Raw genomic sequence first — 144,179 nt, forward strand, 5'->3', positions numbered from 1 at the left:
CAGGTCCGAATGGCTGACAATGATGTAGAAAAGACCGCCTTTACCACGCCCATGGGTTTCAACGAATTCACACGCATACCCTTTGGCCTCTGTAATGCCCCGGCGACCTCCCAGTGGGTGGAGCATTGCTTAGGACATAGAAATTTCGAGACAGTCCTTCTTTACCTCGACAATGTGATTATATTCTCCAAGACGTATGCGGACCACCTCCATCACCTGCGGGAAGTGTTTCAGTAGCTAATGAAGTAAGGCCTTAAACTTAAACCATCCAAATGCTATCTCCTGAAACCACAGGTTCAGTACCTAGGCCACATCGTAAACGCCAGTGGGGTGGCACCTGATCCAGAGAAAACCAAGGAGGTTCGAGAGTGGCCCACCCCCCAGACAGTGAAAGACATCCGTCATTTTCTGGGGTTCGTCTGGTATTATCGAAGGTTCATCCAAGACATTGCCAAACTAGCTGCACCTTTGACAGAACTACTGCGAGAGATCCCCAAGGAAGGATAATATGAGATATGGTAAGAACTTACCCTTGTTATCTCTATTTCTACGAAGTCCATAGGGTTCCACAGGATACCTTGGGGTATAGGTGTGACGTCAGTCGCAGGGCACCAAAGAGTTAAGCTTTCAGCCTCCCAGGATGCACTAGGTCCCCCTCCTATACCCCGCCCCCGGGCCAAGGCACCTCAGTTAGTTACCAAGCCATAGGCCGGAGGAGGAGAAGGAAGAGAGAGAACAAAGATCTGGACACATACAAGAATCACATTCTCACCAGAGGGAGACGGAAAACTGGTGACCAGAGCAAAGCCCATCTGCAGCACAGGTGCGACAGGGCGGGAGTCCTGTGGAACCCTATGGACTTCGTAGAAATAGAGATAACAAGGGTAAGTTCTTACCATATCTCATATTTTCTACTTCAGGGTCCATAGGGTATCCACAGGATACCTTGGGGATGTCCCAAAGCAGTATCCTTTAAGGGTGGGGACGCTCCTGTGCAGAAAGGAGAATCCGCCGCCCGAAGGAAGCATCCTGAGAGGCGAAGGTGTCAAACCTGTAATACCTCACGAAGGTATGGACAGAAGACCACGTAGCAGCCTTGCAGATCTGAACTGCCGAGGCACCACGTCGAGCTGCCCACGAAGGACCCACAGACCTAGTGGAATGAGCCTTCAGAGAAGGAGGGACCGGTAGGCCTTCATGAAGATAAGCTTCAGAAATAGCCATACGGATCCAGGCTGCCAAAGTTTGCTTTGAAGCAGGCCAACCCTTTTTACAGAAGCCATAGAGGACAACAAAGCGTCCGACTTCCTAAACAAAGAAGTGCGGTCAACATAAGTCCTTAAGGCCCGCACAACATCCAAAGAGGCCTCACCCACGGAAAGACCCGGTGAGTTAAAGGCCGGAACAACTATTTCCTCGTTAACATGAAACTGGGAAACAACTTTGGGAAGAAACTCGGGCCGAGTGCGGAGCACTGCCCTGTTCCCATGAAAAACCAAGAAAGGGGGTCTACAAGAAAGAGCCCCTAACTCAGAAACACGTCTGGCTGAAGCAACGGCCAGAAGGAAAACAGTCTTAGCTGTTAGCCATTTAATATCCACTGAGCCCAGTGGTTCAAACGGCGGTCCTTGGAGAGCCCTCAGGACCACAGCCAAATCCCAAGGCGCCACAGGTGGAACAAAGGGCGGCTGAATACGGAGAACACCTTGCATAAAGGTGCGCACATCCGGGATTGTAGCAATCCTACGGTGAAACCAGACAGATAGGGCCGAAACCTGTACCTTCAAAGAAGCAAGGCGAAGCCCATGATCTAGTCCCGCTTGCAGGAAGGCGAGAATCCGAGACAGACGAAACTCCCGCGGTGCATAACCTCTCGGTCGACACCACTGGAAGAACGTATGCCACACTCGATGGTATATCCTCGCGGAAGACGGTTTCCGAGCTCGTAACATGGTACGCACCACAGAGCTGGAAAACCCCCAGGACCTCAGCATGGCCGTCTCAACAGCCACGCCGCCAAAGACAGCCGAGTCAGGTCCGGGTGAAGACAAGGACCCTGAGACAGAAGGTCCGGTCGTAGCGGCAACCGCAGAGGACTGTCCACGGACAGACCCTGAAGGTCTGAGAACCAGTGCCGTCTGGGCCACGCGGGAGCTATCAACAGGAGCGTCCCTCCTTCCTGTTTGAATTTCCGGATTACCCGTGGAAGAAGGGAGACCGGAGGGAACAGGTATGCAAACCTGAACGTCCACCGGACGGACAGAGCATCCACCAGAGACGCCCCTTCGTCTCTTGTGCGAGACCCGTACACCGGCAACTTGTTGTTGTGCCGGGACGCCATGAGGTCGATTTCTGGAAGACCCCACCTGTCCACCAGTAGTTGAAAAACGTCCGGGTGCAGGGACTATTCCCCTGGATGAACGTCCTGGCGACTTAGAAAGTCCGCCTCCCAATTTAGCACTCCCGGGATGAAGACCGCTGATATGGCCGGAAGATTGCGCTCCGCCCAAACCAGGATCCGAGAGACCTCTACGAGAGCCGCCCGACTGCGAGTTCCTCCTTGCCTGTTTATGTAGGCCACGGTGGTAGCATTGTCCGACTGGACCTGCACCGGGTGACCCTGGAGAAACCGCTGTGCCTGCAGGAGAGCATTGAAGACCGCACGGAGTTCCAAGATATTTATTGGAAGCTCCGCTTCTGTCGGTGTCCACCTGCCCTGGAACAAGTGTGGACCCGAAACTGCTCCCCAGCCCCGAAGACTGGCGTCCGTTGTCAACAGGACCCAATTTGGAACCCAGAACGGACGTCCCTTGTTGAGGTGGGTCGTCTTTAACCACCATGCAAGGGACAGGCGAACCTCCGGGGTGAGCACAATCGTCTGGAGCTTCAGAGACTGAGGCAGCCCGTTCCACTTGGACAGGATCAGGTGCTGCAGAGGTCTGGAGTGAAACTGGGCGTATTCCACCATGTCGAACACCGACACCATGGAGCCCAGTAACCTCATCGCCGAGTGTAAGGACACCCGGCGGCTGTGCAGACAACTGCGCACCCTTGACTGTAAAGCAGAGATCTTGTCCTCCGTCACGAAGATCCTTTGCTGTCCCGAGTCCAATAAGGCTCCAAGATGCAGAATCCTCCGAGACGGGATTAGAGTGGACTTCTGCCAGTTGATTAGCCAGCCGTGCCATTGCAGCAGTGCAATGGTCAGGTCCAAGTGGTGTAACAGGAGCTCTGGAGATCCTGCCACCAATAACAGGTCGTCCAAGTACGGCAACATGCGGACTCCTTGCAGCCGCAGAGAACCCGCCATGACCGCCATAGCGTCCTGTATGTCCAATGACACCATGTAGTCCCCAGGTTCCAGCGCCAGAATGATGGACCGTAGGGTCTCCATCCGAAACTTCGGGACCCGCAAAGACTTGTTGAGTGCTTTGAGGTTGAGAATCGGACGATATGACCCATTGGGTTTCTGTACCAAAAATAGATTTGAATAGAAACCCTGGCCCCTCTGGGAGAATGGAACAGGCACTATAACTCCAGCCTGGAGCATAGTGTGCAATACCTTCCACAGCTCCGTAGCCTTGTTCCGGTCTGATGGTAGACCCGTGGTGAAGAATCGAGCCGGGGGTCTGTGCCGGAAGGAGAGGGCGTACCCGTGAGAGACCACCTCCAGAACCCAAGTGTCTGTCGTAGTGAACGACCAACACCGGGAGAACTGCAGCAGGCGGCCTCCCACCCTGGGATCCCCCAAGGGGAGACCCGGACCGTCAGGCCGCAGGCTTGTCATCTGGCTTGGGGGCCGGACGTCTGGTACTCCATGCCTGTTTCCGGGGCTTGACCGATTTCTTAGGGCCAGCCTGTCGAGGAAACGACTGTGGTTTGGGCCTGCCCTGGGCCCTAGATGACCGAAAGGACGATGGTCCAGAACCAGAAGGAGCAGCGGCCGACGGGAGACAAGCAGATTTGGCTGCCGCCAGCGTGTCCACAATCTTATCCAGATCCAGACCGAAGAGAACTTCTCCGGTAAACGGCAACGCTTCCAGACCTTTCTTGGATCTGCGTCCGCCTTCCAGCATCGCAGCCACAAGGTGCGACGAGCAGCTACCGCTGCTGAAGAAATTCTAGACACCAGAGTACTAATGTCTAGAGCCGCCTCGTTGATGTAGGTGGCCGAATCACGGAGATTGCCAATCAACTCCGCCTGTTCGGCCGGACAGTCGGATTCAAAAGAAGCCTCTAATGAATCCGCCCAGCGCTCCATCGCTCTGGCAACCCAGCAAATGGCCATAGCCGGCCGTGCTGCCCCCCCTGCAAGGGAATAAGCGTACTTCAGGCAGATTTCTACCTTGCGGTCCGTGGCATCCTTAAGGGAGGACATGGATGGCATCGGCAATGTGGCACTACGGACAAGACGGGTCACGTGAGAATCCACCTGTGGAGGGGATTCACACTTAGCAAAATAATTATCCGCGAACGGATAAGCCACCGCCAGGCGTCTCTGCGGCTGGTATCTTTTGCCAGGTTGTTTCCACGCCTCCTCTAAATGGTCCACCAACTGACCCGAAAGAGGAAAGACTGTGGCATCGCCCTTCACATCTTTGAAAAAGGCATACTTAGATTTAGCCGCTGGGGGAACTTCGTCCTCAATCACCAAGGCTGTGCGGACCGCCCGAATAAGTCCAGGAATATATACTTTGGACTTAGCATCAGCGTCCTTAGTATGGAAAGGTTCCTGATCGTAAGGATCCAGAATCTCCCCATCATCAGACGTCCCTTCGTCATCCTCCTAAGGAGCGGACAGAGACGCCACCGGCCTTTTATGAGGCCGCATCACAGACTCCCCTTGCAACACATCCGACAAGTGCTGTACAGAACTCGTCAGGGAGTTAACCCACGCTGGCTCCTGAGAACCCGGGAGCGGGGAAATAGGGAGACTGTGGGGTACCACCAATTGTCGTGGGAACCCCTGCATGGGTGACGACACCACAGACTGCTGGGACAAACCCATCGGAGTAAACGCGGGCTGCGGAGCTAACTGGCCCACTAAAGCTGTTAACGCCTGAGCGAAACAAGCCCAGGGCGGCTCCTGTACCGGTGCTGTAACCGTAATAGGCCGCGCCATGGACAAACACTGCCGGCAAAGGCCCTCCGCGCTACCCTCCCCCTCCGCTAACGGTACTTTGCACGTGGTACACTGTAGCCGGAGGGGAAAATCACTTTCAGACATGATGGCACCACGTATGTGACCTCTCTCACCAATTAAGTATTAAATAGGCGAGAGACCACCCTGCAGCACCGCACCGCAAGGGCTTTAGCAGAAAGAACAGGGACAGTAATAAAGCTGACAGTTTAGAGAAGAAAAGTTACAGGCAGCGCTAGCACAGTCACATACAATGCAGAGAAATAACAATTCCTGCACTAACAGCGCTGATCACTCAACTACACAGACACAGGGCCTGGTAGGACACAGCGCTGCATACACAGACCTGAGCCACAGCGGAGGAGAGGTATGCGGGGGGACCCAGACCACGATGCTTCCTTCCAGACTTCCAGCAGCGTTCACCATGCGTTCTGGAGAAGATGGCCGCCGAGGAGCAGAGAGAAGCTGGCCTGGGGGAGGAGCGCTGACACAGGACCAGTCAGCACAGTGCAGAGAGGGCTGTGTGCAGCGGGGGAGGCGCCGGCTGTGAGACAGGGAAGGCGCGCTCCCCTGGCATGCATTTAACCCCTGGGACGCCGCAGCGCTACCGCTCTGCTGCGGTCCGCTGTCCCAGGGGGTAGTGGAAGCGCAGGTTGGTCGCCTGGCTCCACGCTGCAGCCAGTCCCCAGGGAGCCCCCTGCCTGGGGACTTAGGACCATGTGATCAGCGGGGACCCACCGCGGGACCCCACTGCTTACCTCTGTCCCCCTTGAATCCGGCCATGGTCCGGAGCATCTGGGGTCACCGCTAGCTGTGACCCCAGACGCCCACCAGCATCCCCGGATCAGTACCGGCGTTCTGGTACCGGCGGGGTGTAGGGAAGACAGCATGGACGTCAGGACTGACTGTCCATGCTGTTCATCCAGATGTGCAGCCACAGCTGCATGAAGAAAAAGCTTCAGGGGCTCTTCTAGCCCCCACTCCAACAGGTGCACCCGACTCCGGCCGGGCACCAAACTAAACTGAGGTGCCTTGGCCCGGGGGCGGGGTATAGGAGGGGGACCTAGTGCATCCTGGGAGGCTGAAAGCTTAACTCTTTGGTGCCCTGCGACTGACGTCACACCTATACCCCAAGGTATCCTGTGGATACCCTATGGACCCTGAAGTAGAAATATCAAATGGATACCCATCGAGTGGACAGCCGTCCGTCAAGCTGCCTTCGAGAAGTTGAAAAAAGTCCTGACTGAAGCACCCCTTCAGGCCTATCCAGATTACGCCAACCCGTTCCGACTCTAAAATTGCATTATTTATAGTGCAAATCTTTCCAGAACACTAATGCAGAAGATTATTTTAATTTTCTGCACAGTTTAAAACATTGTTTCTTTGTAGGCTCAGATTTATTTAGGAAAAACCCATTGCTTAAAAACAAACCTAGTATTTCTTTGGTGCCCACCAAGCCCGATGTGCGTCGATGGCACAAATGTTTACACTGTTGCACGTCGATGTACGGATATGAGTAGGCAGCTGTGAGCGTCAAAATTCTCGGCTGTACTTTGGAAAGCATTAGCATATTTTAGCAACTGCAATCAGTGAGAGAATGCAGTTGCATTAGTGAATATATATAAATCAGGCCCATACTTCATAGTTAAAAAAATGTTTTTGGTTTCAAACTGTGGGCCTGATTCAGAGCCGGACGCTATTTGCGCTCGCTCATTCAGAAAAAGGGGCCGGCTATTTAAATTGAGCGCTCGCTCTTTGCGGTCTGTTGACGCCTCTATGTGTGAGCGAGCGAACGAAACATGCGCTCGCTATTTTGTAAAGACGCCCCCTGGCCGCTCGCATCCTACGTCATCTCTGCTATTTATTAGATTAATCGAGTACATCGAAAGGCATCTGAACTGCTCGCAGTGCTTGTGGTTGGATTTTCCTACCGCAATCATGCGAACAGTTCAGGCTAAGAAACAACCAAGTGATGTGGTCGATGACGCTGCTTTGTTAATTATGCACACCCTTAAAACGCCCGTTTTGACCGTTTGGCATGCCTGCGTTCGGATCTCCACTCCCCGTTTTCAAGCACCTTCCCCTGTTACCACCCACAAACGCCTCATCCTGTCCCTCAAATTAGCAGGCACTCGCTATTTTGCGAGCGCTCGATTTCCGACTGCACTGACTGGTTGGCGCATGTGCAGTTGTGCGAACATCGCTCGGAGCGAACGAGCGGCCGCTTACGAGCGGCTCTGAATCAGGCCCTGTGTACGTGTAACACCCCTCATTCATCATCCCTACCCATCCTTCCCTTTCCCACTACCACTAATCCTTAAAATAAGGAACAATGAGAATGTTTTAGATGCAAAGATTTTTATTATTCAAATGCAATTCTGTTTCTTTAATAAAAAAATAAAAAAACACTTTGTTGGTTTCCTTCTCCTTGAATTTATTTAAACATATATAGGGGTATTCAATGAGTGTGATAACATTGTTTTTTGCGTTAATATCGCACTTGTTTTACTTTTACACCCTATTCAATTTCAAAGACTTATCGCAGTTTTGACAAGTCTTTGATAAAAAACGGTGATAACTTTTCACCATTGAATAGGTGTCGAAAAAAAGTGCAGAATTGGGGTTTAGGGGTGCTGGCTTAAAAAAAAATAGCCTGCACCCCTGAGATTGACATTTAAAAAAGAACTGTGTCAACAAAGGTTTAAAAAAAAAAATAGGGACACCCCAAAAAATGTATTTCAAAATTGGGGTGCAAAAAAAAAAAAAAGGGAAAAAATTGTTAAACAATAGGCAAATAGGTTCAGGGCTATTCTGCAAGTATACGGCAGGTGTTTTCTAGAATAGAATTATAGCGGCAGGTGCACAAATGCAGAATTTTTTAAAAATTACTTTAGAGACACCAAAATATGCTAGTACCCATTTTCAAATTTGATGGGACCACTTAAAAAAATGAAAAAAATAACCTAAGTGCTCTTCTGCATCACTTCTTCAATGTCGGGAAAAAAGCACCTGCTGCAGCTATTTAAATTCCCAACTTTCAATTAAAGGCTAAAACGGGGGTACCCATAGTGTTCCCCCATGTTTTTACAACTTTAGGGGGGTCTTACCATTATTTTAAGGAAAAATTCGTAACTTTACGCAAATCCAACTTCGGAGTTTCCCATTTTCGTTAATTTGATATTGAATACGGTGATAAGCGGGAGCGCGCACCATACCTTTACGCAGAAAAAAACTCCGATATGAAACGTTAACTTCGCCATGGAAGTTAACCTTTCATATTGAATAACCCTCTTAGATTTCTATTAGTTTCTCACATTCATGTAAATGCTATATTATTCCTATACACTTTCTAACTCTAAAGGTGCATACACACGTAACGATTTTGTAACCAACGATTTTCTGTTACATTTTCCCTTGAAAAAGTGAACGATTTTTTGAAACTTAATGAACGATTTTTACAACAATGAACGAAAAACGTTCCTTCACTTAATGAAAATCATTATGTTGGACAGTCTGAAATGGACGATGAACAATAACGGGAGCGCACTTGAATGTTTATCGTTCATCATTATAACTCAGAAACGGAACGATTTTTTTAACGATTAAATAACGACGTCGTGAACGACAAATCGTTAAAAAAAATCGTTACATGTGTATGCACCTTTAAACAAAGGCGCACAGTTTCATACACAGATAATGGACATGTAACCCAATAAAGATACAGGGCCTGAGTCCCACGCAGGTTGGGAAGTGGATGGATTACAAACTGAATGCCAACGTGACAGTACGAACGTCCCGATCCACGCGAGCATTGCTCCATTCTTTTTTCTTATCAGAGAGTAGCCGTCACAATTATCATCAACATTTACACGTAACATGATTGAAATAGGCTTCCCCTCAGAATTACTCATGAATATGATGTAACTCGGGCAACACGCCAACCACAATCACATAAAATGGTTCTCTATGCTGCACACATCCAGCTGGCACAGAATAAAGTCGCTTTCACAGATGGAGAAAAACGTCAGAAGCAGCATTTGGACCTGCGTGTGACTGAGAATTAGGACTAGTAGAATGTGCACCATAAGTTCCCCCCAAAAATAACTTAGTTGCAAAATAAATGTGTAGCCCAGAGGTTCCCAAACACGGTCCTCAAGGCTCCAGGTTTTAGAGATATGCATGGTTGAGCACAGGTGACTCAATTAGTACTTCAGTCAGTTTGATTTAACCACCTGTGTTCAACCATGGATATTTCTAAAACCTGACCTGTTTGGGAACCTCTAGTGTAGTTTCTTAGCTTTCAGAGAAAAAGGAGTGTGTGAGATATTATGTGTGTGCTACTGCTAATGATTATAGTTTCTGAGACCTTTCCTTGGAAAGCTCTGCAATATTAAAGGATCTGCACAGAAAGGCCCATATAATAGAAAAACTTATCTAAAAGCAAAAGAATCAAGAAACCTCCCTGGGAATTTACCCTGAGTTGTGCGTTGGAATCTCTCCTGCTTCTTGCCGTTATAAACGCTTCCTATTCTCGCCATAGAGAGAATTGAAAAAAACCCACAGACCTAATACATCTCGGCATGTATTCTACAACTCGGCTTCCTAGTGGATGAAGCTTCTCCAGGAACAAGCCTTTTTCTGCAAGAGTCTTGTCCCTTGTCTCTCCCCATGGCTAATACTGTTGTATGATCCTGGGGGTGAGAGGTCTTCAGGAAAGAGCCTTCCCTCCTATGTTCGTTGGTTTGCAATAACAATTATTACTTGAAAGCGTCCTGTATTTTTTCTGCTATTCCAAGCTGTTTTTATATGAGTTTTAATTTATTTGATAAAACTAGCGCAACATCTTTGTGAATATTAGGCCTGATTCAGACCAGGACACTAAGAAGCCTTAGCTCGTAGCTGGCCGATGTTCGCATTCTGCGCATGCATTGTGCGAACCAGTGTGAAAGATTGGGAAGCGTTCGCTCGCTGTACATAGACTGCCCAAGCAGAGTGAGTGAGAGGTGAAGCTGTTTGCGAGTGGTGACAGGGGCAGGCCACTAGAAACGGGGAAGTGGAGGAAGACATAGGACCTTATTCAGACCCGGTCGCAAGCGCTGAGCGCTCGCAACCGGGTCAGTTTGCCCACTGGGCATCCGACGTGCGCATGCGCAAGACCCGGCCAGCAATGGGCGCTCCGTCGCTACGTGTCTCGCACCAAAGGGGGCGAGCTGTCGTTGGTGATTGACAGCTCGCCCTGTTTGGGAGGCGGGCAGGGGGTGTGGCCAGCCAAACGGAGGCATTCCCGACGGAACGCTTGCAGTTTGGGGGCGGCCCCACTGACATCAGCAATGATGTCAGTGGGGAGCTTCCTGCTTGTATCTAGCGATCGACTCTGAATGAGGGCCATAGTGGGCATGCTTATGCCTTGCCGTGCAATCGCCTGCCGTGCTGTCACTTAGCCGAATTTGCATACACTGGGTGCGATAGAACGCATCTAGTGAGCGGGTCTGAAAGAACTCCATTATTCTATTGACTTATTTCTAAGCTTTTTCAAGAGCCAACACAGGCTCTTTCAGGTGTTGCTGCTGATATTTATAATTAATATAAAATTTTTATACATTTACTGTAATGATCTACTAGCGCCCCATTTTCTTTTTTTGTTGTGTATAGAAGAAATCATGGAAACACAATGCTAATACTCTTCCTCTAAGGAATCATGTTCTCAGGAAAAGTATATCAAACATATTCCTCTCCTGCAGACAAAGTATGCTACACATATAATATACACCCTTTCAGGGCTGCCATCAGAAATTGTGGAGCCCAGGATTGAAATAATCGGCAGGGCCCCCCCAGCTCTCCTGCCCCAGTGTGTCTATCCAGTCCCTTTCTGTCGCTGTAGCCCCAGCATGTCTTTTAGGCCCCCCTTCTGTCTCTATAGACCCAGCGTATCTCTCAGGCCCCCCTTCGGCGTCTCTGTAGCCCTAGCATGTCTCTCCAGGCCCAGTGTGTCTCCCAGGTCCCCTTTTGTCTCTGTAGCCCTAACATGTCTTTCCAGACCCTTTATTTCTCTTCAACTCCAAGCACTTATCTTATCCGGTCTTCCGGCTGCTCTTTTTCACTCCACGGCTCTTGTAAGCAATGCGGCATGACATCACGCGCTGCGCACAATAAAGAGAAAAAAAACTTTATTGCACTGCTTGCCGGAAGGAGAGGGAACCAAGTGAAAGGGCTCAAAGGACCCCGTACATGGCACTGTCATCGGGCCTGTGGAGGGGGGAGCCAGGGCTATAGCATGCCACTGATGGTACATGGGGCCCGGTCCAGCGGTACCAGTCCTGACCTCCCAGTGGGCCAATCTGCCCCCACCTCTGTCTGGGCCGGGACTCCAGTGTTGGGGGGGGGGGGAGATTAGGGTTAGGCACCCCTCCGGGAGAGGTTAGGCTTAGGGAGCAGTAAGGGGGTTGTTAGGCACTCCCCGGGTAGGTACCACTAAGGGAGGGTTTGGGGGGGGGGGTAGGTTAGGGCACTTGCATGCCCGTCGGAATCTTGATCCTGTCGGGCATCCGCTGTCGGAATTTGAAACGGCGGCATTTCAATCCCATTCCGCACCTAACATCTAGCACTGCTAACCGGAGTAGTCACTCTGCGGAGGTCGAATGGCTAGACAGCATCAGGTTTGGTCAGTCTGACTGCATTTTTTACCACTCCCAGTCAGTGTCTGCGTTACTGTAATATCATTTAATATTAACAGCTTGTTTCATGGTTGTATATAATCAATATGGAATAATTACATGTAGGGAATTAAAATAAGTCATCTACAACGAAGAAATATCATCATGGACCAAAAAAGAACAAACAGAATGCATCTATGTATTTAACACACAGAATGGCTTTCTTTCTTTCTTTTTTTAAAATCCTGATCATGTTGTATTAAATCTACCACCAGGGGTCAGAAATGCAGACTGTCCAGGGAGTTTACTGGGAGACGTGATGTTACTTTTATAGAACGCAAATGATTTGACCATGGCTGCTTCCTCTGTCTTTCAGGTAAAATCAGCAATGCACCATAAGAAAGAAATTATTTATAATGCAGCATCCATCTTTGTTGAAAGTACTACTGTACCCAGGGTATACAATCGGGAAACCGACTGCCTTAATACCGACAGCCGGCTTCCCGACTGTCATATCCCGGCGAGGGTGAAATGCCGGGCGTCTAGATGTAGACGCCCGTCATTTCCCCGACACCGGGAGACCGGCATTCCGATCGAAGGGATGCCGGGCGCCGCGAGCGGACAGCCGCGGGGAGGAGGGTTAGGTTTAGGGCACCCGGGGGGAACTTAGGGTTAGGCACCCCCACCCCCCCCCCCGAGAGGGTTAGGCTAGGGGGAGGGAGGGTTAGGCACCCCCGTGGGGAGGTTAGGCACTGCCCCGTGGGACTTAGGTTTAGGCAGCGGAGAAGGGGGGGATTAGAGTTAGGCACTTGGGGGGGGGAAGTTAGGGTTAGGCACCCCTAAAGAGGGTTAAGGTTGGGGGGTTAGGTTAGTTTATACTTACCGTATCAACGATTGGGATATCCAGCGCTGTCGGGCTTCTGCTGCCGGGAACTCTGCTTTTGTCGGCCAGGCGCTGCTGGGAATCGAACCGCCGGCCATGCGGCCAGTGGTATTTCATAACGATTCCGTACCAGGGGCTGTAGAAAGTGGTGCTAGGCCCAGGTAGGGAGCGTGGTCTAATTGTGCAGACATGGCCACACCACCTACAAAAAAGTATTAGAAATATTAATTGTGTGGCTGCACGCCAAATAGGGAGACGCCATGCACTCAGCAGCACCAGCCTCCCTGGACCCACAGCAGCCCAGCAGCATGTGCTGGGGAGAGAAGCTGCTGTTGCTAACAGGTATGAGGAGGCAGCAGACCCAGGCCCCTCCAACTAGCCTGGGCCATAGTAATTAGTAACCCCCCCCCCCCCCCCATCGTCCTTGGCTGTACTATATCGATCTCTGGGAAAAAGTGACATCACTTCTCACCTCAGTGATGTCACTATCAAAGTGTATAGGTAGATTGCATTCTCATGAATATTGGTCCAAGCCAAAAACTGGATGCCACCATTGTGTGTAGCTAGCAGGAAGACTTTGAAAGTGTTTGAAACATTTTTTATTGTCCTATCTAGTCTTCCCTGAGAACAGAACGATCACTAATGACATAATAGATTTAAACACAAATTTCATAAAAATTTATTTAATTACCCTTATAATAGTCTGTACAATGTATGTCATTCCCACTTGCAAAGACAGTGAGACATTCAAATATATACAAAACACATCCTATAGTATTTATCGTTTTTTTTTCTTTGTCTCTTCGGTATAAAATGGTAAAAGAGCATTTCCCAGCTCTCATTTGAAGCTGCACCTTTGAATTCATCGGAGGTCAGACGCATGGTGGATAAATCCCAGCCTAAGAACCACCACATTTAAAATCCATTTGCAACAGATTAAATTTTCCATAGAAGAAAACACTGCATCATATCTGATCAGGAGAGTTCTGTGCAGCAACCTGAAAAAATAAATCAATGCCTCCAAGTTCAAGTATTCACATATTATATAAATCTTCTTTTAGCATAAACTAGGGTCAGTCACACAAACATAAAAAAAGGAGCAGCAGTGCCCTGTCCTGCGGTCTGTATTCTCTCCGCACGTGGCCTTTCTGGCCTCAGTCTTCCTCCTCTCAGGAGTCCTGGCCGTCTCTGGAGTACAAGACTGCACCCCGGAAATATACTTCCCTGTACGCCAGACATCATGCTTTAATAGGGTTTGCAGACTGTTTAGGGTCGTAGCCATAGAGGAAAGTAGCAGAAATCACAAACATCGCCCCAAAGAAAAATACACTGCAAAAAACAGAAGGAACAGCACACTTTAGTACCGTACATGTATCATTTTTATTCACAAGCATATGAGCAACAAGCTGTCTAAGCCAAATATTGTGTGTGTATTATTCCAACCGAACAAGACAGACATGACTAATGCTGCCCATCCACTACTAGAGGTGGGGATGACGGCACGATTACGACATAGTAATCGCGCCGTTGTCCCCCTAGGGGTGAAGTGCATACACTGAAAGTTCAGTGTATACAGATCAATCATCCCCGAACATGGCAACCTGACGGCGACCGTCAGGTTCGGGTGATGATAGTTGTTAAAAATGACCAGAGGGCACGCGCATCGCTGGTTGTTTTTAACATTTTACTGTCCGATTTGCGGACGATTGCATGATAACGACGTCGTTATCGTGCAATCACCTGTCAAAATCGCCAAGTGGATTGGCAGCATAAGCCAGAAAGTAAGCTAGAAACAGAGAATTTTCCGGCAGATAAGAACCATTTGGCCCATCTAGTCTGCCCTTTTTTACCATTTGGTAACCTCAACCCAGGGTGAACCTCAGTTCTTTGTAAGGATATTTTTATGCCTATCCCAAGTATGTTTAAATTACTCTACTATCTAAGCCTCTACCACCCCTGATGGGAGGCTACTCCACTTATCCACTAGCTTTTCCATTAAGCAATATTTCTTCAAATTTCCTTTGAACCTCCCTCCCTCTAGTCTCAGTGTATGTCCTCGTGTTCTAGTACTTGTCTTCTTTTAAAGAATGTCTCCCTCCTGCACCTTGTCAAAACCCTTGATATATTTGAAATTTTCTATCGTGTCCCCCCTTTCCCTCCAAACTATACATATTGAGATCTTTTAGTCTTTCCTTGTAAGTTTTGTGATGTAGACCTTGCACCATTGTAGTTGCCCTTCTTTGCACAGTCTCTAATGTATTTAAATCTTTCTGGAGATATGGCCTCCAGAACTGAACACAGTATTCTAGATGAGGCCGTACCAATAACCTATGTAGGGGCATTATTACCTCTTGCTACGGATTCCTCTCCCTATGCAACCAAGCATCTGACTTGCCTTTCTCATTGCTTTGTTACATTGCTTACCTGCCTTTAAGTCACCGGAAATAGTGACTCCTACATCCCTTTCCTCCTCTGTAATTTCCATTAGAGTACCCTTGATACTATATTTTATCTTTGAGTTCTTGAGACCCAGGTGCATGATTTTGCATTTTTTAGCATTAAACTGTAGTTGCCACGTTCTTGAACATTCCTCTAGTCTACCTAGATCCTCCAACATTTGTCTTACCCTCTCCTGGTGTGTCTACCCTATTGCATATTTTTGTGTCATCTGCAAAAAGGCATACTTTCCCTTTAATACCATTTGCAATGTCACCAACAAAGATATTAAAAAGCACTGGTCCAAGTACAGAACCTTGGGGTACACCACTTGTCACAATTCCCTCCTGAGACTGCACTCCATTTACTACAACTCTCTGTTTCCTATTCTGCAACCAAGTTCTTATCCATTTAACAGTCTTAGAATCCAGTCTCAAATGTTCTAGCTTATTTATCAGTCTGCGATGTGGGACCGTGTCAAAAACCTTACTAAAATCTAGATAAGCTACATCTATGGCCCCCCTTGATCTATTACTTTAGTCACCCAGTCAAAAAAATCAATAAGATTTGTTTGGCATGATCTTCCCCTATAAAGCACATACAAAAGAAAGAATCCCGCACTAAGGGCCTGATTCAGCAAGGATCAGCCAATTGTTGCGTACCGCGCATGCATCGCATTGTGCATGCGCGAACCAGCCACTGCAATCAGGACTGTGATCGCAGAGTGATTGACAGGAAGTGGTGTTTGTGGGTGGTGATGGGGGGGGGGGGGTGGTTGGCGAAACGCAGGCATGCCAGTGCGTTTGAACGCCATTGCAGGGGCATGCGTACATTATCCACTGCAATACCATATGCAGCTTGTGTACTCGTAGCGTGTGAGGAGGTTAGTATTTCCTGAGTAAGGTCAGAGCTAGTGCAAGTGTGCATGAGGCTGCAATGGTACTCGATGTTTCAGTTTCACAGTTTTGCTAAGGATTACGGATGTGTGTAAGGTAAAGTGGACCTCCTTATGCTGTGCTGCGATGGCATAGCGGTCGTCGCAATGTATTAGCATACTATCGCAATGAAACTGCGTGCGGAATTGCTATTGCAATCCTTAATGAATCAGGCTCTAAGTACTGTAATATAATATTTTATATATCTTTGTATATGACAAGTGGGAGATTGTTACCACTAGACTGTAAATAAATACTTACAAATATTTATTCAATATTGAATAATAATTTAGTGGTGGTGCTACCTACTGACTAAACACATTCAAAACAAGTATCACTTATACTTGATCATTTATATAAGTTAATACATGTATAAAGGTAAGGACAATATACAGCAGTGAACAACAGTTTTAATCACTTTTTTCATTCTTTTGACACGTTCTATTACAATTTCATATTCCGCTTGCTCTAAACCTATATATATATTTTTTTTAAATAAATGTTATGATTTACACATAATTCTGCCATTATACAGTATGCGATGTTACCAGTGTTATGTTTTAGGGTATACCAAAAAAAGAATGGTTTTATATGTTACAATTCTGGAGATTGTAGTGCACTATTATAAACTTACTACTTTCTCTCCCTTTTTTGTTTTGAATATGATCTCCCCATAGTAAACTCATGCTGTTTGGGATCCTGTAAAATGTTGTATTTGAGATGCTCCACAACTCTTTCTTTTAATAGTGATTCCATTATTTTCCCTACCACTGATGTAAGGCTCACTGGTTGGTAGTTACTTGCCTTTTCCTTGCTTCCAGTTTTGTGCAGTGGAACTACATTCGCACTTTTCCAGTCCCCTGGAATTACTCCTGTAGCTAGAGACTGGTTGGATAATTTGGTTAATGGTGTTACCAGCACCTCTTTAAGCTCTTTTAATATCCTTGGATGTATCCCATCTGGCCCATTGATTTGTCCACTTTCAGTTTTGTCAGTTCTGTTAGGACCTTTTCCTCTGTAAATATACTTGTATCTACCTCATTATTATGTATATTGTTGCAACTTAACTGTGGCCCCTTCCCCTCTCCTTCTATACCCTGGGGTGCCTCGAGACACATGCAGGGGTGTCTCAGGTTGGTGGTCCAGCACCAAATCAAATTATTTATGGTCAATGTAAGAGCAAAAGCATAAAATATGTGGTCAGACCAAAGTGCAACCCTGTCCACCATCACACAACTGAAGCTTAGGATGACAGGTAAGCACAAGTTACCTAAGCAATCATTTTTTTCAGAATTTCTCAATAACAAACTTTTGGCTTAGAGGTGCAGTGAAAAAAATGCTGATACTCTAGGGCGCCGTTATTCAAGAAAGTTTGGGAACCACTGATTTAGATGATCTGCTATGGCCTTGTCGCCCTCCACCAGACTCTCACTGTCTGTCTAGTGATTGGGTTGGTAAATGGGCAGACTTGAAGGTAATTGGGTGGATTTGTGGTGTGCACGAGAGAAAAATAGATTGACCCATATACAGCATGCTTGATTTGCTACTAGTTATCATCACCAGTGCACACCTGTAGCTAAGCTGGGTGTAAAAGATACACCTGGAACAGCTCTGCATTGCGGCGCCCAAGAGTATCAGAATTTTTTTTCATGGTACCTGGAGGCCAAAAGATTCTTATTGAGAAATTCAGAAAAAAATATAAAATGAAGTAAATTGTGTGTAGATGTTATCCTTAGGGTCAGTAATGTGCTGGTGATCAGGGCTGCGCTATGAAAACCAGTGCTGGTAGCTGCCAATCACATGGACCATAAATAATTTGATTTGGTCCTGGAAACCCAACCTGTAACACCAATGCAAGAGCCCCGTGGCACCCAATTTGGGAATCACTACCATATAGTATACATGTAGTTGGGAAAATTGATAGTATTTTGAGGATTTTTTTTGTATGCAATTTGATAAAAATTTTTAACTTCCTATAGACTGCCCATACAATACATGTATATGCTAGCCCATGTAGCATATAGGATTCCTAAAGGGCCCACCATGTAGTGGTTGCTATCTCTACGGCTATGACACTTAAAGCACATATAGACAACCCTATAAATAACAGCTTATCACGTGCTGCATAACCTTATGGTCACCACATATTGTGGCGACAATAAACCTTATAGTCTTTTGATAGATCTGAAATGGGACTATACCTGGAAGGGACAAAGTCCTGTAGCCAAAAGTAGGAGATAAGTGTTGAAAGAATGATGGAGAGAGAGGTGGCGAAGCCTTTCAGGATATTATCGGCATATTTAATTACAGCAGCAATGACCAATCCACCCAGAGCCTGCAAAGGTAATGAGAAAACAAATGATTGATTCCAAACCTTGTGTCTGTCTGCACATCTCAACCAGAATGGAATAAATTGTAACATCCAGAAAAAAAATATTATCAACATTAATGGCTTGTTGTGTTTTTAGATATCTTTATCAGTATACGTTTTTTTTATTACCAAGTTGTTGCTTTTTATACTAAACCAAACTTATGTTCACACAAATCATTTTGTAAAGAAAAAAATATTTTTTAACTAAATAAAAAGGCTTATTATAAACTTATTTTTCCTATGGTAATGGATCACATGAGCTACTGTGATTTCACCTCTATTTATTAAGATGATCCTAATCATAAACCGTTCTTGAGTCTCTCTCAAGATACCCCTATACAGCTTGCATGGTGCATTGGGAGGCACCTCACTACATAGAAAGGAGCTGGGTGCATCCTTAGGCTCCCATCTTCCTGCTCCCCCAGGTGCTTGCTGTGTGGGTATACAATCGGGAAGCTGGCTAGGGTTAGGCACTTAGAGGGGGGAGGTTAGGGTTAGGCACCCCTAAGGAGGGTTAGGGTTAGGGGGGTTAGGTTAGTAGATACTTACCTTAGGACGATCAGGATTTCCAGCGCTGTCGGGCTTCTGCTGCCGGGCTCTGCTGGTTTGTCGGGCTGCCGCTGCTGGGATTTGAACTCCCGGCCATGCGGCAGCCGGTATATCATACCGATTCTGCTGTGTGATGTTCGGCAGAGCCGGCCCTAGCCAATTCAGTGCCCTAGGCAAAATTTTGGCTGATGCCCCCTTGCCCCCTAGCATGTATTATATATAAAATATAATTGTTTTTTATTTTATATATATATATATATATATATATATATATATATATATATATATATATAGTGATAGAGAACGGCAGGCAATCAAGGAGACTGTAGAAATAATAAATCTTACTGCAGCTTAATGGTCAACGTTTCAGAGTAACCACCGTAACCGTAACCTTTTATTTCATCTAGCGCCTTTAGATTATGCCATATTGAGTAGTGCTTTATCTATCTATATACCATACACCACTCTGTTTGATATTCATGTTGTTGCCATGAGTTAGAGTTCAGTGGTTTGTTGTGTGGAGACTGCTCTTGCACTGTTATGTATACAATGGATATGTTCCGCTTCCACCGATTCAGACATGTTTATACTGATGTTTTAATGTTGCTATATTATTTTTATTGGGTGGTTAGCGATGCATTTGAAGTTATTAGAATGATGATATGACTCCATGACTCTCCTCTACAGCATATGCTATCCGCATGTTTTTATGGTTGTCATGGTGATGGTGTTTGCACTGTGTTTCTGGCAGACCACTCCCCCAGGTGAGTTCCAGACTTGCCAGCAGTCGCTCTGGTGACGTCATTGGGACCAGCCGGGCGGGAGATGAGAGCTGCATGCATCACGCTGGTGGTAAGTTATATATTTGTATGTTTGTTTTACATTTGTTGTATTCAGTCTTGATAAAGGAGGTCACTCCGAAACGTTGACCATTAAGCTGCAGTAAGATTTATTATTTCTACAGTCTCCTCGAGTGCTTGTCGTTTTCTATCACTCTATATCTATACTTCCATGAATATGGCACAGGAGCATGTTGTCTTAAACAGACTATCACTATCTACACACACACACACACACTAAAAGGCCGGCACCCCACCTTGCAGTTCCACCATGCCAAGGGGCCGCTAGATAACCTGCAAAAGCTAGTGGCACTCGGTCTTGCAAAAAAAATGCATTACTCGATGCAAACCACCAAGTTACAGGAACATATCCTTAGGTAGTCAACGTTTAATTTTTAATGAAAAAATGTTGTCACAAAATTTTTACATATTGAGTGTTCACCCCAGGCATATGATGATTGTCCATATATTATTTATATATAATATATATAAAAAAGAACAGAGTTGTGAATATTAAAGTACCGTATATACTCGAGTATAAGTCGACCCGAATATAAGCCGAGGTACCTACTTTTACCACAAAAAACTTGGAAAACTTATTGACTCGAGTATAAGCCTAGGGTGGGAAATGGCAGCAGCTGGTAGTGCCCCCAGTAGTAATTCCCCCTGGTTGTGCCCCCAGTAGTAATCCCTCCTGGTAGTGCCCCCAGTGGTAATCCCCCCTTTCAGTGCCTCCAGTAGTAATCCCCCCTTTCAGTGCCTCCAGTAGTAATCCCCCCCTTCAGTGCCTCCAGTAGTAATCCCCCCCTTCAGTGCCTCCAGTAGTAATCCCCCCCTTCAGTGCCCCCAGTGGTAATCCCCCCCTTTTAGTGCCCCCAGTAGTAATCCCCCCCCTTTTAGTGCCCCCAGTAGTAATCCCCCCCCTTTTAGTGCCCCCAGTAGTAATCCCCCCCTGGTAGTGCCCCCAGTAGTAATCCCCCCCTGGTAGTGCCCCCAGTAGTAATCCCCCCCTGGTAGTGCCCCCAGTAGTAATCCCCCCCTGGTGGTGCCCCCAGTAGTAATCCCCCCCTGGTAGTGCCCCCAGTAGTAATCCCCCCCTTTTAGTGCCCCCAGTAGTAATCCCCCCCTTTTAGTGCCCCCAGTAGTAATCCCCCCCTGGTAGTGCCCCCTGTAGTAATCCCCCCTGGTAGTACCCCCAGTGGTAATCCTCCCTTTTAGTGCCCCCTGTAGTAGTCCCCCCCTGGTAGTGCCCCCTGTAGTAATCCCCCCCTGGTAGTTACCCCAGTGGTAATCCCCCCTGTTAGTGCCCCCTGTAGTAATCACCCCCTGGTAGTGCCCCCTGTAGTAATCGCCCCCTGGTAGTGCCCCCCACCAGTAGAGAGAGACGTAATAAGAATAATAAAAAAAAAAAAAAATCACTTACCTGAAACCCGCGCTCCTGGTCCCGCCGCTAACAGCTCCTCCGGCCACTTTGAATGGGAGAGACGTCATTACTCATGACGTCTTTCCCATTACCCACTGCGGGAGCAGCAGCAGCCGATGAGAGGCTGCTGATTACAGCAAACACACAGCTGCCGGCTCCGGCGGCTGTGTGTTTGTGCTGTGTAGTGCTGACCGAACTCCGTCCGTTCAGCGCTACATTTCACTCGAGTATAAGCCGAGGGGGTACTTTTTCAGCACAAAAAATGTGCTGAAAAACTCGGCTTATACTCGAGTATATACAGTAGGTGTTTTTACACTTTGAAGAGAAGCCTTGGTGAGTGAACTCTGGGCCTGATTCAGAGCCGCTCGTAAGCGGCCGCTCGTTCGCACAACTGCGCATGCGTATGGGTTGTAATACGTATGCGCGAACCAGTCATTGCGGTCGGAAATTGTGTGCTAGCAAAATAGCGAATGCCTGCTAATTTGAGTGACAGAATGAGGCGTTTGTGGATGGTAACAGGGGAAGGTGCTTGAAAACGGGGAGTGGAGATCCGAATGCAGGCGTGCCAAAAGGTCAAAACGGGCGTTTTAAGGGTGTGCATAATTAACAAAGCAGCGTCATCGACCACGTCACTTGGTTGTTTCTTAGCCTGAACTGGTCGCATGATTGCGGTAGGAAAATCCAACCACAAGCACTGCGAGCAGTTCAGATGCCTTTCAATGTACTCGATTAATCAAATAAATAGCAGAGATGACGTAGGATGCGAGCGGCCAGGGGGCGTCTTTACAAAATAGCGAGCGCATATTTAGTTTGCTCGCTCAGACATAGAGGCGTCAACAGACCGCAAAGAGCGAACACTCAATTTAAATAGCCGGCCCCTTTTTCTAAACGAGCGAGCGCAAATAGCGTCCGGCTCTGAATCAGGCCCTCTGTTCTTTTTTCTATGGATTTGGTAGTCGTGGAGCACCATTGATGCCATCACCCCAGGTTAAGCCTAAATTGCAAACATACAGTGAGTGCTGGCTGTCATTTGAATAAATATACACATACATATATATATATATATATATATATATATACATACACACACATACATTAATATATATATATATATATATATACATACATTAATATATATATATATATATATATATATATATAAACACAAAACACACAGCAGGCAGCACTCCTCATAGGTATCCCCGCAAAAGGATCCAACATACATCGACTGGAAGGCGGCACTTGGAAAACACCAACCGGCAGTGATACCCTTCAACGTTTCGAGAATTTTAATGTCTCGTCTTCAGGATACTATATATATATATATATATATATATATATATATATATATATATATAAAAATAAAACACACTCCAGACGCTTTCAGAGTAGGTAGCAGCAGGAGTCAGCAACGCTCTCTGTGCCCAGTGGATACCAATCCCACAGTCCCTCTCATACTGTCTCTAAGTTAGCCTGAGCTAGCTAAACTTACTGAAAGTGAGGAAGCCCTGGCTGGCTCTTTTTTCTTGATGCCACAAATGCTGCTGCTACACTGCGGATGCCCGGCCCGAGTGCTGGGTTCCGGTAGCGGCGGCTCATGCAGAGGCAGAGGGTAAGTCGTCACTTACGGCTCTGCTCCGCAAAGGTCCATGGGAGGAGTGGCCATGGCTGGGCATGCGCTCCTGCGGCCATCTTTCCTCCTCCTGCAGCCAGAATGAGCTTCTGTGCAGAAGCTCATTCTGACCGGTCACAGTCACCTGACCGGCTGACAGGTGCGCTGCCAGGTCGGAGCATAGCACCGATCGCGGCAGCGGTGTGTGGTAGGCAGCGGCAGAGCCTTGAATGCCCCTAGGTATTCAGTCACCCCTAGGCATTAGCTTATTATGCCTAATGCCTAGGGCCGGCTCTGACGTTTACAGCGCTGGGGAAATATATGCGGTACATCGACAGAGGACACCTCTGAACCCTGCTACGGCAGGCACAGAAAAGTATAAGAGGAATAATTGTAACATTTTACCTTGCTTTGGTTATCCTTAAAAAACAAAAAAACAAAAAAAACACACTTGAAGTGGGAATTCTGGCGCCTGGATTTCGAGGGCCGGCATCCCGGCTGCAGGCAAGTAACTACATCCTGATGCAAGGGCTCCTGCCTTGGATTAGAAATTAATTACATTGCTTACTGGATGTCAGAGTTGGGGGTGACTTCTGCTAATTTAGGGGTGGCCCCCAGATGTTGTAAAACTATACATCCCAGCATGCCATGCCCTGCTATTTGGCCATGCTAAAAATGTTGCAACACATGCTGGGATTTGTAGTTCAACAACAGCTGGAGGGCCGCTTATTGCCCTCCCCTGCATGGCTGACTCCTTGTATGCTGATTACTAGAACGGTCCCTGTATTGTTTAACGGTCACTAGAATAGTCCCTGTATTAAATACCTGTTACTAGAATTGTGCTTGTTTTATATATCGGTCACTAGAATGATCCCTGCATTATTTATCAGTCACAGGAATTGTCCTTGCATTCTATACTGGTCACTAGAATGTTTCCTACAGGTATATTACATATCAGTGACTAGAATGGTCCCAGTTTTGTATATCGGCCACGAAAATGGTCCCTGTATTGTATATTGATCATGAGAATGGTCCCTGTGTATTGAATATTGGTCACTAAAATTGTTCCTGCAATGTATATCTGTCACTAGAAAACAGTTTTATCAGATTTAGGGCTTGTAGGTGTATTTGTTTATAGCTCTTTGACATAATATTTCATTAGCTATTTAAAGCACATCCACATTAGACAACCTACACCTAGAGGTTATAACGTGTCTTTCCCCATTGCAATGCGCTGGTATAAGATCCGAGCCACTAGTTTGTCTACCCCCAAACTAAAAGTTGACAGCCAGCCCCTGGCCCACCCTGCACCCACGATTTATATCTGCAGTGCCAAATCAGCTACTGGGCATCAAAACAGCACCACGGCTCCGCACTCTAACACAGCAGGGGTGGCGCCAGACTGCGATGACAGCCACTGTAAATATAGTAAGTAAATATAGCCCCATGTCTTTAGTAGAAGGTAACAGACTAATAAAACCAGGTAGCTATATTTATTTTTAAGTAGCCTAATATTTAAGCTTCAGCTGCTGGAAGGAGTGTTAAAAATAACATCTAAACTTAATTTCACACTATCAAAATCCCTACGTTTCTGGGGGGCCAAGGAGGCCCCCAGACCCCGGCCCTTTACTTTAAATTTCGGAACCAGCGAATCTACTTTCCCACTTATTCAACTGAGCTCAAACTAAAAGTACAAGTAAAGATCATATGCTATATTTTACTACAGACAGACTGTTTATTCACAGCGAGCACATGGGCCACAGTCCCTCACACAGTTGGCCACACCCCCCAGCCAAACACATCAATCATAGTGCCCCCCTATAATTTTTTCCTGGATCCACCCCTGTACATCTATGAATCAGGCCCTTCGTTTGCTGCATTTATAGATTATTTCAGTTCAATTCAGCATGAGCCTGTGTGTGTTCATTATGTAGTTTTTGCTAATGGTAAACCAAATAGTGATTGTTGCATTTCCATACAATTATCAGTGCTCTACCATCACCAGATGGACTATAGTTTCTGTCTCATTCATCAACACATCCCTTAGTACTGCAAAATGCACTTATTCAATGACATGTTGCAAATTGCATAAAAGATGCTTTAACCTAGGGGTGGGCAATAAGCAGCCCCCCCTGCTGTTGTAGAACTACACATCCCAGCATGCCCTGCCACAGTTTTGCTATTTGATCATGCTAAAACTGTTGCATGGCATGCTGGGATGTGTAGTTCAACAACAGCTAGAGGGCCGCTTATTGCTACCCTTGCTTTAACCTATAGTAACCAGTCTGACATTAAATTATATTATTATTCTGCTAGATAAGCAACCGATACATTTCAAGGGGCGCAATTGGAGTCACTTTAATCTTCCAATGTATTTAGCTAGCTATAACAAACAAACCTAACCATAAAGCAGGAAGGAGATGGAGGCCACATATGAAGGCTTGGGGGCTGCCTGTTGACGATCAGTGCACTAGAGTGATCAAAGCTAATATGTGACCTTACTAAAGGGGGAAAGCACATCTGTGTTATTTGTTATTAAGAAACCTTCATTTCTGTCAGCCCTTGACCAGAATTTTTTTTTTTAATCTCTTACCTGAAGTGCCACAACTGTCCAGGTCAGATTATTGTATCCCTGAAAGAATCCTTCCTTGGAGACCTGTTCTCCATCATAAACAAAGACTCCCATGAGACCAAATATCCCACCGAAGAAACCTACACGAAGGTAAAGCAGAAGCTTAGCGATATTATATGCAAGTTAATGGATCTAAAAATGCAGCTAAACAACTTAAAACATTTTTGTGCCCATCCTGCATCACCTGTGCAGTCTCCACTATATGAAGGTCATGAACCAAGCTACACCACCACCTAAGCAAACCCGCCTAACTGCATATGATATGGCAACCCCCCCCCCCCCCCCGAGAATAAACCTCCAGATTTACATATCTTTTAAAACAGTTCCAACTCTTTTTGTTGGTTTAGAAAGGCTGTCTGTGTCCTTATATTAGGGCTAATTGGGAGCAAAATAAAGGAGTAACTTTGCACCTGGGCAAATCCATATTTCACTGCAGACTTAAAATTAGGAGGGACATGTCCTAACTCAAACCTAAATTCATGTGTAAAAATAAAGGCCAGCATTTGTGGGCTATATGTCTAAGCAGCCAGTATTTACCCTTCATACAAAAAAATAAATAAATGGATTTACACCCCTTGCATTGCAACGTGGTTGTCCAGGTGCAAAGTAACTTTTTTTTTTGCTTTACCCCCAGCTTTTCCCTCATTGCCCTATAACATACTTTGAATGTTCAGTGATTAAAAGGAGACTTATGTTGCTTACCTGTTAAGTCTCTTTCTTCGACTCCATAGGGGGCACAGGGAGAACACTGGGTATAGCATGGAGAGGAGAGTCTGGACACCAAATAGTTAAATGCAGATACCTACAAGGCCAGGCTCCCTCTCCTCTATACCCTGTCCCCAGCCATCAGCTTAATTTGCAAGCCCAGGGCAGGAATGAGGCAGAGGAGAAGGAAGTCCGGCACACACACAAAACCATGCAGACAATGGAGAATACAACCAGACAGGTCACCAAGGAAACACACCACGGCAGTCAGGTGTTTCAGGGTGGGCGCCCTATGCCCCGTATGGAGTCGAAAAAAGAGACTTAACAGGTAAGCAACATAAGTCTCCTTTTCTTCTTCCTCCACTAGGGGGCACGGGGAGAACACTGGGATATCCCAAAGCTTGTTCCCTTATGGGAGGGAACGCTCCTGAACTGCAGTGAGCACAGAATGCTCTAAGGCGGAGTCCGAAGACGGAAATGTATCAAAGGCATAAAATCAAAAGAAAGTATGAGCCGATAACCATATGGAAGCCTTATAGAGCTGTTTAGCCAAAGTCCCACAGCGCGCTGCCCAAGAAGTCCCCACTAACCGGGTGGAATGGGCAGTCACCACGGTAGGGGCAGGAAGGTTCGCCAATGTGTAAGCCTGGCGGATAGTGAAATGGAACCAGCATGCCAAGGTTTATTAAGCAGCCGGCTAGCCCCTCTTGTGAACACCATACAGAACGAACAGAGAATCCGACTTGCGAATATCACTGGTCCTGTTCACGTAAAGCCGGAAAGCCACCACAACGTCCAAGGAGGTTTCTGGCTAAGTAGAATCTGAAACTTAAAAAGAGGGAACCACAAATTCCTGAATGATGTGAAAGCGTTGGCCAGAAGAAAAACGGTTTTCCACGTAAGCCAACGTAGTTCAACTGTCTGTATTGGCTCAAAGGGAGCTGACTGGAGATCCAAGGACAGGTTTCAGCGAGCCACTGGAGATACAAATGGTGGTTGAACAAGGAGAACTCCCTAAAAGAAAGTCTGCACATCAGACAACAGCGCTATCTGCCGCTGGAAAAGGTGGAAAACCTGGACCTTGAAGGAAGACAGCCAAAGGCCAAAATCCAGGCCTGTCTGTAGAAAATCAAGCACACGGGAGAGGCGAAAAGATCTGGGGTTAAGACCCTTAGAGTCACACCAAGCAAAATAAGTATGCCAAACCCGGTGATAGACTTGCTGAAGAAGGCTTCTAATATTCAACATGTTTGTTATTACCCTTCTGGAGAACCCCTTCACTCTTAAGACGGATGTCTCAAGAGCCACCCTGTCAAAGCAAGATGGGCCAGAACTGAATGGAAGCACGGACCCTGTGACAGAAGATCTGGCCGCAGAGGAAGACGCAGTGGAGCATCTATGGAGAGACCCAGCAGATCTGCGTACCACACTCATTGTGGCCAATCTGATGCACCAGAATCATCATGATGAGCAGGAGTTAACATGGATTTCCGCCAGTTGATAATCCACCCGTGTGACTGGAGAAGTTCCACAGTCAAATGGATGTGATTCCTGAGGACAGACGGAGACTGGGCCAGGAGGAGTAGGTCGTCCAAGTAAGGAAAGATCCGCACGCGCTGCCATTACATCCATGACCTTCGTGAGCACACAAGGGGCCGTGGACAGACCAAAAGGCAACACCTGAAACTGATAATGGTTGTTTCCTACCGCAAACCTGAGGAAGCGCTGGTAACTGTCTCTGATGGGAATATGCAAATATGCATCCTGTTTATCCAACGATGCTATAAAGTCCCCCGGCTCCATCGCCAGAATGATGGAGTAAAGGTAGTCCATGCGAAATCTGGGAATTCGGAGGAACCTGTTCAAATGCTTCGGGTGGAAATGAGCAGTTCGGTTTCTGGACCAGAAAAAGATTGGTGTAAAAACCCTGTCCTCTCTGAGACGGGGGGGACGGCAATTATTACCTTGGAAGTCAAGAGAGAGCGAATAGACACCTCAAGAGCTTCTGCTTTTCCTGGTTGTGCGTGAAGTCCAGTGGAAACATACCGGGATGATGGACGCTGCTGAAAAGTTAAAGGGTAGCCCTGAGACATGATGCCTCTTACCCAGGCATCTGTCGTGGTTTCCATCCACACTGCCGAAAAAAGTAGAAGCCGGTGTCCAAGCCCGGAGTCCCATGGGTAGAGGCCCGCCTCATCATGCGGCAGGCTTGTCCACTGGTTTAGTAGCAGGACGTCTGGTAGATCAGGACTGCTTACCTTGGGGCTTATAGTTCTTGGAGACAGAACTTTGGCTTCTGGGAAATGGCTGACCTCTGGCTCTACCCTACGAATGAAACGAGCGAGAAACTGAAGTCCTAGGCCTGGGCAGAACTAATGAAGGCAAGAGAGCAGACTTAGACGCCGCCAGTATAGCCACAATCTTGCCTAACTCAGGTCCAAACTGAATGTCCATTGAATAAGGAAGGGCCTCTGGAGCATTTTTGGATTCCGTATCCGCCCTCCATGTGTGCAACCAGAGCACTCTCCTAGCTGCCACAGCAGAAGCGAAAACCTTAGAGCAGAGGTTACCAAACGCGGTCCTCAAGGCTCCCCAACAGGTCAGGTTTTAGAGATATCCATGGTTAAGCACAGGTGGCTTAATTAGTACCTCAGTCAATTTAATTTAAGCACCTGTGCTCAAACATGGATCTCTCTAAAACGTGAACTATTGGGGTGCCTTGAAGACCGCATTTTGGAACCTCTGCCTTAGAGGTTAAAATTCCTTAATTTATGACCACTTCGGACAGGTAGGAAGCTGCCTCCCTAACATGCCCCACCTGGGACAACAGGTCCCCCCTGTGAGTACTCGAAGTAAGCCCGTCTTCTAAAGCATCCGCCCAGCGTCTGATAGCTTTAGCCACCCAGGAAGACAAGCAAGAGCACCCGCATTAACATAAATAGTCTTCAGGAATTTTCTAACTTCCTATCCGTGGGATCCTTAAGTGAAGCAGTGTTAGGAATAAGAAGAAGAGACAACCTAATAAGACGGGTTATATGGGTGTCCACAGGGGGAGAAGATTCTCACTTAGCCCTATCCGCTGCGGGGAGAGGGTAAAAATTAGTAATACGCTTAGACACTTGAAAGTTCCTATTAGGGTGGGACCACGCCTCCGCTAAGAGGTCTTCTAGCTGTGCTGAAGAAGGAAATTGTGCTGAAGAAGGAAATTCAGTCACCGCCTTCTTCTGTCTTTTAAATACAGGTGCCTTTAATCTAGGAGGCTGCTCGGAATCCTCAACCAGTAGAGCAGATTTTACTGCTCTGATAGTGGCGAAAAACTCTCGCGTGCAGCAGGCCTGTGTCTGGGAGCTCCAAAGCCGGTTCCTGACTGGATCCTGCAGGGGTAATCGCCTATTGCAGGCTGAAAAGCAACGGGCGCAAAGGCCATAATGCTCCACATCTTTTACAGGTGAGCATCACTAAAGCAGCCCCCCTCCCTGGGAGTCTTATTTTGGGAATTGGTATAGTCGTAGAAATCCCCACACACCAAAATAACAATGGTAAGTAGCAAAAAGGGTCAAAAAAATATGAGATATGGTAAGAACTTATATCTATTTCTACGAAGTCCATAGGGTTCCACAGGATACCTTGGGGTATAGGTGTGACGTCAGTCATCGGGCACCATAGAGTTAAGCTTTCAGCCTCCCAGGATGCACTAGGGTCCCCCTCCTATACCCCGGCCCCGAGCCAAGGCACCTCAGTTAGTTACCAAGCCATAGGCCGGAGGAGGAGAAGGAAGAGAGAGAAAGAAGATCTGGATACACACAAGAATCACACTCTCACCAGAGGGAGACGGAAAAAACGGTGACCAGACCAAAGCCCATCTGCAGCACAGGTGCGACAGGGCGGGAGTCCAGTGGAACCCTATTGACTTCGTAGAAATAGAGATAACAAAGGTAAGTTCTTACCATATCTCATATTTTCTACTTCAGGGTCCATAGGGTATCCACAGGATACCTTGGGGATGTCCCAAAGCAGTATCCTTTAAGGGTGGGGACGCTCCTGTGCTGAAAGGAGAATCCGCCGCCTGAAGGAAGCATCCTGAGAGGCGAAGGTGTCAAACGTATAATATCTCACGAAGGTATGGACAGAGGACCACGTAGCAGCCTTGCAGATCTGGACTGCAGAGGCACCACGTCGAGCTGCCCAAGAAGGGCCCACAGACCTAGTGGAATGAGCCTTCAAAGAAGGAGGAACCGGCAGACCTTCATGAAGATAAGCTTCAGAAATCGCCATACGGATCCAGGCTGCCAAAGTTTGCTTTGAAGCAGGCCAACCCTTTTTACGGAAGCCATAGAGGACAAACAAGGCGTCCGACTTCCTAAACGAAGAAGTGCGGTCAACATAAGTCCTTAAGGCCTGCACAACATCCAAAGTGGCCTCACCCACTGAAAGACCAGGTGAGTTAAAGGCCGGAACAACTATTTCCTCGTTAACATGAAACTGGGAAACAACTTTGGGAAGAAATTCAGGCCGAGTGCGGAGCACTGCCCTGTTCCCATGAAAAATCAAGAAAGGGGGTCTACAAGAAAGAGCCCCTAAATCAGAAACACGTCTGGCCGAAGCTATGGCCAGAAGGAAAACAGTCTTAGCTGTTAGCCATTTAAGATCCACTGAGCAAAGTGGTTCAAACGGCGGTCCCTGGAGAGCCCTCAGGACCACAGCCAAATCCCAAGGCGCCACAGGTGGAACAAAGAGCGGCTGAATGCGGAGAACACCTTGCATAAAGGTGCGCACACCCGGGATTGTAGCAATCCTACGGTGAAACCAGACAGACAGGGCCGAAACCTGTACCTTCAAAGAAGCAAGGCGAAGCCCATGATCTAGTCCCGCTTGTAGGAAGGCGAGTATCCTAGACAGATGAAACTCTCGCGGTGCATAACCTCTTGGTCGACACCACTGGAAGAACGTATGCCACACGCGATGGTATATCCTCGCGGAAGACGGTTTCCGAGCTCGTAACATGGTACGCACTACAGAGCTGGAAAACCCCCTGGACCTCAACATGGCTGTCTCAACAGCCACGCCGTCAAAGACAGCCGAGTCAGGTCCGGGTGAAGACAAGGACCCTGCGACAGAAGGTCCGGTCGTAGCGGCAACCGCAGAGGACTGTCCACGGACAGACCCTGAAGGTCTGAGAACCAGTGCCGTCTGGGCCATGCGGGAGCTATCAACAGGAGCGTCCCTCCTTCCTGTTTGAACTTCCGGATTACCCGTGGAAGAAGGGAAACCGGAGGAAACAGGTATGCGAACCGGAACGTCCACCGGACGGACAGAGCATCCACCAGAGACGCCTCTTCGTCTCTTGTGCGAGACCCGTACACCGGCAACTTGTTGTTGTGCCGGGACGCCATGAGGTCGATCTCTGGAAGACCCCACCTGTCCACCAGCAGTTGAAAAACATCCGGGTGCAGGGACCATTCCCCCGGATGAACGTCCTGGCGACTTAGAAAGTCTGCCTCCCAAGTTAGCACTCCCGGGATGAAGACAGCTGATATGGCCGGAAGATTGCGCTCCGCCCATACCAGGATCCGAGACACCTCTACGAGAGCCGCCCGACTTCGGGTTCCACCTTGCCTGTTTATGTAGGCCACGGTGGTAGCGTTGTCCGACTGGACCTGCACCGGGCGACCCTGGAGAACCCGATGTGCCTGCTGGAGGGCATTGAAGACCGCACGGAGTTCCAAGATATTTATTGGAAGCTCCGCTTCTGTCGGAGTCCACCTGCCCTGGAACAAGTGTGGACCTGACACTGCTCCCCAGCCCCGAAGACTGGCGTCCGTTGTCAACAGGACCCAATTTGGTACCCAGAACGGACGTCCCTTGCTGAGATGGGTCGTCTGTAACCACCAGGCAAGGGACAGGTGAACCTCCGGGGTGAGCACCATCGTCTGGGACTTCAGAGACTGAGGCAGCCCGTTCCACTTGGACAGGATCAGGTGCTGCAGAGGTCTGGAGTGAAACTGGGCATATTCCACCATGTCGAACACCGACACCATGGAGCCCAGTAACCTCATCGCCGAGTGTAGAGACACCCGGTGGCTGTGCAGACAACTGCGCACCCTCGACTGTAAAGCAGAGATCTTTCCCCCCGTCACAAAGATCCTCTGCTGTCCCGAGTCCAATAAGGCTCTGAGGTGCAGAATCCGCCGTGACGGGAGTAGAGTGGACTTCTGCCAGTTTATTAACCAGCCGTGCCGTTGCAGTAGCGCAATGGTCAGGTCCAAGTGGCGCAGAAGGAGCTCCGGAGATCCTGCCACTAATAAAAGGTCATCCAAGTACGGCAACATGCGGACTCCCTGCAGCCGCAGAGAAGCCGCCATGACCGCCATCACCTTGGTGAACACACGCGGTGCTGTCGCCAGGCCAAAAGGTAACGCCCGAAACTGAAAGTGGTCGCTGCGGATTGCAAACCTGAGGAACTGTTGATGGCGCAAAAGAATAGGGACATGCAGGTAAGCGTCCTGTATGTCCAATGACACCATGTAGTCCCCAGGTTCCAGCACCAGAATGATGGACCGTAGGGTCTCCATCCGAAACTTCGGCACCCGCAAAGACTTGTTGAGAGCTTTGAGGTTGAGAATCGGACGATACGACCCATTGGGTTTCTGCACCAAAAAAAGATTTGAATAGAAACCCTGGCCCCTCTGGGAGAATGGAACATGCACTATAACTCCAGCCTGGAGCATAGTGTGCAAGACCTTCCGCAGCTCCGTGGCCTTGTTCCGGTCTGATGGTAGTCCCGTGGTGAAGAATCGAGCCGGGGGTCTGTGCCGGAAAGAGAGGGCGTACCCGTGGGAGACCACCTCGAGAACCCAAGTGTCCGTCGTGGTGACCGACCAACACTGGGCGAAATGCAGCAGGCGGCCTCCCACTTTGGGATCCCCCAACGGGAGGCCCGGACCGTCAGGCCGCAGGCTTGTCATCAGGCTTAGGGGCCGGACGTCTGGTACTCCATGCCTGCTTCCGGGGCTTGGCCGATTTCTTGGGACCAGCCTGTCGGGGAAAAGACTGTGGTTTGGGCCTGCCCTGGGCCCTATAAGACCGAAAGGACGATGGTCCTGAACCAGAAGGAACCGCGGCCGACGGGAGACATGCCGATTCGGCTGCCGCCAGCGTGGCCACAATCTTGTCCAGATCTGGACCGAAGAGAACTTCTCCGTTAAAGGGCAACGCCTCCAAACCCTTTTTGGAGTCAGCGTCCGCCTTCCAGGATCGCAACCACAAGGTGCGACGAGCAGCCACTGCTGCTGAAGAAATTCGAGACACCAGTGTACTAATGTCTAAGGCCACCTCGTTGATATAAGTGGCCGAATCACGGAGATTACCAATCAACTCCGTTTGTTCGGCCGGACAGTCGGAATCAAAGGACGCCTCCAATGAATCCGCCCAGCGCTCCATCGCTCTGGCAACCCAGCAAATGGCCATAGCCGGCCGCACTGTCCCCTCCGCAAGGGAATAAGCGGACTTCAGGCAGATCTCCACCTTGCGGTCCGTAGCATCCTTAAGGGAGGACATGGATGGTATCGGCAATGTGGCACTACGGACAAGACGTGTCACATGAGAAACCACCTGTGGAGGAGATTCCCACTTAGCAAAATAATTATCCGCGAACGGATAAGCCACTGCCAGGTGCCTCTGCGGCTGGTATCGTTTGCCAGGCTGTTTCCACGCCACCTCTAAATGGTCCATTAACTGACCCGAAAGAGGAAAGACTGTGGCGTCACCCTTCACATCCTTAAAAAAGGCATACTTGGATTTAGCAGCTGGGGGAACTTCGTCCTCAATCACCAAGGCTGTGCGGACTGCCCGAATAAGTCCAGGAATATACACCTTGGACCTAGCGTCAGCGTCCTTAGTATGGAGAGGTTCCTGATCGTAAGGATCCAGAATCTCCCCATCATCAGACGTCCCTTCGTCATCCTCATAAGGAGCCGACAGAGACACCACCGGCCGTTTATGTGGCCGCATCACAGCCTCCCCCTGCAACACATCCGACAAGTGCTGTACAGAACTCGTCAGGGAGTTAACCCACTCCGGCTCCTGAGAGGAGAGGGGAAATAGGGAGACTGCGGGGTACCACCAATTGTCTTGGGAAACCCTGCATGGGTGACGACACCACTGACTGCTGGGACAAACCCATCTGCGTAAATGCAGGCTGCGGAGCTAACTGGCCCACTAAGGTTGTAAGCGCCTGAGCAAAACAAGCCCAGGGCGGCTCCTGTACCGGTGCTGTAACCGTAATAGGCTGCGCCATTGACAAACACTGCGGCAGAGGCCCTCCGCGCTACCCTCCCCCTCCGCTAAAGGTACTTTACACGTAGTACGCTGTAGCCGGAGAGGAAAATCACTTTCAGACATGATGGTACTAAGTATGTGACCCCTCTCACCAATTGTATTTTAAAGAGGCGAGAGACCACCCTGCAGCACCGCACCGCAAGGGCTTAGCAGAAAGAACAGGGACAGTAATAAAGCTGACAGTCAGAATAGAAGATACAGGCAGCAACGCTAGCACAGTCACATACAATGCAAAGAAAATCAATTCCTGCACTAACCAGCGCTGATCACTCAACTACGCAGACACAGAGTCTGGTAGGACACAGCGCTGCATACACAGACCTGACCACAGCGGAGGAGAGGTATGCGGGGGGACCCAGACCACGATGCTTCCGTCCAGGCTTCCAGCAGCGTTCACCACGCGTTCAGGAAGATGGCCGCCGAGGAGCAGAGAGGGGGCTGGCCTGGGGGAGGAGCGCTGCCACAGGGCCAGTCGACAGAGTGCAGAGAGGGCTGTGTGCAGCGGGGGAGGCGCTGGCTGTGAGACTGGGAAGGCGCGCTCCCCTGGCATGCATTTAGCCCCCGGGACACCGCAGCGCTACCGCTCTGCTGCGGTCCGCTGTCCCAGGGGGGTAGTGGAAGCGCAGGTTCTTACCTGGCTCCACGCTGCAGCCAGTCCCCAGGGAGCCCCCTGCCTGGGGACTCTGGACCATGTAACACCGGGGACCCACCGCGGGATCCCGCTGCTTACCTTGCTGTCCCCCTTGATTCCGGCCATGGTCCGGAACATCTGGGGTCACCGCTAGCTGTGACCCCAGATGCTCACCAGCATCCCCGAATCGGTACCGGCGTTCTGGTACCGGCGGGGGTGTAGGGAAGACAGCATGGACGTCAGGACTGACTGTCCATGCTGTACATCCAGATGTGCAGCCACAGCTGCATGCAGGAAAACTTCAGGGGCTCTTCTTAGCCCCCACTCCAACAGGTGCATCCGACTCCGGCCGGGCACCAAACTAAACTGAGGTGCCTTGGCTCGGGGGCGGGGTATAGGAGGGGGACCCTAGTGCATCCTGGGAGGCTGAAAGCTTAACTCTATGGTGCCCGATGACTGACGTCACACCTATACCCCAAGGTATCCTGTGGATACCCTATGGACCCTGAAGTAGAAAGTGCTATATATATTGAGTGCTGTACTCACTAACTGTAAGGGTTGTTCCCCAGGTGACCAGTAAGGTACACAGACACAGAGTACTACAAATACTCACAAGCACACAGACCACTCCAGTGCAAGAAAAATGTGGGCAAATATTGCTCAACAAACCAGCCAGATAAGCATGCTGTGCTGAGGCAGGCAGTGTAAGAAAAGGCAGCTCAGCGTTCTAAGGGGGAGGAGAGAGGGGAGGACCCTGCCCTGGAGCTTGCCCACCGCATAAAGAGAGCGCCCCAAGGTTGGGGGAGGGGACAACCGGGAGCGCCCTCCTCCCCTGTCTGGCCGGACCCCAGGGCTAATATCCATTGCCACTAATCAGCGGCACCCTGTTCCATAAAAATGCGCTGGTGGTCAAGTGGGCAGTGCGGGAGCCCCAACTTGCCAGTACCGCCAGTGGTCTCCTGCACCAGCGGTAACGGGCACGATCCCGCGGCTCCTGGCATGCAGAGAGCCACCATACCTTATCCCAGTCTAGCGCCAGCTATGGCTCCAGAGTCAGCAGTCCGCGATCCCAGTCGTCAATGCTGCGGCCCCGGCTCTGGAGCGGCAATGGGGGCATCCTATAGGACACCTCTCACTGCCCACTCGAGATGAAAATAAACTACTGTTGAAATAAAATAAAATAACAGAAATCACGGGGGGACCAACTAAAATAGCATCCCCCTCTAAAAATGGTGCCCTCCTGCCAGCACCAAACTAAAAACTGATGGCCGATGGCTAGGGGCAGGGTATATAGGAGAGGGAGCCTGGGTTTGTGGGTATTTACATTTAATAATTTGATGCCCAGATTCTCCTCTCCAGGCTATACCCAGTGTTCTTCCCTGTGCCCCCTAGAGGAGGAAGAAGAAACAAATGTTTTAAAGGGGATGCGGTCAATACCCTGGCTGCGGGGATTCCGGCACTTATCAGAATCCTAGGGAAGAGGGTTAGAGTTAGGCACTAAGTGGGGAGGGTTAGGTTTAGGGTGCGGGGAGGGGGAGGTTAGGTTTAGACACTAGGGAGGTGGGGGGGGGGTTAGGGTAGGGAGAGGGTTAGAATACTGACCGGCAAGTGTCTGTATTCTAACCCTGTCGGAATGCCGGCGTTGGGAGTCTGACTGCCAGGATCCCAAGCGCAGGCATCCCGTACTCAACCCGTTTTAAAGAGGTGCCATGTACATACAGATGCAACGAGACATCTGGTGCGAGTGAGCTGCCAGGTCACCAAGCGCCTTTTTCGCACAAAAATTGTACTGATGTGATAAACCGCTTCATGAGACTGCATGGACTAGTTTGATATGCGACACTTGTATATCTGTGTGCGTCTGAGTCTGTATACGCAGTACAATGGAACTTGGCATGAAAACAATCCACGGCCGCTGCATCATAGCACTTTGTATATAGATTGAGACCCAGTCTCATACAGATATACAAGTGTCACAAATCAAATTAATCAGTGCAGTCTCACTAAGCAAACTGTCACATCCGATTGTGACCAAGACGCATTTTTGACAAAAAAAGATGCTTGGCGCAAGTCGAGTCGCACGGGACATGGCACACTGAGAAGGGCTTTTTGGAGTGACTTTCCCTCTCCTTTTGGTTTCAGTGGGCTTACAAAGACAGAAACATATATACTATATACTAGAGGTTCACATATTCCACCATTACAGTCCATGTTTTCAGAATATCCATGCTTAAGAACAGGTGACTTAATTAATATTTCAGTTAATTTGATTTAACCATCTGGACTCAAGCATGGATATCCTTAAACCCTGGACTGTAATGACAGAGTTTGGGAACCTCTGCTATATGCCAAGACTATTAACATTTAGAATGTTTGTTCATTGAATAAAATCTACCATATACTTCCTTCTGGATTCCAGATGATAGGAAACTATCCCTACTTATCTAAACAGGAGTCTGTCTAAGAAAAATAGCAGTTGGGGCATATCTGTGTCTCACTCCACCACATGATGGATACGTTTTTAGTATTGAAGACTCCTGGAAAGCAACAACATAAATTGGTATAAGATTGCTGTTTAATGTGGGATAATGCACAGTTTTGCTGGCTACGCACCGAGCTGTATATTTCTAATCCACACAGACTGTTTTGTTTCTTTAAGAATCTTTTCAAAGTAGACACCGGCAAAACCACTGGAGAAGCAGGCAGTGAGGACAGCCATTAAACCCACAAAACGAGAGCCTACGGATACTTCCTTAGAGGGTGAACTGGGGGAATCCGTGGGCCACTATAAAAGGAGAGAAAAGCAAGGTTCACTAAATTTATGTATTGTATTCTTACAATGTAAAGAGAGGATTTGATTGTCTTTTGCTGGTGCACTCAGGTAAAAATGTAACCTTTATTATTATAATTAAAATAGACAATTTAGGCAACAGTTAGTGAAATATTAAAAATAGAATTAATGTTTATAAAAAATGAAAATGTGTTTTAAAAACAGAAGTTCAATACTGTACATTCCACCACTAGTTATTAATATGGATATAGAATTGTATATATATGTGTCTCATTCACTTAATTATGTTTCACCGAGTTGAACAAATATTGGTTCCAAACTCTCCTGACATTGGACAGCGTTTTATTCCATGTATCTCTGGGTTAATAAATTATGTATTTTATTCTATATACTGTATAAGTATCTCTTGTTAGAATTCTCATAAGGACATTGTATCCATTCTACAGTTCACTTGTGCTTTGAGGATTCTAATCTTCCTTCAATATAATAACACTATAGAGTCATCCCTAAGTGGATCCTCATTGCGATTTTCCGCTTAGGTAGATGCTATATTTTCTACATCATATGTAAATCCGCATGTGATCATATATTAATAGTAGGGCATGCAGTGTTGATTAAATTCAAGCCAAAATTTGTATACTGATCATAGGAAAAAATTCCATTCATGTAAGAAATCTATTTATTGATGACCTCAAGGACTCGCTTATCCCTAAGTGACCTGAATTCTGTGTTAATTACAAGTCATTCAATATATTAGCACCCACTCTGTTTGTCATAATGATGTGTAATTGTATCTTCACAAAAGTGGAACAGTATCCTTTAAATAACATACTAAGTTCTAGCAAAAAATATGCTATCGCATAACAAATAGGCAGGGCCGGCTCCAGGGGTAGCCGCGCCCTGTGCCTACTTTTGTATCTCGCGCCTCCTAGTTGCGCGGCTTTGGAAATGGGTGTGTGGCCTAATTACCACAGGCCACACCTTTAAGTGACGTTACATGGGAGCGTGTCCGCATGGCATGCCTCCCGTGTAACATCAGGCTGGGGGAGAGCAGAGCACTCTGTCACTAGTTGGGTATGCGCACAGCATCCATTCAGCTAGTCCAGGGTCCGGCACCGCCGTGGCGGTAGGGGTGCCCAACCTCCCGTTTTGATCACCCGCGGGACACTTCGGCCCACGGGTGGAACAGTGGGACAGTGCTGTCCCGCTGAAATCGGGATGTTGTGTGGACGGGTGCGTCCTCTATGGGGTCGTGCCCCTCTTCAACCACACTGGTCGAACCACCCAAGAGCCGGCCCTGCAAATAGGGAGCTGTGAAATAGGGATGCAATCAGGAAGCTGGCTGACGTAAGCCCGACAGCCGGCTTCCCGACTGCTTTATCCCGGCGAGGGTTAAATGACAGGCGTCTAAATCTAGACGCCTGTAATTTTTCCGATGCCGGGAGACCAGCGCCCGGCATCCTGATCGAAGGGATGCCAGGCGCCACGAGCGGACAGCCTCGGGGTTTAGGTTTAGGGCTCCCGGGGGGGACTTAGGGTTAGGCACCCCCCCAGGAGGGTTAGGCTAGGGGGAGGGAGGGTTAGGCACCCCCGGGGGGAGGTTAAGGTTGGGCACCACCCCGGGGGACTTAGGTTTAGGCAGCGGCAGTGGCGTCACACGGTGGGTGCGGGCCGCATCGGGTGTCACCCTCCAAGGGGGTGACACCAAAATCCGCACACTCCCCCACCGTCACATACAGTAGCTGCTGCAAGGTCACTGCTGCCTGTGCACTCCCCCACCCTCTTCCGCGGCCGCCGCCCATCCTGGCCGCTATGCTTAAAAGTGTTTTGTTTTGTTTTTTTAAAGGCGCGCGGCGTGTGACGTCATGGCGTCAAACTGCGCCGCCGCTGCGGTGGAAGAGGAGTCAGCTGCCCGCCTGCCGCCACCGTTTGTATAAGAGAGGAGCCTGCTGCCCGCCCACCTTCCCACTGGCTGCTGCTGTCGGAAGTTCGGCGCCCACCGCCGCTGCTGGAATGGAGGAGCTAGTCAAGAAGAGGTAAGGGAAGCAAAAGGGCTGGCTGGCTGGGGACAGGGGAGGGGGAACTGGCTTGCTGGCTGGGGACAGGGGAGGGGGAACTGGCTGGCTGGGGACAGGGGAGGGGGAGCTGGCTGGCTGGCGACAGGGGAGGGGGAACTGGCTGGGGGCAGGGGAGGGGGAACTGGCTTGCTGGCTGGGGACAGGGGAGGGGGAACTGGCTGGCTGGGGACAAGGAAGGGGGAGCTGGCTGGCTGGGGACAGGGGAGGGAGAACTGGCTGGGGACAGGGGAGGGGGAACTGGCTTGCTGGCTGGGGACAGGGGAGGGGGAACTGGCTGGCTGGGGACAGGGGAGGGGGAGCTGGCTGCGGACAGAAGAGGGGGAGCTGGCTGGGGACACAAGTTGGGGTGGTTGGCAGTCTGGGAACATAGAATGGAGGGCTGGCCGGCTGTGGACACAAAAGGTGGGACTGGCTGTCTGGAAACACAACAGGAGGGGCAGACTGGGGACACAGAAGGGAGGACTGGTTGGCTGTCTGGGAACAGAAAAGGGGGGACAGGCTGTCTGGGAACAGAGAAGGGGGGACAGGCTGTCTGGCTGTCTGGGAACAGAGAAGGGGGGGGGACAGGCTGTCTGGGAAAAGAGAAGGGGGGGGACAGGCTGTCTGGGAAAAGAGAAGGGGGGACAGGCTGTCTGGGAAAAGAGAAGGGGGGACAGGCTGTCTGGGAAAAGAGAAGGGGGGACAGGCTGTCTGGGAAAAGAGAAGGGGGGACAGGCTGTCTGGGAAAAGAGAAGGGGGGACAGGCTGTCTGGGAAAAGAGAAGGGGGGACAGGCTGTCTGGGAACAGAGAAGGGGAGACAGGCTGTCTGGGATCACAAAAGGAGGTAGGCTGTCTGAGGACTGTTGTTATGCGGCTATGCTGCCATCATAGTTAGTGCCTGCTGTATCTCGCCGATGCGGAGCTACAGGTCCCGTGAGATGATGATGTCATCATCTTGTGAGTCCCTCTCTCTCTCTGCTCATGCCCGCCGGCATTCTGGGAGGAGAACTGCAGTGTGAGTACTGGACTGCGTGACTGGTAAGGGGGAGGGAGCGTGGAGCTGTGCACCTTGGATCTGATTTTTTAATTTTTTTTGGGTGGAGGGTGGGGTGTCACCACGAGTTATAGCACCGGGTGACACCAACCCTAGTGACGCCCCTGGGCAGCGGGGAAGGTGGGGGGGGTTAGGTTTAGGCACAGGGGGGGAGGTTAGGGTAAGGCACCCCTAAGGAGGGTTAGGGGGGTTAGGTTAGTAAGTACTCACCTACGGACGGACGAACGGGATTTCCAGCACTGTCGGGCTGCCGCTGCCGGGATCTCTTCATTTGTCTGCCTGCCGCTGCCGGGATTCGAACTCCCGGCCATGCGGCCAGCGGTATTTCATACCGCTCCCGTGAAATAATATAATACACACTAGAATTCTACCTTCATATAAATTGTTATGTCTATATATTATATCCTGCACTCTATATTACACTGTACACCAACTCGATTCATCAAAATTGATAAGACAGATTGAGAGCGCATATATCCTGCACTTTATAATGTGCTGTGTGTCTGCTCTGTCAGGGTAAAACACGCAGATCTAGTACACATATACTGTAGCCTAATTCAATAGTCCACTGTGTGAATACTTCATTTAAGGTGGATTGAGTGCATATACTGTATATCTTCCACTTTATAGTACAATGTATGTCTGCTCTGTCTGACATGGTTAATCAAGCAGGACAAGTGCACATATACCCTGCATTTAATAGTCCACTATGTGGTTACTTTGTGTCACAAACCGTGCAAGAGACCCAAGTCTCAGACCCCTACATCTTTCGATGCGGCTGTGCCATCGCTACCCGCTGAGCCGTCGGTCTGTTGTTCCGGTGATCTCCCATGCGGTGCCTCCGCCTGAGGATTGTCTGCAGCATCCCGGATGTTGCCTGTGTCCCTCTGCTGCAGATCCCTGCGTGCATGGCGCGCCAGTATGCAAGTTTTCTGGAACATGGCCGCGGCCATCTTGGGCCAGGTCAGGTGATATTCGTGCATCCAGTCAGCAGCCGTCTCAAGTTGCTTCAGCCAATCCACTTCAGCCTGATGGTATTAAAGACCTTCCTGTAACACATGCTGGTTGCCAGTGCAATAATGTCCATTGCTGCTGCATGACTTATGTTCCTGAGCTCCCGGTGTGAAACCTATACTTCCGAGCTAATAACTAGGCTGATTCTCACTTAATACCCATGTTCCTGAGTTTCCTGTATGTTACCAGTGCTACTCCAGTCCGGAGTCATATTCCAAGTGCTTCAAAGTTCATTCCAAGTTACTCCAGTCCGGAGTCATATTCCAAGCTCTGCAAGTTCATTCCACGTTACTCCAGTCCGGAGTCAAATTCCAAGTTCTACAAGGTCATTCCACGTTACTCCAGTCCGAAGTCATATTCCAAGTTCTACAAGTTCAATCCTCGTTGCTCCAGTCCGGTGTCAAATTCTATTCTTCAAGTTCATTCAGTTCCAAGTCTACAGTTTCTTTGTACAGTTCCTTTCCAAGTCCAGTGACTATTCAGAGACTATTGTTTTACAGATTTATTCAGTATCTTCTAGTTGCGTTATCTCTGCACAGAGGACTATATTATAACATCTTATATCAGTCTCCTCTATTACTGTATGAGCAGAAACTACATTAAACCATCCAGTTTCAAACTACCTGTTGGTTCAGGTGTCTGTCTTACAACCCAGTTCAGGTACACAACCCCAAGTTCCCCAGTCCGTGACAGTTTGTTTAGTCAGAGTTAATGTGGCAGGTCTAGTGTGTATATATCTTGCTATTTCTATTACACTGTGTGACTATTCCGTCCATCAGAATTATAAGGCAGATCAAATACACATATATCATGCTGCTGTGATTTATATAGCACAGGATAGATGTATACTGGATCCAGGGGCTGGCTGGCAACTTTCAGCCTGAGGGGCAGACACAAGCAAGTGGCCCAGTTTTTCTACTAGCAAATGCAATGTAAAATTTGGCGTGACATGGTTTCCGTAATGTGCGTGTGGTTTAAATAGCAAATTAAGTATATGAGAGTAAAATTGTTATGGTAAAGAGCTATAAATAAAGACCATCTATTGTGTGTGTCTCCTGGAGGCTGGGTTGAGCAGCTGTGCCCGGCCCTTTGTTCCACCTTCCTCTAAAACTCTGTCCCACAGTGTGTGTGTCTGACCCGGACAAAGTGGGGTGCAATTCATCGATCACAAAACGAACATTTCACAATTAACAAAACGGGCAGGGCGTAGTTTCCTGCTAAAAGTACCTAGTGGGAACATTAATATATACATACAGACACATTAAGTACACACACATGCAGGGGAATTCAATTCAAAGCGATGTTGAATAGCCCTGGGAGGGAGCTCCCGAAGCTATTCAACGCAACGTTTGGTCGGGCTAAAGGGATGCGAGGAGAAATGAGGATGCGAGGAGAAATCATGAAATCCTACACAAGTGCCGGCTGGCACTTGAATGCTGGTTCTCGCGATTAAATACCTAAGTTAGGTGGCGAGAACCGGCATGCTCCGACGTAACAGCACGCTGAAGTGAACAGCTCCGCGAGCTCCCTCCCGGTCCTATTCAGCATCGCATTGAATTGAATTCCGTCCATGGACATTATAAAGTACAAAACAACAGATAGATAGATATGAGATAGATAGATAGATATGAGAGATAGATAAATAGATATGAGATAGATAAATAGACACACTGTATATAAGCCCCACCCTCCACTTACCTGGTTTCTACAAGTGTAGAGAAGACAGGAAGCATGTTCTCCTGCATTCTTTAGTACTCCTCACCTCTGCCCTCACTGTCTCTCTCCTCCCTGGGGGCCATAAAGCTTCTTATTCATCTCCGCTTCCCTGACAGTCTCCCCGATAAGCCCCGCCCCCTTTTTCCACTTTCCAGCCTCTATGTTTCCTGGGAATGGAAACCTGGCTCCTCATTGGTCGACAGCGGCCATTTCTTTGTAGCTCAGTATGGGGGCAGCCATTTTTATTAGCCTTTTGTAACTTAGATCTCACTCGCAGCGTAGCTGGTCAGCCCCTGTCAGAGCTGAAGCATAGTCAGCCTGACATGACAGTACTCTCTCCCACAGCCAGGCGGCCATCAAATATTAACAATGTACCGGCCCGGGGGGCAGATGGCACCCGCTCCCCAGCCCAGTCCGCCACTGACTGGATCTACCCTACTAATTCTGAGAAACGGAGCAGTCACACAGAGCAATAATATGCGTGATTCATACATATTATTATACTGTGTGACTGCTACATTTCTCAGAATTAGTAGGGTACATTAAGTACACATCTATCCTGTGCTATATAAATCACAGTGTATTTACTCCCTCTGTCAGGTTAAACTATTTCAGTCAAGTGCACAGCTATCCTCCATTTATATCACAATGCAACTGCTTCACATTTATAAATCACAGTGTAGATAAGGCAGATCATGTTCACATATATCTTGCATTTAATACTGCACTGTATGTCTGCTCCTTCTGTCTGAGTTAATAGGCAGATCGAGTGCACTGCATACAAATGTACTGTATTACAATCATATTGCCCACATTCACTATCCCTCAAAGGTTGTGGCAATGAATTGGCTGCCGCTGGCATTAATTGTAATACACATAATTTAATTCACAAGGCACCGTACGGTTGGTACTAGCCAATGTACTGTATTCTTATTTTTCATTGTTAAATACCAGCAATCAGGAATGTGTCCAGAGGAGAGTAGTTTTTACAAATTAAGCCCCCTACACACTGGACATCGACATAAATACTTCTTAACACAAAATACACTATAAGAAATCTAGTGTTTTGAATTTACCTGAACAAGCGTTACGCCGGCCATAAGGATTACCAAAGAAAGCCACTGAAACCTTGTCAGTTTTTTTTGCAGCATTGAGACGGAGAATAGAGCAGTAGTGAGGATTTTGAGTTGATATGTTACCTAGAAAACAATAATTGGGGTCAGGCAGACATGGCCATGGTATAGGCTCTATATAATAAAATATGTCCAGGCCCAAGAAGTGTTAGGTCAGTATCATATTATTCATACATATGCAGTGATCATTATGGTAGGGTTTCAGATCTGAACATTTCAACTTTCTTTCTAATAGAATATGGTAAATCAAGTGTAAAACAAATTGCGATCCATGCTAAATAGGGCAGCCAGGGACCAAGTGATTATCACAGATCACCAAAGTAACATGCAATAAGAAAATTGTGTTCCCAAGCGCTCCTAATTGGAATTACTCATCTACCCCTATATGTCAAGCATATAGGGGTACGATGATTACAACTTTGCTCTATAGGGGGGAGCATAGTAATACCCCTATATGCTTGACAGTGTGCCTTTCCCAAAAGGTTACTAATGGTGCGCATCCATTTACACGTTTTTTTTAAATTTCAATAAATGTTGAAGGTTTTACGCTATGCTGGTACTCCTCTTTTGTTTTGCATGAACATACACTGAGAATTCTGCATGCATAAGAAGTGGCCCAGTGTGAAGGAGAAATACTAGAGGATTTGGAGTGACTATTGGATATCTGGACTCAGCATTTGTATATAACGCAACATTGTGACTATTGGATATCTGGACTCAGCGTTTGTACATATACGCAATATTGCAACTGAATAAGAGAATTACCTAGACTTATTTATAATCTATGTGACTTTGAGCAACAATTCTTTTACTCGTAGATGAGTAATTCCCATTAGGAGCGCTTGGGAACACATTTGTTTCTTAATTGCCTGCTTTCTAATAGATTTGTGTAAAATAGATAAACCTTTGTTCAATGTTACACCGATATACATGACCAAACGACAGAACGATATGTGCAACGACACGGCCGATGCGGACGTCATCCTGGACCCTCCCCTCCTCCATTTTGTGTTTTGATAGTCGTGTTTGTGATGCCAGCAGAGCACAGGCAGACAGGAGAGGTAGGTGTTGGTTGAAGCAAACTTTACAAACTGTTTATTGTTGCTGCCCACCAATGTTTATGCAGACATAAAAGCATTTCTCCTGCTGCTGAGGACCAATGTACTGACCAATGCTGAGCACCAATGTACTTATTCATTAAAGGTTTATGTGGACATTTAAATGCATTTCTCCTTCGGCTAACCACTGATCACCTATTCAATAGTCCCCAATGCTGAGCACCAATGAACTTATTATTTAAATGTTTATGTAGACATTTAAATGCATTTCTCCTACTGCTGACCACTGACCACCTATAATATAGACCGCACTGCTGACCACTGACCACCTATAATATAGACCGCACTGCTGACCACTGACCACCTATAATATAGACCGCACTGCTGACCACTGACCACCTATAATATAGACCGCACTGCTGACCACTGACCACCTATAATATAGACCGCACTGCTGAGCACCAATAGCTAATGTTTTACGATAATGACCACGTATAGTTAAGGCAATGGCCGCCAACCTATGCTAATGCTACTGACCAATGATGTTATGCTAATGGATTTGTATTTCACTTTTTAATATTTGTATATAAAAAACACATGCTACGTAAAACTATGCTTTTAGTGCAGATGAATGTCCATAGTGACACATTGTACTTTTCTATTATACAGTTGGATTTTTCGCAGTATTCAGCAAGAATTAAATATCAAAGAATAAGGCAAATTCTTTGGTAAGTTATCAATGAATGCTACTACTATACACTAATATGTTTTACACTACTGTCCACCTATAGTTAGGTCCATGACCAACTACCAATGATAATGCTGCTGTCCAGATATATTATCCATGTTAAGTTATGTATATTAAAGTGTATGAGGGTTTGTTTTTTAAATTTAGAGCACTATTGAACTATGGGGCTCATTCAGCAAGGATTGCAGATGCAATCGCGCACACAGTTCTGCTGCAAAACTATGCTAATAATTGCAATCACAAAGTACTCGCACGGACAACATGTAGACGCCCACTTCTCCTCTCGCACATCCGTAATACCTTGTAATCCAGCCAAAACATTGGTTATATCGAAGTACATCAAAGCCACTCATACATTTAAGTCAGGTCTGTCCCTACCACTAAATTGCAAACTTTCCTGCACGCAGTGAGAGCTCATTCTGCGTATGCCATCACAGTGGCTAATTTATGCACGCCCCTATAATGGCGTTCAAACGCACTGGCACACCTGCGTTTCTCTGACCACCACCCGTCACCACCCCCAAATGGTACTGCCTGTCAATCACTGTGCGATGGGTCTGCTTACTCACTGATATCGCAGTCCTGATCGCAGTGAGGCATTCGCGCACTGCAATGCATGCACAGTACACAACAATTGACAGTCTGTGTACGCTTTAGCAGTTGCGATCCTTGCTGAACGAGGCCCTATGATCTGGCCCTGTCTTATAATTTTTTGTTAAAAAAAAATAATTTTTTAATAAAAGTAGCTTAAACTGTATATAAAAAGAAACCAAACTATGAAATGCAATAAAAACAACAACATTAAAACCATTCAACACAATTAAATTTATTGTAATTTTGGTTCCAGGGCCCTGATGCTGTACTCGCTCCCACTCTGCTGTCAGCGGACTGTACCCAGTCTGTTAGCGGTCTGTTAGTGGTCTGGGCTCCAACTTTTTCAAGTCCATTGTGGACGAAACATGTTGGAGCCCAGACCACTACACAAGCCACCTTTCATCAATAGAGCCAGAGGCCAGAAAGATTGCCGGAGGCACATCGGAGATCGCTGCATGCTGAGCTGCAACCCCCGCTAACAGACTGGGTACAGTCCGCTGACAGCAGAGTGGGAGAGAGTACAGCATCAAGCAGCACATGTTCACCAGCAACAAAGGACAAACGCCGCTTTTAGGGTAAGATAGGGACAGTTACCCGTTTGCACTGCACCAAAGCAGCGGGCACCTATCATTCCCACAAAAGGAGTGTAAACATTTATGCTTAAATATCACTGGTACTTTATCAATTTCATTTAATTTTGCACTAGCCACATTTCGTTTTTGTTGTTTGATTTTATTTTTATTTTAGTTTATCTTCATTTCTATTCAAAGTAACTCATCCTCTTTTCTTCTTTTTAATTTTATTTAAGTATTTACATACCTCCTTTTTATTTGTTCGTTTGGTTTGCAGTTTGATTATTTATTTATTCATCTTTCTGTGGACCAGCAGGTATCAATAGTAATTAGTACATACGAATCCAAAAAAAAAAAAAAAAAAAAGCGCTTCTTGCATTAACCACTTTTTACACTATTTCGAGTAGTGACAACAGAAGCAGCTATAAATTTCACAGGTGTGCTACTAGATTATCAACCAGGACACAGATCACTATCAGCTGCTAAATAAGTTATAAGACTTATTATTACACATCAAGATAAAAAAATTATCTGAAAAAAAAAAAAAAAAAAAAAAAAAAAAAAAATTATATATATATATATATATATATATTATATATATATATATATATATATATATATATATATATATATATATATTGTGATAGGATCACTGGTAAAGTGGTCTGTGGCAGGTACATTTGTCCCAGATTCCTGTCTTTTGTGTTTTAAACCCCCAGGAGAAAGTCTGCAGTGTAGCAGGCTTGAGTTTCGGCTTTTTGAAAAGCCGGTTTGGGACCTGGGCGATGTGGGTGAGAGGAGAGGGAGGGCTCCACCCACGGCCACTCCAGGTTTTGGTTCTCGCAGCCTGGTAACAGGCTTGTTAGTTTTCCACCTGAGAGTGGCCAATATAAGCCTAGTTTGTTTAGGGCTGATTGTCTCACCTGGGAGAGCAGACAGGGAGTTTGCTCAGAGACACTTGGAAAACCTATCTGTGAGTACTGTGCTGTGCTTTGTTGCTGGCGAGGGCATTAGGCCCTGCCAGGTTCTGGTAGTGAGGGAACTACCTGTGAAGTTAGTGCCCCGACAGGGCTAGGATTTACATTTATGTTTTCTTTGTGTTATTTCTGACATTGTACAATAAAGACTGGCGCCGACCAGCTTGTACTTGCATCCAGACTGGTGTGCTGCTTCCCTGCTGCTGTGTGTGTGCGTAAGGAAGGAGTCCTCTACCCAGGAGAGGGATCCCCCTAACCTAACTGTCACAATATGGTGGAGAATGCGGGCACCCACACACACTGAACTTGCAGCAAGAGGAAAACTTTCCATTTAAAAATTAAAGGGACAGACACCCAATTTGTGGAAATAACACTGTGTCCTTGGAGTCCCATAGAGGAGGCGTCAGCCAATGCTCAGAGAGGCAAGGTTCAGCTTCCAACCTACACCCCAGGACAAAATGGAGGACATTATTAAGGCCTTGCTCCAAGCTACAGCAGCTCAGCAGGAATCTACCAGGGCTCAGCAGGAAGCTACAGCAGCTCAGCAGGAGACTAACAAACTTCAGCAGGAAACCGCCAGGCAACAACAGGTTGCCATCGAGGAAACCCGCCAGGCCTTAGCGGAAAACAGCCAGGCCATAAGAGAGGTGGTACAGCACCTGGTCGCCCGGCCCAGAGATGTTAATACTGGTCCTCCCACCACCACTCACTCCGTACGAGCCAGTCACTTCCTCCAAAAGATGACTTCGGGCGATGATGTGGAGGCCTATCTCGCCGCATTTGAAAGAACGGCCGAAAGGGAGAGTTGGCCCCAGGAGCAGTGGGCAAGTCTGGTGGCACCTTTTTTGTCTGGGGAGCCACAAAAAGCATATTTCGACTTATGCCTGGCTGATGCCAAGGACTATAAAAAACTAAAACAGGAGATCCTAACTCGCTTGGGAGTCACCACCTTTGTTCGTGCTCAACGGGTCCACCGCTGGGAGTTCTATAAGGACAAGCCTCCACGTTCACAGATGCATGACCTCGTCCATCTGTCCTCAAAATGGCTACAGCCCGAGACGCTGACGGGACCACAGATCGTGGAAAGGGTCGTGATGGACCGGTACCTGCGATCATTACCTGTGACTCTGCGCAAGTGGGTGACCCATGCAGACCCTAAGTCCGCGGACCAGTTGGTCGAGCTGGTGGAGAGGTACGTGGCGGCTGAGGAGCTGATGAGTATGCCCCACCGAGCCCCGATGGCGCACCGGCGAACTCCCAGAGACACTGGTAAGACTGTTCCAGGGGAGAAGGGTGCTGGGCGGTGGAATGTACCTAAGACTGAGGGTGTAGAACCTGCAGACAGGCCTGCCAGGCCGGGAAGGTTCTTGCCCCGTAAACGACTAGACATTAATATGACTCAGTGTTTCCGATGTGGTGGCTTCGGCCATATTGCCGCTAATTGTGCACTTACAACTGAACCTATGCAATGTGATACTGCTCATGTCTACCGCAGGGGGTCTTTCTTTGCACAGATAGCCTGTACGGCTGACCGTCAGGCTGAGACTGATAAGCACATGTGTGTACTCACTGTAGATGGCAACCGAGTAGAGGCACTGTTAGACTCTGGTAGCTTGGTGACACTTATAAAAGCTGAGCTGGTGAACCCCTTGAGGCATACAGGGAAAACTGTTGGTGTGACCTGCATACATGGGGATACTAGATATTATGTTACGGCCGAGGTGAACATCGAGACAACATGTGGCTCTGCTATAGTTTCTGTGGGTTTGGTGCATGGTCTGGTGTACGATGCAATATTGGGGAGAGACTTTGCTCACTTCTGGAAGTTGTGGGAAAGCCGTTTTGTTCCAGAGGTGAACAACCCCGATCCATTTGAGAAGGTTGTCGATGTAGTGGAGGAGGGAGTTTCTTCTGAGTCAGAGTTATTCCCTTTTTTAACTATGGTTGGCGAACTAGAGAATGCGGAACGTGACGGTGGCCCGCCAACTGATGTGCCTCCCATTGAGGTGGGAAGTGTTGTTGGGCCAGGTGATCGTCTGCCTGATTTAGAGTTCAGAAGAGAGGTCTTTGCCGTGGAGCAGTTGAATGGCCCTACTTTGGTAAAAGCCAGGGAGAATGTAAAAGTAGTTGATGGTAAACCCGTAGACCCTGATAGTCCTTTGTCCTATCCCCACATGGCAATGTGTCAGGATTTGTTATATCAGGTGTCTAAGAAGGGGGAAGATGTTGTGGAACAACTAATAGTTCCCAAAGCCTACAGAAGAACAGCGTTGGATCTGGCCCATGGTCATAATGGCAGGCCATCTAGGGGTAGAGAAAACCACTGAGCGAATAATGCAGAGGTTTTTCTGGCCCGGGCTTCATAAAGAGGTATCTGACTTTTGCGCATCCTGCCCTGAGTGTCAGTATCATGCTCCCAGGCCACATTTTAAGGGTCCACTAGTTCCATTGCCTATCATAGAGGTGCCGTTTGAAAGAATAGCGATGGATTTGGTTGGACCCTTAATGAAGTCTGCCAGGGGACACCAGTATATTCTGGTCATAATGGATTATGCTACCAGGTACCCGGAAGCGATCCCGTTGCGCAATACGTCAACCAAGACCATTGCCAGAGAGCTAGTTCATGTCTTTAGCAGGCTGGGTATACCTAAGGAGATACTAACTGACCAGGGTACACCGTTTATGTCCAAAGTCATGAAAGAGTTATGCCGCCTGTTCAAAATCGAACAGTTAAGAACTTCGGTTTATCACCCCCAAACCGATGGGCTGGTCGAGAGGTTTAACAAGACGTTAAAACACATGCTTAGGAAAGTGGTCGACAAGGATGGTAGGGATTGGGACTACTTATTGGCGTATTTATTGTTGGCCATAAGAGAAGTTCCCCAGTCCTCCACCGGGTTTTCACCCTTCGACTTGTTGTATGGGAGACACCCAAGGGGGTTACTAGACATTGCCAAAGAGACATGGGAGGGGCAGTCTAGTCCTTACAAAACGGTGATTGAGTATGTTTCTCAAATGCAGGAGAGAATTGCTGCGGTAGTGCCGATAGTGAGAGAGCACCTGGAACAGGCTCAACAGGCACAGCAGAGGGTATACAACCGCAATGCTCGGTTACGCAGCTTTGCTCCTGGAAACAGAGTGTTAGTATTGGTTCCTACTGTGGAAAATAAACTTTTGGCTAAATGGCAAGGGCCCTTTGAAATCTTAGAAAGAGTGGGGCAGGTCAATTACAAAGTTTACCAGCCGGGGAAAAGAAAGCCGGAACAGATATACCATATAAATCTGTTAAAGCCCTGGAAAGATAGAACGGTACTGTCGGCCGTCCGAGACCCTCCAGTAAGTCCAGGGCCCTTAGTTCCCGAAGTGACAGTGGCAAAAACCCTGTCGGCAATTCAACAACAAGAGGTCAAGGAGTTTCTGATTAGAAATAGGGTGCTGTTCTCTGACGTACCTGGGAAAACCTCGGTCATTAAACATGACATCATCACTGACCCAGGGGTTAAAGTTAATCTAAAGCCCTATAGGTTACCAGAAGCACAAAGAGAATCGATGTCAAAAGAAATAAAAAATATGCTAGAGTTAGGGGTTATTGAAGAATCACATAGTGAATGGTCAAGTCCCATTGTGTTGATTCCAAAGCCCGACGGGAGTGTGCGTTTCTGCAATGACTTCCGAAAGTTGAACAGCGTTTCAAAATTCGATGCCTACCCGATGCCAAGAGTGGATGAACTGATTGAGAGACTAGGGACGGCAAGGTATTTAACCACTCTTGACCTAACCAAAGGGTATTGGCAAGTACAGTTAACCGAGAGCACCAAACAAAAGACAGCTTTTTCAGCACCAGAGGGCTTGTTTCAGTACAAGATGTTGCCCTTCGGGCTACATGGGGCACCTGCTACCTTCCAAAGAATGATGGACAGGATTCTAAGGCCCCATAGACGGTATGCGGCTGCTTATCTGGATGACGTGGTCGTTCATAGTCCTGATTGGCAGTCTCACTTACCCAGGGTACAAGCAGTGTTGGACTCCATCTATAAGGTAGGTTTGACAGCCAACCCAAAAAAGTGTTGTCTAGGCATGGAGGAAGTAAAATATCTGGGATACACCATTGGCAGAGGCCTGATAAAGCCTCAGCTCAATAAGGTTGATGTCATACAAAACTGGCCACGGCTTCTGAATAAGAAGCAGGTGAGAGCCTTCTTGGGAATTACCGGGTACTACAGGAGGTTTATACCCAACTTTGCCACCATGGCAGTCCCACTGACTGACCTGACCAAAGGCAAACAAAAAGTCATGGTAGAATGGAGTCCTGAGGCAGAGAAAGCTTTTCAGGAGTTGAAAGTAGCGTTGTGTTCCCAACCAGTCCTGATGACTCCTAATTTTGAAAGGGAATTCATAGTACAAACCGATGCATCAGAAGTAGCTATAGGAGCGGTCCTGTCCCAGAACAAGGAGGGTGAGGAACACCCTATTTTCTATCTTAGCAGAAAGTTGAATGTACATGAGAGAAACTATGCCACAGTGGAGAAGGAGGCGTTGGCCATAAAGTGGGCGTTAGAGGCTCTCAGGTACTACTTGGTCGGAAGAAAGTTCAAATTGATCACTGACCATGCCCCTCTGAAGTGGATGTCTGAAAATAAGGACAGTAATGCGAGAATTACAAGATGGTTCTTGGCGTTACAAACTTTTAAATTTTCAGTGGAACACAGGCCAGGAAGCCAGCTGGCCAATGCTGACGCATTGTCACGCGTTCATTGTTTGGGGGCTTCAGTTGTTCCGCCCCACAGGTCGAAACAAAGGGGGGGATATGTGATAGGATCACTGGTAAAGTGGTCTGTGGCAGGTACATTTGTCCCAGATTCCTGTCTCGTGTGTTTTAAACCCCCAGGAGAAAGTCTGCAGTGTAGCAGGCTTGAGTTTCGGCTTTTTGAAAAGCCGGTTTGGGACCTGGGGGTTGTGGGTGAGAGGAGAGGGAGGGCTCCACCCACGGCCACTCCAGGTTTTGGTTCTCGCAGCCTGGTAACAGGCTTGTTAGGGTTTCCACCTGAGAGTGGCCAATATAAGCCTAGTTTGTTTAGGGCTGATTGTCTCACCTGGGAGAGCAGAGAGTTTGCTCAAAGACACTTGGAAAACCTATCTGTGAGTACTGTGCTGTGCTTTGTTGCTGGCGAGGGCATTAGGCCCTGCCAGGTTCTGGTAGTGAGGGAACTACCTGTGAAGTTAGTGCCCCGACAGGGCTAGGATTTACGTTTATGTTTTCTTTGTGTTATTTCTGACATTGTACAATAAAGACTGGCGCCGGCCAGCTTGTACTTGCATCCAGACTGGTGTGCTGCTTCCCTGCTGCTGTGTGTGTGTGTAAGGAAGGAGTCCTCTACCCAGGAGAGGGATCCCCCTAACCTAACTGTGTCACAATATATATAAATATAATAATGAAAACACATATACAATAAACTTGCGCCTTCTAAAAAAGAAGAACATTCAGCAATTTGCCAGGATCAAACCTGCTTTAGTATATTATATATATATAAAATATTTTTCAAGTCCTGCACACTCAAACATTATATATAGCTCTGGGTGCTTGGTCATATAGTGCATATAGAGAAGGAACCAGGACAAACTGGTACACCAGCACACCAATGTTAAATGCAAGGAAAAAAGCTTTATAGTTCCATTTCCAAGAATCATCAAAGGTAACATAATATCAGTTCACTAAAGTGCAAGAGTGCTAAATAGTGCATGTCAAAAAAGTACTAATCAGTAACCATTCAGTGTGAACCGATATAGCAGCATCGTGAAAGGAAGCCCGACAGCTGTTTCGGCGCCCTCTGGCACCTTTTTCCTGGGGCATAACCAACACACTGCGCATCTGTTCCATATAAACCATCATAAATGTATCGCACCTGTTGATCAAACAACAACCTGCACCTGCGTAACTCACCTTAATAATCGGTTCACACTGAATGGTTAGTGATAAATACTTTTTTGACATGCACTATTTAGCACTCTTGCACTTTAGTGAACTGATATTATGTTACCTTTGATGATTCTTTGAAATGGAACTATAAAGCTTTGTTCCTTGCATTTAACATTGGTGTGCTGGTGTACCAGTTTGTCCTGGTTCCTTCTCTATATGCACTATATGACCAAGCACCCAGAACTATATATAATGTTTGAGTGTGCAGGACTTGAAAAATATTTTATATAACTGTCTATATGAAGTTATTGCACCTCCACTGATGACATTGATTATTTTGAATTTTTTCAAATTTTATAAGTAAAGAAAGTGAATGAAACGATATAAGAGAAATGGATTCACAATCACTGGATATGAGTGACTTTACTGGGACAAAAAGATTTTGTGAAAAAGATATATCTCAAATTTTGTTTCCAAATACTGAGACATTGGAATTTGACAAGGATAGTCCTTGCAAGATTTATAATGATTTGTTGAAATTAAAGAAAAGACATGTTGAATTGACCTTGCATGGACTTACGCTGTCACAATACCATAAAGAAAACCTTATCCCACGTGGTTTTAGAATCAGAAATCAACCTACATTAGGTCGTGGGAACGCAGAATTTTGTAGACAATGGTGTTTAATATTAAACCAATGCTCATTTGATCTTATAATTTTAGTGATTCAACAAGTGAATACAGAGATTGTTGCTTTGGAAAAAGAGATTGCTTTGTGTGAAACAACTGGTTTAAAATCTTTATCTGATGATACTGAAACTGATTGGTTATTACGTTTAGAGAATATGGTTTCAACTTTCAGGAATGATTTATTAATGTTTAAGAAAAACAAATATAGAATTGTACGTGAAGATTATAAGGATAATAGGGTGTACCAGTGGGTGCATGGCAGAGAACAAGTCGGGTGCTGGTTATAGGAAACAACGGACAAATAGATCATACACTGATCTAGAGTCATATACATCTTTGAGTGACTCTGATAGTGTTCATTCAAAGACGAATGTTTTAAAAGGAAAAACTTTTATACAAAACCTACAAGGGCCAGAAAATCAAAAACCTGTAGAAGGGGAGGGGTCAAGTGCAGGTTTAGACAATGAAAGATCCGGCAGAGGCAGGAACAGGTCCAAAAAGAAATAGTGGTATTCAATCTATCAAAATATATTCCCACACATAATGAACTTGATGTGCTCTCTAAGGGCCTTTCCTTTGTAAAAACTTTTAAACAGAAGCCTTTTGATTTTGAAATAGATCTTTTTAAGTTCCAACGTCAATTAAAATTAAGACATTACTTTGGAACGAAAGGAATACAAACAGAATCTAAGAAAATATTTAGACCAAAAAGCACGTTTGACCCAAATGTGCAAAGTCCTTTTATTGATACCTTTATCAAATTAGTAAAAAGAGATGTAGTACCTGCCATACATAGACAAAAAACGTCATATAGTAACCTCACAGATGATCAAATAGCAGCGATTAATTCTCTACAAGATAATAAAGAAATAATTATCAGGCCAGCCGATATGGGCGGAGGCATCGCCATCTTATATAAATCTGATTACATCAATGAAGTTATGAGACAACTATCTGATCAGACGTGCTATCAAAAACTACCCACTGATCCTACATGGAAATATAAGAAAGAAATTGACAGTATTATCAATATGGGTTTATCGAATTTTTGGTTAGATGAAAATACAGCTAAGTTTTGAACTCAAGAACATCCTATCATTCCACTATTATATATTTTACCTAAGGTTCATAAGTGCTTAGCTAATCCACCAGGTAGGCCGATTATTTCTTCTCAAAATTCTTTATGCCAGCCACTTTCCCAGTACATTGATTTTCTGTTGCAGCCACTGGTCCAAAAATCTGAATACTATATACGAGACACCACACAGTTTCTGAATTTGTTGAGACAATTTTCTTCACCATCAGATGATGTCTTATTAGTGACGATGGATATCGTCAATCTTTATTCTAATATTCCACATATGGATGGCATGTCAGCCATAAGAAATATGCTTGCCACCAGTTCACACCATGAGGGGCCACCAGTAGATTTTATTATCTTGCTTATAGATATAATTCTACATAAGAACTATTTTCTTTTTGATAATAACTTTTACCTACAACGCTGTGGCACGGCGATGGGTTCGAATATGGCCCCGGCATACGCGAATCTGTATATGTACGTGTATGAGAAAAAACATATTATGGCTCATCATTTTGCTAAATATATACGTTTTTATGTACGGTATATAGATGATATCTTTATGGTGTGGACTGGTGGTGAACAGAATCTCCTTAAATTTGTGGATGATTTGAACACTGGTATAAGTACAATTAAGTTTACCATCAGTTTCAGTACTCAGATAATTAGTTATCTAGATGTATATGTAGATGTTTCTACTGGTGTAATAGAGACTTCTGTTTACTCGAAAAACACAGACAAAAACACCCTTCTGGCTGCAGACAGTTTTCATCCTTTACCTCTCAAAAAGGGTTTACCATACTCACAACTTCTCCGTGTGGTCCGCATAACCTCTAATAGGAATGCTTTAATGAATGCTCTGAACGAGATGGGCAAAAAATTTGTAGATCGGGGCTATGATCCGAATGAAATTCATGAAGAGAATTATAGATGAAGATCCCTCATTGTCCATAGTACTGTATTGGCAGTATGGTTTATAACTACACCCTGAGTTTTATCAATTTACAGTAACCCAGTTATATAGATACATACAGTATATTATTATTATCCTTTATTTATATGGCACCACCAGTGTTCCACAGTACCTTACATAGTACATAGAACTGATAGGTGAACAAGAAACAAGTAACTTACAGTACAGGACAAGGACACGATTTATATACATTGCTGCAATAGTGATTAAAGCACTCACAATAAGCAGCCGGGAGTCGGCAGTCACAGAGGTCCCTGCTCGTGAGAGCTTACATTCTAAAGGCTATATATATATATATATATATATATATATATATCTCACAGCAATAGGCGGCACTCGTCAGACTTGTACGAATATAAAAAAACCTTTATTCCAACATGATTCGGGGACAACCCCCGTCCTCAGGGACAAATGTATAATGAACATACAACACATACAAACATATATAGACACTCCCATCCCAATCGGTTGTAAAAACTGCCTATTGCACACACCTGTGTCTGATCAGCTCAAGAGAGATCGTGGGGCGTGTATCACACATCCCACTGAACCCTCCCGGCCATATCCCACAGATGTGTGTGTCATAGCAACCATCATTTCTTAAGTTGTCCCTATACAACTTAAGAAAATTTTACCCAGATCCAAATTTGAGCCTATATCGAACAATCCATCGATTAAATCTTTTACCCGATTATTGGAGGCTCCGGATAGCAATTCAACAAGACAACTCAGTCAAGATTTAAATAAAACTGATTGGGAAGCACTGAAATCTTTATCTGATAGAACAGACATTATAATTCGTAATGCCGATAAAGGGGGAGCTGTGGTCATTTTGGACTTATCTGACTATCGACAGGAATGTTTAAGACAACTAAATGACGATAGCACATATGAGCTGTTGGATAAGGATCCGACAATGAAATTTAAACAAGAACTGGATAACGTACTATTATCAGCTAGAGATGAGGGACAAATTACTCTAGATATGTACAATGCATTAAGAGTACAGTTCCCTAAAGTTCCTCTTTTCTATACGGTGCCAAAAGTGCATAAGTCACTCATAAAGCCTCCAGGTCGACCGATTGTGTCTGCATTGAAATCTCTATTTCAACCTATAGCTGTGTTCTTGGACAGCATATTGAATCCTTGTATCCAACAGCTACCATCTTATCTTAAGGACACTACATCTTTACTGTTGGAATTAGAAAAATTTAAAGAACCACCACCAAATATGTTGATGTGTAGTGCTGATGTCACCAGCCTGTATACTTGCATTCCACATGCATTAGGTATACAGGCTGTGAGATCATTAGTAGTGGATAACCCGGCATATAAAGGACCCCCTGTAGAATTATTCTTGCAACTACTAACGTTGGTGCTCACGAGAAATTATTTCTTGTTCGATGGGCGGTACTATTTACAGTTAGCGGGCTGTGCGATGGGGTCCCCTGTGGCCCCATCGTACGCTAACGCTTTTATGTATATGATAGAAAAACAGTTATTTCAGATACATAGGGGATATATTCCTTCAATTTGTCTATATTTACGTTATATAGACGACTTGTTACTATTTTGGTTGGATTCTAAAACTAGTCTGGAGGTACTTTTGGACAAGCACAACCTATCGGAGAGTGTGGTAAAATTTACATATGATATTAGCAACAGGAATATTCATTTTTTAGATGTTAATATCAATATTGCTGACGGTGTGTTGAACACCTCTATATATGTAAAGAGTACGGACCGTAATAGTTTCCTTTGCCATGACAGTTTCCACCCCTTACCGTTGAGGAAAGGTCTTCCCTACTCTCAATTTTTGAGGGTTAGGAGGATTACATCTGACCCAACAGAGACAGTTAAAGTGATGGACAACATGCTAGTTACATTTTTACAAAGGGGGTATAAGAAAAAGGAATTAAATAAATTAAAAACTAAAGTGTTAAATATTCCAAGAGATGAAACATTGAAGACCGTAGACCCCATTACTAAAAATAAATCTGAGACCCATGTACCATGGGTTAGTCAATATACAACCAGTAGTGTTGAATCCACCAAAAGATGGTGGCCAGTGATTAATTCTGATAACGAATTACCAGCTTTGAAAGAGAAACAACTATTACCCAGTTACACCAGGGGTGTTAATATCAAGGATAGAGTGGTGAAATTGGATATATCTGGGCTCTCTAAAAACACATCTAGGCATTTTTTGAGCACTAGAAAGGGATGTTACAAATGTCTGGGCTGTGTAACCAGTAATATGTTGCTTACTGGATCCACATTTGGACATCCCCATACTGGTAAGAGATTTAGTATCCAGTATAATGTGACTTGTAGTACCACTCATGTCATTTACATGATTATTTGTCCCTGTGGACTTGCCTATATCGGCAAGACGCAGAGACAATTTAAAGAAAGGATGGCACTCCATCGTAGTGCCATCAAACAAGCACATGAGAGAGGACAGAGTGACCAACCATTAGCGAGGCACGGTTTATTACAGCAACACAGTGTGGCTAGTATTAGGGCAATAATTATTGACCATATACCCTTCAGTTTGAGAGGTGGTGATAGGGAGAAAATCTTACTGCAGAGGGAATATAGATGGATCTTCTGTTTAAATACATTGGCACCTAAGGGATTAAATGAAACATTGGGGCTCCAATGTTATCTGTGAATAGGTGCCTTTAAACCCATTTTAATTATTTGCACTATATACTCTTATTTGCAGTAATTACTGTTTACAGGAAGTTCTTGAAATATATTCACTGTTGTATATACATAGCATTATGCGATGCGATTTTGTAACATCTCTGTAAAGTTGAGCAATACAAATGTATATAATTATGTTTACAGATTATGGGATACACAGTGATAAATTACATTATGGAAAGCATATGTTAACATATTTTGTTGTGATATCTGGGTGTAGGTTTATGTCATTAGCAATGATGGTTGCTATGACACACACACCTGTGGGATATGGCCAGGAGGGTTCAGTGGGATGTGTGATACACGCCCCATGATCTCTCTTGGGCTGATCAGACACAGGTGTGTGCATTAGGCAGTTTTTTACACAGATTGGGATGGGAGTGTCTATATATGTTTGTATGTGTTGTATGTTCATTATACATTTGTCCCTGAGGACGGGGGTTGTCCCCGAATCATGTTGGAATAAAGGTTTTTTTATATTCGTACAAGTCTGACGAGTGCTGCCTATTGCTGTGAGATATATGGTTTCCGTTTTTTTTGGATTCAAAGAGGGCACCGCAGCGCTATGGAACATATTGATTTAAGTTTTACAACTCACGGAGTGCCGGACTGAGGATTGCAAATAAATATATATATATATATATATATATATATATATATATACACATACATACATACATACATACATACATACACACACACACACACATATATACACACACACACACACACATATTAGGGATGTGCAGGCTCGGATTAGTTCGGATTTTCCCACCAAATTCAAATTTTTCCCGCCACAAATCGGGACTCAGCAAGAGGCAAAACGTCATCTTTCATGAACAAACATCATCTTTCATGGACTTTTGTCCAGGAATCGCAAGAGGAGGTTACAAAGATTCAATTAGCGGCATTAGGGAGTTTTGACTAATCTAGTAGTAATGGAACTCCTATTTCAGAATAGGAATGTTCTAAGTTATGGGTAGAGTGCATCTTCATTGACAATACCTGGTAGGTGGCTGCATCAAGGTTGGACAGTGCAACATACAGGAGGTTATTCTGTAGGGTGTAGATCCCAGAAGGTATGGCAAGCTTTAGTGTTTCCATTGGTTTATTGATTATTTCATCATGAAGGACTCTGTTCAAGGCTCGTAGACTACAACCTGCAAAACAAAACCAGAACAATCAATAGGAGAAGCCAGATATATTGCTGCAATTTGTAATATTCTATGTGATGCATATAATATAGTGTATGTTCAACCCAAGGATCAGGTTCTTTTTTTATGGCATGTATTACAGTGTTAGTCAGCAGAACGGTTTGCCATAAGATCAATGATTTCTAACATCTCTAATTGGCACAGATGTAATTTATTTTGCCTACAGTTAATGCACTAACAAAACAAAGCAAAGAAAACAAGAAAAAAAACACAAAATATATGAATAGTAACCATTGCTGTAAAAGAAAACAGAGAAGCATAAAACACTCCTAACATTAATTCTTTATTACAAATAATACAAAGCAGTTCATGCTAGAGCTTAGCAAACTTTTCAAAACAGACTTTTGGCCAGGAAAAAATCTATTTGATATCCAATATTGAACATTCGGGTACCATTCTGTTTGGAGATCTAAAACAGCTTAATAACATCTGGTATGGATATACTCTCCCTTATTTTTGTCAGTGTAAAATAAATATATTTTTAAAAGAAATATGTACATTTTTATCTACACTGTGTTTTTCATCTTTTTCACATGCCCTCAATATTGGAAGACAAATCTCATTAAGAGGATAAAGAAACCTTTATGTACCTTCTACATGCTATATGGAATGGGATTGAAATACTGGTGGCTGTTTAGCCGCTGGTTCAAATACTGACAGCGGATGCCCGCCAGGATGAAGATCCCGACTGGGGCAGCCAAGTACCCTAACCCTCCCCTGTCCCCCCCAACCCTCCCTTAGTGGTGCCTAACCCTAACCTTCCTTAGTGCCTAACCCTAACCTCGTCCCTGGGGTGCCTAACCCCTTCTTACAGCTCCCTAAACCTAACCCTCCCGGGGGGTGCCCAACCCTAATCTCTCCCTGGGGGTGCCTAACCCTAACCCTCCCCCCTAGGGGTGCCTAATCCTAATCTCCCCCCCCCCAAAAAAATACCTAACCCCGCTAGACTGCCTAATCCTAACCCTTCCCCCCGTGGCTAACGCTAAGGGTCCTCCGGATTTACCTTTGTTCGGGCTGGCGTCCTCAACGTTCCGGCGTCGGGATTAAGATAGGTGTCGGTATTTCGATGCCTATCTTGAATCCCTTGCCGGGATTCCAATGTCGGGATTGAGATCGGCGGATCATAACTACAACCCTGCTATATATATGCAAGCATAAAAGTAAACACCTTTATGTGCTTCTCTCTATACATATATACACACACACACACACACACACACACACACACACGTGTACGAGATGTTGTGGTTTCCTGAGGTGCACCTTTTTTGAACTACAGGAAGAACTTTCTGGGAACTGCATAAGGATATTTCCACTGCTTAACATTCTGACACCTATGATGGCTTCTCCGTATCTGATATCAGATTATTTATACAGTTTTTTTTATTCTGTTCTGTAAATTTCTGGAGAACTTTCTAATTAGATAAAGACATCCTGGTGAGATCAAGTATTCACACAATTTCTTCACTATATGTATGGGAATTTATTTCTAGAGCATTTTATTTGTGTTTCCTGGTTTGATGCTATGGGGCCCACCTCCCAACACCCAGATCACCTCATACCACCACGGTAGAACATGACTATAGGGGACTACCTTGCCACTGCACCCATCTTACCTCATGCTATGTGGGAGGGTCTGATGGCATATAATGGGCACTGGGGGTGTGTTATAGCATATAAGGGGCATCAGGGGGTCTAATAGCATATAAGGGCACATGGAGGAGTCTGAACTAGATCGCTAGAGAAAATCCTATAAGTTCTGTCCCATCGGTGACATGCTGCCAGGGCACAAACGCCCCCACTCCACCCCACCCCTCTCACCCCAACAGCTCTCACAGAGGGAGAGAGGAGGGGGAGAACCCTGCAGTTCTGGCACAGGGAAAGCCGAACAGCAGTCTGGGTGAACGCAGAGGGTGGTGTATCTTTAGAAGCATTGGGAGCCCCCTTGAACATTTGCTATGGGGTCAACAAAGTTCTAGTTATGCCCCTGGTTGCACACTTCTAGTTTTCGTCCTTATCTTGGGGATTTTATTCCCCATCTGAGTTTTTCTTACCATGAAATTAGAAATTGTTAAATTGTGTTTTTCTTTGTCACAAATGGAGGTTGTAAACGTGGCTTTGGTAACAATGTGCAGGCTCCTGACTTTAGAGATAAGCTATTAATGTGAATGTAATGGCTTATGGCCACATTCATCTGTTTATATTTAAGGCGTTTACACTGGCAAAAGGCCATACAAATAGACTTGGCGTGTATAATTAAACAAATGAACATTTCCCCAGTTATTAAGTAAAGTTTGTGCTCCAGTCACTAGAAGAATTAAAAGATGTAAATTTGCAGACATAATCAAATATCCACATTACCATGTGGCTTTAATCTCCATCATTTCTAATTTCCACGAGCACACATATGCATACCTGAGACTCGCTCTCTGGGTGCAGTGGCTGTAATTAGTAGAGGTGGGTTGCCTTATTTCTGCTTGACCAGACAATACCAAATGAAATTAGCCTAGAAGTGAATAGCCCAAAACCATTGTAATTGGGTGGACTCCCATGTCATGTGGGGACCTGAAACCACAGTAGTCAGCATTGGCTGGCAAGCACAGATGATGCGACGTAATAGGGTGAATGGGAGGACGAGACACAATGTTGGGAATGGACCCACCGTTCCGTATGGCTAATACAGGTGTTGCTGAGTTTGCAGACCCTTTGTCCATAAAACTGACATCTTAGAGTGGTGGCATTTTTGTCCCTTTTAAATGTATTGGGCACATATAATATAGTACAGAACTTGCATTTCAGCTTCAATGAAGAATACACCTATAAATGGGAAGGACAGGTATTTACTCGCAACATAGGAATGAAACAAACCTAAAGCTGCAACTCTTCTCCCATTAATAATAAGGGTAATGACTCCTGACACATGGTTTTCACAAAGTATGGATAACTGGATGTACAATGGGGTATGAAAGATTGTGTGATCCAAAGTGGCTCGGGAGACAATAGTTCAAAGACATTGTACATTTGTTAGGGCATCCACAGTTTTGGGAACCCAATTCTTGAAATAAAAAGGAGAAGCACATCAAGGCAAGCCATTCGTTTATCATCAGGACTCGCTTACCTTCATATAATGTAGGACTATTATGCTAGTCTTTAGAACATGCAGATAGATTTGAAGAACTTGGGTTAACAATAGATTACATTACAGAATGGTCCCAAGACTCTACTACAGTTGTGTCTTTGACCTGTTGTGTGCAAAATACTTTAGCCCCTAAGCACTTGGCAAGTGGACATTTAGTACCCCTAAAAAGAAAGGTGGGATGAAACCAGAGCATCTGGAAGAAAACCCAGTAGATAGCAAGAGGACAGAAACACCACATATATAGTGCCCTGGTTGTAACCAAAGCCTCAGTGCTTTGAAGCAGCAATGCTAACCTACTTGCCACTGATACATTAATATCTCAGAGTGCTAGTCCTCCCTAATCTTGAGAGATTTGCCGAATGCATTTGCTCTCAATAATTCCAGATAAAGGAGCACAATGAAGCTGATTTTATGGAAAATATGCTGTGAAAGACATGTTAGGGACTGTTCAATTACATACAAAATTTTGGACAATTTGGTAAGCCGACATCAGCATGGACATGGACAAGGGAGACAGGTATGCAAGATGCACAGAAACAAGGGTCTTCCCATGGCTTCAAAATCACAGCTATCGCCGCCATGTACTTGAAGGAAGAATGAGCAGGGTGGGCAATTTTGGAAAGTGAATATAGCAGTGTTCTCTCCAGGGCCTTTTTCACCGGCAAACTGTACGGCATTTTTCCTAAACCGCACAGCTGTCAATTCATTTCTATGTCTGCACCCATCTCCCTTCATCAGCTACTTCATAATGCCACGCGGTTAGAAAAATGTTCTGGGGAGAACACTGTATAGCATCGGCCACAGAAGTTATTAGGTTGTTTAAGATCCCTTTGGTCTTCAAGCTATGAAACGCTGCCCTCCTCATATGGTTTGGAGGCCCCTTTTAGTCCCATTTGTACCCACGTGGCTAGGAACAGCACCTGTACTTTTCAACGCTGTGGTTTTATTGTCCTTTGTAGAGTGGACTCCCCTCAATATTTCCTGTTACTATCTATTAAAGACAATAAGCAGGCAGCCTAGGTTCTGGTTATTAAATGGCAATACTCTGCATCTCCACAAATTTCTGAGAGTCAGTACAGACATTCACATCAGTGGCTTTACATTACATATGGGTAGGATATTTGTACTTTGATGCTGGAAAGTTACACCTGTTCAAAGTGAATGTTAAGTTACTCCCCTAGTCTGTGAACCCTGGTTTATCAGGGGCTCTGGTTAGGGGCGATCAGTGACACTCGAAGGGTAGATTGTGGTCAGCTGCAGAAGGAGGTGATCAGGATCAGGATGATTATAATTGGCTGAAACTGTCACATGTAACTGCCTCTAATACGTTACTAGTGTTCACGCTAGGTACATGGGTACATTGATGGCATGACGACACAAACTTCAAATTCACAGTATGTGACGACAAAGCACAGTGAATGACAGCTCAGTGGACACTGTGGCACGCGACAATCTCTGTATTAGACCAAAGTTGCAGTGCATTCTCCAGGCAGGTAAAGGTACAAATTTGACATCATCATCATGTTAATGTAAAATGTGAAAGGCGGCACTACTGTGTTGCATAATGTGAACTGGCAATATTGTGTGGCATAATGTAAATAAGGGGCTCTACAGTGGCAGAATGTGAATAAGTGGCACTACTGTCACATAACGTGAATTGGCAATATTCTGTGTGAAGTGGAGCACTATTATGTGGCATTATGTGAATTGGGGGCATTATAATACTGTACTTATAATGTACTATGATAGATCGCGAGAGATGTTTGTTCCTTTAGAGTAGATCACCAAGTTCAAAAGTTTGCCCTTACTTGAACTAAGGCATAAGATAAAAAATATGTACAAGTTTTCTTAAATAATACAGGACTATTTGGGTGTTCAGTCCTTCATACTCGAAAATAAATGCTTTGCCTCTTCACTCATAGACCAGACATAAATACATACAATTGGTGTGCATATTGAGATGCAAATTTACACACACACACATTTTATATATATATATATATATATATATATATATATACACACACACATATACACACACACACACACACAGAAGGTAAGAGATTAAAAAAAAAAAAAAAAAAATTTTTTTCACTCAAATACTTGCAATGCATTTCTAGGTGATCAGGCAATGATGTACTGAGGTCTTTATTTAGAGCCTATTTCGAATTTGTACACAAACCGATGGCTTATGTACAAATCCGATGGTGGGGTTACTGTGGGTTACTCAGTTGGCCGATGTTCATGCAAGTGATCCAATGGCTGCACCTTTGGAAGCAGCTGCGGATCACAGAAGCATGCTGGTGGCATCTATTTACACAAGACGCCTCCTGCCGTTTCTACATATTAGAGCACAACTGCTGCATACAAAGACGCAGCGACTGTGCTACTCTGCACAAACGTGGATCAGGCCCATAGTTGTAATTCAAAAATGAGCTGCTAGACCAAACTAGCAGGAAAAACAATGATGTAAGAAGACTTTATGCAAAGCATTGTATCATAATATACAATTTTAGAAAGTGGGTTGTGAATATAATTGCAAAACTTAAAATATAAAGAAAAGATAAAGGATATATAAATGTTATGGATCTGAGGTGGATGTCAATCTTTATAACAAAATGACAACAAATATAAATGAAAATACCAGGAGAGAGCTGGGGGAAACATATGAACTAGAGGGTAGCTTTACTGAACTAAAGGCAAATGTGAGGAACCATTCTATGGGGTCTATTCATAAAGAACATGAAGTGGCTCACGATAAACTTCACTATATATTGCATCACATCGATGTGATATATAGTGAAGTTTAGTAGCCATTCGGTCAGGCATTTTCATGCACTGCCGGCCCCTCCGCGATCCCTGCACACAGTGAGAATACAGACATATCGGGTGCCCGATATGCCCGCTTCTCACTGGAAAGGGGGGTAAAAGTCTGTGACCAATAGAGAGTGATATGTGTGCCTATTCATGTATATTTGCGATAATGATATGTTAATTAACACCAGACATCGCATTTTGCAAATGCGATATCAAGATGCAATATGTTGTGATGCATGTAAACTTACCTTCTACGCGATGCAATCTGGTATCCTGGGTCCCGGCGATCCTGTGTTCTCATTTCTTCTTTGAGTTTACAGACGTCCCTTGTGTCTGCCTCAGTCTGCGCATGCTCCGTCTTCTTGGTTTAGTGTCCTGCGCACGCGCCTACAATACCCTCCACAGTGGGCAGCTCTGAACCTGCTATCCATGGGGGGGTGGGCATGCGGCTGAGGTGCACGCGAGTGGTTGATACGGGGGCAGCAAAGAGTCAGTAGTGTGTGTGTGTTTTTATATATATTATATACACATACATATACACACACACACATATACACATACATACATACGCACACACACACACACTGGACAGAACGGCTGATGCGGCAGATTTAGCGGTGGGGGAAGGGGCGGTAGAGGCAGCGGGCAATCAGCTGTATGAAGTGACCCGGCAGGAAAGCTCTCCATTAGGCAGTGTTTGTCTCTGCCACTTTCTCCCCGTACCCCTCTTATTCGGCTACTGTAGCAGCAGGGAGAAGACTGGGAGGCAGCGGTCTTCCTTGCTCTTCTCCCCTCAGGAGGCAAATTATGCCATCCTGAGCTGGTGAATTTTAGAAGCAATACGCTTTCTGTGCTTCTATTAATCGCTCTCCCCACTACTGTATGGGGAAACGATGTTTATAGTTAGCAGGGGCACCGCTGGAAATATCTGAGATTTCTCCACAGTAAACCCTTCTATGCATAGGGAGAAGCAATGAAAAGCCCTTTTATCACTGATAAAGGGCTTTTCGCTGCTTCATGAATAGACCCCATGGTTACTAACAGTGCTTAAAGTGGTCCTAGAGTAGTGGTGTACCGACCTCGTTAGCAGCGGGACCCGGCATCGGCAAGTGCGAACACACTCGCCGATGCATTCGGCAGCATGGCCCTCGCTAACGATGCCGCCCCTTCAAACCAGCTATGTTGCTGGCAACACGCGGGAGTACGCATTGTCAGCGACATAGCGGGTACACTCTCCCCAATGTGTCAGGTATGTCGCTCTGATCTGCCTAAGGCAGTTGACCATTTTGAAATTATAAGGTACACTTATTAGCTATGGTAACTAGCTATATCAGTTTTATAAGCAATGCATAAAAGTGATTTTAAAAATATGCAGTACTGTAAAAGATATGTAAATTATTATATAAGTACATAAAATATACCAAAATGTATATAATAAAGTGCAGTGGCATTATTTGATAAACAAAGGCAGAAAATAGATATACCTTTCTGGATAAGATATAAATAAATATGACCAATGTATATGACTGCATTAATAAAATACTGCATTCATATAAGAATCCAATATGTTTAAAAAAAGATGAATAAATAATTGCAGATAAAAAGATAATAATAAATGGAAAGCCCTTTAGGCTGTAGGATACTTTACCCCTATTACATTTGTTGAGGGGAATTCAAATGTTTATGCAACCAGCCCCTGTAAAGCGGCTTCTCCAGTGCAAAGTGCCAGTTAAGGTGCCCAAAAGCCGGTCGTGTTGCAGTTAAGGCGCCCAAAAGCCGGGCATGTTGCAGTTGAGGCGCCCCAAAAGCCCTACAAGGCTGCAAACTGAAATATGTGATAAGTAATGGGCGCCCAAAACAAATGAAAAGCTCCTGTTCACTTTAGATGGAAGCAACAGGCATCCAAAACAATTACATTTCTTCCTTTATGCTAGTCCTAGTGAGTGTCAGACTCTCAGTGAGGCTATGAAGCATATGTAGATATTTCTTTGCTGAAGCTTATTGCATTTAGAATGGGGGAAATAATGTTTAATTGGTAAAAGTACTAGTCATCTACAAACAGAGGAAGCAATATATTCTCTAAAGCGATATGCAGTCTGTTAATTCACTCACATGCTTTAATGATGAGAGTCCCTTTTTTGTCCTTGGTTTTGTTGCCCTTTGTAGAGTGGTCTACCCACTACTTTTCCTGTTACTATCTGTTAAAGAAATTATATGATGCATTCTCATGAACATTGTGGTACATAAGAAAATGGCTGCCTATGACATGTTACACACTAGGTGGCATTGCTCATTTCTTAATTTTTAGAATAGCCTACTTTTTATAATATCCATTATGATAGCTTCCACTCAGAAAGATTCTACATTATAGTAAATTCAGATATACTTACTGCTTTCTTTATATACCAGAAGGATACATGCTACAATTTTGAGCACCTCTGCAGCCACTACAGCAGTTGAAGATAAGTATCTTGGCCCCTCCTCCTTTAGAGTGCGAGAGTAGCGCATGGTGAGAACTAAACTCGTGGTCTGAAACACTAGGATCCCTAAAGAGATGTACTTCAGGTGCGAGGCCATTGTGGCTTCTTGAGATACCTGCAACAAAGAAAATAAAAAGTTACATACTGTACACAGAGGAGTTGAGTGGGTTAGCGCCCCAGCGGGTTTATCAATCAATCACACAGAGCCCGCTGGGGTTTCCATTTTTAGAAATAAAATATACTGGTTTTGAAAAAAAAACAATTTTTTTTAGTTTAAACTGGTTCTTCTGGTGTAAACCAGTTTTTTTTTGCTTTAATTAATTTTTTTTAATCCTGCTTATTATATTAATAGAGTGAAACATTGCTATGGATTAGAGACTTTGATGTTTTAATGCTTTCTAACACTAACAATCCAAAGTTATTAGGCTTTGATATGATTTATTTTACGTCTTTCAATAAAACCAATTTTTACTGCTTATTATTCCAATTACATCTGAGTATATGTATATAGGTTAAACATATTAAAACATACAATGAGTTAATGTTCAGCATTAGTCCTACTTATTAATTGTAATTAAATAAATCTAAACAGTAATACAAAATGGAAAATGCAAAAGCACTTTACAGAGAAACACATACACACAAAAAGGAGTTAAGCATTAGCACTGGGCAATGCCATTTGGCCTTTGCATTTAGCTCTACATCCTTTTCTGCACTAATTTTTTATCTCAAGAGAGCCAGACTAAAGTCGGGTATCCACATAATGATTCGCTCCATGAGCAATATCGTATAGTGTGTCCTCGGCAGTGGTGTGCTCAATGCCCTTAACGACATTGAGCACACACTGAACGATATAATTAATGATATCGTTCAGTGCCGACACCCTCCCTCATCCTCGAACCTGCGCAACCTGACGATATCGTCAGGTTGGACAGCCGGTTCGGGCGATGAGTGACGTCGTCAACGACCAGAGGGAGCGCACATCGCTGGCCTTGATGGAATATCCACTGGACGATATTGCAGACGATGAACGATAACGATGTTATCATCATTCAAAACGTAAAAAAATTGCATCTAGTGGAAGTCTTTCTTCCTTTCACTCATTTCAGTAGGACTGAAGGTTTTGAACTGAAATAAACAAGGAGGAGATTAAACATGAGGCGTTTCTCTGTGTATTACCTCTTTAATGTGTTGGAGTTGTTTACCCCTTTCAGACTAAGAATATTAGTTGTAGTTTTCTCCTGTTTTATAGGATTGTTAGGGGAGGAGTTGGTGGAGTCTTCGCTGATGCTAAGCAGATTTAAGACCTCTCTGATCTGGTTCAACCTCCCAATTTCTCTGTTGTATGTGTGAATCTACTGTATTGGCTCAGCTCATTCAAATGAAAATCACAAGCAACAAGAATGAGGAAGAAATCCAGGGGGATTCCCTTATAATAGGCAATCCCCCCTAGAAGTAACAGTGCCGTGCCTGCAGTTACATAATAAAAGATAATAAATAAATTAAAAAAGGTGTTTTTTTTTTTTTTTAAATCAATCATTCGGTTTAAACCAAGGTGCTTTACACCAGTAAAGCCTGAAAATAGTTAAAAGAGCTGTACGTAATGGAGAGATCATTTGCCACTGTGCATGCGTCTGAGTCCCATGCGCATGTGTGAAGGTACATTAACCATAGTCACATGCTGCAAGTCTTTAATCATAGTGTGTTTCACAGGAAGGGAGTGTTTGGGGGAAGCAACGGGGACTGTCTGCTAAAAACGCACACGTGTCTCAACCATTATGGGGGCATGTCACCTCCTGTGTCTGCGATCCCATACACAGGAAACAGGGCTTCGACGTCTCCGTTATGGCGGCCATTCTGAGTGACCATAGACTCACTCAGGATGTGGATGTTTGCATGATCTGCGTCCCATGCTGTGTATGTGTACTAGGGATGAGCGGGTTCGGATTTCTGAAATCCGAATCCCCCCCGATCCGGATCAGAGTCAGGTTTGAGTTTTCCCGCCTGACTCGGATCTGAAATCGAGGCAAAACGTCATCATCCTGGTGTCGGATTCTCGCAGGTTTTGGATTCTATATCACCGTGTCGGCGCCAATTTTCACTCCAGCTGTGGACAGTGAATAGGGAGGGTGGGAGTTGTGCTGCTGTTGTCGTCCATAGGGGCTATGTCCACTCAAAAGTCCATAGGGGCTGGCTGGGCTGTGTTGTGCAGTGTCCCATAAAGGCTGTTGTCCTAAAGGGGTGCTGTAGCGTTGTCCAGGGCGTGCTCTGTCCATCAGGGGTGCTCCCTCCAAGTGCAAAAAAAAAATATTTTTCTGTTTGTGTGCGCTGTAGCCGCATGTGAATCAACAAAGTTGCGCCAAGCGTGTGCCTGTGTCATAAGTAAAGGGCCGGCTGGCTCGTCTGTTGAAGGGTGGTGTAACCCCCAAAGTGCCTGAAAAAAAATAAAATCTTTTTCTGTACATCCACCTATGACATAGGCAAAGGAGGGGGTATGCACCTGACTCAAGCGCAGTGGAGAATGATTTCCGTGTTGTGCAAGGTTCTCCATCCCTTCGAACTTGTGGTGTCTCTCTTTCTGGCTGACACAAACCTGCAGAGGTGCAAAGACCTGCTGGTGAAAACACTGTCAGCTGAACTGGAACGTAACACGTCAACAGCTCCTTCTTCATTTCCTCTCGCAACTGGGGCTGCCAGGAAACAACTTAGGTATCCCAAGCAACCCGCTGGCGGTGATGCAGGGCAGACAGGACCAAGTTTCGACATCGGGTCAGGACTGAAGGACCTGGCAACAATTTCTGACATGTCTACTGTCACTGCATATGATGTTGTCACCATTGACAGAATGGCGGAGGATTACATCGGTGGCAACATCCAAGTAGGAATGTCAGACAGTCCGTACCTGTACTGGCAGGAAAAAGAGGCAATTTGGAGGCCCATGTATAAACTGGCTCTATTTTACCTAAGCTGCCCCCCCTCCAGTGTGTACTCTAAAAGAGTGTTTAGTGCAGCCAGGAACCTTGTCAGCCAAAGGCGTAGGAGGTTGCTTCCACAAAATGAGGAGAAGATGATGTTCATCAAAATGAATTATAAATTCTTCCAGGGAGACCAGCCTCCAGAAAGTACAGAGGGACCTGTGGTGGTGGATTCCAGCGGGGACGAATTAATACTCTGTGAGGATGAGGATGTACACAACACTGAAGAGGATGAGGAATCGGTGGATGAGTACGACATCTTGCCTCCGTAGAGCCAGTTTGTGCAGGGACAGATTAATTGTCAGCTTGTTTTGTGGGGGCCCAAACGAACCAATCATTTCAGCCACAGTCATGTGGCAGACCCTGGAGCTGAAATGATTGGTTTGTTAAAGTGTGCATGTCTTGTTTATACAACATAAGGGTGGGTGGGAGGGCCCAAGGACAATTCCATCTTGCACCTCTTTTTCTTCTTTGCATTATGTACTCTTTGGGGCCTAGTTTTTCAAACTGCCATCCTGTCTGCCACTGCAGTGCCACTACTAGATGGGCCACTTGTTTCCATCCTAAATCAGGCCCTATGTCAAGATAGCAATATGATTTTATTATTTTAGATCAACATACACATTACTGTCAATGTACTTTACTTCAAGTATAAGCATTTATGTTGCAATAATAGATTTATGTAATGATCAAAAACAGCACAGACAGCATACTAAAGACGTGGCAACTTGTGTACTAAGCACACCTATTCTGAGCTCTCCCAGCCCTGATTATCTTATCAGTCATAATCTTTGCTCACTGGAGAAGGTAAACATAATTAAAAGGCAATTCATTACTCCCATGTTACTCTGCCCTGGTTATTTCCATAAGGATTTCAACTCTTTTGCTACTGAAATGTTGACTATTTTATTAGCCTGTCAAGCTACTGTCTATTAGTCTATTAGCTGATGATCTGGAACAGAACAGAAACAGCTTTAAAAATTAAAAAAAAAAAAAAACTAAGTAAATTGATACATTGTTATAGCAGTCCTCAGTGTATCTTTAAATGTATTTTGGAGTAGAGAAGCACCAAATCCCTATTGTAGCATTTGTTTTAATGCCAAGTCATGTTATAAAGGATTTTGCATAATACTGAACTATGGACCGGATTCCCTACCGTACACAACAGCGAAACGCACGCAATCGGCAGATTGTTGCGTTCTGCGCATGCATCGCAGTGTGCAAAACTGGCCACTGCGATCGGGTCTGTGATCACAGAGGCTACGCACACCCATCGCAGAGTTATTGACAGGAAGTGCCATTTGTGGGTGGTGACGGGGGGGTGGTCGGGCAAACGCAGGCGTGCCAGCGCGTTTCAACACCCTTGCAGGGGCGTGCATAAATTATCCACTGTGATGGCATATGCAGTGTGGGGTCTCATAGCATGCGTGGTTGTTAGCAATGTCTGAGGAAAGTCAGGGCTTGTGCAAGAGTGCATGTGGCTGCGATGGTATTCGATTGTACTGATAGTTTTGCAGTCTTGCTAAACGTTACGGATGTGTGCTGAGTAAAGTGGGTGTCCTTGTGTAGTGCTGAGAGGGCAATGTATTAGCATACTATCACAGTTGAACTGCATGTGTAATCGCTATTGCACACGCAGTTGCGTACGGTAGTGAATCAGGCCCTATATACAGTATAGACCCTACTTAGCATATTAATTCTAAGCAGGAACAGGCACATTGCCTTAATATTTTTTTTAGCGTTTATGGAAGCGATAACTGTCATGTGTGTTATAATTGCTGGGAGATATGGAGTCTGCAAACCAGTTACAAAAACCCGCAGATTAAAAGAGTCGTCATGGATTTGACAAACTTTTTTTTTCATTTGTAGTTGAAATGAAGAAATTGCACTATAGATTAGTTTTTTATGTACAATGTTTTTCGAAAGAAAACAAATTTGTTCACAAATATTTCTAGTAGTTGATAAGCAGCTTTCACAAAATGAATATATATCAGAGCGGTTATTACAGCTGGAAATCCCTCCAGTGTCTAAATTTGCCATAGACTAAGCAGAACCCAATAAGGTGATACATAAAATAACAAATGATCATGTAACCGTGCAGTGATCGATATGCAACATAATGATTTATCTTAGGTTGATTGTTACAGGAGGAATAGTCTGTAATTTAGACTATGTTACAGTCCCCATGGAACACAGTCTCCATGGTTCACACAAGTGTACAGTATCAACACAGTGGATGTACTATTTTGGTCCACTGTGCTCATACAGTACACTCACATGGACTGCAAGATTACGTTATAGCAGAGGACACAATGGGGGCAAGCCAATTAGGTGTGAGTTGGCTGGTGCGAGCAGTTTTCAGGGCAAACTCGCACTGCGAACTGCATTTGAAATCCAATTCCAAACTTGCATATTTTTTTTTTCAGAGCAAAACGCAAGTTTTTTTGTGCGCACCTCCATGAGGGTGTGAGATGGTATCGCAAGATTTTCAAATTACCAAGGCACACCATCCAGCAATGCGGCGAGCGCGACCTATGAAAAAACATACATATTGGCTGCCACATAAAAAAAACCACACACACTGGCCTCCATAGGAATAAAACACACATACATTGGCCCCAGAAAAACAACACACACATACATTGGCCCCCATAGAAACAGAAAAAAAATTAAAACATTGCTGGCCACACACACTATACTATAGATTATGCTAGCACAAGCATAGAAAAAGCAATAATACTAGTATTTAACAGCTATTACGACCGGAATCTGCAATAAATGCAAACAAATAGGAACATGAAAAAAAAAAAAAAAAAGTGTATGACATCATGTACTGTATGTCACAGTGTCTTTCTATTCTGTAATCCAAGTTAAGTGTGATTTATACATACTGACTGGGAGGTCTCAGGGACTGGTGCGGCCTCCTCTCTTTCTGGCTTACTCATGATAGCTTCTCTATTTTCCTCCATAAAAGTGCTTAACTCCGCCAATCCTGCATGCTGTCTTGCAATGGTATAGAATAATCCTGGCATACTGTATGGTTTAACTAGTTTTCAGTTTGTGTGCAAAAAAAAAAAAAAGTAAAACAAGCCCAAACAAAAAAAACAAAAACCTGTTCAAAGGGAGGAACTTCACTGCCATGTCACCAAAGCAGGTTTGTAAAAGATCAATGTAAGGAATGATGACATACAAGTCTGGATGGTGTATTTCAGTCTCAGGAGGATGGCGAATTAAGCCAAAGTTCCATTCACAGCAATACTCACTGTACCAGGATGTAACATGCCTCATCCACTGATCTTTATGCTGGCGGAGGCAAGGCCAGTGCAAACAGCAGCTCTTTGTACACAGAGGCCATGCAAAGAGTCAACAGCACATGAGTGCAAATCCCCGCACTGGCCTGAAAGCAACTAAACTAAAATGTAACAACTTAAAGAATGCAAAACGATTTCAATAAGAAATATTATAGTGTAATGGAAAATGTATATAATGTGTGCCGTCTTATTACCCAGTCTTTTTTTATTACTGTTTTGTGTAAAGGACAGAATATGCTGGTGCAATATAAGTAACTGTTATTAAATGAATAAAAGTTTTTGGAGGCAGGAGGGAGTTTTTTTTGATCCAAGCACCAAAATATTAATAAATACTAATTACAATGGCAATTGGCATACGGCTATAAGTACAGTTATATATGTACTGCAAGATTAGGCAAAGGGCCTGATTTGGAATCGCACGCAGTTCACAGTTTAACGATTGTTTGCTACTGTGCGAGCACGAGAATCCCTAAAAACCCCTATGGTGCATGCGTTACACAGTATGTATGCACAAAGGTGGTGTTGTGATTGAGACGCACTATATCCGAAATGACAGTTATTGCTGTAACATCACTGCAATATTTGGTACTGCGCAGGCACGGCCATAAGGTCATGCATAATTAGACAAAACAGCGCTGTGAAAATGAAAAAAAAAAAAATGTACCCACAAGTTAAAATATATTTTTAATAAAACAAATATTGGCACTCTGATAACAAATCGTAGATGCATAAAAGACGTCACATTAATATCACAACATTACTATAAAGTGTGTAACAATGTTTAAGCATGTCTAAATTGCAACAACAGCAATAAGGTCATGCATGTCTATGGTATATTGTGCAAAAATGGCTGTATTAGATAACAGAGGCTGCTGGAGAGGGACTGGAAACATTAATGTATCCCACAGGGACAAAGCGGCTAATGTCTTCTTCAGATGCCGTTTACCATTGTAGCCAAGCTTTAAAAAAAAAAAAAAAAAAAAAAAAAAAGAGTTTGATAAATAGGGCTAGACAGCAATCTGCCCGGTTAGTACGTAGCTCAGATAACTCCTTTGTTAGGCTCTTCTTACATAGCCCAATACCTAAATCAAAACATACAAGCATCCTGACTTAAGCTGGGTACACACTGGCAATTGATCGGTCAATATATCTTGTGCCGGTCGGTCAGTGTGTACAGATGATATGTCTGTGAACAACGTCGTTCACAGACATATTGCGTCGGCTGTGCTGCACAGCCAATGCCCAAAATATCTGCATATATATTGGGCATCGTGCGGTGTGTAAGGCTGACCCACCGACCACACGATTGGTTGGCCGTTCAGAGCCTTACCATGATTGGCTGGGTTATGTAAAGCTACTCCTGAGTCATCGTCGTGGGAGCTGCAGCCGGCCGTCACAGGAGGACAGCCCCTAAAAGCCAGCTGCAGTGTGTGCTTGTGTGGCTGGTTCTGTGCAAATAGTATAGGACTGGCTGCTCTGACAGTTTGCCGCCGCCGCCTGCCCACCAGTGCCTGTCCTCCGCCCCCTGCCAGAAAGTCTCTGCCATAACCATGGAGCAGAGTCCGGCACAGTGTGATCGCATTGGAACCTTCGCACACTGCGATGCATGCGCAGTACGCAACAATCGTCCATCTGCGTGCGTAATCGCAGTTGCGATCCGTAATGAATCAGGCCCTATGACACAGATGCTGATACAGCAGCAGAGGATTACAGGAGCATAGAGGCCCTATTTCGTTTCCCTGTGTGCTATTCAATAGTCCAGCCCACTATGTAAATTACAGGATTATGTAGCACATTTCACAAAGACAATCTGCTAGTGTTTACGGGGTAAAAGATTAATTGGTCAATGTCCTCACATCAGATATACTGTATCTTTAGATGGTAATGAAGGTTGTTCAGTGTGTATGAACAACCATCATCTGCAGATAGGTTGATCTGCAGATATATCTACCAGGTGTGTACCCAGCTTTAGGCATACAGTATGTGCAATTTGTAACAATTTCAGCACCCATTTGGAATACACTGATGTTTTTCATATCTTAATAAATTTAAAAGTACTATAAGAATACACCTCTCAAGTAGATGTTGATGTCACTTGAAAACATTTTTTTATTTTTTGCTGCTAGCAATTAGCCAGTATAAAAATATGACAAAACATGATGTACAGTATGGTGAGCAAGAGGACCAATCAAGAATTTGTAATAAAGACGGTCATGACACAGAAGACATACTCTAGACAAGACTAAACCGACCAGAAAAAAGAACAAATAGTTAAAGTTAATTAAAGGAGATGTTCCTAAAGTGTACAGGAGCCCATACACTAGTGACGTATCGCAGCGCAAACTGACTCTGGCAGAAGACTGGTAGAGCAGTTCCACCCCTGCAAAGAAAAGAGACGGAGGCCCAAATCCAGACCAAAAAATCCTGCGTAGGAAGGCATTCAGCATAGTATGACTGACTGCACTGGAAAAGCCCTAAGTTCGCAGGACGGATTCTCAGGAACCACCCCATTGAAATAAGATGGTTCCAAACCGGATGGAAGCACGGGTCTGAAAGAAAAAAACCAACCTCCGAGGTAGACAGAGCTGAGAGTCCACGGAAAGGTCGAGGAGATCTGCGTACCAATAGTTAGGCTACAGAAACCAGAAGAGGCTGGCCGAAAGGCCAGTGCCCCTTTGAGACTGGGAAACTGGAACCATTACTTTAGAGCCAGCCAGGTAGTAAAAGACTACTGCAGGATCACTGCTTTGCCTGAACCCCCGGAAAACCTGTGGAACAAAACTGGTTTACAGGCCACTTTCGAAAGGCTATGGCGTAGCCTTGGGAGACAATCCTGGCACCCAGGTATCCGAGGTGGTCGCTAAGCAGGTCTCGGAGAAGAGCAGAAGTCAGTAGACTTGGTGGTAGGGCATCTTATAGAGCAGAGCTGTTTAGCTCGGACCTGGAACCCATAGATGAGTAACCCTGGGATATCAAGCAAGGCTGGCCCCATGCCTTTTTCCTGCAAACCAAAGGAGCGAAAAATTAGAGTTATGGTACACTTACCTTGATAACTCTTTTTATTTGAGGAAATTTTTTCCAGCCGGGTGGCATCCAAAAGTAGCCGGGTGGGTGCCTTCGCAATTATGCACGCGCCGGGAAAAGGGGTATCTCCCAGACAAGTCCAGCTCGACATGTCTCAGGCTGCTCCCCCACTGGCTCTCAGTCAAAAGAGCCCATTATGCAGTGCCCCCTGTATTTGTGCCCTTTATACAGTGCCCCCTGTAGTTTTCCCCTTTATGCATTGCCCCCTGTAGTTTAGCTTTGCCCTTATGCAGTGCCCCTGGCTGAAGTAGTGCCCGCAGACAGGTCCCTTATGTAGCTCCCCCAGGCTTAAATAGTGCCCCCAGGCTGGCCCCTTATGCAGTGCCCCCAGGTTTAAAGTGTCCCTTTTGCAGTGCCCCCAGGCTTATAGTGCCCCCAGGCTGGGCCCTTTATGCAGTGCCCCCAGGCTGGGCCCTTTATGCAGTGCCCCCAGGCTGGGCCCTTTATGCAGTGCCCCCAGGCTGGCACCTTTATGCAGTGCCCCCAGGCTGGCACCTTTATGCAGTGCCCCCAGGCTGGCACCTTTATGCAGTGCCCCCAGGCTGGCCCTGGTCCTGGCCCCGGCGCTTACCTTTACTTGCTGGCCGCTCACCCACTCTCCCGCACGCCTCTGCTGCTGCCTTGTAAGTCTACCATAACTTAATTTTTCTTCTTTAGGGTCCTTAGAGATCCACAGGGATACCATGGGGATGTCCTAAAGCAGTTCCCCTAGGGTGGGAGATGCTGCTGAGCAGAAAGGAGAACTCATCGCCCAAAGGAAGCATCCTAAGAGGCAAAAGTATCAAAGGCATTAAATCTAAGAAAGGTGTGGACAGAAGACCACGTGGCTGCCATGCACAATTGTCAGCAGAGGCACCACGACTAAATGCCCATGATGGCCCTATAGACAGAGTAGAATGTGCAGTCACCATGCTTGGGACAGGGAGATCAACCTTTGTGTACACCTGAGAGATAGTCATACGTAACCATCGAGCCAGGGTCTGTTTGTTTGCTGGCCATTCTTGTTTGTGAAAACCATATAATACAAAAAGAGCATCTGATTTTCTAACAGAGTTTGTACGCTCCACATAGATTCGGAGAGCACGAACTACATCCAGGGAGGCTTCACCTACAGAAAGGTCTGGAGCATGAAAAGCTGGAACTACAATTTCTTCATTCACATGAAAACAGGACACTACCTTAGGAAGGGAACCCTCCCTAGTACGAAGAACAGGTCTATCCGGTTGAAAAATCAAAAATGTGGAGCGACAAGAGAGCGCTGCCAAATCAGAGACTCTGGGCCTGATTCAGACCCGCTCGCAAGCGGATCGATGGTGGCCCAGTGCACATGCGCGAGATACAGATAGCGACAGGCAAACCGTCGCTCTGGGTCTCGTACCAAAGGGGGCGTGCTGTCGATGTTGAGTGACAGCAGGCCCCCTTTGGTGGGCGGGCCGGGGGAGTGGCTGCCCAAACGGAGGCGTTCCCATGTGAACGCCTACGTTTGGGGGCGGCCCCACTGACATCACGAGTGATGTCAGTGGGAGAGATTTCGGCTCTGTAAGAGCCGAAATCTCTCTGGGGCTTGCAGCAATGAGACCCTACCACAAGGGTCTCGTCGCAATCCCGATGGTCGTGATGGTCTTGACCATCGCGACCATCTTCCTGGCCGCTCGCTATAGCTGTGGGTGGTCACCCACAGCTATGTGAGCGGCCAGGAGGCCGCTCTAAAAAACAAGAAGGCCGGCCCTGATTCAGGGCGAGCGCTCTGTCAGAGCGTCCGGCTCTGAATCAGGGCCTCTGTGTGGAGAAGAGATAGCCAGGAGAAAAAGTGTCTTTGCAGTCAACCATTTCAAGTCTACAGACTCCAGAGGTTCAAATGGGGAAACCTGTAGCCCCTTAAGAACCAAAGACAGATCCCACGGTGCAACTGGTGGGACAAAAAGAGGCTGAACTCGCAGAATTCCCTGAAAAAAAATTCTAATATCTGGCAAAGAAGTAATCTTTCTTTGGAACCATACTGAGTGCAGAAACCTGTACTCTCAATGTAGCCAGGCGGAAACGAAGGTCTAATCCAGCCTGGGGAAAAGCCAGAAACCGGGAAACCCTAAACAGTTTAGGGTGAACACCACTGACCAAAGGAAATAAAAACTCTTTAATAGATACGAGCAGAGGAAGGCCTTTGTGCCCTAAGCATCGTTTGAATCACAGAGCTGGAAAAACCCTTGGCTCTTAAGATGAAAGATTCAAGAGCCGTGTCGTCAAAGCCAGACTAAGGCCCTCATTCAGAGCCACTCGCTAGCGGCAGTACGCTCGTTCCGAGCGATGTTCGCACATCTGCGCATGCGTACGGTTTTTAGTACGCATGCGCGAACCAGTCAGTGCGGCCGAAAATCATTTGAACGCAATATAGCGAGTGCCTGCTATTTTGAGTGACAGAATGAGGCGTATGTGGGTGGTAACAGGGGAAGGTGCTTGAAAACGGGGAGTGGAGATCCGATCGCAGGCGTGCTTAAAGGTCAAAACGGGCGTTTTATGGGTGTGCATAATTAATACAGCAGCGTCAATGACCACGTCACTTGGTTTTTTTAAACTCAGAACTGCTCGCAAAATAGCGGTTGAAAAAAACAACCACAAGAATAGCGAGCAGTTCATATCCTGTTCGATGTACTCGATTAATCTAATAAATAGCGGACATGACGTATGGTGCGAGCGGCCAGGGGGCGTTTTTATCAAATAAACGAGCGTATGTTTTGCTCGCTCGTTCAGACTTAGAGGTGTGAACAGACTGCAATGTGCGAACGGATCATTTGCATAGCCGCCCCTTGTTTTTGAACGAACGAACGCAAATAGCGAACGGCTCTGAATGAGGGCCTAAGTCCGGATGTCGACAGGGACCCTGCATTAGCAGATTCTGCCGCAGAGGTAGAGGATATGGACTGTCTATAGACAGATTCTATATGTCGGTGAACCAATGACGTCTGGGCCAAGCCTGAGCCACCAGTATTACTGTTCCACCTTCCTGCTTGATTTCCTGAGAATTAATGGGAGGGGAGAATTCGGAGGAAAGAGATACGCCAGCTTGTAGTCCCATCTTACTGCCAGTATGTCCACGAATGCTGCGGATGGTTCTCTGGACCTGGACCCATACCTGGGGACCTTGTGGTTGTGATGTGACGCCATGAGATCTACTTCTGGTAGATTCCACTTGTTTACCAGGAGCTGAAACACTCCCGGATGGAGAGCCCACTCTCTGGCGTGTATGTCCTGACGACTTAGGAAGTCTGCTTCCCAATTGAGAACTCCTGGTATGAATATTGCAGAGATGGCTGGAAGAGGACGTTCTGCCTAAATCAGAATTCTTGTCACTTCCTTCATTTCTGCAAGACTTTGTGTGCCTCCTTGATGATTGAGATAGGCTACTGTAGTCGCGTTGTCGGACTGGCTCTGCACTGGCCTGCCCTGGAGCAGGTCCTGTGCCATGATCAGTGCTCTGTATACGGCTCGCAGTTCCAGAATGTTATTGGCAGATGACTTTCCTGATTTGTCCATCTTCCCGGAAAGGATTTGTCTATCACTGCCCCCCATCTGCAAAGGCTGGCGTCCGTAGTTAGAAGCACCCACTTTTTTCAGATGGTCCTTTTTCAGCCACCACAGGAGGGAGAGGCGAACCTCCAGAGTGAGAAGGATCCTCTGGGACCTTATTAGATGATACTGTCAGTTCCACCTGGAGAGAATCAATCTTTGCAGAGGCCTGCAATGGAATTGAGCATACCCCACCATGTCGAAGGTGGATACCATTGATCCCAGGACCTGCATTGCTGACAGAATGGATACCCTTCACTTGCGTAACAGCTTGCGTATCCGCAGTTATAGAGCTGTAATCTTGTCCTCTGGCAGAAATACCCTTTGTGCCTGAGAATCCAGAAATGCTCCCAGATGTACCATCTGCTGTGTTGGAAGAAGAGATGATTTTTTCCAATTGATGATCCAGCCGTGCCTTTGTAGACAAGCTATTGTCAATTGAACATGGTGTTGCAAAACAACTGGAGTCTGTGCCAATATCAGAAGGTCGTCCAGATATGGAAGTATTCTGATACTCTGACGCCTTAGGTAAGCCTTCATGACTGCCATAATTTTGGTAAAGACCCGAGGGGCCGTCGACAGACCAAAAGGCAATGCCTGAAATTGGTAATGTTGCTGCAGGACAGCAAACCGTAGAAATCTTTGGTATGAAGATGTACTGGGAACATGTATATATGCATCCTGAATGTCCAGGGAGACCATAAAATCCCAAGGCTCCATTGCCAAAATAATTGACCGGAGAGTTTCCATACAAAACTTGGAAATATGGATAAATCTGTTGAGGGTTTTGAGGTTCAGGATAGGGCGAAAAGCCCCAAGTGGTTTCTGAACCAAAAACAGATTGGAATAATAACCCCTTCCCTGTTGAGACACAGGGACCGGGATTATTACCCCTGCCTGCAGTAGTATTTGAATAGCTTCCTGAAGGGCCAAGGCCTTGACCGCATCTGATGGGGGATCTGTGCAAAAATTGGACTAACGTGGCACTTTATAACAGACAATACACAAACCCTCAAAATATCCTGTGAGGACAAACTGGTCATACAGGATTTACCTGGAATCAGCACAGGAGCCTTTCTGTCCTGTTTACCTTTATCTCTTGACATTTTTCAAAGTAAAGGAAACAATACAAATGCAATGTGACAGCCTTCACAAATTCAATTTAAATGTGAAGTACCCAGAAAAAATAAAAAAAACACACCCCAGAGGGATGGATAGAAAACACAGTGATGGCTATAATTGACAGTCAGACATAAAGGACAGTATCTATACAGCAGCCGGCAAACAGTCACATACAATGCATATGTAAATAATCACAATATAATTGCAATATACTCTAAATTATGTACTCAAACACAAGGCATGGTAGGATATAGAGCACTGTATACCTTAACCACGGGAGAGATATACACAGAGAATGACCCAAACTCTCCTGAGACAAAAATAGCGCACCAATAGCGGGCTGTGAGCGTCTCATATACGCGTAGAGGGTAGGCGGAGCAACCCAGAAGCGCAAAACCTTATCAAAGGACTGCGTCTCGGTCGGGGGGAGGAGCTGTCGGGGAGCGCCTACCTCTCCTAAGCTGTATCAACCGGCAGCAGATATGCATCTGCTGCCGATCCCCGCGTCAGACGATAAGGACCCGGTGGTCTAGTGAGGAAGCGGACAATGCTGGGCCCTGACTGCAGCGGCTTCTGGTACGTCTCTGACACCAGAATCAAGGACTGCTGCGCACGATTCCCCATAAGCAAGGAATCGCCCTACCTGTCATCTCCGTGCAGCCGGTTGCAGTCCAGGTCCCAGGTCGCTCCTAGCAAGCTAAGCAGAGACCCGCTGAAATTACCAGCACAATTACTGATTTTTTGGTCCGACGGTGGTAGATGGAGTCACATTATCTGCGTCTTAATACAGACGCTGACTCAAACATAAGAAATAAAATAAAACATAAAATAAAAGCTAAGGACTGCACGAGCAGTCCCGTTACAAAAAGGTGCGTATTGATCCTGCCGCACCAAACAAACAACTGAAGGCCTGTGGCTAGGGGTGGGGTATATATGGAGGAGATCCCAGTGCATCCTGGGAGCTGAAAGCTTTAACTGTTTGGTGCCTGGATCTCTCCAACCACATTACCCCATGGAATACCTGTGGATCCCTATGGACCCTGAAAAAGAAATTGAGAACTTTTAATCTAGGGTCAGCCACAGAAGGAAGGAAGGCCACCCTGGACGTCGCTACCATAGTCACACCTCCTGAAAAAGGAAGAGACTCTAGGGCCTACTTAGAGTCTAAGCCAGTGCACCAGGAACAAAGCCCGAGGGCTCGCCTAGCTGCCGAGGATGCTGACACCTTGGAGGTTAGGACATCAGTATCTACTGCTGCCTCTACAAGAAAAGAGGTCGCCTCACTAAAATGCTCCACTAATCTCCAAACCTCGTTCCTATAGGTACCCGATCAGATGCCCTCCTGAAGGGCGTCTGCCCAGTCTCTAATGCTTTAGGAACCCAGGCGAAAACCAGGGCTGGATATGCGATAACATCTGCCTGAGCATTAATACCCCAGAATAAAAACACACACACACGAACCAATACCTACATAGATACATTCAAATGCTGTAGAATATGAGCTCTAGCCCACTGAGCCACCTGATCAAGCACCAACGGTCCTCCCCCCGGCGTCCGGCTGCGGGTCCCTGGTGCGTGCCAGGAACCGTCCGAAGACACTGACCCACTCGCCAGTGCTGTGACCACCAGCGCAGAGGGTCGGTGGAGCGGCAGCGCGGGCATCCTGCCTAGCGCTGCTCACTCATGGTAAAAAAATTAAATAAATTTTTTTTAAATGCTAGACTGCTTAAAAAACCAGTCTCTAACTCAGTGCCTACTCCTGCAAGGCACCAAACTAAAAACTGATCTGCCTGGGGCTGGGGTATAGGGGAGGGGGGAGGAGCCGCGGCTGATGGGAAAAAAAGTTTAACTAGTTGGTGCTCGACTCCTCCTGGTCCAGCCAAGGTAATGCCTGTGTCCCCCTATGGCATGAAAAAGAAAAAATGTGGGTCCTAGGGACCACTCACTTTAAAAAAATTGGGGTCCTACTCCAGTTCCTGGGTCCCATCACAATTTATGCCTCACTGCCTGTATAGCACATATTTTGCACTGAGAATGACATGGGGAGAAGGGATAGGGGGCACAGAGGTGGGAGCGGAGAGTACACAGGAGAGCAAAAGGTCATGGAGAGAGGGGAACAGGGGACAAAAATGGAGCTGGAGAGTATACAGGAGAGCAGGTGGTGTACAGACATGGGGAGAGGGGAACAGGGAGCACAATGGAGAGGAAGAGTACACAGGAGAGCAGAAGGTGTACAGACATGGGGAAAGGGGAACAGGGGGCACAATGGAGAGGGAGTGTACACAGGAGAGCAGAAGGTGTACAGACATGGGGAGAGGGGAACAGGGAGCACAATGGAGCTGGAGAGTACACAGGAGAGCAGAAGGTGTACAGACATGGGGAGAGGGGAACAGGGGAGCACAATGGAGAGGGAGACACACAGGAGAGCAGAAGGTGTACAGACATGGGGAGAGGGGAACAGGGAGCACAATGGAGAGGGAGAGTACACAGGAGAGCAGAAGGTGTACAGACATGGGGAGAGGGGAACAGGGGGCACAATGGAGAGGGAGAGTACACAGGAGAGCAGAAGGTGTACAGACATGGGGAGAGGGGAACAGGGAGCACAATGGAGCTGGAGAGTACACAGGAAAGCAGGTGGTGTACAGACATGGGGAGAGGGGAACAGGGAGCACAATGGAGAGAGAGAGTATACAGGAGAGCAGGTGGTGTACAGACATGGGGAGAGGCGAACAGGGAGCACAATGGAGAGCAAGAGTATACAGGAGAGCAGAAGGTGTACAGACATGGGGAGAGGGGAACAGGGAGCACAATGGAGAGGGAGTGTACACAGGAGAGCAGGTGGTGTACAGACATGGGTAGAGGAAAACAGGGAGCACAATGGAGCTGGAGAGTACACAGGAGAGCAGAAGGTGTACAGACATGGGGAGAATGGAACAGGGAGCACAATGCAGAGGGAGTGTACACAGGAGAGCAGGTGGTGTACAGACATGGGTAGAGGGGAACAGGGGGCACAATGGAGAGGGAGAGTACACAGGAGAGCAGAAGGTGTACAGACATGGGGAGAGGGGACAGGGGGTACAATGGAGAGGGAGTGTACACAGGAGAGCAGAAGGTGTACAGACATGGGGAGAGGGGAACAGGGGGCACAATGGAGAGGGAGAGTACACAGGAGAGCAGACGGTGTACAGACATGGGGAGAGGGGAACAGGGAGCACCATGGAGAGGGAGAGTACACAGGAGAGCAGAAGGTGTACAGACATGGGGAGAGGGGACAGGGGGCACAATGGAGAGGGAGAGTACACAGGAGAGCAGAAGGTGTACAGACATTGAGAGAGGGGAACAGGGGTGGGAGGGTAGACTACACTGGATATCAGAAAGGGTATGATAGTTTGCTCCACTAATTATTATAATAGGACACGAGTCAATCTCCACATATAATTATAACAGGGCACTAGCGGGTGCTGCAACTGTAATATAACTAGGGATGAGCGGTTCGGATTTTAGGAAATCCAAACCCTGCCGAACTTAGGGGATCCGAGCTTGGATCTTCCTACTGGGCTCGGATCTAAAAAAAAAGCAAAAAACAGAGATCCAAACACAGGGGATCCGAGTCCACCCGAGCCACGCTGAGTTCCCGACTGACTTGGATCCCACTTCGAGGCCGAATGTCATCCTCCCGACATCGGATTCTCGTGAGTCTTGTATGATGTTCGGTCTCTATATAAGGCACCGCGCTCGGGACTCTGCGCCATTTAACTGTTACAAGCACGCTGTGCACTAATCTGCGCTAAAACCTAGAAGTGGCTGTGTCCAGACGAGTGACTAGAGGCTGTGCTGTAATAATAAGTGACTGTGGGGGTCACACTGCATGCTGAATGTATGCTGCGCTACTCTGCTACTGATTAAGTACTCCAGTGTAAAAAAAAAAAGTAAAAATAATATTTTTAGGCATCCACTGTGTATACAAGTACTGTGACTTTGCTGGCCGTACCCCACTGGGTGGGTGGGAGGTATCAAGGACAATTCCATCTTGCTCTACCTTTCATTTCTGCCACTGCTGTGTGACAATGTTTCATAGATGTGCTTTAAATTGTCTGTGCTGCTGCTCTGTTGCTTAGTAACCAACCAGCTCATTGCAACCTTTGGCCAATAATGGTGAAAACTATTTTGTGAGCTGTGAGATTGTCTAAATTGACTATAAATGACTGGAAATTAATGTTATTGAGGTTAATAATGCTCTAGGAACGAAAAAAAAAAAAAAAAGCCCAAATTATATGATTTTAGCTTTTTTTGGCAATTTTTGTAAAAAATCCAGATCCAAATCCAGTCATGGCAGGTTTGGCAAATCCAAACCCAATGCCGGATGACGAATCAGAGCCAAATCCAAATCCAGTAAAAATGGTCCGGCGCACATCCCTAATTATAACAGAGCACTAGAGAATGCTCCCCTGTATAACAATAACATTAGGACTCTAGGCCTGATTCAGACCCGCTCGCGAGCGCTGAGCGATCGCAAGCGGGTCGATGTTGGCCCAGTGCGCATGCGCACGACGGAGGCGGCTCCGTCGTGTGCATGCGCGAGACCCGGATAGCGAAGGGCAAGCCGTCGCTCCAGGTCTCGCTACAAAGGGGGAGTGCAGTCGATGGTGAGTGACAGCATGCCCCCTTTGGTTGGCGTGCCGGGGCGTGGCTGCCCAGACGGAGGCGTTCCCTACCATCTGGGGCCGGCCCCACTGACATCACAAGTGATGTCAGTGGGAGTGCTCTCGGCTCTGATAGAGCCGAAAGCACTCCAGGGCTTGCGGCAACGAGACCTTACCACAAGGGTCTCGTCGCAAGCCCGATGGTCACGATGGTCTTGACCATCGCGACCATCTTCCTGGCTGCTTGCTATAGCTGTCAGGTCAGGAGGCCGCTCTAAAAATTAAGAGGGACGGCCCTGATTCAGAGCGAGGCGCTCTGTCAGAGCGTCCGGCTCTGAATCAGGGCCTCTGCTCCTCCTGTGCTATAATAAATATATATACCATTTACCTGCTGCCAGATACAGCGTTACTGCCTATACAGCAGTCACACGGAAGATGTCAGCGAAGGATTTTTTTTATTTTCACTCTTTTTTTGATACTAATGTTTTATTTTGTGAAAATGAAAAATAAGTATGCACACACTAAATAATTGTAAAGCGCAACGGAATATGCAGGCGCTATATTAGTAAATGTCAATAATAACACTGCCCATAGTGAAAATGTTGCTGACGTGAAAATAGTTACTTCTAATTGATTTCAGAATGCGACAGTGGTGGAATGCCTGGAGACAATGGAGTCATTTGCCGCTGGGCGCCCGCCCTGAAGGGGGCACCTGGCCTTTCCAGGTACTGCTGAGGAGGAGGTGCATGGAGAAGGAGCGCCGCTGATCGGCACTCCTTCTCTCGGCTCTCCCCCCCACCCCCCCTGGCGCCAGCGGCAGCTGGAGGACGGAGCTCACTCCTGAGTTCCGGGTCACGCAGTGCACTATGGGAGTGATGTCTTGACGTAACTCCCATAGTTCCGAGGAGCGGGCGCCGGGGACGGACAGAAGCAGGCACTGGAGAGGGGTTTAAGTTGAGTGTTGTGGTGTATGTGTGTGCGGGGGGCATCTTATGGGGGCACTACAGCAGCCTTGCTACTGGGGGCATCATATGGGGGCACTACAGGGGCCTTACTACTGGAGGCACTATTGGAAGCACTACAGGGGCCCTTACTACTGGGGGCACTTCAAGGGGCATTACTACTGGGGGCATTGCAGGGAGCATTACTACGGGGGCTCTACAAGGGCATTACAATTGGGGGCACTACAGGGGCCCTACACTACAGGGGGCATTACTACTACTGGGGACACTGCATAGGGGGACCTCTACTGAGGGCACTGCATAGGGGGACCACTACTGGGGGCACTGCATAGGGGGACCACTACTGGGGGCACTGCATAGGGGGACCACTACTGGGGGCACTGCATAGGGGGACCACTACTGGGGGCACTGTATAAAAGTAACTGCATAGGGGGGCGGCAGCAGCTGGGGCTGGCAAATTTTAATTTGGGGTGTCGGGAGGCACCAATATTTATCTTGCCTCCGGGCACCTGGGATGAAGTTATGCCACTGGCATGCGACGAATGAATGTGACATTTAAAACTCTCAGTTAGCGCTCTGTTCAGATCAGGATCGAACGATTTAAATCAAATGATTACATGATGATTTAAATCATCAGGGTTGCACGATTTAAATCAAACAAATGGAATCAAATGATGTAGCTGTAACTCTGGATCGTGCACAAAGATGCGACTGCACAATCAGTGATATTGTACAAGTGTGGAAGAAGCTGTTAGATAATCTTGAAGAGATTGGACACTACAGCAATGTAGTAAAGATGGCAAAGGCAAGAGCTAAAATTGCACTCGCAGATGGCCACTTGCTGGCTAATCTACTTGATCTTCAGTAAAGGGGAAAAAAGCTTAGTCCTGCTGAAATTGATACTGCTATAGAGTTTGCTCATGCCAATAATCGTCAAATTATGCCGGTCATCATCAACTTTTGTGCATCCATGAAACCATTTGCACCATACATGTTTGAAGTGGACACTTTACGCCAAGTATCTCCTCTAGCCTAGTGGATGTCCTACGCAGCTCAACTTCGGTTAGACACTTCTGTAGAAAATTTTCTGAAGCAGATGTTCACCGCAGTTTCATCAAGTGCAGGAATTGAAAGGATTTTTTCAACGTTCGGTTTTGTACAATCCAAAACGACCAACAGATTGGGAAATTAAAAGCAGCTAAGCTGGCTGCATGCTACAGAGCCTTTTCTGTTGAGGACAAACGTGAGGACATGGACAAAGACATGTACATGTTTGATCAACTGATTGAGTGAAATTCAGAGCCTAATTGTACTTCTTGATGCAACTGTTTAGTGTGTATTTATTCTATTACTGTGTTCATTTTGTTACTGTTCTCACTTCAAAAATTGTTCATTTATTACTAAAACAACGTTTAAACATCTAAAATTAAGTTTACTTTAAAAAAAAGAAATGAATAAAAAAAAAATCCTATTTAAATCCAAAAAATCCGATTTAAATCGAATAAATCCGATTTTTTTTTTATTTTTATAAAAAAAAATAAATCCGATTTTTATGCAACCCTGGTTCAGATGTAAAGACCATTTATGACGACGCAAACAATAGAGAATTTTGAGTTCTATAGAATATATATGTTGGCAAACCTGAATACAGGAATGCTGAGTCATTGTAGGCCATGGAAAAAAATGTCCATCACAGTCCTCTGGTTGATCAGAGCTAAATTCTTCTGCCTTTTTTACGCATCCAACTCGAACTTATGAAGAACTTTGTAAAGGGGATGAACAAAGATGGAGAAGCTTTCATGTACAAGAGAGGAAAATTTCCACTTCTGAGTGATGCTAAAGTTAAGGAAGGGATCTTTGTTGGTTCCCAAATTGGCCAACTTCTTAAGGATGAAAACTTTGACAAGTCCTCCAGGGTAATGAGAAAGCAACTTGGGAATCCTTTAAAAGGTGTTGTGCATGGCTTCTTGGGTAAAAGAAGAGTTGAAACTGATGTTGGGATTGTGAACAATCTTCTAGAAAAGGATCATCAATAAGGCTGCAACATGTCACTCAAAATTCACTTTCTCGGCTTTCATCTGGACTTCTTCCCTGACAACCATGATTCAGTGAGTGACGAACACGGTGAGCGATTTCACAAAGTTATTTCAGCAATGGAACAAAGAAATAAGGGTAGGTGGAAAGCTTCTATGCTTGTTGACTACTGTTGAACAGTGACAAGAGATTCCCCAGAAGAGGAGTACAAGCGTCAAGCAAAGAGAAAGCGCTCTCAAGAACAGGCCACTATTTAGTATTTCAGTATGTTGTTTCATTTCCTATTCTTATTTGCGATTGATTTAATTGAAGCAACTGTTATTTGTGTTAATTTTTATGGGCAAAATTTTATATGTGATATATCGCTACAGTAGTGTAGAGATAGATCACATCTAAAATTTTGCCCTTCAAAAATTTAAATACGCCCTCCTCACTGATTAGGTGCAGGGTGCTAGAATGAACAGGAATATGTGTAGTTGGTGACTGCTGCTTCTCCGTGTCAGTGATGCTGGCTGTGTGGCACTTGGCTAGAATGTCACAGCCAAGCACCACACTGCCAGTCTGAAGAGCCAAAAGATGCTACCTCGTCTCCTACCTGCCAGATGATATGCATTGGTATGCCACTTCCATAGGGGGCGCAAGGGCGCAGTGGCGTAATTGTATGCTTCTTAATTTTGCATGTGAAGGACTGATGTAGGTACTGTATTGGCCAACAGGGTCACCCAGTTAATGTGATATACTGTAAGCAGTATATAGTGACAAAAAGTATTATCTATGTAATGAAGAAAGCTGTCCATGAAAGCTGGTATGCTATTAATACAAAAGGATGATTTTAAAAACCGAGGCATCACAAAAAGTACAAACAATATTATTATATTTTCTAAAGGAGATGTCACAATGTATTTAATTATGAAATAAAAGGAAAGAACTGCCGTACCCCTCTCCAGCTATAATTTTAGGTAGTGCACTCTGGTACATACTTTAAACAGAGTCCCGAGCAAGACACTAATGGTGACATGCTTTCTAGTCCTACTACATGGAGATCCGTCTGCGCACCCGGTCCAGTCACTGAGAAGCTGGCTGCTGCACACTAATTCATTCATCTATATATAAAGCATTGTTACAGAGAACAGACTGGCAAGCCATTTGTGTTTTCCATTGTCCCAGCAGTGACCTGCTACAGGAAACTTGGAAAACCCACAAGCATTCCCAACTGCGGGAAAGTACTCTGCACCTGTACCAAGCAACAACACAATCCTCTATCAGTTACAGGCTACCATCTGGGCTAAGGTAGGACTTGTCCGCAGCATTGTCTTCGGGACAGGCTCTTTCCCATTGCAGACATTCACAGAGAGCTAGGTTTGGGTCTGGCACACAGCATTTAACCCATTCCACTATTGCTTGTATTTCCATTTCCATACCATTCTCTTGATATTCTGTGTTTCACAGATATCATAGCAGAATCTCTCTTTCGATGCTAGGTACAGTCGCAGATATCCTCAAGGTACAGATTCCAAATGTGAAGTCACCAGAGTAGCACTGTCAGGCTGAGGAAACTGCTTTGTGTATCAAGAAATATTTATACATACTAAGTTTTTCCTAAGAGGCTTTAAAGAAGATAGTCAGAATAATCGGTGCACTGCAATGGTTGACCAGCAAGTGATTATCCTGAAACAAGCCCAAACCTTTGCTTCCAGAGTCCCACTTCAAATGCATGCTCAAGATGTGGGACCTGCAACATAAGGCATTTAGAAACTCAGTATTGGTCCTACTGTAGTGTTCATTTTAGCATATTGCACCTGTCACAACCCATGCAGTTCCTCTTTCCTGACTGGGGTGTCACTCTCTGCTCTGTGTACCATCAGTTTGTGTAATTAGCTGAGTGTGCTAGAAGCACCAGAGCAGAGAGCGACACCCCAGGCAGGAAGGAGGAACTGCACGAGTTGTGACAGGTGCAGGGTGCTAGAATTAACACTACTACTGTATACCAAACACAGAGTACTAGAGCTCTGTTAATAGATACAGCAATTAGGTATGAAATTATTTATTCGAGATGATGCTTAGTAAAAGGACATGTTCAAATTCTATAACATTTTCTAGCTATTTTCACCAGACAATAATCAAGCAACAAGACCTGAGGTCCCATTCATTCCCTGTCCTACTATTTCTTAAAGGACATAGCTTTTTCAGACTAATGGAACAAAAAGGAGATACTGGGTGACCCAATTAATTTGAGAAAGTTAGCTCATGATCAACAGATTTCTTGGTCCCAATAGCTCAAGGATTAATACAATTAATTCATGGAGATGAATCTACTCATGTTTTATCTGCAAGTATAGCATTTATCCATCAGTGTTCTCCCCACAAAATTTTGCAAGCCAGGTGGCATTAAGAAGTAGCCAGGTGCAAGCAGTGTAATACTTTCTACATAATAATGACTTTTTTATTGCCGATATTGTTCACTTGCTGGATGGACACAGATATTATTGTGCCCAGCAATGCATACTGAGAGACCCTGCACATCTGCACTCTCCATCTACCGTCTCTGCAATGTTCCCGCAGACCACACCTGCCTTTTAAATACAGGGGAGGGATCCCTTAATTTGGCCATCAGACACACTGGAGCAGGATAGAAGCCAAACTTTGTGGGTTACGGAGACCAGAGCCGGCCCTAGGCATAGGCATTATAAGCATATGCCTAGGGGCGACTGGAATGCCTAGGGGGCATTCCAGGGCTCTGCCGCTGCTCCCTCCCCCACTGCTGCCGCGATCAGAGCTCAGCTCCGATCGTGCAGCGAGCCTGGTCAGAATGAGCTTCTGCACTGAAGCTCATTCTGGCTACGCTAAAGGAGGAGAGTGAGACTAGATGGCCGCGGGAGGGCATCCTGCGCATGCCCAGCCGCTGCCACTCCTCCCATGGACTCACGACTCTGCTCCGCCTCCATAAGCCACCCAGTGTGCCGCATCAAGAAAGAAAGACGAGTGCTGGCTCAAAAGAAGGTATTTGGTACTAACTGGAAGGGGGAGGTGTTGCGAGCACTGACTGGGGGCAGAGAGAGGGTGTTGGTCTGTGATGCGGCTGACAGAGGGGCTTGGACATGTGCATGTATGTGTGTATACTCAAAGATGACTATCAATAAAAACTGCGGTCCTTGTATTTATTGATAGTCGTCCTTGAGTGCCGCTGAAAAACCCGTTTTATTTCTATTCCACCCTGCCTAGGGTGGTATTTAGAGGGCACCAGACGCAAGTTATATTCGCTAAGGACAGGAGTGCCGGCCATCTACTACTATATATATACAGTCAGGTCCATAAATATTGGGACATTGACAGAATTTTCATATTTTGGCCTCTATTCACCACCACAATGGCTTTCAAATGAAACAAACAAGATGTGCTTTAACTGCAGACTTTCAGATTTAATTTGAGGGTAATTACATCCAAATCAGGTGAACGGTGTAGGAATTACAACGGTTTCTATATGTGCCTTCCACTTTTTAAGGGACCAAAATGGGACAAACTAAACAATCCTAAATCTAACTTTCACTTTTTAATACTTTGTTGCAAATCCTTTGCAGGCAATTACAGCCTGAAGTCTGGAACGCATAGACATCACCAGACGCTGGGTTTCATCCCTGGTGATGCTCTGCCAGGCCTCTACTGCAAATGTCTTCAGTTCCTGCTTGTTCTTGGGGCATTTTCCCTTCAGTTTTGTCTTCATCAAGTGAAATGCATGCTCAATCGGATTCAGGCCAGGGGATTGACTTGGCCATTGCATAACATTCCACTTTTTAGCCTTAAAAACTCTTTGGTTGCTTTTGCAGTATGCTTCAGGTCATTGTCCATCTGCACTGTGAAGCGCTGTCCAATGAGTTCTGAAGCATTTGACTGAATATGAGCATATAATATTGCCCGAAACACTTCAGAATTCATTCTGCTGCTTTTGTCAGCAGTCACATCATCAATAAATACAAGGGAACCAGTTCCATTGGCAGCCATACATGCCCACGCCATGACACTATCACCACCATGCTTCACTGATGAGATGGTATGTTTTGGATCATGAGCAGTTCCTTTACTTCTCTTCTCTTCCCATCACTCTGGTACAAGTTGATCTTTGTTTCATCTGTCCGTAGGATGTTGTTCCAGAACTGTAATGGCTTTTTTAGATGTTGTTTGGCAAACTCTAATCTGGTCTTCCTGTTTTTGTGGCTCACCAATGGTTTGCATCTTGTGGTGAACCCTCTATATTCACTCTTGTGAAGTCTTCTCTTGATTGTTGACTTTGACACATATACATCTACCTCCTGGAGAGTATTCTTAATTTGGCCAACTGTTGTGAAGGGGTTTTTCCTTCACTCTTTGGATCTCATATTGAGAGTCGATAGCAACTGATTCCGAATGCAAATGTCACACCTAGAATCAACTCCAGACCTTTTACCTGCTTAATTGATAATGAAATTTAGAGGTAATAAGGTAATAGCCCACACCTGTCCATCAAATAGCTTTTGAGTTGATAGTCCCATTACTTTTGGCCCCTTAAAAAGTGGGAGGCACATATAGAAACCGTTGTAATTCCTACACCGTTCACCTGATTTGGATGTACCGTATATACTCGAGTATAAGCCGAGTTTTTCAGCACATTTTTTGTGCTGAAAAAGCACCCCCTCGGCTTATACTCGAGTCATGCCCGCATGGTACTCTGCTGAGTAGCGTACCATGCGGGCCGCGGTGCAGACTGTGTCACTGTGACACAGCCTGCACCGCGTGTGTAGCGCTGACCGGACGGAGTTCGGTCAGCGCTACACACTGCCAAACACACAGCTGCCGGAGCCGGCAGCTATGTGTTTGTTATAATCAGCAGCCGCTGAGAGTCTGTCAGACTCTCAGCGGCTACTGCTGCTCCCACTGCGGGAGCCATCTTCCGGCTCCCGCAGTGGGTAATGGGAGAGACGTCGTCATGACGACGTCTCTCCCATTATGCAAAGCGGCGGAGGAGCCTGTAGCAGCGGGGTTACAGGTAAGTGTTTTTTTTTTTTACATTTCTTTCTACTGGGGGGGCTACTACCGGGGGGTACTACCAGGGGGGGGGATATCGCTACTGGGGGCACTACCAGAGGGGGGGGGGATTAATAATGGGGGAACTACCAGGGGGGGGGATGTTGCTACTGGGGGCACTACCAGGGAGGGGGGGGGAATACTGGGGGCACTACCAGGGGGGGATGTTGCTACTGGGGGCACTACCAGGGGGGGATATTGCTACTGGGGGCACTACCAGGGGGGGGGGATTAATACTGGGAGCACTACCAGGGGGGGGATGTTGCTACTGAGGGCACTACCAGGGGGGGTTAATACTGGGGGCACTACCAGGGGGGGATATTGCTACTGGGGGCACTACCAGGGGGGGGATTAATACTGGGGGCACCACCAGGGGGGGGATATTGCTACTCGGGCACTACCAGGGGGGGTATTACTACTGGGGGCACTACCAGGGGGGGGATATTGCTACTCGGGCACTACCAGGGGGGGTATTACTACTGGGGGCACTACCAGGGGGGGATATTATTACTGGGGGCACTACCAGGGGGGGAGGATTACTACTGGGGGCACTACCAGGGGGGGGGGATTACTACCAGTAGCTGCTGCATTTCCCACCCTAGGCTTATACTCGAGTCAATAAGTTTTCACAGTTTTTCGTGGTAAAATTAGGTACCTCGGCTTATATTCGGGTCGACTTATACTCGAGTATATACGGTAATTAACCTCAAATTAAATCTGAAAGTCTGCAGTATCTTGTTTGTTTCATTTCAAAGCCATTGTGGTGGTGAGTAGAGGCCAAAATATGAAAATTCTGTCAATGTCCCAATATTTATGCCCTGACTGTATGTGAGATATATATATATATATATATATATATATATATATACACACACACATACATATACACACACACACACACGTATTGCAGTCTGCCAGCACTCAATGTGAGAAACTTGCTCCGATGCTCCCTATATAGAGAAAACACTATTCAACGGAAAAAAGGGCACTCAGAGACAGCACGGGTACAAAAAAAACGTGTATAAACGTTCAAACGTTTTCAGGGACACAGCCCCGTCATCAGGAATATACACAAACAGCAAGTAAGACACACTTACCACCATCAATATATACCCCATCAGAATGTCATACACAGCGTTGATCCACCGCTCACGTCGTGTGAAGCCGCCTCCCACCGGCATCAGGCACTGACGCACTTCCGGGACACGCTACAGAGGTAGCCATAGGAACCTCACGAGTGCGTTCCATCGGCTAACTGTATGTGTGCCACGCGTGCAACCACAGTAGCCTACCGCCGCAGGGTCGCCACAACACGAACGGCTGCTGTATTCAGCTATGTAAGACAATCCCCAAGCTGACAGAAACACAAAAACAATCCTGTAAAAAACAATAATAAAACATAGGACAGTAACATATGAAATGCAAGATGATATCATGAAAAAACACTGCATAACAGCTGCATATATATATGACCCAAGCGTCCCACAGTCAAATGCAGGAACTCAAAGACCAATACACACACATCATAATATAAACTATTGAAAATAACAAAGCAACCCCCGATTACATCAGACAATTCCAGTTAATCTTGTCATTCAACCCACCCGGTATGGAAGTGCCCAAACGCATAATCCACCTGGATTCTTTAAACAGTAATGACCTAGCCCGGTCGCCACCTCGTAAGGAGACCGGTGCATGGTCAATCATGTAATACCTAAGGGAATCCAATACATGACCTGCTTCGGCAAAATGCAGAGCTACCGGCTGGTCAATATCTCTGCCACTCAGCTGCATGCGAATGGCAGAACGATGTGCTGCCATCCGTTCCCTGAATTTTCTTGTAGTCTGGCCTACGTAATACAGCCCGCACGGGCATACAATAACATAGACAACATAAGAAGTTGTACAGGTCAAAACAAATCTGATGTCGTAAGTAGCATCTTTGTGCGGATGTTTAAATGATTTGCAACTCAACATCATTTTACAAGTGGTACACCCGCTACATTTATAGCACCTAGGGCTCTTAAAATACACATTAGGAGGAATAACCTTAGAAATATCAGAATGAACCAGTCTCTCTCAGATTGCGTCCCCTCTGAAAGGCAGCCAAAGGTCTCTTTTTGTAGAACATGGGTAATTCTTTGTCAGTACTGACAATCGGCCATAAGGCCCTAGTGGCTCTTCTAATGATGGGACTTGCAGTCGTAAATTCACTGGTCCACGGGATCACATTTAAATCATCCCGTTTTACTGGGTTAAGTAACGTGTCCCTTTGTATCTCAAGCACCTCCTGTTTTTGTTGTTTGAGTAAAGCCACATCATAGCCTCTGGCCGAGTATTTCTCAATTAAACTATCTAACTCTACCTCTACTTTAACTGGATCACTTATGATGTGAGCAACTCGCATCATCTGAGACCGAGGCAATCCTCTCTTTAAAGCCGGCGGGTGATGGCTAGATGCCATAAGGAAAGTATTCCTGTCAGTGGGTTTACGAAAGAGCCCCGTTTGGATTTTACCATCAACCACTGAGATGGCCACATCCAAAAAGTTGGCACTATCAGGACTATGTGAATAAGTAAATTTAATGGGTGAGTTGGATTGATTAATCCCTACCATAAGAGACTCAAACCGTTCAACACCACCTAACCATATTAGGAATACATCATCTATATACCTGGTGAACATATAAATATGTTTACTAATCTCTTGATCTTGAAAAAACATGCGCCTTTCCTGGTCGAACACGTATACATTGGCATACGAGGGGGCCACAGAAGAACCCATGGCACACCCTCGTAGCTGTAAATAAAAAGACCCATCAAAAAGGAAATAGTTCCGACGCAATGTCAATTCAAGAAGAGATAAAAACAACTCATGGTCAAAAGCAGAACTATCCAAGTTATCATGTAAAAACTTTTTCATAGCGGACATGCCACCTTCGTGCGGAATCACAGTGTACAAACTGCAGACATCCAAACAGCACAAAAGTGCCCCCTCAGGTAATTGGTCTATATCAATCAATTTTCTAAGAAACATAGTAGTGTCCTTTAGAAATGTTGTCTGTAAATATAACAGAGGTTGCAATATACAATCTAATAGCTCAGACACCGGCTGTAACAAAGACCCCCGGGACGAAATAATAGGTCTGCCTGGGGGTTTTACAGGGTCTTTATGCAGTTTGGGCAGAGTATATATCACAGGCACTTTCGGATGTTGAACACATAAGGCATGATATACTTTGGGGTTGATATAATTGTTATCACAAGTAGAAATAGATAATATATTATCTAAAGAAACTGTCACTGCATTGGATTGTAAACAAAATGCAGAGGAACTATATTACCAGCTTTTGAAACTCAAACGACGAGAAATTGACTTCCTATTACATAGTATATCTCTCTCCGATTACTTTAGAGAACATAAGATCCCGAGGGGCATCAGGGTACATAACGTCCCGACCATCGGACGGAATAACCCTGAGTTTGTACGCAAATGGATCGCCATTTTGAATAAATGCGCTTTTGACTTGATGATTTTGGTGGTAGAAGAGGCCAATAAAGAATTACTATCTACTAGATCTAAAATTGCCATTTTTGAAAGGGATAATGTTAAAACATTGGAGGAGGACACTAATCACAATTGGTTGTCCAAATTAGAGTCACAATGCGATCAATATCAGAAGGATCTTTTGAAATTCAAACGCAGGAAGAAGCTAGCAGTGGACTCTGATTATGAAGAAAACAGGGTTTATAAGTGGTTGACTGGTGGTGAAATGTTCTCATCTAATAAGATGTTTGTGAAAAAAAGAAGACCGTGGCAAAGGAAGGGGCCGGGTTCACAGCAAGATCATCACAGATCCAGCAGTGATAGTGATTTCAGGATGTTTGAGACGGAGGATGCAGTGACAGCACCCTCAGCCCCTTTAGACGTGGCACTTACAGCTACTCCAAACCCATTAGACAAATTCCCACCCGCAGGGGCTGGCAGGGGAAGAGGAGGAAGGAAAGTGACCAGCAAAAAGAAGTATTAATCTTTAATATCATGTTTTCACTCCGCTAGAATTGAGGGTATTGAATAAAGGTCTCAGCTTTGTGCCCACCAATAGACACGATGATTTCACTTGGAAATTAAATTTACATAAGTTTTCTAGAAAACTAAGATTGAAAGAACATTATGGTGATGTTAGCCCCCAAGCCACGGCTTCTGCCCAGGACATTTTCTTTAGAAAATCTTCTAGATCAAATTTCGACCCTGTGTCCACCAACGCGTCATTGAAAACTTTCAGTCGATTATTGGATGACTCTGTTACTAGATATGTTACCACCCCGTGTAAGACCCACCCAAATTTATCTAAATTGGAATTTCAGGCCCTCCAAGCCCTAGAATCATATAAAGATATCATCATTAGGCCCGCCGACAAAGGCGGGGCCATTGTTATCCAAGGGATCGATAACTATCGGAACGAGATTTGTAATCAGTTGGCTGATTCTGAAGTTTATTCCAAGCTGGCTTATGATCCTATATCATTATATCAAAAGGAGTTGTTTACCATCTTGTCTCAAGCTAGAGATAACAATTATATCAACCCCAAAGTATATCATGCCTTATGTGTTCAACATCCGAGAGTGCCTGTGATATATACTCTGCCCAAACTGCATAAAGACCCTGTAAAACCCCCAGGCAGACCTATTATTTCGTCCCGGGGGTCTTTGTTACAGCCGGTGTCTGAGCTATTAGATTGTATATTGCAACCTCTGTTATATTTACAGACAACATTTCTAAAGGACACTACTATGTTTCTTAGAAAATTGATTGATATAGACCAATTACCTGAGGGGGCACTTTTGTGCTGTTTGGATGTCTGCAGTTTGTACACTGTGATTCCGCACGAAGGTGGCATGTCCGCTATGAAAGTTTTTACATGATAACTTGGATAGTTCTGCTTTTGACCATGAGTTGTTTTTATCTCTTCTTGAATTGACATTGTGTCGGAACTATTTCCTTTTTGATGGGTCTTTTTATTTACAGCTACGAGGGTGTGCCATGGGTTCTTCTGTGGCCCCCTCGTATGCCAATGTATACGTGTTCGACCCGGAAAGGCGCATGTTTTTTCAAGATCAAGAGATTAGTAAACATATTTATATGTTCACCAGGTATATAGATGATGTATTCCTAATATGGTTAGGTGGTTTTGAACGGTTTGAGTCTCCTATGGTAGGGATTAATCAATCCAACTCACCCATTAAATTTACTTATTCACATAGTCCTGATAGTGCCAACTTTTTGGATGTGGCCATCTCAGTGGTTGATGGTAAAATCCAAACGGGGCTCTTTCGTAAACCCACAGACAGGAATACTTTCCTTATGGCATCTAGCCATCACCCGCCGGCTTTAAAGAGAGGATTGCCTCGGTCTCAGATGATGCGAGTTGCTCGCATCATAAGTGATCCAGTTAAAGTAGAGGTAGAGTTAGATAGTTTAATTGAGAAATACTCGGCCAGAGGCTATGATGTGGGTTTACTCAAACAACAAAAACAGGAGGTGCTTGAGATACAAAGGGACACGTTACTTAACCCAGTAAAACGGGATGATTTAAATGTGATCCCGTGGACCAGTGAATTTACGACTGCAAGTCCCATCATTAGAAGAGCCACTAGGGCCTTATGGCCGATTGTCAGTACTGACAAAGAATTACCCATGTTCTACAAAAAGAGACCTTTGGCTGCCTTTCAGAGGGGACACAATCTGAGAGATAGACTGGTTCATTCTGATATTTCTAAGGTTATTCCTCCTAATGTGTATTTTAAGAGCCCTGGGAGCTATAAATGTAGCGGGTGTACCACTTGTAAAATGATGTTGAGTTGCAAATCATTTAAACATCCGCACAAAGATGCTACTTACGACATCAGATTTGTTTTGACCTGTACAACTTCTTATGTTGTCTATGTTATTGTATGCCCGTGCGGGCTGTATTACGTAGGCCAGACTACAAGAAAATTCAGGGAACGGATGGCAGCACATCGTTCTGCCATTCGCATGCAGCTGAGTGGCAGAGATATTGACCAGCCGGTAGCTCTGCATTTTGCCGAAGCAGGTCATGTATTGGATTCCCTTAGGTATTACAAGATTGACCATGCACCGGTCTCCTTACGAGGTGGCGACCGGGCTAGGTCATTACTGTTTAAAGAATCCAGGTGGATTATGCGTTTGGGCACTTCTAAACCGGGTGGGTTGAATGACAAGATTAACTGGAATTGTCTGATGTAATCGGGGGTTGCTTTGTTATTTTCAATAGTTTATATTATGATGTGTGTGTATTGGTCTTTGAGTTCCTGCATTTGATTGTGGGACGCTTGGGTCATATATATATGCAGCTGTTATGCAGTGTTTTTTCATGATATCATCTTGCATTTCATATGTTACTGTCCTATGTTTTATTATTGTTTTTTACAGGATTGTTTTTGTGTTTCTGTCAGCTTGGGGATTGTCTTACATAGCTGGATCCAGCAGCCGTTCGTGTTGTGGCGACACTGCGGCGGTAGGCTACTGTGGTTGCACGCGTGGCACACATACAGTTAGCCGATGGAACGCACTCGTGAGGTTCCTATGGCTACCTCTGTAGCGTGTCCCGGAAGTGCTTCAGTGCCTGATGCCGGTGGGAGGCGGCTACAAACGACGTGAGCGGTGGAGCAACGCTGTGTATGACATTCTGATGGGGTATATATTGGTGGTGGTAAGTGTGTCTTACTTGCTGTATGTGTATGTTCCTGATGACGGGGCTGTGTCCCCTGAAAACGTTTGAACGTTTATACACGTTTTTTTTGTACCCGTGCTGTCTCTGAGTGCCCTTTTTTCCATTGGATTATATATATATATATATATATATATATATATATATATATATATATATATATATATATATATATATATATATATATATATATATATATAGTAGTAGATTTTTGGAAACACCAGTAGGTGTAGTTTACCAGATATGTACGTGTAAATATGTAGGTGGAAGTATGAGTGATCTGTGTTAGGTCCTAGTCAATATTAGGAAAGCCAGAAAAACATAAGAAAACCATAAAATATTTCATGAAACTTAAAAAGGCACCCCTGGGGTGTCAGCTCAGTCCAATAGATGGTAAGAGGAGTTTAGTCCCCTTAGAAAAAGTAATATGGAAACAGTGAAATTGGGTCAGAGTGTTTAGAAGTGCCACACAAGAAAAAAAATTAAATTAAAAAAAATTAAATTATATATATATATATATAGCAAATGCTATCTGTGCAAATGAGAAATGAGATGGATGACCTAATGCAAAAAGAACTGTACCCTGTTAAAGTAATTATTATAAATAAATTGCATTTTTTACTCTAAGTAAGAATGTGACACTATAACAGAGACAACAATAAAAACAAAGAAAATATAAAAACAATATCTGAATGAGGTAAATGCTAGAAACAACTAAGTATCTAATCTAGTTTATAGTTGAAAAGGATTAGAGTATATCAATAAGGTACAGGCTTCCAACGCGTTTCATCTCTGGTGGACTTCTCCCCTTGAAGAAGTCCACCAGAGATGAACTGCGTTGGAAGCCTGTATCTCATTGACATACTCTAATCCTCTTCAACTAAAAACAAGATAAGATACCTTGTTGTTTTTAGCATTTACCTCATATCTTGTTTTTAGTTGAAGATGATTGGAGTATGTCAATGAGATACAGGCTTCCAACGCAGTTCATCTCTGGTGGACTTCTTCAAGGGGAGAAGTCCACCAGAGATGAAACGCGTTGGAAGCCTGTACCTTATTGATATACTCTAATCCTTTTCAACTATAAACAAGATTAAATACCTAGTTGTTTCTAGCATTTACCTCATTCACATATTGTTTTTATATTTTCTTTGTTTTTATTGTTGTCTCTGTTATAGTGTCACATTCTTACTTATTATAAATAAATTGCATTTTTTACTCTAATTACTTCAACAGGGTATAGTTCTTTTTTGCATTAGGTCATCCATCTCATTTGCACAGATAGCACTTGCAATATATATATATATATATATATATATATATATATATATATATATATATACACACACACACACTACTTTTTTTCCCCTTGTGTGGCACTTATTATACACACACACACATAATGCATGATTGCATAAAAATGTATAGAAGAATACAAATAGGAAAGATCTCTATAGGACACACCATTGTATATTATGCTGATCCTTTAAAGAATAGAAGAGGCAGGACCACTGCTGCTTTTAACTGAATTAAGTTGTGAGTGACAAAGCTGGTAATGAAAGCCGGCAGGAAGTGTACACAAATATAATACAGAGTCCACTTTTATTGGCACCAACAAACCACATTATTTGATGTACACGGAGCATTGGCCTCATTCTGGCATACACAAAGCAGCCTGGGCAGATAGGAGATTGCACACACACAATTACTCACTACAAATATATACCTATACTACAAATATATATCTATATATCAACAATCACCACTTTGCATTTGGCTATTTCTCTTACAAAAAAAAACAGCATCACACGTCACTAATAGTATATTAAATGGCCATGGTGATCCTTTGCCACAGGTTATCACAATAATCTTGTGCCATTTCTCAGAAAGGATAAATAATAAGAAATATTAGAGGCATGGGTAGGGTACTAGGCAGGCATGGAGGGGTACATAATCTACACAAGCATACTGTATAATTATATATCTACATCTACTGTATATTCAAGGTAGCACATATACAGAGGAGTCATACAGTCAGAGAAGCATGCATCCTGTTCTCATTAGTTTCCCTTCCAATGTGAGGGATCACTGAAGAAACAATGTATACATGAGAGATACAATAAGATATCCTGAAGAGCATAGCTGGCTGGTAGATGTGATAAGCCACACTGGCACTGCGCACACACAATACACAGATATAGCATGTACTCACTCAGTAGCTGACACTTAGCTCAGCCCCACTGCCCTGGTTTAGCCTGACACATACACAGACCAAACACTTCCGGGATCCGGGCCCGCCTCCTCTCCTCATTGCTCCTAGTGCCTTCACCGAGAAAGCCCGCCCACCATGGCTATAGCCCCGCCCACCATGCTATACGTATAGCCCCTCCCGTAACGGATACAATGAGGCCGGTGCCGGCTGGTCTGACGCTTATGTCAGGTGTAGTGTGAGCACTGGAGGAGGATTGGATGCCACGATAGCGCTAGTCTATTCATCACTTACCAGCATTGAGTGCATGCCTCGTCACGGCTCTGCTGATGGGTGACCAAGGTTACACATTTCCTGGAAGGATTTCGACTGACAATAAATAGTAGAACCGGCTTTACCTGATCATAGAATTGTATACACATCAACGAAAGCATGTACAGTGAGTGCATAGGGGCAATACTGGGGCACAGGCACGTACTAAGTAGCATTTATAGTACAAATGAACATCATATAGGAGCTGTACAGAAACTATATCATGATAAATACGCCTGTTTCTGAAATAAACAAAAAACGAGTAAAAATCAGGAATCAGAATATCAACTGGTATTTCAGATTTTTCTTGAGTTCTCAACGCCATATTTATATAAACATACCTGCCAGGACAGACACTGCGGAAACAATCTGTCGCAGTGAATACTGGCTTGTGGTGTGTTGCTGTTGTCGTCTCACGCAAACGCGAAAGATGGTGACATATAGCCCATTGCGTCTGCACCTGCCAGAGATGGGGTTGTGTTTTGATTCAAAGATAAAAGCAGTGAAGCTTCTTTCAGCTTTATAAGGGGGTCTAATTCATATAGCAGTTAAAAGCCCTTTATCAGTGTGATAACGGCTTTTCCCTGCTTCATCATTTTCATAGAAGGGGTAACTGTGGATAAATCTCAGATTTCTCCAACAGTGCCCCAATTAGTCTACACATCGCTTCTCCATACATTAGTATGGGGAGAGCGATTCATAGAAGCACATCCTCTCAGGATGGCTAATGACCATCGATTATAAACCATTGATGGTTAACCACCAATGGTTGATTGTTTTGCTATTGATGGCGGAGATCCATTTGTTTCACGCCATCGATGGCACAGAGCCCCGCAATGTCTTTTTTGCCCTACCTGGCGCCGGGACACAGAACAAGGTTCTGCCCTGGCCCTACACGCAAAGCCCCACTCCCAAATCTGATTGGCTTGCTGCCTAGTAGAGCAGGGCTAACTAATAGAGTAGGGCTAACCGTCGGTGAGCGAAAACATCAATGGTTTCATACCAATGGTTAAACACCTTTGATGTTAACCACTGATGCTCCCTTTGATGGTCAACCCACCAATGACCATCCCTAGTATAAAGTGCCTCCTGAGGGGAGAAATGCAGAGAAGACAGCTGTCTCCCTGCCTTCTCCCTATTCTCCCCACCCTCCTAAACTAACTTGAGCTAATCAGCGGAGCTTCTGTGGAGAGAAGCAGTGATGCTTCCTCTCCATACTCCCCCTCTGTGTATTAAAAAATTGAAATCAAATTATATATATATATATATATATTTATTATTGGCAGTGCTGGTGCTTGATGCAGGAAGGGGGAAGAGCGGCGGCTTGGTAATGCTGGCTGTATCCATCTCTCCTTCCTCTAACCCGGCTGCTGCATTGCAGGCTCTGGCGACACCCTAGGCGTTCTCCTTCATTTCAGCTGCAGGAGTAGGCAAAGCAAACAAAAAAAAAACCTTGAGATACTGTATCTGTGATTAGTAAATTGAGAGAAATTGTAAAAAAAAAAACCTGCCATCTCCAGCTAAACAGCTGGAGAGAAGTGGTTTCTACCTCAGGGATAACTCCAAAGAATGGTCCACAGTTGAGTAGTTAATACTGACACATTAAATATTGTTACAAAAAATACAGATCCTCGTATATATACATTCATAGCTCCTTCTAAAAGTTATGGGCCTGATTAAGACATTTACATTTAATCTAATGCAATCACAACTGAGATCTCTCACGGATCGCAATTGCTATAATATGCCAATGCCTTCCAAAGCTTAGCCGAGCATAGGGACGCCCACTGCTGCCTTCTCATATACGTCATATGACGTAGAACAGAGTAAATATCGGTAACATTGATGCATATCGGGCAGCCACACTTTGGTTAACAATAGCTCAATCTCCATAAATATCTGCATTGCGTAAATCACGGAATCAAGCCCTATGTCTATATTTCAATTTGTAATATGGTGTTCCACGCTTTGGTGTGGTTAAAGCAGCTTGTTTATATGAGATAAATGCAATATGTAGAAACAAGCGCTAAAACAGTGAAACGCATAACAATTCTACCAATTATGTGACTACATAATTGTATTATAGCAGTGACTACATCACCATATAATAAAATTATATATAGTATAAAATATATGTATAAAAAACAATTTCTACAAATGAATGTTGTAGTGATGTATTCATACTCTTTTTGTTAATATCCCCATTTGTAATCCTTCGTCCAATTGTTCTCTCAGCTGTTGCTGGAATTCTTTCATCGGATCTTTTGTAAGTTTGGTGTATGTTTCCGGCTCTAATAGGAGTCTCATGGCTTCTTCTTCATATTTGTTTCTGTTCATTATCACCACTCCTACATAGATGAGCTCTTCTTCGTCTGGAATGGCCTTCATGAACCACAACAACCTGAATTTAGAATTTACAACCAATTACAGCACAAATATAGAGATTTTCCTGGACCTTGGACCGAAGGCGCTATCTGTTTAATAGAATGCCGCAATATATTGGACAGACAAAAACAAAAATCAAAGTCAGAATATCTGAACACATTTATAATATCAAGAGAGGCCTGATGATACACCGTCTGTCAGCACATTTTTAAAATCATTTTGATAAAAATACAAAAGGGCTTAAGTTCATTGGAATCCAAAAAATGTAACCTAACTGGAGAGAAGATACAGTCAATGTATTAAAGAAAAATTAAACCAGAAGGATCTTCCTCTTGAACACACTGGAACCTCATAGATTACATAAAAATATAGTGTTACTATACAAACAATCCCTGGAAGCACTCTATTAATCAATGAAAAAGCACCTCATAGGTGTGACAAACATTTGTGAGTGGAGCTACTACACTAAAGTCAGGTGCTGGGTCAGTTTACCAGGTCCACGCAGTGTCTGATGTAATTATCGGGCGCCGTAACAGCATGTGTTACATCCAAGCTGGAGAGTGGCGTAATAGTGCCATCCACTGCTACCTAGGAGAAAAAGGAGCGACTACACCTTTAAGAGGTAGGGTCAGTAATGGACTAGTGTGGTTCACTCCGGACCAACAGTACCAACGTCCGCTTCCACCAACCCTTTCTTAAAAGAGTATAAACATTAATTTGTATAAATTGTTTTTTATATACACTACCGATCAAAAGTTTGGGGTTACCCAGACAATTTCGTGTTTTACATGAAAACTGACTTTTATTTTTCGAATGAGTTGCAAAATGAATAGAACATATAGGCCCTCATTCAGAGCCGTACGCTCTGAGCAGAGCGCACGCTCTGAATGAGGGCCGCCCTCCATGAAAATGGAGCGTCCTCCTGGACGCTCGTATAGCTGTGGGTGACCACCCACAGGCTATACGAGCGTGCAGTTTGATGGCCGCGATGGTCGTGACCATCGCGACCATCGAAACTGCGAGCCGGAGCCTGCGGTTGAGGTTTTCAACCGCAAGCTCCGGAGGGATTTTGGCTCTATCAGAGCCAAAATCACTCCCACTGACATCACTAGTGATGTCAGTGGGCCGGCTTCTGACGGGAGGCGTTCCCGTGGGAACGCCCCCGTCAGGGAGGCACGCCCCCGGCACGCCTACCAAAGGGGGCGTGCTGTCAATCAACATCGACAGCACGCCCCCTTTGATCAGACACAACGAGCGAAGGACTTTCCTTCGCTTGTCGCGTCTGGCGCATGCGCACGATTTAGCTCCCTCCGTCGTGCGCATGCTCAGTGCACACCATCGACCCACTTGCGAGCGGACAGCCGCTTGCGAGTGGGTCTGAATCAGGCCCATAGTGAAGACATTGGCAAGGTTAGAAATAATGATTTTTATTTGAAATAATAATTTTGTCCTTCAAACTTTGCTTTCATCAAAGAATGCTCCTTTTGCAGCAATTACAGCATTGCAGACCTTTGGCATTCTAGATGTTAATTTGTTGAGGTAATCTGAAGAAATTTCACCCCACGCTTCCTGAAGCACCCCCCACAAGTTGGATTGGCTTGATGGGCACTTCTTGCGTACCATACGGTGAAGCTGCTCCCACAACAGCTCAATGGGGTTGAGATCTGGTGACTGCGCTGACCACTCCATTACAGACAGAATATCAGCCTCCTGCTTCTTCCCTAAATAGTTCTTGCATAATTTGGAGGTGTGCTTTGGGTCATTGTCCTGTTGGAGGTGGAAATTGGCTCCAATCAAGCGCTGTCCACAGGGTATGGCATGGCGTTGCAAAATGGAGTTATAGCCTTCCTTATTCAAAATCCCTTTTACCTTGTACAAATCTCCCACTTTACCAGCACCAAAGCAGCCCCAGACCATCACATTACCTCCACCATGCTTGACAGATGGTGTCAGGCACTCTTCCAGCATCTTTTCACTTGTTCTGCATCTCACGAATGTTCTTCTGTGTGATCCAAACACCTCAAACTTTGATTCGTCTGTCCATAAATTTTTTTTCCAATCTTCCTCTGTCCAATGTCTGTGTTCTTTTGCCCATATTAATATTTTCCTTTTATTGGCCAGTCTCAGATATGGCTTTTTCTTTGCCACTCTGCCTAGAAGGCCAGCATCCCGGAGTCACCTCTTCACTGTAGACGTTGACACTGGCATTTTGCGGGTACTATTTAATGAAGCTGTCAGTTGAGGACTTGTGAGACATCTATTTCTCAAACTACAGACTCTAATGTACTTGTCTTCTTGCACAGCTGTGCACCGGGGCCTCCCACTTCTCTTTCTACTCTGGTTAGAGCCTGTTTGTGCTGTTCTCTGAAGGAAGAAGTACACACCGTTGTAGGAAATTTTCAGTTTCTTGGCAATTTCTCGCATGGAATAGCCTTCATTTCTAAGAACAAGAATAGACCATCGAGTTTCACATGAAAGTTCTCTTTTTCTGGCCATTTCGACAGTATAATCAAACCCACAAATGTGATGCTCCAGATACTCAACTAGCTCAAAGGAAGGACAGTTTTATAGCTTCTCTAACGAGCAAACCTGTTTTCAGCTGTGCTAACATAATTGCACAAGGGTTTTCAAAGGTTTTCTAATCATCCATTAGTCTACTAACGCACTTAGCAAACACAAAGTAACATTAGAACACTGGAGTGATGGTTGCTGGAAATGGGCCTCTAAACACCTATGTAGATATTCCTTTAAAAACCAGACGTTTGCAGCTAGTATAGTCATTTACCACATTAACAATGTATAGAGTGTATTTCTGATTAATTTAATGTTATCTTCATTGAAAAAAGCAATGCTTTTCTTTCAAAAATAAGGAAATTTCTAAGTGACCCCAAACTTTTGAATGGTAGTGTATATATTTCATACTATATATAATGTTATTTTATAGTGATGTAGTCACCACTACCTAATTTATATAATTGTTATGTTTTAGTGCTTGTTTCTACATATTTCCTGATAGGAAATTCCTATATCTATATAGATTGTTTCACAGAGTCTGTGTGATGGGTCAATGGCCCTCATTCAGAGCCGTTCGCTATTTGCGGTCGTTCGTTTAAAAACAAGGGGTGGCTATTCAAATGATCCGTACGCACATTGCAGTCTGTTCACACCTCTAAGTCTGAACGAGCGAGCAAAACATACGCTCGTTTATTTCTTAAAAACGCCCCCTGGCCGCTCGCATCCTACGTCATGTCCGCTATTTATTAGATTAATCGTGTACATCGACCAGCGTATGAACTGCTCGCTATTCTTGTGGTTGGTGTTTGCTACCACAAATTTGCGAGCAGTTCTGGCTATAAAATAACCCAGTGACGTGAACAATGACGCTGCTGTTTTAAATATACACACCCATAAAACGCCCGTTTTGACCTTTAAGCACGCCTGCGTTCGGATCTCCACTCCCCATTTTCAAGCACCTTCCCCTGTTACCACCCACATACGCCTCATTCTGTCATTCAAAATAGCAGGCACTCGCTATTTTCAGCCGCACTGACTGGTTCGCGCATGCGTACTAAAAACCGTACGCATGCGCAGATGTGCAAACATCGCTCGGAAGGAGCGTACTGCCGCTAACGAGCGGCTCTGAATGAGGGCCAATGTTTGTAATTTTATCCATTTTAGTGTACAGCAGTGGCTCCCATACTGGGTACCAGAAGTTTGTATCCAGTACCAATTCAAATTATAATGGTCAATGTCAATGGTGGCTGCCAGTGATAAAGTACTTGGACAAACAGAAGCGCAAACCTGTCCACCACCACATAACTGAACTTAAGGATGACAGCAAAGCACAATTTAATAAAGTTAAACATTTTTGATGATTTTCTAAATAAGGGGGAGATTTATCAAAGCTTGGAGAAAGATAAACTGGAGAGAGATAATGTACTAACCAATCAGCTTCTAACTGTCACTTTACAGGCTTTAGGGAAGCTGTTTCCCACTGTTTGCTATTGAACTACAATCAATCATCTGGCAGAGCATGGAGCAGGAGTAAAGCTAGCTACACACTGTCAGATTTTTTGGATTAGGACGAGAAACCCGGCGGTTTTTCAGCAAATTGCCAGCCCCAATATCTGTGATACACATTATGCTATTTTTTTATTATAAGCTACCGATTTTCCACCACACTCATTTTGCATATGTCCGCCCACAAGGAGAACAGAGGAAATATGGACAGATTATTGAGAATGCACACACACTGCTCGATATCGGGAAATTGAGGCATAGATGTTTGTTCTTGGACAATTGATCGGATAATCAAAAGAATGCGTTTGTGGATGTTTTTTAACCGTTTTATTGGCGAAACACTAAAACACACTATACAATAAATCAGGCCGATCACCCGATTATTGGCAAATCGGCTCAATAATTGTATAGTGTGTAGTTAGCTTTAGGAATTCAGGGCCTGATTCATCATGGATCACAACTGCAACAGCAAACGCAGATTGGTCTATGGTGCATACTGCGCATGCACAGGGCCGCCTCGAGGCATGTTCCACCACTGCGGTCGAACAGGGGCTCCACCCCATAGAGGGCGCACCCCTCCCAGCCATTCTCGATTTCAGCTGGACAGTCCAGTTTTTCGGGCACTGCCCCGCTATTCTACATGCGGGACGAAGTGTCCCGCGGGCGGTCGGGAGATCGAGCACCTCCTCCACAACAGCTGTGCGGCGGTGCCGGCTCCGGAGAAGAGGAATGGATGTCGCGCGCATTCAGTGCAGGAAGAGAGCTGGGAGGCAGCCCAGCTACTGAAGTAGTGCTGGGCTCGACCCCAGCCTGACGTTAATGGGAGGCGTGCTATATGGACACGCCCAAATAAAATTTAGGGGTGTGGTCTATGGTAATTAGGCCACACCCCCATTTTCTGCCGCATAGCTACATCTTCCAGGTAGCATACTAATCAGACCTAGATTTGCTCTGTTCTCCTACATCCTATATACGGTACACTGAATGAGGAGAAGTATCATGTAACCTCCCAGTTTCGTTCACTCCAGTTCTAATTAGTCCTGCCCTGCGTTCACAGTTCTGTGTACTGTACAAACTCTGAATATATCATTGTTTATTAACAGTTTGTTACTATCAGGAAGAGTAATGTTGTAACATTTAGCATGTTCTGACAGGAGCTGGGTGTATCAGGCCATTGAAAATTAAATGAGCACTTGGTGCAATTGTGCTAATTGTGTTAATGTGCGAAAGATAAATTTTTTGAGGGGGAGAAGAGGTAATATTTAAGGTGCATTTATAAGGTATTGTTAGGTGTTTTGCAGGTAACACAGGGCATTCTTTCTGTTATGTGAATATAACGGTAGGAAGCTGGAGAGCAGTCTGCTGCTAGATGTGCCTCCTTTATAGCTTGGTTATTCATCCTATGGCAGTGGCACACATCAAGGCCTCTCTGTTGGACTATCCCCCTAACTAAAAGTTTACAGCTAGCAACCAATCAGCATCTACCTATCATTTTATAGAATGTACTTGTGAAATGCTTCATCAAAGCTGATTGGTTGCTATGGGCAACTTCTCAACTGGTCCACCTCTCCACTCTTTTCACTGCTTGCAACATCAGTCCCTAACTGTTAAAGAAGTCACTTGTTAGTGTGGGTGCCCATCTGAATGCAGTTGCCTCGTCTCTGCAAATAGTGGGTCTGATTCAGAGCCTGACGCTCTGACAAGAGCGCTCGCTCTGAATCAGGGCCGTCCTACCTATTATTGGAGCGGCCTCTTGGCCGCTCGCATAGCTGTGGGTGACCACCCACAGCTTATGCGAGCGGCCAAAAAGATGGTCGCGATGGTCAAGACCATCGCGACCATCGGGCTTGTGACGAGACCCTTGTGGTAGGGTCTCGTCTGCCGCAAGCCCGGAGTGCTTTTGGCTCTATCAGAGCCAAAAGCACTCCCACTGACATCACTAGTGATGTCAGTGGGGCCGGCCCCAGACGGTAGGCGTTCCCATGGGAACGCCTCCGTCTGGGCAGCAACGCCCCCGGCACGCCCACCAAAGGGCATGCTGTCACTCACCATCGACAGCACGCCCCCTTTGGTGCGAGACCCATAGCGACGGCTTGGTCGTCGCTATTCAGGTCTCGCGCATGCGCACGACGGAGCTCCCTCCGTCATGCGCATGTGCACTAGGGCAACATCGACCCGCTTGCGAGCGCTCAGCGCTCGCGAGCGGGTCTGAATCAGGCCCAGTGTTCACAGTTTGATCAAAATGTACATTGATAACTACTAAGATTGTGTGGCCTATGTATTAATAATCGCGGTACTGCTGCAATTATTAATGTTTCAACTTACTGGGAATATTTTCATTTTTAATAAAAAATAGCTTGCTATGTACTACCGGGAACTCGCTGGGACAGTGGTTACGGCAACCACTCTCCCTGTGATTAATATCCCCGGTATTTCAGAGTAGTCTTTCACTGAAGTGAAAGACTTCTCCGGGGGCAGCTGACACTGTGCATGTGCACAGCGTCAGCTTCCGGGGCCGACCAGGGGCTGCGGGTGGAGAGATCAAAATATCTCTCTCCTGCCTCTGGAGCACCCATAGGCAAACATCTGATAATAATCTTATCTTATTGATAATAATGGGGACTGTGACCTGAAGTGCTAATTAGCACTTTGCAGGATATGTCTGTGAAATCTCCTGCAATGTGCCATTAGTACATAGGATCGATACATAAAATCTGCATACTTATATGTAATGAATGACTTGATACATAGGCCCCTGTATCTGTTTTCTTGGACCACATACATAGTGTAATATTATTTTAAACATTAAACCACTGCTAACGTCAAAAATAGTAATAGAATGAAGTTAATTGCACCTGTGGTATATTTTTAAGCGATCACATACATGTGAACAAGGCTGCATGTAGATACTGGCCCTCATTCAGAGCCACTCGCTATTTGCGGTTGTTCGTTCTAAAACTAGGGGTGGCTATTCAAATGAACCGTTCGCTGTTTGCGGTCTGTTCACGCCTCTATGTCTGAACGAGCGAACAAAACTTGCGTTCGTTTTTTGGAAAAATATGCCCCCTGGCCGCTCGCATCCTACGTCATGTCCGCTATTTATTAGATTAATCGAGTACATCGACAAGGGTATGAACTGCTCGCTATTCTTGGGGTTGGTGTTTGCTACCACAATTTTGCGATCAGTTCTGACTATAAAATAACCCAGTGACGTGGTCCATGACGCTGCTGTTTTAAATATGCACACCCATAAAACGCCCGTTTTGACCTTTAAGCACGCCTGCGTTCTGATTTCCACTCCCCATTTTCAAGCACCTTCCCCTGTTACCACCCACATACGCCTCTTTCTGTCACTCAAAATAGCAGGCATTCGCTATTTTGCGAGCACATGAATTTCGGCCGCACTGACTGGTTAGCGCATGCGTATAACGATCCGTACGCATGCGCAGTTGGGCTAACATCGCTCGGAACGAACGAGCGGCCGCTTACGAGCGGCTCTGAAACAGGCCCACTGTTTGTAAATAGATATGTGTTTCTGTTGGAAACAGAAGGTTCAGGAAGACAGCAACAGAGTGATATAAGTGACACAATACACACACAATTTAAGTTAATTAATTTAAAGGATTTATTGTACTTATCTGATAATGGTTCAATACAGCACAAATCACACCCAGGAGCCTCGCCCTACAGAATAAGCTGGATGGTACACCGAGCACAGCACTTTCTGCTGTCAGTCTGGGAATCAGGATTTAAGTGTCACAGTTGGTGTTTCTGAGTTACCTGTCTCAGGTGATGAACTGGAATCACTGGAGGCCGGCTGGACTGGAACCATGGGTAACTTGAATAGCTCTTTTACTATAAGAAGTGGGTAGCAGTGAGAACTGCCTTTGGTGATGAGTGACTGGAACTGGAAACTTGAAATGTTGGAGTAAGACCAGAAGGAACTTGGAGGGACCGGACTGGGACCGGCAGGTAGGCTGACTGAGCTGGTCGGGGTACCAGTAGATGAGCTTGCAGATGGATGGTAGCACGGAAGCTACTTGGTGCAGCTAATGAGCCGTGAGGTGAGTGGATTTGGAGGAACCGGACTGGGACCGGCAGGAAGGCAGACTGAGCTATTCGGGTTATTAGTAGATGGGCTTGCAGACGGATGGTAGCGTGGCAGCTACTTGTTGTGGCTTGGGAAGCCGTGGGTAGATGTTGGTAGCTGGGTGGCTACGTGGAGCGGCTGGATAGCCGTGGGTAGACGCTGGTAGCTGGGTGGCTACGTGGAGCGGCCGGATAGCCATGGGTAGACGTTGGTAGCTGGGTGGCTACATGGAGCGGCTGGATAGCCGTGGGTAGATGCTGGTAGCTGGGTGGCTACGTGGAGCGGATGGATAGCCGTGGTTAGATGCTGGTAGCTGGGTGGCTACGTGGAGTGGCTGGATAGCCGTGGGAGAAGCTGGTAGCGTGGAAGCTACTTGGAGCGGCTTGGGAGCCATAGGTGAGAGATAGTAGCGTGGAAGCTACTTGGTGCGGCCTGGGAGCCGTGGGTGAGAGATGGTAGCGTGGAAGCTACTTGGTGCGGCCTGGGAGCCGTGTGAAGAAACTGGTAGCGTGGAGGCTACTTGGAGCGGTCTGGGAGCTGTAGGTGAGAGATGGTAGCGTGGAAGCTACTTGGTGTGGCCTGGGAGCCGTGGGTGAGAGATGGTAGCGGGGAAGCTACTTGGTGCGGCCTGGGAGCCGTGGGTGAGAGATGGTAGCGTGGAAGCTACTTGGTGCGGCGTGGGAGCCGTGTGGAGAAGCTGGTAGCGTGGAAGCTACTTGGACCGGCCTGGGAGCCGTAGGTGAGAGGCTGGTAGTGTGGATAGTTGAATGCAGCAGGCTTACGGATAGCACTGGTCTAGGAACCAGCAGGAGCCTGGGACATACTGGTACTCAGAGGTGCAGCTATAGCACAAGTTGTACACCACGGGACGTAACGAGATGTTCAAGCACTGAGTGCTATTAGAGGAGGATCTATATACCTAGAGTCTGGCAGCGATTGGTGGATACAGACAGGTGGTCTGGCAGTGGCATTCTGAGTGGAGCAAGGCACAACATGCAGAGGGAGTAAACATCTCTGCAGCCCTTGAGAATCAGGACCACACCTGTGATTCCAATTAAGACTAGCAATGCTCACAGACAGAGCAGGGTCCAGGTGATTAATCAGTGTGGGAAGGAGAGCAGTCTGCACACACAGAGACGTCACAGCCAGCACGAATTCATCCAGAGCAGATGTCCCAGGAGAACCACAAACACAGATCCACGGAGCAGCTGGCAGAGGTAAGTCACAAAAGGTAAAACCTAGCCAGGATTGTGACAGTACCCCGCTCTTCATGGGTGGACTCTGAACACCCAAATAAATACATAGGAGTACATGAAAAAATGAGACACCCAGGAAACTGAAAAACTTTCTTCCAAACATGACATTACAGGAGCTTCAAACATAGGGACACTATCACTCTTGAAACATCTCTTTAGACATCCTCTTAATTCTTACATTTATTGGGATACCAGGAGTGGAAATTCTTCAAAGGGGATGGTTCAAGACCTTCGTCGATTCTTCTTTCTGCTGCGAGAACGTTTTGTGCCAACCGACGGACATGGGATCTCTGGTAACTCCTGTGGAAATACATGACTGGAAAGGACAGGGTCAAATGGCAGATGGTTTTCAGGGAATGGAGAATTATCATATGCAGGATCGAGTTCAGACTCCGAGTCAGTATCTAAAGGTAAAATCGAAGGTTTAGTAGGACTTGAACATTGATAGGACTCCTGGGAGGAATTAAGCAAAATATAACCAATTTTGATGGTGTTTTGGGAGGTACCGCAGTATGAAGAGGGCAAGGAGGTGGGCGCACATCTCATGTTCAGGGAAGTGGAGGACTCAGCAGAGGATGATTCTTTAGTAGTACCAACAGACTGCTTGGACCGATTTTCAGAACTGAGAATTTCACTAGAATTTCTTTTGACAGGTTTAAGACCAAATTCTTTAATAACAGCTTCACTGAAAGTCTTTATTTATAGAAGCACAGGATCTTTAGACTCGATGAAAGGATTGGCCCAGTCCAACGCCCTACCTCTAAAGGAAGAGAGAAGGTACTTAGTAAAGGTGGTAGGAGTGATACCACAAGCTGGATCTGCTTCCATGATTGCAGCATATTGCTCCAGTAATGCAAAGTATTGCGATAAGTCCCCATCAAAATATAAGCATCGTGGAGTATGTAATGAAGTTTGTGTGTTCGAGGATTGTGGAGCACATTCAGGTGCAGGACTTGAAGAGACTTGAGGATGCTCCGATTGATGAGGAGTCAAAACAACTGAAGTTGACAGCTGTTCAGTATTTGGACCAACTAAAGGAACTGCAAGGAGTCCTGAGGAGCCAGAGACAGCAGTTTCAACAATCGAGGCTGAGAACAGACTACAGAAACGGTCATCCTCTGGAACGATATTAACAGGAGACGTTGAACAGGAACCATGATCAGATTTTGTAGTACAAGACACTTCTCCCTGGTAACTGGAACTTGAAACCCCCTCCTGAGGCATGAGACTTGAGACCCCCTCCTGGGGTGTGCGACTTGAGACCCCCTTCTGGGGTGCGAAACTTGAGACCCCCTCCTGGGGTGCGAGACTTGAGACCCCCTCCTGGGGTGCGAGACTTGAGACCCCTTCCTGGGGTGCGAGACTTAAGACCCCCTCCTGGGGCATAATTCTTGTAACCCTCTCCTGGGGTGAGAGACTTAAGGTCCCCTCCTGGAGTACAGAACTTGACTCCCTGTTGGAGTATGGGACCCAAAATCCCCTTCTGGGGAAGCTGACTCGACTTTTCCTTTTGGGGTATGGAACATGAACCCCCCTTTTGGGATGCGAGGACAGAGACTTCCTCCTGGGGTGAGTGACTCAAAACCCATTCTTAGGTTATGAGACTTGAGGACCCTCCTGGGGTTGAGACTCTGGAGACCCCTCCTAGGGTTGCCAACTGGAGACCCCTACGGGAACAGGCAGAATCCGGGCTGGGACCGGAACAGGCAGAATCCGGGTTGGGACCGGAACAGGCAGAATCCGGGACGGGACCGGAACAGGCAGAATCCGGGACGGGACCGGAACAGGCAGAATCCGGGATGGGACCGGAACAGGCAGAATCCGGGCTGGGACCGGAACAGGCAGAATCCGGGACGGGACCGGAACAGGCAGAATCCGGACTGGGACCGGAACAGGCAGAATCCGGGCTGGGACTGGAACAGGCAGAATCCGGGCTGGGACCGGAACAGGCAGAATCCGGGCTGGGACCGGAGCAGGCAGAATCCGGGACGGGACCAGAACAGGCATTGAGACGTTGACACATTGTTATACTGCTGGAATTGCAAAGGGGACAGCCTTTGATAAAGTGGTCAGAAGCTCCACAATAGCGACAGAGATGTAAATCTTTATGCCGCTGGCGTTCAGCCACAGAGAGCTTGGAGCGCGGGTAACTTCGATGTCTCACTTTACTTGGCATGGAAGAATCTTTGGTTCTTAGAGATTACAAGACAGAGTTTTTAGTTGAGACAGAGGTAGCTCTAAGAAATTCAGGAATAATCTGAAAGATTTTGCTGAGTAGAGCCTGTAGCTGTTCCAGCAGTTGATGGAAAGTAGTTAGGGGTTCAGGTAAGATTTGGGTATCATCTAGCCGGTTAGTCAGAATTTGCAGAAGCTGTAGTACTTGATGCTGTACCGCCTCCTGTGAATCCAAGCAAGTGATTAGGTTACGGAAAGCACTTGATCCAGATTTAGGTGCTTGATCCGCCACCATCGTTAGGCTTGAACATACTGTCACAGTTGGTGTTTCTGAGTTACCTGTCTCAGGTGATGAACTGGAATCACTGGAGGCCGGCTGGACTGGAACCATGGGTAACATGAATAGCTCTTTTAATATAAGAAGTGGGTATCAGTGAGAACTGCCTTTGGTGATGAGTGACTGGAACTGGAAACTTGAAATGTTGGAGTAAGACCAGAAGGAACTTGGAGGGACCGGACTGGGACCGGCAGGTAGGCTGACTGAGCTGGTCGGGGTACCAGTAGATGAGCTTGCAGATGGATGGTAGCATGGAAGCTACTTGGTGCAGCTAATGAGCCGTGAGGTGAGTGGATTTGGAGGAACCGGACTGGGACCGGCAGGAAGGCAGACTGAGCTGGTCGGGTTACTAGTAGATGGGCTTGCAGACGGATGGTAGCGTGGCAGCTACTTGTTGTGGCTTGGGATGCCGTGGGTAGATGTTGGTAGCTGGGTGGCTACGTGGAGCGGCTGGATAGCCGTGGGTAGACGCTGGTAGCTGGGTGGCTACGTGGAGCGGCTGGATAGCCGTGGGTAGATGCTGGTAGCTGGGTGGCTACGTGGAGCGGCTGGATAGCCGTGGGTAGACGCTGGTAGCTGGGTGGCTACGTGGAGTGGCTGGATAGCCGTGGGAGAAGCTGGTAGTGTGGAAGCTACTTGGTGCGACCTGGGAGCCTTGGGTGAGAGATGGTAGCGTGGAAGCTACTTGGCGCGGCCTGGGAGCCGTGGGTGAGAGATGGTAGCGTGGAAGCTACTTGGTGCGGCCTGGGAGCCGTGTGGAGAAGCTGGTAGCGTGGAAGCTACTTGGAGCGGCCTGGGAGCTGTAGGTGAGAGATGGTAGCGTGGAAGCTACTTGGTGCAGCCTGGGAGCCGTGGGTGAGAGATGGTAGCGTGGAAGCTACTTGGTGCAGCCTGGGAGCCGTGGGTGAGAGATGGTAGTGTGGAAGCTACTTGGTGTGGCCTGGGAGCCGTGTGGAGAGGCTGGTAGCGTGGAAGCTACTTGGAGCGGCCTGGGAGCCGTAGGTGAGAGGCTGGTAGTGTGGATAGCTGAACGCAGCAGGCTTACTGATAGCACTGGTCTAGGAACCAGCAGGAGCCTGGGACATACTGGTACTCAGAGGTGCAGCTATAGCACAAGTTGTACACCACGGGACGTAACGAGATGTTCAAGCACTGAGTGCTATTAGAGGAGGATCTATATATTTAGAATCTGGCAGCGATTGGTGGATACAGACAGGTGGTCTGGCAGTGGCATTCTTAGTGGAGCAAGGCACAGCATGTAGAGGGAGTAATCATCTCTGCAGCCCTTGAGAATCAGGACCACACCTGTGATTCCAATTAAGACTAGCAATGCTCACAGACAGCAGTGTCCAGGTGATTAATCAGTGTGGGAAGGAGAGCAGTCTGCACACACAGAGACGTCACAGCCAGCACGATTCAGCCAGAGCAGATGTCCCAGGAGAACCACAAACAGATCCATGGAGCAGCTGGCAGAGGTAAGTCACAAAAGGTAAAAACTAGCCAGGATTGTGACATTAAGGCTACAGCATTCCGAATTTCACATCTAATTATAGGGCTCCTAACAAAGACTGGATACTATGGCCCGTATTCAATTAGGTGCGAAAAGTCTAAAACGTTTTGCCCATTGCACTTTCCGCCGCATTCGTCTGTTTGGGACGAGAATTTGCGGCATATTTGTCCCCGCGATTCGCCTTATTCAATTGCAGAACAGGCGAAAATGCAAATAGGCGAATGCATAACAGGCGAAAAGTACTGAATAGATTGGGAGAATCAGTCTGTACCCCAAACTAAGATGAACTGACACTGGAAATCATTACAGATGTGTACTATTATCCCTAATAAGGTACTTTGTGTCCTTAAATTGTGTTAAAAGCTTTCTAGAAGCATATTTGTTAAAGTGGTGAAGAATTATATAAATAGTATTTTTTTGGTGGAAAATAAATAGTCCAGTCAAATTTGGGGTACTTGAAAATGGGTGAAAGCATATTTTTGTGTCTTTAAAGAGCATTTTTTAAAAATTTAAAAAATCCACCTGCTGCAAGCACCTGTAATCCTAAAAGCACCTGTCCCATCCGTACAACCCACAAAGAAATCTATTTTGCTACTTTTTATCGGGTGTAGTAGGTACTACTGCCGGACGCATGTCCAGCGGTAAAACTCCCGACAGCAGTAGCCTGGCAAGAGTGAAAATCCGGATCGTCCCTAAGGTAAGTATCGCTAACCTAATTCCCCCCCTACCCTTAACCCTCCCTTAGGGTTGCCTAACCCTAACCCTCCCCCCCTGTGCCTATCCCTAATCCCCCTCTAAGTGCCTAAACCTAACCCTCCCTTCCCCGTTGCCTAACCCTAAGTACCCCCCGGGAGCCCGAAAACCTATCCCTCTCCCCCTTCGATCGGGATGCCTAGATTTAGACACCTGTCATTTAACCCTCGCTGGGATTAAGTAGTCGGGAAGCCAACGGTCGGCATTGCGTCCGCCGGCTTCCTGAATGTATACCCATTAAAAGTACTCTGAACAGTTTAACAGCAAAATAGCTCAACACTTATTTTTGTTTGTATCACCTGTCACATATGCTTCAAAAAAGTACCTGTTTATAACTGTAACTGCACACAGGGGTGACGACAATTACAAGTACTGTAAGAGCAGGGCCGGATTAAGGTCTGTGATGGCCCCTGGGCAAAAAATGTGCTGGGGCCCCTATCAATAAAATTTGATAATATATATATATATATATATATAAATATACATATATATATATATGTAGAAATGTATATATATTTTAACACATATTTTACATATACATGTATGTGTGTGTGTACACAGTGTATATATATATATATATATATATATAAAACTTAGTTTGGCTACATTGCGCTATATCATCTTTGACCAGGTGTTAGAGGATCCAAGAGGAGGCAACCGTGATAAGAAATTATTATAGAGGGAAACGCAATGGATTCATCGTCTGGACACTGTTAGACCCGGAGGGCTGAACGAACAAATTTTGTATTCAGTGTTCCTATAGAGAATCAAGATTGCATGCACCAAGGCATGCCAGAGTGCACCTTGCACAGACTGTGTGTGTGGATTTGCTTCATCATATTGTGTTTTTTTCTGACTTCCCCTCTTCCTTTCTAATTTTCTTTCCTTGTTTTGTCTCTTTCATCGCTTTTATTTTTTCTCTTTGATGGTGGTATTTTTCAGTATTTCTTCGTTCTGTGCACATTGGCCCTCATTCAGAGCCACTCGTAAGCGGCCGCTCGTTCGTTATGAGCGATGTTCGCTCATCTGCGCATGCGTACGGATTTTAATACGCATGCGCGAACCAGTCAGTGCGGCCGAAAATCGTGTGTTCGCAAAATAGCGAATGCCTGCTATTTTGAGTGACAGAATGAGGCGTTTGTGGGTGGTAACAGGGGAAGGTGCTTGAAAACAGGGAGTGGAGATCCGAACGCAGGCGTGCTTAAAGGTCAAAACGGGCGTTTTATGGGTGTGCATAATTAATTAGGAAAGAAGTTATCTGTGTGTATGTCTTGCATTTTTATCTGTTCCTTGACAAAGGAGTAAAATCCGAAATGTTGGAAACAGTACGTACGGAGTCATGTCTTTTCTAGCGCAGATGAGTGCCGCAATTGGGGACATATATATATATATTTATATATTATATATATGTATAGCTCACTGTTGGACGCTGGCAGCCTTGCACTGTGCTGCATCTGCTGCCCAGTGTGACTGTGACGTTGGAGGAGGTGGGCCACGGAGGGGTTGGAGGCGGAGCCGTCATTTGTCACTGATGGCTCCAGGCTCTGCAAAGGCTTATGGGAGAAGCTGCTGTGGCTCTGCACGCGCCCAGCTCCCCTGTCGGCCATGTTTTTTTTAAATTTACAAGCTGTGCAAGCTGCCCGATCGGCAGCGGAAGCCCAGGGAGGGGGGTAAGTAAGTGAAGGGCAGACTGAGCGGCCAGCAACCACCAAAGGTAGTGGCCCAGGGGAAACTGGTCCAGAGTCCCGGCGGCCCAATCGGCCCTGGCGGCAGGCGGCTCCGTTAAAAGAAAAAAAATAGGTTCATCAGGAGGATGTGGCTTGGAACAGTGTGTGTGGGCCCCCTTTGTGTGCTGGCCCCGGGACGACCACACTTGTCGCCCTGCCTATAATCCGGCCCTGAGTAAGAGCAGTGTCATAACTAGGGTGTCACTGTGCAGTGCGGTCCGCACTACACAGTAACAAACACTACCGCCGGATAGCACACTCGTGTGTTTGTTTTAGCAGCCATTGAGAGTCAGACAGACTGCTGTGCCCACTGCCGATGGAGCTCATTCATGAGCTCCATCTTCTGGCTCCTGCAGTGGGTGATGGGAGAGACGTTATGATGTCTTTCACATAGTGCAGAGCGGGCTAGCCCGGGAGGACGGAGAACCGGCGGTGGGCGCAGGAGAAATTCAGGTAAGTGTTTTTGTTTTTTTTCTTTGTGTGTCTTTGTTTGGTCCTGCTTGGGGGAGGAGGGGGGCACTGCATAGGGGGGGCACTATATAAGGGGCACTGAATAGGGGCGACTACTACTGGGGGCATTATATAAGGGGCACTGCATAGGGGGGACCACTACTGGGGCACTGCATGGGGGGACTTCTACTGGGAGCATTATATAAGGGGCACTGCATAGGGGGCACCACTACTGGGGACACTGCATAGGGGGGACTACTACTGGAGTGGGGGCACTATATAAGGGGCACTGCATAGGAGGGACCATTACTGGCAGAACAGCATAGGGGGGACCACTACTGGGGCACTGTATAGGGGAACTACTTCTGGGGGCACTATATAAGGGGCACTGCATAGGGAGGACTACTACTGGGGGCACAATATAAGGGGCACTACTGGGGGCACTGCATAGGGGAGACAGAGGGTACTATATAAGGGGCACTGCATAGGGTGGACCACTACTGGGGGCACTGTATAAGAGGCCCTACTGGGAGCACTGCTTAAGGGGGACCACTACTGGGGACACTGTATAAGGGGCACTGCATAGGGGGGACCACTACTGGGGGCACTGCATTGGGAGACCACTACTAGTGGCACTGTATAAGGGGCACTACTGGGGGCACTGTATAAGGGGCACTGTATAAGTGACACTACTGTGGGCACTGTATAAGGGTGCACTACTGGGGGCATTGTATAAGGGGCACTACTGGGGACACTGTATAGGGGCACTACTGCAGGGGGCACTGCATAAGGGGTATTACTACAGTGGGCATTGCAAGAGGGGTACTACTACTTGGGGCATTAAGGTGCATATGGAATGGAAAGGAATGTTCCCAGAGTGACAAAAAATGGTGGTGTGTCATGTTTCCCCCATTTTCCAGTGGCCACTCCCCTTGTGGCATGTGACCACGCCCACTTTTTCACATACTTGGGGAGCTCCATTTTTTAACTTGCCCTGGCTCCAAATACCCTAGTTATGCCACTGATTAAGAGGTTGTGATGACCCAGGAAGGCAGTTGAAGCTTGACCAATACAATGTCAAGTTAGTATGATATATAAACTAAAGATGTGTACTCGATCATCCTTGCTCTGGTCGTGCCATACAGGCAACATACTAGCGGCATGAAAATACTGTGGGTCAGCATAGTAAGGAGCGGTAAAGCACGAGAGGATCCAAGCATATAATACACAGCTTAATGGCTGGGTGGCCACAAACTACAGTACTGAATACAATAGCCATATAGCAAGCCCTGACAGGTGGGCCAATCACATACAGTGTAAATAGTTGCAGATGTAAATCACCAGTGCAGCAGTGAACAGAGATTTTATTTTGCCGACATTGCCGCTAGCATCTTGCAGAACATGTTGCTTTTGAAAGTGTACAGTGACTACTGTACAAAGTCACACAGATAAGTATCTTGACACACTATATGGAATAGTCAAAAAATAACGATGAGTACTTTGACGCGCTGTATGGAAAAAGGGAAAAAATCATTGACAGAGGCCTTATTCAATGCGCAAGCTTCTCATACTGGGGAAGCATAGGTACAGGCCCTTATGCAATAACAGTGAGAAGAGAAGGGTATATTTAAATGTCCGAAAATAAATAATCAATAAAGAGAGACGGGAGAGTACAAAAAAAGACATATAGAAGTCAACAGATCATCGAACCAATACACAAATATTGCACTTTGCATAAACAGGAATATAACTCACAGAATTGTGTTTTAAAAACACTGACAAAACCTGCAGCAAAAAATAAATGAATAGACATGCCTGGTAGCAGTGTGTTCTGCAGATGCCTGCACAGATCAGTCAGATATGTGCAGACTTCTGTGTGTTATAGTGTACAGACCTTTGAGTGTTGAGCCATTTCTGGTCCTGGAAATTTGGGGGGAATTTCCCTTGTATGGTAATGCCATTACAGGGGGGCACACATCACAGAGTTCTCCTGCCATTAAACAGCTCCAAACTGCTCACCCCAGACCTGGGATTCCTCAGAAAGTGGAGACCCCCTAAAAAATGGGGTCCCCCCTCCCGAAGATACCCCAGGGCTAGTGTGAAGCTTAGGACTCTTCCACTGCTCCCCTAGTGGCAGTGGGTGCAGAGGCAATGAAGAACCACTAGTGCCACCAGACAGTAACGGCCTGTGGCACCTATACCCTCACTGTGAAGAAAATATAAAAAAAATTACAAGACTCACACACCGACTGTTTTAACACTTTATTAACCATTCACCTGCACTCACTCACTACATACTTACCCCTACTCCATGGCGCAGGTCGGTCCTCTTCTCCAGTAGGCATCTGCGGGTTTGTAAAAAAAAAAAAGCACATCAATCCCATGGACACGCAAGGACAGTATGTACATACTGTACATAAAGCCGCTTGGCCGATAATGACAGGAGGCACGTGGGTTCCTGCTCCTAAGTGCTGATTGGCTAAGAGGTAGACCTCTCTCAGCCAATCAGCGGCCTTTGTCATAGAAACCGTCCGCTGATTGGCTAAGAGCAGACTGACTGTGATGTGATGTTTTTTTTTCCTTTTTAATTAGTGTGTCTAGATACTCATTTGTGCGACTTTGTATGGTAGATGCTGTACATTTTCAAAAGTGGCATGTACTGCAAGCTGCTAGCAACAATGTTGTAAATGAACGGTGGAGGGGAGGGGCGACCTATGAAATCACCGGAGCAGCTGTCAACTAGAGTCTCATCATGATAACATATCATTTTATTAAACACTGCGTGTGCGACTTTGTTCAATTATTGTGTTTGCAACTTTTTAGAAGTTGGTTTTGTGTCTTTTCCACAGGAACAAGCAAAATAAAATCCCTGTTCAATGCTACATCTATGTCTGTGACTTTATAGCGACTTCGTACACAAGATCTGATTTGTGGTTGCGACATGTCTTGCTTTGCAATCCGCAGTCATTTCAGAAGCATGTAGTAGCCATTGACCTATTGTGTGCGGAACCTGCTTTAGGTTCTGCACACAATGGTCAATTGCCAGGATTTCCAGGATCCTGTCTGGCGGGTTTTGTTTGGGCTCTAACTAACTCTGGGTTAACTTCACCAGATCAGCTAGTTGAGCATGCTGTACGGACCCCGGCCTATATTGTCAGTCATAGAAATGCTTTGCGGACCCCAGCCCTGTCATCCCTACTTGCGCCAGAATTGCAGCCTTAACCTGTTGATAATTCGCCTCCTGTGCTTTGGGCATATCCACGTAGGCTCGCTGTGCTTCGCCTGTCAAATAAGGAGCCAATTGTGCCACCCATTGCTCTATTGGCCATTTAAGCTGGGTTGCCGTCCCCTCTAAAGACAACAGAAATGCCTCAAAATCGCATGATGGTGTCATCTTCTGCTGTATTGCCGGCCTGCATTCATCCAGTCACAGCTGACTGAGCTCTGCCAGTAATTGTTTGTTGCTCTCCACCTGGGCCTCAGTGACTGCTAGCAATGGGGCTTACTGAGCCTGTTGTGCCGCAGCTACATTAGTTAATGCTCGGAGGATTTTCTCCATCTTGCTGTCTGTGCTGACTGAGTAGTGAAATTGGGCCTCCCTTATCATGCGCTGGCAAGCCAGTGTTTTGATGCGAATATAAACTAGCTGCTAGCAGCCACTGCGTATTACCTTCTAAAGAGGCACAATACCAAAAAAAAAATCTTCCCTTTTAAGACGGTTTAATCAGTTTTGCAAATTAATTGTTTTTTCACAATACACACAGGAACAAGCTCCCCTGGTTTACTTGTACCACATTGTGTTTTCAACAGTCAAAACATTTCTTCATGTAGCACTACAATAACCAGCAATAGTAATAGCACTGTCTCTTTAATTGGGTTTATATAGCCTAAGGCTTGTTCCATCCTTCATTACGTGCAACGGGGCTGCTTGCAATATCGTCTGATTGGATGTACAGCATAGCCAACATTGCATTCGACTGCAGGAGCGCACACATTGGCCGTACATACTGAGCGATGCAGCCGATATGTAGTTCCGATTCGGATGGAAACAACATATTGTGTAGACCTCATCGCAGTGTAAACCCAGCTCAACACATATACACCTTTCCTTACCAGCCTGTGCTTAGATATCTGTACCACACCCAAACCTAACAAGCCACAGAGAAAACACATTTGGTGCTTTTCAGCCAGATAAAGACTTTTTCTGCTGCAACAAATTCAGAAACAGTTGAGTTAACTTGGAAATAATAACACTGTGTATACACTTGATTCTCTTCACAAAAAACACAGCATAAACTGTATTCATTTGCACCCAGCCAACATTTCCACATCTGCAAATGAGCCCATTTTTACAGGCCGGCTAACCTCACTTACCGACCCAACAAAACAGCATCTGGTCTCTGCCACAAGAATCGCGACTAGCAGAAGGATGCCACAAATGCCAACACTTTGTAAGATTCTTCTTACAAAGAAATAAGCATGACAGCAGTTGTACTTGTCAGATGGCCTTTACTGATAAAAATATTATATCATCACATTTCCCAAACAGCATATGGCTCCCTAACATTAAGCTAACATTACCAGCTATCACCTGGCTGACTAATTCAGCATCAGGAGCCCCTTCCCTCTGAATCCCACAATCCTTTATGACACACACACACACGCATCCAAAAAAATGCATAAGTGTAAGCAGCAACCAGAAAAAAAGGTGCACTGGTGCTTCACCACAAGAATTAAGTGCACCGTGCTTTGTGCAACTTTCAATAATAGGTACCACAAGCAGCAAACACAAAAAATAAAGTGCATGTACGCACACCAAAGGAATTTTCAAAGCTTTGTCCTGTCATCCACCATGTCACTCATAGGGGTTTGATGGTAAAAATATAATATAATCTAAGACCACATTTAATAAAAATAAAGAAACGCATACATCTAAGACCAGGATAATCAGCTTATCTAGATGAGAAAATCAGCAAGAGGATATGGACCACCAACACCAGAAATTTCTCAACGCGTTTCGTCAGGATGCCAAATGGCTAGACTTCTTCAGGAAGATCAGTCTACGCCCAGTAAATTTGATGGCAACCCCAAGATGTGTTGTGGTTTTCTGAACCAGTGTGATGTACACTTTACCCTTCAACCCTCCAGCTTCCCTACTTCTAAGACCAAAGTGGCTTATATTGTGTCCCTGCTGTCCGGACCGGCATTGGACTGGGTTTCCCCATTATGGGAGTGATCAGATCCTCTACTGAATAATTATTCACACTTTCTAGCATCATTCAGGAGAATCTTTGACAAACCTGAAAGGACGTCTTCTGCATCCTCCAAAATGATGCGCATCAGACAAGGGATTCGTCCTGTCAGTCAGTTTGTTATCCAGTTTCAAATGCTAGCATCAGAATTAAAGTGGAATGAGGAGGAATTAACATCAGCCTTCTGAAACGGCCTTTCGGATTGGCTAAAATATGACATAGCCATCTGGGACCATCCCACTAAACTCAATGACCTCATCTCCTTGTGCAACTAGGTGGATTTACACTTTTGGGAATGACAGGCAGAGAAAAGTAGAAGTGATCAGTCCAGGGTTCGCCCTGTTATCCCTCCTGTCAATCCAACCCTTGGATCCACAGATGATGAACCTATGCAGGTTAACCGGCTCATCTAACTAATGAAGAATGGCAGAAACGACGCAGAGAAAACCTTTGCATGTATAGTGGGGAGTCCGGCCATCTTGTAGCTTCCTGCTCCCACCGTCCGGGAAACTTCCGCTCCTAAACAGCCTCTGGGACACTCGGTTAGGAGTAGTGACTCCATACTCAAAATATGCTAAGTCAGTGCTGCCCATAACCCTGGACTTGGAACAAGGTCCTGTGTTGTTTCCGCCCTCCTAGATTCTGGTGCAGCAGCAAACTTTATTACCCTCGGATTTGTCAAAAAACTCCAAGTATCCTGTATTACCCACGATCATGTTATCATCCTATCTGCAGTCGATGGCAGTCCTATTGTCAATTGCATAGTCTCCAAGCGGACTCATCCTATGTTATATCAAGCAATAGATGGGTACAGCGCCACTACCTGTGTGACTTACTGAGTGAAACAAATAAATATTCAAATGTATAGCAACTTAGCCTATTATTTTTTCGGCGTCCGCTCTGAGACAATAGTGTAATACTAGTGTGAGTATTTTTAAAAAGTGAAAAACAAGAGAATTGACAATCAGGCGACTAGTTTGCTAGATGTGTAAATTCACACACAGTAAAATGTACAGTAGATAAGTTAATGGTTTCCAAATGTAGTTATACCTCAGACCATATAGAGGGACGTGTTTCACGCTAATTAATAAATATAACAAACCAATAAATAGCAAGGTGCTTAGTGCAAAATATGATATATCTGATTACATGTAGATAAAAAATTTTTTGTTGAACTCATATAGACAACAAATTGCTAGTGCAAAAATATAATGAATCTGAAACAAAGTGCTAGTGCCAAGTATAATAAAAATTATGACAATTTATTGAAAAACAGTGCACATAAAAATATATAAATAAATATGACCATAAAAACAACGACTGGCAGTAAATAGATAAAAACAAAGTAGAGGAAAGTTGATATTTTTAAGCAGCTTATCTGATTGAAGGAGAGAGGTAGTTCTCCACAGTGCATGAGGCAGCCAACACACCCAACACGTTTCGTCACTATGACTTCATCAAGGGGATATTGCTTCAGTGTGGAGGTCCTGTATTTATACCACACTGAGTTCAAATGAGAGTCAGGTGTTCACCCTACTTCCTTTGTCTTAGGGAGACCTCAAAACCAAGCGATTTCATAATTCAGCAAGCCATCATTTAAAATAGTTTGTGTTACAGGGTTTCCCATAAAGAAATGTTAGTTATAAATAGTCAAACGGCGATCTTTTAAGTTCAACTTCCGCCCTTTGTGAACTGGCTTCTGCCCTTAATTGGAGCGTCACATCCGTTCCCGGCAGCTGTGTTAAACCATAGCGCGCGATCAAGCACTTCCGTTTTCTTCCTCGTGTTCCGAGCTGGACACGTCACTTCCGCCCGCCGCTTGTTGACGTGTTCGGAGGTGAGCCGCGTCACTTCCGCCAACCCTTCTGTCGTTTCGCTCCAGGACGTGGCACATCACTTCCGCCCTTACTTAATAGATGTGTTGAGCTCTTCTGCCCCATTGTTTTCTCCGGACTTAATGCTTCCGCCCTTCTTGTCTATAGAATTAGTATGTTTTTTACCCAAGTATGAATAATGAGTAGGTGGTGTCTTCCATATTATCTGAAACTAAAATAATAAAGGATAAGCATTCCATTTAAGGAGGGTAATCTGTTTTGATGCTGGATATATAGGTTAGATCATTAAATGATTAGTCTAAGTATAACATTCTCTTTAGGCATAGATATTTATTAGAATAATAATATAGTGATAGTTTGATCTAAAAACACTATGAATATGTACTGAATTGTTTTATGTATATAATTATATTGGATATTGTTTAGATATTTATTCCAAAAAGGAATTTCTTTAAAAGTTCAACCAAGAGGAGCAGAAATTCAGGGATATAATAAGTTGTGAAATGTTCTTAAAGTCTCTTAACAAAAACTGGAATATCCTTCTGATGGATCCTTTACTCCAAAAGATCCTACCGACAAAACCACAGATTATATATAGAAAATCAAGGAACTTAAAAGATTTACTGGCACCGAGTATGCTGAGGGATAAAGGAAATGAAAGACCAACTATGAACACTTTGAAGTGCAATGGAAGCTATAAATGCGAACATTGCAATATTTGCAAATTTCTTCACCCCAAGAGAAAAACATTCACGAATTCGGACGATTCTAAGGAATACACTATAAAGAATTTTATGAACTGTAACTCCACATCAGTGATATACCTGTTAGAGTGCACATGTGGACTCAAGTACATAGGAAAAACCAAAAGACCACTCAAAATCAGAATTCAGGAGCACATTAGGAACATTAGAAACAGAGTTGAAGGACATGCAGTCTCCAAACACTTCTCAATAAAACATAATTCGGATCCCGAAGATATCACCTTCAAGGCAATAGAACACGTTACTCTGGGAGAAAGAGGTGGGGATTTGGGCAATCTGCTATCAAGAAGAGAGATGTTCTGGCTGTTTGAACTGGACACACTGGCACCTAAAGGCTTCAATGAATACTACGAAATTGCTCCTTTCTTGTGATATGCTCCATTCCTATCTACCAATATACCCCCAGGTTATGGATGGGCCTGAGTAGTACCCTGAAGGTTCATCTTCTGAGGGAAGTCCAGGTTTGGTAGAATATCTGGCATTATGGACCATCGAAATATGTATTTGCTGCCATACCATCATGTGTGAGCCCAATCTCGTCCGATCTTGGAAGCAAAGCATGATTGGGTCAGGTTAGTACCAAGGAAGGTAACCCCTTGAGAATACCTGGTGCTGCAAATTTAGCCGGCGGTTTGGAATATAACCAGGCTAGAGAATGATAATGCCTAAAAAGGGAATTATAGCATATTCATAATTGTAAGCCTTAAGGCTGAGGAGTGAATAATGATATCAGAACTTTACAATTCTAACTACCCAATTGAATGGAAAGAGGTGGATCTTGGGTTTGACTAATATGATTATCCAAGAAATCCTCAGAGTCTTTGGAACCTCCCCTTCAAGAAAAAGAGTAAAAGAATGATCCCCATACTTCAAGTACATCTTAAAACTGATTGTAACTATCTAACTGGATGAAAAGAGGTCGTTTCCCTCAGCATACTCGGTGCCAGTAAATCTTTTAAGTTCCTTGATTTTCTATATATAATCTGTGGTTTTGTCGGTAGGATCTTTTGGAGTAAAGGATCCATCAGAAGGATATTCCAGTTTTTGTTAAGAGACTTTAAGAACATTTCACAACTTATTATATCCCTGAATTTCTGCTCCTCTTGGTTGAACTTTTAAAGAAATTCCTTTTTGGAATAAATATCTAAACAATATCCAATATAATTATATACATAAAACAATTCAGTACATATTCATAGTGTTTTTAGATCAAACTATCACTATATTATTATTCTAATAAATATCTATGCCTAAAGAGAATGTTATACTTAGACTAATCATTTAATGATCTAACCTATATATCCAGCATCAAAACAGATTACCCTCCTTAAATGGAATGCTTATCCTTTATTATTTTAGTTTCAGATAATATGGAAGACACCACCTACTCATTATTCATACTTGGGTAAAAAACATACTAATTCTATAGACAAGAAGGGCGGAAGCATTAAGTCCGGAGAAAACAATGGGGCAGAAGAGCTCAACACATCTATTAAGTAAGGGCGGAAGTGATGTGCCACGTCCTGGAGCGAAACGACAGAAGGGTTGGCGGAAGTGACGCGGCTCACCTCCGAACACGTCAACACGCGGCGGGCGGAAGTGACGTGTCCAGCTCGGAACACGAGGAAGAAAACGGAAGTGCTTGATCGCGCGCTATGGTTTAACACAGCTGCCGGGAACGGATGTGACGCTCCAATTAAGGGCAGAAGCCAGTTCACAAAGGGCGGAAGTTGAACTTAAAAGATCGCCGTTTGACTATTTATAACTAACATTTCTTTATGGGAAACCCTGTAACACAAACTATTTTAAATGATGGCTTGCTGAATTATGAAATCGCTTGGTTTTGAGGTCTCCCTAAGACAAAGGAAGTAGGGTGAACACCTGACTCTCATTTGAACTCAGTGTGGTATAAATACAGGACCTCCACACTGAAGCAATATCCCCTTGATGAAGTCATAGTGACGAAACGTGTTGGGTGTGTTGGCTGCCTCATGCACTGTGGAGAACTACCTCTCTCCTTCAATCAGATAAGCTGCTTAAAAATATCAACTTTCCTCTACTTTGTTTTTATCTATTTACTGCCAGTCGTTGTTTTTATGGTCATATTTATTTATATATTTTTATGTGCACTGTTTTTCAATAAATTGTCATAATTTTTATTATACTTGGCACTAGCACTTTGTTTCAGATTCATTATATTTTTGCACTAGCAATTTGTTGTCTATATGAGTTCAACAAAATTTTTTTTATCTACATGTAATCAGATATATCATATTTTGCACTAAGCACCTTGCTATTTATTGGTTTGTTATATTTATTAATTAGCGTGAAACACGTCCCTCTATATGGTCTGAGGTATAACTACATTTGGAAACCATTAACTTATCTACTGTACATTTTACTGTGTGTGAATTTACACATCTAGCAAACTAGTCGCCTGATTGTCAATTCTCTTGTTTTTCATCCTATGTTAGTTCGTATAGGAGCCCTTCATTCAGAGCTCATCAGTTTTCTGATAATACCCAAGGAATTTCAAGAAGTTATTCTAGGATACCCCTGGCTATGCAAACACAATCCCAAAATCGATTGGAATTCCATGCAAATCCACACCTGGGGCGATGCTTGTCGAAAGTCTTGTCTTCAACACATCAAACCTGTAAGAGAAATTCAGACATCAGAAAATCTACAACTCCTCTATCCACACAGCCTTGCTTTCAGAAAAAACATCTGAAAAAGACCTAATATTCTACCTCCACACCGAGACTGGGATTGCCCAATCGATTTGATGCCAGATTAGACTCCTCCCTGAGGTCGTACATACCCTTGCCTGAAACCAAGGCCATGTCAGAATATATCCGGGAGAACCTGGAAAAGGGCTTCATCAGACCATCCACTTCTCCTGCTGAAGCCGGGTACTTTTTTGTGTCTAAGAAGGATGGGGTATCCGAGCCTGTATTGATTATTGGGGCCTCAATGATGTTCTGAGACAACCAGACACCAACAGGCCTTTTTTTTTTTTTTTTTAAATCTGTTTATTAAGATATAATATAATCTGTTATATAATATAATAAATGGCTGCCATAAAGTGCAGACATTTGCATCTATATTCGTACTAAATTGACAGAAAGGGAAAAAGGTTAACATACAAGAGATGAGAAAATAGGAGATGGGGAGTGGGAAGCAGGAGGTATGGGGTAGGAGGTATGCCGGCCATGGCATCTATTCATCGCTCTACAGATATCTTCTAAAGAGAGTCATTAGATTGTGGACAAGGGGGGTTCAGCATCAAAGTGTGAAGTCCAGGGAGACCATATTTTAATAAATTGATCTGGGGTATCATGCAAGATAGAGGATATTCGCTCCATTCTATAAGTAGACCATATTACATTGATAGTAGCTGGAATAGGGGGGGAGTAGTTGACTTCCAGTGAGCAGCTATTTGGCATTTCGCTGTGTTTAGAATGTGCTTAATAAATTTTAGTATAGGTCGGGAGGTATTAGCAATGGGATTGGAAAGTAGAGTAAATAGTGGGGTGAAGGGGGTTTGAACATCTATAATCTTGTTAATTAATTTTTGGTTCTTCTCTTCCAGTATTGTTGAATATGAGGGCACGACCACCAGATATGCAGCAGGGTTCCCAGTTGCCCGCACAACCTCCAACACAATTGGGAGGCCGTTGGGTATATAGAATGTAGATGGGCAGGGACCAGATACCAGCGGTAATAAAGTTTATTCAAGTTTTCTTTAATTGAACTTTTAGAGGTCTCAGATCTGATGATTGTCCACTCATTGGGAGTCAGAGTTACCCCTAAATCAGTTTCCCACGCCAACTCATGGGGCTCTTTTAAAGGCTGATTGTGTGATAGTAGAATTTGATAGATAGTAGAAATTAAGCCTTTAGTAGTGTGGTGATGTTGGCATAACAACTCTATAGGAGTTTTACTAATAGAGGAGGTTGGATTTATGAGTGACTGGTAAAAGTGTCAGATTTGTAAAAACTGATAGAATACACTATGTGGGAGGGAGTAGCAGGTTTGGATATCAGAAAATTTTGGAAAATAGCATAAGGGAGCTATATCTAGCGGAAAAAGAATACTAGGTTTAGTCCAATGCTGAAATGATTGGTGGGACATATCCGGGACAAAATCTGGATTATATCATAATGGAACTAGTAACGGATGGAAGGAGTGGAGTTAGTATAGACGTGAACATACTGTAGGCCCCATATAGAGAGTGTAAACCGGACTGAAGGAAGGGATGAGATCGTGTTCGGATGATTAGAGGGAGTGCACCAAAGAAGGCAATAAGGGGAATATATCTGAAGAACATGAGCTTCAATATTCGTCCAAATTTTTCTGTCAGGGGGTGCATTCCATAAGATACATATAGATAATTGAGTCGCTCTAAAATATTTAACCAAATCGGGAACACCCAGGCCTCCTTGCGAACCATATATTTGCAGTGTGCGCATTCTAACTCGCGGTCTTCGACCCGCCCATATAAAGTGCGTAATCTTAATTTGTAGATTTTTTAAATGGGATGTGGATCGGTAATATCTGCCAAAGGTATAAAAGTTGGGGTGGTATATTCATTTTGATCGCTGCTATACGACCTGTCCATGAGATCAAAAGTTTTCCCCAAGTGGAAAGATCCGTATTGATAGCTGCTAGTAGTCTTGGAAAGTTAGCAGCATAAAGAGTAGTATAATTCTTGGTAAGGTAGATGCCCAAATATTTCAGTTTGTCTGATTGCCAACAGGTGGGGAATGTGGACTGCAATAATTGCAAAGAGGCTGGGGGGACCCAGATATCTAACATTTCCGTTTTGTCCGAATTAATTTTCTAGTTGGACAATTGACCATAGGTCTCTATTTCAGAAAACAAATCTGGTAAAGAAGAGTGGGGGTCAGTTAGGGTCAGAATTACATCATCCGCATATAGAGCAATTTTATGATCCATGTTGCCAACAGTAATACCAGAAATCCTATCATTAACTCTGATCCTAGCTGCAAGGGGTTCCATCACAAGCGTAAAGAGGAGTGGGGATAAGGGACATCCCTGTCTAGTGCCATTTCGTATAAAAAACGGATCAGAGGAGAGGCCATTTAAACATACAGAAGCTGAGGGATTATGATAAAGCGATATTAGACCATTATAAAATGCTCCTTCATATCCCATATCAACTAGAGTTTGTTGGACAAAAGGCCAAGCCACTCTTTCAAAAGCCTTTTCCGCGTCAAGGGCCAACACCAGGGTCGACTGACCTGTTTTGAGTGATGTGAATTAGATTCATTAGACGATTGGTGTTATCTGATGCTCGTCGATTGGGAATGAAGCCCACTTGGTCAGGATGGACCAGGTGTGGCATAATGGGGGCCAATCTGCTGGCCAAAATTTTTGCAAAGAGTTTCAAATCAACGTTTAAAAGAGAAATCGTCCTGTAATTCTTTATCTCCAAAGGGTCACGGTCCGGTTTATATTGGCCCTGGTGGTGGCCACATCAAGCGTCTTACCTTCCAACAAGGCGTTAAAAAGTAGTTGCAGCATTGGAAGCAGAGGTTCTGTAAATTTTTTATAGTAGAGGGCTGGAAGGCCGTCTGGACCAGGGGCTGCCGACCTGCGGAGCTGCTTTATGGCCGCTATAATTTCTTCCTCGGAGATAGGTATATTTAGAGAAAGAATATGCTTGGGAGATAATTTAGGCAGGGAGCATGATGTTAAGAATTGATTGAGTTTAAGTGTGTCTTGGGGGAAGTTAGTAATAGAGGAGGGAGATTATATAGGGAGGTATAATACTCACAAAATTATTTAGCCATTATTTGTGGATCATAAGTGAGATATCCATCCAAACAGCGTAGTGAAAAAATGCAATTACATGTATGCTTGGCTCTAAGCTGTCGGGTCAATAGAGAATCAGCTTTATTTGATTTTTCAAAAAATTTTGGCTAGTCCACAGCAGGGCGTTGGTCGCTTTTTTAGAGAGAATTTGTTACAATTGACCTTTTATCGCTAATATTTTTAAATAGGTGTGATTTTTAGGATAGTGCTGATGCAGAAGTGTTAAAGAAGATAATATGGATTCTAGTTCTGATATACGTTTAGTTTCTGCCTTCCTCTGGGCAGAAGAGAGACTAATAAAAAGGCCACGTAAAGTAGATTTGTGTGCTTCCCAAAGAATAGAGAGTGATATATCTGTAGACAGATTGTGTTCAAGATATTCTTTTATGGCTAAAGAAATTTCAGCAATGTGAGTTTTTTTGAGGAGAAGGGATTCATTTAGTCTCCAGTTACGAGGCAAGGGGGTACAAGGTGTATCAATCTCTAGTTCAATGGTCATGTGATTCGACCAAGGGACCGGGAGGGTTTGAGCCCCAAGGAGTTTCTGTGTAGAATTTCGGTCTACTATAAAATAGTCAATACGCGTATATAGGTTGTGAGGTGGGGAATAATGTGTAAACCCCTGGCTGATGGATATAACGTTCACCAAGCATCTTATAGACCATGTAGAGACAATTGTGCTTGAAGAGTTTTAGAGAGTTTAGATGTGCAGAGTCCAACGAGCCTGTGCGTGACCTATCTAGACTGGAGTTTAAGGTAATATTAAGGTTTCCTCCAATAACAATAAGGCCTTTTGGTTGTCGGAATATGTAGTTGAAAAAGGTAACAAGTAGGGAACCCTGATGCATAGCAGGCGCATTAACCGAGGCCAAAGTGATCGGGGTTTGAATATATAGGCCTGTTAGTATGAGTAAGCGACCCTGATCAATAACAGTATCATGAATCACTAGTGGAAGATCCATGCCTTTTTTCTTAGAGGTAGATGCTTCATTTGAGGTGATGGGAGCCGTTCTCTCACAGAAATTCGAGGACAACAAGATCCATCCAAGTGGGTTCTTTTCTAAAAAAAAATTCCCAGCAGAGAGAAATTATGCCATCAGAGAGCAGTAATTGCTGGCAGTCAAGTTAGCCTTGGAGGAGTGGTGTTATCTACTCGAAGGTGCCAAGTTTCCTTTTACGGTATATACCGACCATTGGAACCTGCTGTTTCTAAAAACATTCAGTGCATTCTTTTCACATTTCAGATTTACTCTGACCTATCGTCCTCGATTCCTCAATCTAAAAGCCAATGCTCTAAAATGCTCCTTCTCTTCAGACAGCAATGTGGAAGTCCACATTGTGGGACTCCGGTCCTCAACTCTAAGATCTTCGCTACCATTCAAATACAACCTCCTTCTGGGAAAACCTTTGTGGCTCCGGAGTTATGGAAACAACTTCTGTCATGGGCTCATTCATCTCGCTTCGCTGGTCACACAGGCATCCCTAAAATGATAGAGTTTCTGCAACGCTCCTATTGGTGGTATCACGACCAGAGCTATTTTACCTGGTGAGTTGCGGTCTCTGCCTGTGCGGATGCTTTGGCGTGGTTCTACCGGTGGGGGTGCTGGTGCCTGCAGGTTAGTGTGAGGTGCACGTGGATGTCCTAAAGGTACAGGCCATATGGAGACAGGTGAGACTGGCAGCATTATCGCGCTGGGGACTGCTGGGCACCGCCATCTTGGTTTTGGGCATGTGACCTGAATGGGCCTATTAGGTCAGAGCATCTGGTGTGAACTCTCAGCAACCAATCATGCACCTTCCCATGGTTCTTAAGGATGTTCATCACATCCTCTAGTTGCCAGTGCAACGTATACACAGCATAGCTGTGTGAGAGTTCTCTGTGCTCCTTAGCTCGTTTGTTTTGCAGTTCCAGCTGTGACATGTTTCCTGCTCTGTCTCAACCTTAGGCTGTTCCCGGATGCCCGCATCTACCCTGCCATACTCCGATACTTACCTCACTATTGTGACTTTGTCAGCTCTCCAGTGTCAGGCTTCAGCCTAGGATTTGCCATGTCTTACCTTCACGCGGCTTCCCCTGACTTCTCGTGTGGTCAGATGTCTGGTGCGGTGGCGGATAATGTGCTGAGTTTTCCGCCTTAGGCGCTCGCGTACTTCCATGGTCGGCCTTGTGTTTGGAGATCGGAGTTCCCGTCATGGGAGCCGCCATGACAGTTCCTCTCATGTGACAGTATCTCCAACCAATGGCAGCATAGGCTCGGTCAGCTGACGCTGTGCTCCTATCAACTGCTACCCCTGAGTATATATCCAGCTCTAGAACTCCAGGAAGTTGCATGAACAACATTTATCGCTTCTAGTGTAACCTAGTAGAGTCCTCGTTCCAGGTTCCCTTGCTCCTTTTGTTGAGAGTTTCTTTTGAGCAACAGAGTGATCAACATCTCTGTCTGTGTGCCAAATTGCCAGCTCCATCCTGAGCAACAGTGTGACCAATGTCTCTGCCTGTGTGCCAAATTGCCAGTGTCATCCTGAGCAGCAGTGCGACTAACACCTCTGCCTGTGTATTATATCATCTTTATCACCTCAAGCAACAGTGCCATTACATTCCTGCCTGTGTGCTATCTATGCCATCCCGCTGCGCAAAAGTGCTTCAGTTCTCCACTGCCGGAGTGCACCTCAAGTGCCAGCTTTTAGTGCAAAGCTGCGTCAGTTTACCATTACCGGAGAGCACCTCAAGTGCCAGCTTTTAGCGCAAAGGTGCTTCAGTTCACCATTACCGGAGTGCAACCCAAGTGCTACCTTTCAGTGCAAAAGTGCGACAGAGTACCCTTTCCTGGGTACTACCTTCTGGTGAATTCCCTCTGTAATATTTGTGCCTTTTGTTAGGCATTTCCCCAGGGCCATTGTTATTTGAGTCTCTATTCCCATAGGGCTTGGATACCTGGTCAAAGGACCGCGACCTGACTGCAGGGTGCAGCTAAGCCCATATCCCGCTTGGAGGGGTCACTGGCGAACACTTCCCTGTAGGTTAGATTCCGCACCATTGACCAGGTCTCGCCAACGTCCAAGACCTGTGGATGAGGAGATCATATATCCAGGCCCCTCGCCTACGATTCCTTCCACAACCCCAGACCTCAGCTTTCAATACTCCAGTGTCAAGCATGACATCCGGATTCAGAGCCCTCTCCAGTATACAGACTTCTGATACTCAGTTACCCCTCCATTGGACTTTCTGCTTATCTACCGGTCATTGATTCTCAGGCTCACTATTTGGATTTTGTTTTTTCTGCTAAGACATTTGTTTCAGCTTCACTATTTGAACTTTGCTTTTCTGTCAAGACATTTGTTTCTGCCTCACATCACTCGGCTTGTTTATTTGCTGCCAGTTACTTGTTTACTACCATTTCATGAATATTAATAATCCAATTAAACCTGCTGCATTTCAATACTGCTATCATGCCTTCAGCATAGGGTTTGTTATGTTACACTGATTCACATTAGCAGACCCACCTAGTAGTCAGGACAGCAGCAGTTTAAATCTGATGTATTTTGTCCTTCTTAACATTACATAGCAGTCTAGCAATGCATTCTGGGCTAAAGGAGCTGTAAGCAGCCATTTGCTTTCTCACATGGTCCCAGGCAGTCATCATTACATATGCTCAAACTGGTACAGCATCTGATGGTGAGTTCTAAGCTTCAACTGTGCCATAGATCTGCTTAGCCAGTTATGTTATGCATGTTAGCTGTACTATGTGACACTACAGTCTATACTTTGCATACTGTATGTTTCATGTTGTTTGCATATCCCATGTTATGTATATGTTTGCCTTGCATTCCCATGTACATATAGTAATCGCTTTTTATTGTTTGTTTTCAGTTTTACCATTATCATCACTCATCATTACATCTCATCATGCAAACATGTGCACACACGTGCACACTTGTTTATACGCATCAATCTGTGTACATCCACGCAAGTTCCTCTATCGAATAATAAACTCAGTTCTTCAGATCACATCTGGATTATTGGAAGATAGAGTATTGGTTATGCTGGCTGCTCCAAATTTGTCAGACACTTAGTGCGGGTCAGTACAGTAAAACATCGGGCTCCCAGCATGTGATGCATATATCTGACTTCGTCAGCAACATTTTCTGTCAGCAAGTGGGACACATACAGACTCACAGATCTGTTACACTGCCAGCCAGAGCTATCTGCATATGACAGCACAAGAGTTTCTATACAGTCTAACCGTGGCAGCTCAGCAATAGGAGTACCGCCATTGACTACACAGGAATTTCATACAGTCATTACAACCACCAGCATTTGACAGCACAAGAGTTCCTATACAGTCTAACCATTGCAGCTCAGCAATAGGAGTACCACCATTGGCTACACAGGAATTTCACACTGTCAGTACAGCCACCTGCATATGGCAAGACAACAATCCCTGCACAGTCAAACAGCCTAACAACAGTCCCAAGACCCTGACTACTCAGAGACCTGCTACAGTGTCAGCTCAGTTATCTGCACATTACAATACAGCAGCCTCTACACAGTCAAGCATTTCCATTCAATCTTCATGTTGCAGAAAACAACATCTTCATACAAAACAAGGTCCCAAGTCTCTAGTTCCTCCAAATCTTTATCTGTCAGCAATGCAGCCATAATGGCAAGCGCAAAAGTGGAAGCTGTAAAAGTGCGGGCCACCTTTGCTGAACAAGAGATGCGATTGAAAATAGAAAAATCACGTTTAGAAGCAAAGAAAGGAATAGAGAGATCACATCTAAAAGCAGAAAGAGATATGGAGAGGTCACGTCAGGATGCAGAAAGAGATATGGAGAGGTCACGTCTGGATGCAGAAAGAGTTATGGAGAAACAATGCCTTGAAGCAATTAGTGAGAAAGCTCACTGCAGAGAAGGAGGCAGAAGCTGCTATCGCTGAAGCAGCATTCTAAGAGTCTGTAGAACTTCTTAATATAAGGAAGATCAATGTGCTTGATGCAGAGCTTGGATCACAGAATTCATTGCAACGCACATCAGAATATGTAAATCAAGCATCCAAAATGGACAGCAAACTTCAATCAGTACAAAGCATGCATTCAGATTTTGTTAGTGAAACAAGCCAAACACACAATGCAGCGCTCCCACTAGTCAACAGTGAACTGCAAACTTGCAAACAAGAGAATTCTAGACACAGGGAACCCATGAGGGACAACTCTCCCCCACACCAGGTGTCTGAATCAGCAAACTACAACAAAGGCACAACTACCTGCACACAAAAGTGGTATGATACAAGCCAACAGGAACCATACAATCCTAACAGGTATGACCACACACCATTTACTCACCATGTTAATGCACAAACAGCATCTCCTGGAGCCAATCAAGACACATTAGACTTTGCCAAGTTTCTTGCTCGCCGTGAGCTGGCCACAAACAGAATCTCAAAGTTCAATGATCGCCTTAAGAGCTTCAGAGCCTGGCAATCCTCTTTCCAAAATGTAATCAGAGGGTTAGGCCATTCACATAGCAAAGAGATAGAACTTTTAATTAAATGGCTTGGGAATGAATCCGCTGAACATGCTAGAAGGATAAGAGTGATCAATATTAACCACCCTGAGAATGGCCTTAACAAGATCTGGGATAGATTAAATGAGTGCTACGGCTCACCAGAGATAATAGATAGTGCACTATTCAAAAGAAATGATGATTTCCCTAGGTTACCTAACAAAAGCTATCAGAGACTGAGAGAATTAAGTAACCTACTAAATGGAGCTTCAAGTAGCCAAGTGTGAGAGAGACTTACCAGGACTTGCCTTCCTCGACACAGCATTAACCCTATAGTGCAAAAGCTACCTTACAATCTGCAGGAGCAATGGCTCACC

At 45.3% G+C, this 144,179-nt stretch overlaps 1 protein-coding gene and 1 pseudogene across 2 annotated transcripts; one reads left to right on the plus strand and one right to left on the minus strand.

Annotated features, from left to right (window-relative positions):
• Positions 1-13,331: 13,331 nt before the first annotated feature.
• On the minus strand, positions 13,332-105,719 carry SLC35A3 (solute carrier family 35 member A3). Of its 2 annotated transcripts, none has more exons than XM_088481492.1 (8): positions 105,599-105,719; positions 69,792-69,996; positions 61,237-61,391; positions 44,856-44,978; positions 37,760-37,931; positions 25,435-25,553; positions 18,249-18,382; positions 13,332-14,005 (listed from the first exon to the last, which is right to left on the minus strand). In XM_088481492.1, exons 2-8 carry the CDS (start codon positions 69,976-69,978, stop codon positions 13,915-13,917), a joined length of 981 nt encoding a protein of 326 aa, XP_088337618.1. In that variant the 5' UTR covers positions 69,979-69,996; positions 105,599-105,719; the 3' UTR covers positions 13,332-13,914. The 2 variants fall into 2 exon arrangements, with proteins under 2 accessions (XP_088337618.1, XP_088337609.1); XM_088481483.1 differs by lacking the exon at positions 105,599-105,719 and adding an exon at positions 75,748-75,884.
• Positions 105,720-132,963: 27,244 nt separating this feature from the next.
• On the plus strand, positions 132,964-133,082 carry LOC148540740 (5S ribosomal RNA; annotated as a pseudogene).
• The last annotated feature ends 11,097 nt before the right edge of the window (positions 133,083-144,179 follow it).

This window comes from Taudactylus pleione, unplaced genomic scaffold (assembly GCF_031769625.1).
Source record: "Taudactylus pleione unplaced genomic scaffold, aTauple2 ptg000017l, whole genome shotgun sequence".
NCBI lineage: Eukaryota > Metazoa > Chordata > Amphibia > Anura > Myobatrachidae > Taudactylus > Taudactylus pleione.

What these genes read in the sequence shown, in the direction of transcription:
- SLC35A3 (XM_088481483.1), bottom strand. Translation starts at nt 75,825, where the DNA reads ATGGAGGAAAATAGAGAAGCTATCATGAGTAAGCCAGAAAGAGAGGAG. An exon ending in GGACAGTTGTGGCACTTCAG is followed by an intron (nt 18,383 to 25,434) that starts GTAAGAGATTAA and finishes TTACCTTTGCAG; the next exon opens with GCTCTGGGTGGATTGGTCAT. An exon ending in CAGGACTTTGTCCCTTCCAG is followed by an intron (nt 14,006 to 18,248) that starts GTATAGTCCCAT and finishes TGTTTTTTGCAG; the next exon opens with TGTATTTTTCTTTGGGGCGA.